Source organism: Ictidomys tridecemlineatus, chromosome 10 (genome assembly GCF_052094955.1).
Source record: "Ictidomys tridecemlineatus isolate mIctTri1 chromosome 10, mIctTri1.hap1, whole genome shotgun sequence".
NCBI lineage: Eukaryota > Metazoa > Chordata > Mammalia > Rodentia > Sciuridae > Ictidomys > Ictidomys tridecemlineatus.
Window position 1 is genome coordinate 129,327,775 of NC_135486.1, and position 144,179 is coordinate 129,471,953.

Sequence of the window (144,179 nt, forward strand, 5' to 3'; positions counted from 1 at the left end):
CTTGGAAATAGCCTAGTGGCTGGCCCGGGTGTGACTTTACTGTGGGGACGAGCTGATCTCAGCGGGGACTCTCCTGGATGATAGGTGAGAGCCAAGACGGCAGGGGTGGGGGAGTGGGGTGGCCTGGAGGATGGGAGATGGACAGGGATGAGGGGTGCCACCTCTGGCCTTTGGCCACTCTGTATCCAGAATGTTGAGGTCAGTCCCCTCCCACCCACCCACCCACCCCTCAGAACAGGTGGGCTCCCCTAGGACGGCTGAGATGGTGTGTCTACCACCCAAGGAGATAGGGTCCGGGGTTTTCAATGAAGGTTGGCCATAGAACCATCCAGAAGGCTCAGTTTCTTGCCTCTCCAATATGTGGACTGGAGATGCGTGCTTCTGGGGACGGTGTGTGTCAGGAATTCTAATCAATTCTGGTTTTAGGTTAAATTTCAGGTCTGCATGCCGCATGCATAAAAAATGGGAGAAATAAAGCCACCATCCCTCAAGGACAATGCTGACGTCCTGAGAGAATCGGTGGGCAGAGAGGATTTAGTTAGTTTTTATTTTTGGTCTCTGTGACAATTACCTGTGTGTGTGTGTGTGTGTGTGTGTGTGTGGGTGTGTGTGTGTGTGTGTGTGTCGGGGGGACAACTTAGAGGAGAAAAGAGGTGACATCATGGCGGAAGGGCGTGGAGGAGGAAGGCTGCTCAGCTCACGGTAGCTGAGAACCAGAAAAAGAGAACAGAGAGATGGGGTCAGGAAGGGGTGGGGGACAAGAACTACCCGTCCAGGACATTCCTCCAGGGACATACGTCCGTCCTCCCACCGTCTCCACCGCCTCCCACTCAGCTGTGAATGGATGAATCCATCCATGAGGTCAGAGCTCAAACAAGCCGATCACTTCCCCAAAGCCCCACTGGTGACCACTGCTGCCCTAGGGACCAGGCCCGCCACACTGAGACTCTGGGGGACTTTTCAGATCCCAACCATAACAGGTGACTTCGGAAGTCACCGCTGGGTTTCACAACAGTGCTACCTGGTGGATGCCCCGGTGGACAGTTTCCCACCCAGTGGCAGGAAGAATCCGTGAAGGAGAAGCTGGAGTAGCAATTGTCACCTAGAAGGGAAGCCGCAGGCTCTCTGAGCTCCTGTCAAACCAGAGGGCCTCTCTGGGCGCCCCCGAGTGGCATCCCTTGGGAGGTGCAGGGGGGACCCACTTGTGGGGATTCTTCTGGGCACTAGAAGTCTCCAGGGTGGAGCTGGTGGTGGTCAGGGCTCTTGGCCTCCAGAAGTGTGGCCCTCATTAGCAGTCTCCCGTGGCCCCGGGCGTGGATTGGAATAGTTTAGACATAAATGCCGCGTTCCTGATTGACTTGTTCCCATCGAGTCCATACCTATTAGGGATCTGTTGGTAATTATCCGGCTCCACTTCAGCCTCTGGGGGCCCGTGTGCCGCAGCCGTAATGAGGCTGGGCAACCTCTCTGGCATAATAAACAGCCCCGAAGGCACACAAGGGCACTGGCTGCGGCTCTGGATAGGGCAGCTCTGGCTTCAAGGACGGTGCCGAGACTCACGAACACCAGCAAGCTTTAATTGCTTTTGTAAAAACTGCAGATGAGGAGCACGCGCTGAGGTCCCCCCTGAGTCTTGGTGGAGAAGTGAGCTCTTTATTCATCTTGCTTATTTGGAAAGTAAGTAGGAGTCGCAGTGGCAACCGCCATCGTTTAGTGAGTGTTTATTATGTGCGCGGCTCTGTGCAGAGGAACTTTGTGCACGTATTGCGTTGAAAACTCACCAGAGCTGGTGAGACCATGTTGGTGTATGTACATTGTCATCCCAGAGACCTGGGAGGCTAAGGCAGGAGGATCTTCAATTTGGGGGAAGAACGTGTCTTTTAAGACCCAAGAGATAATATAATTTTTTTTTAACAGAATGGGAAAGAAGCAACCAGATAGATCAAAGGCCAGAAAGATGTATATCACCCTCCGAGGGGTAGAATTCTCCTCGTTTGATTTCCCTCCTCTTTTTGTTTGCTATAATGAGCCTATTTTTTAATTTAAAATAATCTCTAAAACGGTTATTTTTTAAGAGCTACAATAAACATTTCTCTCCTACAAAGTCAGCTGTGGGATAGAAACCATTTCATAGAAAGTAGAAATGAAATATAACATCTTCGATTTTGTGGGATAAGTTGAAACTAGATTCAGGAAAAAAATAATTGTCTGGAATGTTTTAGTCATTAAGCAAGTAGAGAGTGAAAACAAATGGGATGAACATCGACCTCAAGCGTAAGGAAGAGAAGAACAAGGAGATCAACTCTAGGAAGGCAGAAGGAAGGCCTTAAAAAAGAGAGAGATACGTCATAAATCAAACCAGAAAATCTTAGACCAATAAAAATTGATAGCTTCATCTGAGATCTGGGTCTTTAAACAGACCAACGAGATAAACAAACTTCTAGCAAATTGAGAAAAGGAGCAAAATTCAGAACAGAAAAGGAATCAGAGCCATGGAATTAGAGGGAGTCTGAAAAGAATTACCAAGGCCGGGCGTGGTGGTGCACGCCTGTCATCCCAATGGCTCAGGAGGCTGAGGCAGGAGGATCGCGAGTTCAAAGGCAGCCTCAGCAAAAGTGAGGCCCTGTCAACTCAGTGAGACCCTGTCTCTAAATAAAATTCAAAATAGGGCTGGGGATGGGGCTCAGTGGTCAAGTGCCCCTGAGTTCAACCCCTGACACCCTCCACCCCCAAGAAAGACTTATCAAAGGATCGTATGATGAGCAATGCAAATGCATTTGAAAATCTGCGCAAAGCGGCTTCTTTTCAAGGAAAATGCAAATAAGTAAAATTGAAAGAAGTGGGAAATGTAAATAGACCAGTATCCCTGAAATAAACAGCAAAACCTTGAAACAAACACACAGAACCCCACTTCCCTGAGAGAGTCCGTGCTCAGACAATCTGTGGGTGAGTTCTTTTAAGTACAAAGGATAAGAAAGGTCTCGACTTGGATAGAGCAGATAAAAAGAAGAAAGGTCCCTCGAATCATTTTTCTGACCCTAGCGTAACCGAGAGTCACATCTCCTAAACATCACCGAGAAGGAGTGCGATCCACCAACCAGACATCCTGGGGAGTATTGGTCTAAAAACTCCCAATAAGACTTCATCCCACCGAGTCTCATCAGATTGATTCTGACACTGTTCTGAACACAGCCCAGTCAGGCTTCATCTTGCAAAGCCAGGACTGATGACGGTTAGGAAAGTTATGAAAACATCTGGTCGCAACAGCAAATCCAAAAGAGAAAACCAAGTCATCAGCATATTTTTTTTTAAAACCCTGTGACAAAAATCAATGTTCACTTTTCTTACCAACTCTAGGTAAAACCAGGATAAAAATGTAGTTCCATAATATGACAATATAATAAGACGATAATAAATAAAATACCCAGGGTAAAAGAGAGGCCCGTTACGATTTCCATACGTCGACATTTAACGCTGCTAGATTTCCAGCCCCAAATTTTAAAAGATGATAAAAGCTAGTCAGAGGTGGACTGAGAGAGGTGAGCCTTTATGCGGAATGCTAGTTCCAACCTGATTTTAAGCATTCAACATTTGAATGCCAAGAGTTGTGCATGCTTGTTGCATTAAGTTAAACCATGGCTACCATTCGAGCTTCCAAATAGTATTAATGACCTATATTTCCTTATGCAAAGTAATATTCCTATTAGGCACCTTTCCCCTAGCTTATGTGAATGTATGAAAATACTAATACATACCTGGGTTCCTCTTTCTCTTTAAAATGTGGAGAATACAAAATGTCTCTTTAGCCCACTCACTTTGGCCAGTTAATGGTTTATGACGGACAGGCAGTTTTCCAGTTAATAGATAATATTCCACATGGTTAAAACTGATATTCATGAAATGTTTGTTCAGCAGGGAAATGACTGGGTACCGTGTGGGACAGAGTGGAGAAGGAGTGCACATCAGACTCTCCACTGGTGCACGGACAATTCAGCTCTGCCCCTGAACTTGCATGCTCCACAGAGCAAAATGACATCCCTTAGACAGTAGTTTAGTGACCTTCTTTTTGTTCCTTAAGCCCGTCTCTTGAGGGGCCTCTCTTCTCCTCTAGACATGGTTCATCAGCACATACCTTCTAACCGAGAGGAATGTCGGTGAATACAATGTTCAGCAACACTTGGGTACACAAGTGCTTGTCTGATGCTCTAATACACTGTGGCTCGGGGGTAGGAGAATGAGCCCTCGTAGACTGTATGTAACTGGATGCACAATCTTTGCCTGGTGCAGTTTGTACGTTGAAATGGCATTCTATCGGACCAGGAAGTGGAACATAAAATAATATATAAAAATTCACTTATTACATAAGTCAAATAACTCCGATTATTCTGGACAAACCTTTCTGGACAAAATGTCTCACACTAACTTATTTACAAAATACCAGAAGATTGGGAAGGATCTAAACATTCATCAACAGGAAATATGGTTAGGGTACGTTTATGTAATGGGATGCTATGTAGTTGTTAAAAATAATGTTCTAGAAGATCAGTTATTGTCCCAGGAAAATGTTTATGATATTCTGACAACTGACAGGTCGTACGGTGCCTGCCCCTCTCCAATCACTCAGTTGTATTTACTGAGTCCCACGCACCCACGCCCACAGAAGGCGCCAGGCCCAGGAACACGCCAGGGAGCGACACCACTCCCCGTCCTGTTCCCAGGGAGCCCAGGGTTCAGTGCAGGGGGGACGCATCTTAAGGCAATGGTCACACCAGTGCACGTGACCTCAGAGAAATGAGGTCAACTATTCCCGCGAGCAGTAACAGCGGGAACGTGGGCTTGAGTCACTCCCTCCCCCAGGACCTGCGGGTCCCCTTCCCTCCTTTTCCCAGGGCAGCGGGGAGGCAGCGCCCAGCCTTTAGTCCTCCACACCACGAAGTGCCAGGGGAAATGGTCTTTCCTTCTTGTCTTAGGGTCAGGGTACGGGCAGGGCTCATGGTGCAGCTACTGCTCAGACGCAGGAGAAGGAGAACACAGCTCCCTGCTTACAGTGGCTCTTGAGGTTGTCCTGTGGAAGTAAGAGGAGGGAGGCTAAAACTGGACCGCACGAGCGGAGGATCATAGAGGACACAAAGTCATTTTCACTTGGGACAACTTGGACTAGTGGAGACGAGTGCAGACCAGGCCAATTTGGATCTCCATGTCCCCCAAAATCACAGAACCCAGACATCAGCAGGAGTTTGCTTCCCACTTGCTTCGTGCTGTCTTCCTCGTTCCTTCCTGCCCACGGTTGCCAAGTATTGCTGCTCAGTTTGTGCACTGCACCACTTCAGAGGCTCCATTCCTGTGGAACATAATAAGAATGGTGCTCCTTGGAAATTGTGCCACGTGGGGCCCCTGCCCCTGTTTTAACATGCGCTTTGCATCTCTGAATTAGGGATCTGGATACAGATCGGGTCATTTCCCCCCAAAAGCCTTATTTCGGCCAGCCAAGGATCGCCGGTTCCTCCACGTACCAGCAGGGCTTATTTCCAGCCGGTGCCATTGGGATTGAGTCTTATTCTCTTCTTTGTGATTTTTCCCATTTCCCAGTTTCCCTGCAATGAACGTGTATTCTTTCTTTAATCTGAGACCCGGGGGGCAAACGACAATAAATGTTACATTAAGAAAGAAGTAAGCAGAGGTGCCCTGAGAGTCTGGCGGGCAGGGGGCAGAGGCCGGCCTGTGCTGGTAAGTGAGAGGCTGCAGCGGCCATGAGAGCTTGTGTAATGAGGCCGAGAGTCCAGGGAATGTGCCAGAAGGGGGCTGTGTGATGACTGTCTGCATCGAACAGCCTTCTTTAGAAATTACCAAGTGCACAGTAAGAGGGTACATGGCCCCAGGAATGAGGACTGAGGGCTGCTTTGCTTTCTCTCTCCCCCCGAGAGGGCACAGGGCACGGCGAGCTGGGGAGAAGCCTGATTAATTACCCAGCTGTGGCTGGTGGATAAGAGTTCAATGACAATGTGCTGCTCATGCAATCCCCTCGCCGACCCAGGGAGCTGCAGGGACCGCTCTGCCTTCTCTAAGCACAAACCAGGAGGCTGGAAAGTGTGGCCTGGGGGGCACTGGAAGGGGGGGTGGTGCTGGGGAGCTGCTCCCCCGGTTTCCCTGAAGCCAGGTAGAAACTAACTGCCTTGGTGTGCGTACACTGTAGCGTGCTTCCATTTTTTTGTTTTTCATCTAAAAGACAAGGACAATAATGCCATCCTCACGGGGTTATTGGAAGAATTAAGTGGTGTGACTGATACCAATTTCCTTTTTCCTGAGCTAATTCAATGTCAAGTTCTTAGAGACTGCATCTGCGGGGGGCAGGCCACTGGGCGGGGCTCTGCAGAGAGGGGGGGGGACTGAGTCACAGAAACTCTATTCTTTCCCATCGCCTTGATCCCGAGAGATAAATATTTGATGATAACTTTGGTTGTTTTTAAACTTTTTAACTTGGAAGCAATTTTAGGTAGAAGAGGTAACAAAATAGCGTAGAGAGATCTCATAGGTCCTTGACCCAGCTTCTGCTAACGTGAACGTCGCGTGGAGCCATGGCCCAATTTGCAAAACCAGAGCATGTTACCAGGGGACCCTTCTGTTCAGCAGACTACACAGCCCATCTGAAGGACCCCAGTGATTTCCTGAACATCCTTCTCCCCTGCCAGGATTCGATCCAGGATCCCCAACTCACAAAGGGATGCAGGGCCCGTGGGGCCAGGTCTTCCAATTCATTTCTTAAAAAGGAGGATCCAGGGATCTGGATTCTCATGTGAAATAGCCTGATTCTTAAATTTGGGAAGCTGATTAAAAGCATTAGGAGCAATCCTGTGGGGACCCAACAAACATGCTGGGTGTGGCTCGCCTCTGGGCCAAGAGAGCAGAAAGCTGAAAAATGATTGTTAAGTGAAAGAAGAGGAGGAGAAGCCATCTCCAGTGACTTTAGGACAGCTCCAGTGGCCTAAGGTCTTGCCCTGGAGTCTGCAGTGCAAGACTTAACAGCCCCAAGCCCACAGGGGAGGGTGGGCGAGCTGGGGGTGTCTGCACAGGAGCAGAGAGGTGACCAACAGGGAAGGCCAGGAGCCCAGCCTTCCTCTTTAGGAACGAAGTGCTGATGTTTAGTGGGGCTCATGGCTACTTGGAATACAAGACTCTCCCCCATCCTCTCTTGCAGCTAGACAGGACCATGTGATTAAGCTGCAGCCAATGAAATGTAAGAGGAAATGTACACAATTTCAAGGAAGTGTCCTTAAAGGGGAAGACACATCTTCTTCCCTCCCTTCCTTCCTCTGGCTCCCTGGAATGTGGATGTAATGGCTAAGCATAGGAAGCCATCTCGGAGGGGATTGGCAAAGGATGGTGGACCATCAGGACAGGAGGAGTCTGGATTCCCGAGGACCCTGAAGTCGTCAGACCAGCCCTGGACTTCCTACCTCCTGCCTTACTATTGAAGGGAAAAAATAAATTCCATCTCGTTCAAGTCACTGGTATTTTTGAAGGTCTTGGTCGCATGCATGTCGAATGAAAAATGAAGAAAGGTCATTTGGTGTGGGAGGGATCAGAAGGCAAGTTCTGTCTAAGATGGTCAGTTTTTCCCAAATGCTCCTTTTACTCCCAGACATCAGAGTTTCCTGTCATGACAGAGCGGATCCCGAGTCGTGGTCTTGCAGGTCCCATGAAGGGACCACCTAAGTCAGACTCTCTGGAAGTGAGTATCAGAAATATGCATTTAACTTGTTCTCCAGTGCTTTTTAAAATTATTTTTTATTCTAATCTGTTATCTATGACAGCAGAATGCATTACAATTCATAGTACACGTATAGAGCACGATTTTTATGTCTCTGGCTGTACACAAAGTAGAGTCACACCATTTCTGTCTTCATACATGTACTGAGGGTCATGACGTCCATCTCATTCCACCATCTTTCCTACCCCCAGTGTTACCCCCATTAAAGCTTATGATTTAAAGGAAGGGAATGTTTGGAGGTAAGAAGTAGATTATCAACCATTATGTAAATCCAATTGCCTAAAATTAAAGTGGAAAGTTACTGTGCTACTCCTCTCCGTAGGAGAATTAGAGCAGTCCTCCCTCATCCGTGTTTTCACTTTTAGTAACCAGGCATGGGTCTGAAAAGGTTAAGTGGAAACGTTCAGAAATAAACAATTCATAAGTCTTAGACTGTGCACTGGTGTGAGCAGTGTGACGAGCGAGACCTTGCGCTGTCCCGACCCATCTATTCCGAGACTTGAATCATCTCTTGGTCCAGAGTATCCATGGTGTATATGCTACATTCCCATTAGTCACTCAATAGCTGCTTCAGTTTTCAGATCAACTATTGTGGTATAGAAATGCGTGTGTTCCAGGAACCCCCACCCCCCCTTTTTAGACTTAATAATGACCTCACAGTGATGCTGACAATTTGAATATGCCAAAACAAAGCTGTAAAGTGCTTTATTTAAGTGAAAAAGTAAAACAACAATAAAATATTTTGAGAGATAGAGATCACATTTCCTTAACTTTTTAAAAATAGGATATCATTTAATCATTCTCTTTTTTTAGTAGTTATTGTTAATCTGTCCTTGTCATAGTTTAAGTGTCCCTCCCGCCCCTGTACCAAATTTCATGTGTTGGAACCTCAATGGGGCAGTGTTGAGAGGTGGGACCCAGTGGGAGGGGTTGGGGTCATGGGGAGAAACCCTCATTTATGGATTTCATGCATCTTTGCAGGACTAGATTAGTGATTGAGAGAACAGGTTAGTATGAAGAGAGACTGCCCCTAGCATTTGTCTCTTTGCATAAGCCTGTGTGCCTGTCCCCGCTGCTTGAGGTGAAGAAGCCGGAGGCCCACACCAGATGCAGCCAGCTGATCTCTGACTTCCCAGTCTGCAGAAGCATGAGTCCAAATTAATTTCTATTCTTTATATATTACCCAGTCTCAGGTATTCTGTTATAGAAACAGAAAATAGACTAAGATGCTTCCTTTGTCTAATTTTGAATTAAACTTTATCTTAGGGATATGTGTACAGTATATATAGGATTTGATACTACCGGTGGTTTCAGCCATCCTCTGGGGGTATTGAAATGTATCCTTTGAGGGTAAAGGGGAGGGGAATTACTGTGTACTTCCTGCCTTGTTGAACTCAGGAAAAGCAATGAGACTTGCGTTGGACAATGTGAAGAAGAATCACTTCTAAGCAGAGCCACTTAAAGTTAGTACTGAGTTTACTATCCCTCAATAGTATTCCAGTATGATTAACCTGGATCCTCACATAGAGATAACATGGAGCAGAGCCCCAGTCAACCTGGGCTGAAAATGTGGAATAAGCAAGAAATAACCTTTGCTGTCTGTGTTCAGCCGCTGAGATGTGTGTGTTGTTACTTCAGCAGAACCTAACCCATTCTGACTGATACCAGGTCATTTATCTAAAGCCAATCCACCTGGTTGCCTGTTCATATAAATATAAGATTATGTGTCTCAGTTTCCCTAAGGGAACTTTTTAACTGATTTTTTTTTAACTTATCTGAAACATTTATGCCATTTTATTCTTGTGGATGTCCTTTTTCCCCTTTTCTGTCTGCTGAAGAACCTGTTTTGAAATTGTCTATTTCTTCCAATAAATATTTTTAGACCTGTAGCGGCGTTTTGAATAGGATTTACCAAATTCATCCATTTTCATTATTTTTTTGTCTCCTTCTTGATTTGGGGGGCTTCTGTTCTGCACTGTGCATGCTCAAGTACCCTTCACGGGCTAAATCAAATTAATATGTTGTCAGTGTTCCCTCCTGTTGAAGAAGACATGGGCGCTTTGACAGCCGGGATGAAGGCAGGAGATAGATGGGTTTAGAATCGTATTGAATTTCACTCTCTTCTATTTTCAAGATATTTAATTCATAAAGTAATTCTGGGATGATGAGACACAATGGTACGGATAATATGACTACCAAATATATTTATTACTAAATTACAGAACTGTGGAGAGAAGGTCTGTAGGCAAGCTGGCAAAGAGCCATGCGAGTGTTTGAACATTTATTCAGTCAATACATATTTATGTCTCAGATATACCAGGGGTACAACAAGGAATGACAGCTGTCCTTGTCGAGGGTCTATAACAGCAGGGGGGGGCAGTGGGGTAGTGAGCAGAGCCAGGCTTTGGGTCAGGAGGATGACTGAGCGATTGGCTTCATCCTCCTTCCCCGGGCCTCAGTTTTCCCATCTGTAAGATGGGGATGATCGTCATTCCCATGGTTGCTTGACAAATGAGTGGATTCATTAATTAGGAGATCTTTATTCACTTATTAAGACACCTTCCACGGCAGACAGGAAATCTACTAGAGTGTCAGCAGGAAGATGCCCAGGAATCTGGAGGCAGAGAGAGGCGGAGGCAGAGGCTCTCAGCTGCCAGGAACCTCTTGGGAGGAGGAGAGGGGCTTCTGGGGCAGCTTGAAACAGTTGGGGAAAAGTACCATAGTGGGGACAGTTCTAGACTGATCCCTTCCCTCCATCCTGTTCCTGGGGACAACAGCTGGTATAGACCAATGGGATGACATTGAGCAGAAACATCCTCGATGGTCCATTTCCAAGGTTGGAGGTGGAGGGAGGTTGAGAACATGGAGGCCACCCATTGGTTTCTCTGGCTTTACAGGTGAGTCATTTTGGAGTTCGGTTCCTCTGCGCCTGCGCGCACCCGTGCGTCTTCCTTCATTCCATCCGCCAGGAACACATCTCTTGACTCTTCTTCTCCTGGTTAATTTCTTCAGATCATAACACAGGTGACTCCTCCTCCAGGAAGCCCTCTTCCCTCCCCTCGGTTTTCTTGTACTCCAGTTGTCTTTTTAGATTACTGTGCCCCCTGCTAAACGGTAGGCATCACTTGTCCCCCAGCCTCCAGCCCAGTTCCGTGCTCCTGGCGGCACCCAGCAAAAAACCCACAGAGGCTCATGGAAATGAATGGATTCGACGGTGGCCCCAAGAAACAATGACCGACTCTTCCTGTAGGTGGCGCTGGTTGATTAGGCAGATCAGGGTGGAAAGGACCCTGTAGGTTTCAGGGGCTTTCGATGTCGTGGCTGGAGGTGGCCTCATCTCTACCCAAACGTGGGGGCTGTGCATTCGTCCTGCGATTCCACGAAGGTCGCGGGCTTTGGAGTTGGACTGAGTTGAAATCCAGGCTTTGCTTCTCACCAGTGAAACCTGGGGGGGGGTCACTTTACAAAATCCTCTGACCTTGGGTTTTCCCTTCTGAGAAATGGGCGTGAGAATAAGAGGACCTGCCTCCTTCCAAAGATGGGAGGGGGCGCGAGGCGCGGAGGCGCGCGGGGCAGGGCACCGAGCAGTTCAGAGACGGTCGGGAAGGCGGGGAGGGCTGGTCTCGGGTGCATCTTCCCGCCCCAAGCCTCCCGGGACTGCACCGAGAGCCGGCAGCAGAGGTTTCTGGGGTCTGGAGCCCGACTGGGGGTTGGGAAGCCGGCCCTGGGCTGTGGGCGCGCGGCTTCCGCTGCCCCCTCCTCCCCCGCTGCACGCAGCGCTGCGGCTCACAAAGTGGCCCTTTAAATGGTTTTTATAGCGGTATAAAAGCGCCAGCGGGCGGCCGGGCTCCTCCGCGGTGACCTCCGAGCTGGTGGCAAATTGCATCTCTTGGCAGAGGCGGCTGAGGGAAGCGCCAGGATCAATAACTGAGCCCTTGCCCCGCCAAGGGCAGCGCCCGGGCGCTGGGCGGCGCAGCTGGGGACTGATGGCTGGCTCCGCCTGGCTGTGCACCCTGCAGGGCAGACAGGGGGCCCGGGCCAGGGAACCACACAGGCTGGCAGGACTGAAGCTTGGCTAGGATGGGGCCTCCCTGTCCCAGAAAGGTTCCCTGGGCCTTAGAAACTCTTGGGGTTGGTGGAAGTGTCTGGGGGTTGGGTTTGGCATAAATGGAACCCGGATCTTGGGACTGGTGGAATTAGGGGCTATAACCCCAGCCCTCAATACCCACTTTCTGCCCAGGAGCCAGGCAGGAACTGATGTCACCTTAGGGGTTAGGGGGTCTTCACCCTAAAATAGTGGTTACCAGCAGTGAGCCCTGAACTCTACAAACAAAACTCTTACTAACTGTGACTTGAGGGAAATTTGCTTTGGGGGGCCTCAGTTTCCTCATCTGTGAAGTGGAATTATAAATCAGCCTCCTCAAGTTGCTGCCGTTACAGGATTTGCACAATATGGCTCATTGCCTCTTCTGCAGCCAGGCAGACATGACTAATGGATGGCAGCAGTCAATCCTGTGCAGTCCAGAGAGACTCAGCAGGGTACTCCCAACTGGCCAATCAAGAGTTGGTGCTCAGGATGAAACCCAAAGGCTATGACTGGCCTTGGGCCTTGCCAGATTCAGGGCTCCAAGCCACACGGCAATTATACCTCATTTAGCCTCATTAAGGAGGAACCTGCTATTATTGCACATAAGAATGCTCCGGTTTTCATTGCACTAGAGAAATGTGTGTGAGCCACTATATTTATAAATAAATGTACAGCCAGTGCATTTATAAATAAATGTGTGTAGTCTCTCTGCCTTTTTTTTTTTTCTTAAGAGGAAGATAATGTATCTGGGGGCATTTCATCTGCAGAATCTAATGAACTCAACATCCTCCGATATTTACATAAATCTTTCCCAGCTCAAGAGACTACCCTGGTTAGAAATCTAAGCTGAGTTGGCAACTAGAGAATGTGAACGCTCCTCTTTCTAGAAAGTTCCAAGGCCAGGTAATAAGAACTGGTTCTTGGCATTTGATGGGAATTAAGTGTTTTATGAAAGTTTTTTTTTTTCTTCTTAAGAGCGAAGACTGAAGGGAGGGATTATAATCATAAAGATGTGTGAGTGAAACAGATGGGCTGTTGGTTTGTGTAGGGGTCAGCAGGGGTCGTCTTTTGTGATCAATGAATTTCTCTAGATTAGGGTCGTCTTTTGTTATCAATGAATTTCTCTAGATCAGGGACAATGTTTTTTTATCATATATAGTTTCCTTTTTGCCTCTCCACCCCAACGTCCTGTGATTTAGCATGACCTGCTGTCTCTACCTCTAAAATCTACTCCGTGCCATAGTTTGAATGTTTGCCTCCCAGAATTCACGTGCTGGGAACTTAATCCTCAAGCCCTGTTGATGGCGTTTGGAAATGGTGCCTTCGGAAGGCAATTGGGATTCATGGAGTCATGAGAGTGGGTCTACCTAGGATTAGGAGCTTCAACCCCCAGGATGGCATTGGTAGCTTCATAAAAGGAAACAGGGAGACCCAAGTTGGCATGCTTGCTCTCTCTGGCCACGCGATGCCCTCCACCTTGTGACGATGCAGCAAGAAGGTCTTCACGGTGGTTGGTGCCACGATCTTGGGCTTCCCAGCCTCCAGAACTATAAGCTAAGTGTGTTCATCAGCTTTTCGTCACTGTGACCAAAACACCTGACTAGAACGACTTAGAGGAGTAAGGCTCCCTTGGGGCCCATCGTTCCAGAGGTTCGGTCAATGGTTGGCTGACTACATGGCTCTAGGTCTGAGGTGAGGCAAACCATCATGGCGGAAGGGCATGGCGGGGGAAGCCAGGAAGCAGAGAGAGCAAGCCAGGAGCCAGGGACAAGATATAGTCCCCAAGGGTACGCCCCACCCCTCTGTGGCCTACTTTACTTCCTCCAGCTAACTCACTTGCCTACAGTTAGCACCCAGCAGTCCCTTCAAATTATTGATCCATCAAGTGAATTAAACGGCTGATGAGGATGCAGCTCTTACCATCTAATCATCACCTAAAAGTCCTACCTCTGAGCCTGTACTGGGGACCACGCCTTTACAACAGGAGCTTTGGGGGAGACGTTAAAGGTCCAAGTCATAACACCAAGCAAACCTTCATTTTTTTTTTTTCTAAATAACTGGCCGCTCTGCTTGGAACTCTGTTCTCCCCCATCATCCCATCTTCTCACCTCCACTTAGTCACCTCATCCAGAGATTCAAGATGGCGGGCTGGAGGAAGGCTGCACATCCAATTGCTCTGTGGCCTGGAGTTCAGGCAGTGGGAGTGACGCTTCCCGGCGAGGGCATTGATGGATCTTGGAAAATGACTGTGGGATTTTTATAAACTTAATAACATAATTATATGTTATAAAAAAGGCCACCTCTCTCTGATGTGTGAAATAGGGACTCTGGCCCTTCTCCATCCACCGACTCTGCTTTATTTTGTATTTTATTTACTTATTTCGGTGGTGCTGGGGATTGAACCCAGGGCCTTGTGCATGTGAGGCGAGCACCCTACCCACTGAGCTACATCCCCAGCCCCTCTGCTTTATTTATTTTTTCCTGCCGTCAATTGATTGGCTTATTTACCATCTATGTTATATCTTCCCCCCACAAGTGTTTTTATTCCCCACAAGATGCTTTAACCATCTTCTTCAGTGTTGTATCCCTGGAGCCAAGAACAGCACCTGCCATGGTCCAAGTTACTCAAGAACAATCAGTTAAATGAGTGAAAAAATGAATCACCGTCTGGAGCTCCCCTGGGCTGTAGCACAAGCCAGGCAACCACTCAGTTTTGGAGTGACTGAAGGGTTGGCAGTGGCTTTGCGTCATCACCTTGGGGCATGACTGTGTTTCGGGATTGGCCATGTGGTGGTTTTATTCTTCAGAGGGTCCTTGAAATCCAGAAAACACGAGAAATAAACCTCAAGACAAGATCAGCCCCGAGCGATGATGGTGCCTGGCATCCACCTCTTCCCTGGACCACCTCTCTCCTGGACCCCCTCAGAGTCCGGCACCAACAAGCTGATCCAGCAAGGAGCCGGTGGGCGGGTGAATATCTCCAAGGCTTGGTTGAAGCCATCATCAATGCTCCAAATGTCTGGGCTTCGGTGTGTCCCTGAAAGGACACCCTGCGGGGATGGGTGGAACGTGTAGTCAGCATTTATTAAATGCCGCTCATTGCCTGGATACTGTGGTGCCATGCTGATTTGTATTTCCTTCCCTTTCCTTCCATGCAGGTGGGGGGCTGGCTTGGCATTTGATTGCCTTGGGGGAGGGATGTGTCAGGCCAAAGGCAGAAGCATCCTCTCTGAGATGTCGGCCGTTATGGCCAATAACTCAAATGTGTGGAGGATCAGTTTGTGAAATTAAGCAGAATGACTTGGAAGATGCAGTGGAGAGAGAGAGAGAGAGAGAGAGAGAGAGAGAGAGAGAGAGAGAGAGAGAGAGAGATGGGCTTCCCTCAGACCAAGAACAAGAGAGACCCCTCACCCCCCACAGGGCCAGGTAGGGTAGAGGAGGGAGCCAGTAGGTTCCTAGAGCAGGGGGGAGGCAGAAAGACCCCAGGGGACAAATGGGTACATGGTGTATCCATGGCCACGAGACCACAGAGACCCAGGTCTCCTCTCTCACCAGTGAGTCCTGTGACCTGTGGGTCCAGGAGGAGCAGTAGGAAGGTCCTGGGGCCAAAAGTACCACACAGAGATGGAAGAGCAAACTCTCAGGGGCAATGGGTGGCAAAGACCCTGCGCTCTGTGACCGGGCACTGCAGAGGAGCCCGTATCCTTGGCAGGAGACCCTGGTCGAGCTGAGGGACACCCTGAGAAACCCAGGCGGGAGTTCCTGCTGGCTCTGGGAGGCTCCAGATGGGAATTCAGCTGCTTCTTTAAAACAAGGTGCAACCATTCTTGCATCCCGGCTTTTGGGACAGAGATTCCCATCCACTCTGTCTGTATTATTGGGGGACTGAGAAGTGAGCAAGACAGGAAGTGACGTGTGGGTGGATTTCCTTCCGGTTGGCCAAGGAGTGGCTGAGCCGGTTTCCTGGAACCTGGGTTTCCAGGGTGTCCTTGAGGAGATTCAGGGAAATGGCTTCCTCTGGGCTTCACGGTTAGGGAAGCAGTCCGTGCCTGACTGTGCACCGCCACACCTTCCTTTGTGTAAATAATACCTAATAAAGCGAGCTGTGAGCCTGCTGCTGCAGAGAACATCAGCTGTTGAACGTTTTCCTCTCCACTCCATTGACTCTCCCTGTTTATAGCAACTCCAGCAGAGTGTTCCTGTCAGATTCCTTTCCTGCCAACTGCTGCCCTCCTCATCTTACTTCTAGGGGGTACATGCCCAGGACCACCTGGTCCTTATGGTGCTGGCCTCAGCTGGGGCCAGGAGTCAGTAGAGCAAAGGCAGAGGGTGCAGGGACCTTCTCTCTCTTGCTGTCTAGGCTTGGCCCAGATGTGTCTTTGCAAATGGCGGCAGTAACAGTTCTCTGACCTGGGTTTACCTGGTAGAGGTAAGGGGCATCTACTGAGAGGAGAGGGTTTAAGAATCTGGGTCAAGAGGAGGCTTTTCTTTTGCAGGGGGTACCAGGGATTGGATTTAGAGCACTTGACCTCTAAGCCACATCCTCAGCCTTATTTTGTATTTTATTTATAGACAGAGTCTCACTGAGTCGCTTAGGGCCTCGCCCTTGCTGAGGCTGGCTTTGAACCCTGGATCCTCCTGCCTCAGCCTCCCAAGCTGCTGGGATTGCAGGCATGTGCCACAGTAAGAGGAGACTTTTTGTCTTCAAAAGAGGACAACAGCTGTGGAAAGAGCCAGAAAGGTGAAGACTCCATTTAGGATGGGGGATATTTTCCTCTGATTAACACTATTAGTAATAATAGTAATGCTTGGTAGTTGATCTTTACGGAGTTGCTTCCTGTGTGCTGATCACTGTACTGAGAACTTAAATAAGTGCCTTATCACTTAAGCTCATCCCAACCCGACGGGGAGAGAGTGGACCGTATTAACCAGGGGGGAGTTGCTCATAGGAGGAGGACCATCTTGTAGCTGGCGGGTAGAAATAAATGAATTATGCGAGCAATCGTTCAGGCAGAACCGAGGCGTGTTATTTATTCCTCAATCCCAAGGGCGGATTCTAATCCAATAGGAGTCATGTCTAAGTAGAGCCTGAGTCTGCACAGGCACCACTTCTGGTTGCCCTGGTAATGGGACCCTCACTTTAGGACAAGAACATTATAAATGGAAAATGCAAATGAAATCAACAGTAATTAGAGAGGAGCATGGTGTGGCCTAGTTAGTGCTACCTGGGGGGACAGGAGACAGTGGGTGGGGACAGGAGGGAGGCCTCTTGTGTTGCATATGAAAGTTACCTTGAGAGGGGGCGGGGCCTCTACCTGCAGCTTCTCCCAGGGGGTTTGGGGAAAGTGGGATGGATGGGAAATCATGGTTTGCTTGTCCCCTCCCACCCCCGGCACAGCCCTGCACAGAGACATTTTCCTGGGGAAAATAATTTTAAAGACCACCTTCACGGTCATCTGTGGCTTTGTACTTGGCTTTGGACACTGGGGTCGTGGCTGCCCTGAGACCTGAGATGGACAGCATCACCACACCGTAACGTTGACCATCTGCTGCTTAGATCTTACCAACACCAGAGAGTGGGGCATGCCCCAAAGGACTATGGGAGTAGTTCTTACTTTTTTTGGCGGGGGTGGGGGGTGGGGGGGTACTAGGATTTAGCCCTCAGGGATGCTTTACCACGGAGCCACATGCCCAGCCCTTTTTATTTTTAAATTTTTGAAACAGGTTCTAAGTTGCTTAGGGCCTCACTAAGTTGCTGAGGTTGGCCTCAAACTTGTGATCCCCCTGTCTGAGCCTCCCGAGCTGCTGGGATCACAGGCCTACGCCGCCACGCTTGGCCGGTTCTTGTTCTCGACATCACTAAGGCTAAGCACTCCCATGTGGGGCTCAAGACCGAATATTTGGCTCCGGTCTAAGCATGCCATTCTCTGTGGCTTCTCAGTCATCTTTACAAAACGAAGGAGACTCAGAGATCGGTCACGGATGGCCCACCTTGGCAGACTGGCTCGGCCAACCCAGGAAATCGTGGCACTGATCAATGTTTATTTTAATACGCACTGAAGTTTTAGGACTGTCCGTTGTGACAGCACTCTGGTGGCAAGAGCTGAGCAGTCCAAAAGGCTATGGGGACTCCATCCCGGAAAGATGCACAATAGCGTCTCAGACAGCAGGAGAGCAAAGTAGGTTTGGTGGATCACAAGGACTCTCAAATCTGAAACCCTCTGAGGATTGTGCATGGGTAGAAGAAAGCAGATATTTTCTAATTCCATCCTCCTCGGAGACAGTGTCCTTGGAGAAAGAGAAAGGAAACCAATATTCCATGCCAAGTAGTTGAGATTCATTTTTTCTGTGCTTCTCCTTTGAGCCAAGGGAGGGGAAGGCACATGCCCAAGGTCACATAGCGGAGCAGTAGCAGAGTAGGGATCCTCATGCAGGTCTGATGGACTCCAAGGACCAGCTTCTTCTAAACGGCTCTGTGCCTTCCAACCTGTTACAGGGCAGGCGTTTATACGCTGGACACGGTGCTGGGCTCAAGATTTCCTAGCTGAGTGGTGGAAGATAGTCTGTGTCCCCAAAGAATCGAAAGTCCATGTGGAATAAGGTGCTCTGGGTGACAGGAGACAAGTCCTCTTGGAGTGCAGTCCCTGCCCTGTGGAAAAGTTCTACATGAGAAGGTTCTAGATCCAGGTCATGATTAACGGACAGCGGTTTTCATATCCAATGCTTTTGACTCCCCTCATCTTGAAATAGGCTTGGGATCTGGGCCCCAAGGATGGGTTTTAGGCAAGAATGAATTCTAGGCTGGATCCCCTCTGAGTTCTCAGACAGGAGCTTGATTGTGTTCTAGGATGGTGTCCGGAGAAGGCGCGAGGGTTCTAGTTGGGTTATTCTTATTGCCCAGGGAATAAGTTGGGTCCTCACCTAGATTTCGACTTGGCTAAGCTCAGGACTAAATATTTCACTCCGTCAGTGCTTGGCTTTGGGTGCTGGGGTCTCGGCAGAGCTGGGACATGAGATGGATAAGGACACCATCCGTGGTGACGTCCTGGCCGGCTTCTCTTTGGTTGCTCTTTCTTTTGTTCCAACTGCATGTGACATTTATCTGGGAAGTCTTTCTCAGCCTGGTTGGAAGAAGGCCATCGTTTCTCCTTCACCGAGGAGTGAAAATAGAAAGATTGTGTTTTTGCATGGTTTCTTAATCTATTTACCACTTCCCCCCCAAACGACACCACTTCCCTGGTTGGTGTTAATCTTTATGTCTAAGGACAGATGCTGGCTGCAGAATGCCAAGGAAGTCCTTTCTAAAGGCTCAAGGCCACTGGGTTAAAAGATCCAGGGACTTCCAACCATCACCTTCTGAATGAACTGGGGGCCACCAGGCCATGAGCTACCGGGTTCAGTATGTGCAAAGTGAGCTGAGCAAACCCGGGGACCTGGGGTAGTTTTGGGGGGGGTAGATTGAGGGGAGTATGGTGAGGAGTTCCTAGTTCCCTCTCCTATTCTTGCAGAATCCGGGCCACTGACCGGCTATCTACCTTTGCCCACGGGGGAAAAAAAATCCACAGAACCAGAAACAGGTTGATAGGAGTAAATTTCGAGATTCTGGGCCAGAGTAGACAGCAGGGACAGAGGGAGGCCACGGCTGGAAGCCACATGGAGAGAAGATCCAGGAGCGGCGAGGAGACGGGAAATTTAGTAATCGCATTAAAAAATTAAACAGCAGGCCTCCGTGGTTGTCACTTTCTGTCCGTTGAGATTCACAACACTTGACATCCAATTATAATTGTGGGTTCCTATAAAACAGCCCATTAACTGCAACTATAAATTATTATTGCTTATGTGTGGAGTGGGCTGCTGGCTTAGTACCTGATAGCGAGGATTACGGAAATTATTAACAAGCAACAGTGTCTCTCGGGGTCCTCCTGCTCTGGGGAGGATGTATAGACCCCCCCGCCCCCGCCAGGAATGAAGACAGCTGTGTTGGGGGTCCTCGCTGCCTGTTCTGCCCGGGATTACGGCTGCCTTTGTGTCTGATGGGGGGAGGGAGGGCTTCTTTCTCAACCGATCCTCAAATTTCCCACCTGGTCACCTTCCAGAGACAGAAAGGTCTATGCGTCCATGCATCTGCGTGCGCGCACTTAAGCACACACTTAATGCACGTATGCAGTCAGGGGTTATTCATTGCTCACATCTGCTGAGTGCTTTCCACGTACCTGGCAAAAGCGAAGGGATTTCCCAGTATTTTTATTTCATCTTCGTTTTATGGTTGGGATCTGAAAGATCATGGGTGGCCCCCAGGGCAGCCAGGTTCACAGGTGGGGCTTTGAGGCGATGATTGGGTTAGAAGAGCTTGGACCTCATCCATTTGGTGGATTAATAATTTGAAGGGACTGCTGGCTGCAATGGTGGGCAGGTCGGTGTGGCTAGCAGAAGGAGGTCATTGGGCATTTGCCCCTGGGGATGATAGCTTGTCCTGGGCTCTCCTTTCTCTCTCTGTTTTCTGAGAATTATTCCTCTGTAGGACCTTCTTCCATGAGGTTCCGCCTTGGAGCTGGCTGACCAGGGACTGCATCCTCTGAAACTATGAGCCAGAATAGATCTTTCTTCCTCTTAGCTGTTCCGGACGCATCTCGGTACAAACAGACATTCAGGAATGTACTCCACTTTCTAAACACCCAAACCCTCCCGTGCCACATTCCACCCGCTCCCCTCTGGGGACAAGGGTGTACCAGGGATTGAATCCCGGGGCATTTAACCACTGAGCCACATCCCCAGGCCCCCCACTCCACCCCCTACACACCTTTTTAAAATTTAGACACAAGGTCTTGCTAAGTTGCTTAGCGCCTTGCTAAGTTGCCGAGGCTGGCTTTGAACTCATGATCCTCCTGCTTCGGCCTCCTCAGCTGCTGAGATTATAAGTGAGCACCATCATGCCTGGCCCAATGCCACATTCTTAGCTGTTCCTAGATCCTCATGTGGACAACCCAATGTGTACACACACACACACACACACACACACACACACTCACACTCACACAAGCACGCACATTGTGCAGCTCCTGCTACCTGTCCCACCTATGAAGGAAAAACCAACATATATGTTGATACAGACCGTTTCTTGAATTCCTTCAAATCAACCCTTTCATCCCTTACCAACCTTTTGAATCAGCAACTTCTGCTGTCTCCATTCCTCTCCTCTGTAAGCCGCACTGCTTCCTGGGAAGGGAGGGCCCGTCGGGGAGCCTCGGGCAACCAGCGCTGGCCTTGCCAAGGACTCCAAGTGCCTTGGAACAGTCGGGAGGGAGCCCTGGGCCCTGTCCGCTTCACGCCTTCCCGGAATGTTCCAGAGCCTCTGGTGAGTTTATTCTGGGGTTATTGAAGGGATTTGCCTTTTATCATTCCAGTGCAATTTGGAGAGGGAATAGAGGTGAACACCCAGGCTAGATTCACCCCCAGAAAACAAAAGTGGTCTGTCACTTTTTAAGAGTCAGTAAATTATTATTTTTTTTACAGCAAAAAAAAGTACATAAGCATGATTGACCGTTTTGCCGAACACCTGGTATCTATCATCACATTTAATACTCCCTGGAATTCTGTGGGGGAGGAACTATCATTACCAACCCTTTTTACAGATGAGGAGACTGAGGCACAGGGGCGTTTTCTTGAACAAACTCGAACAGCTAAAAAAACGACGGCCCGCATTTGAACCGGGTTTACGGAAACCCAAAGCCCGTCCTCCTAACCCCACCCCTGCCTTCTTGTGGCTGAAAACAGGGTTTCTTAATTGTTCTCTTTTTATAAATGCAATGTCTTCTCAAGTCTCAAAAAAAAACAGTACAGACTAGGAATAATTACAAAAAGTTTTTCATTTGTCTTGGCTTACGTTTCGGGAAGAATCTTTGAGTGCACTCTTTTTTTAAAGTCTGGAATCTTCTCTCAGTTTTATTTTTTTTCCCTCCTATAATTTTTCTTTCCTTGGGTATTTTTACAGAGGGGGATTTTCTTATCCATTCTTGTGTGCGTGCGTGCGTGTGTGTGTGTGTGTGTGTGTGTGTGAGAGAGAGAGAGAGAGAGAGAGAGAGAGGCACTTTGTGTTACTAGGGATGGAACCTAAGGGCGCTCTGCCCTGGAAGGCTGGCCTTGAACCTGGGATCCTCCTGCCTCAGCCTTCCCAGTGGCTGGGAACCCAGCCCTGCACCATCATGTCTGGCTGGCTTTTTAAAAATGGGTTTTGCTGGAGAGCAGATGGGGCCCTTGTTCCATCTTTTTAAATTTCAGACTGAGAGGAGACGGGAAGGCTTGTATTTTTGTAGTTTTCTTTTTCTGGACTGGGGTTTCGGTTGCTGTGATGAGTAGGAAGTGAATTTCCGGGGAGTCAGCACTGCCCAGGAGAAGCTTCCTGATGGGCAAAGCAATTTCCTCTCTGAGTTCATTCTGGAAGCGGAAATTAGGAGGGCCCTGGCCTCTCCTCTCAGCTCCCTGGTTGGGAGCTCCCTGCGGAAATGCCTCTGCTGGGCTTGGCTTGCTGTCCAGGGGCCCACAGCTTTGAGGGCTCGTGCTGATGCCGCCCATGTCACAGGTGTCCCCTGTCCTGCCCTGTGCCCACCGCTGCAAGGAGAAATCCCGCCCTGGCTTGTGGCTGGCTGGCTTCCCTGTCTCTCCCTCCTCTCCCATTTTTATCTCCACTTCTGTGACCATTACAGTTGGAATTTATGAAGAAAGAATTAACAGCGTGAGCTTAAATGATTATAATAAAAATGCAACTTTGAAATGTCCCCTTTAATAAGGAAAAAAAAAAAAGGACTAAGAGGACAAATACTCCAAGGTACCTCTGGGCAGTGGGATGATGAGTGATTTTCATTCTTTGCGGTTTTTCCTATCTCAATTGGGGTCTCTATTACTTTTACCTCGTCGTCGTTTATCTTTTCATTTCAGAATGTCAAACATGTGGAAAATTCTAGAACCGACATCTGTGAACTCGCGGTGAAAGTGTAGCACATGTGAACATGGGCCCTTGTTCGTTTCAGGTTTTCTGCTTTTGGACATCTATTCTTCTCATCACCAATGACGTCAATGCTGGATGCAAGGTAACCTGGGGACTCTCCAAAATCCTTCAGGAAACGGTTTATTTATTAATAGCATCAGAGGCGGTGAAAACTGTAAATGAGAGACATGGTACCTGGCTCTCAGGGGGACGGAATCTGGTTTTGCTCCTGTGGCCTCAGACCTTTCATAGAATTTGAGGGAGAAGTTGGGGTGCACATACAGGTTTAATGGCTGGCAAGCATATCCCCCCGCCAATCCTGTATCTATGGGATCTGCAAACTAGTGTCACCTGGCAGGTATTTGGAAATGCACTGGGGCCTCTTCCACCCTAATGTGCGCACGAATCACCTGAGGATTTTGTGAAAATGCAGATTCTGATGCCCACCTGGGATTGTGCACCTCTAGAAGCTCCCAGGGGATACAGATGCTGCTGGTCTGCAGACCACACTTTGGGTAGCAAGGCTTTAGAGAAGTTTCCATGACTCTGAACAGAAGAAAGCCACCCTGGATGTATACAGTTGGCCTTTAGCCTCATTGGTTAGAGCCACTGTGGTACTGAATTTATAAATTTTTTTTTTAATATCACCCTTGTTCCTGGAGAAAATGTTCAGCCGCTAGAATGCTTTAGGATTTTCCTCCCAGATTTGAGTACCCCAATTATCGCAAATTATTGTTATTAAACTCCTCGAATGGAGTCCATTGGGGTGAACTCAAGGTGTAATATATTCTAGCCAGGAAAAAAAAAGGGTAAATTTCTGTAATCTCCCTATTCATTATCCATACTCAGAGTACTTCAGAGTGAGAAGAGTTGTCTTATTGTTGGTAGGTGAGAGGGTTTTAGGTACAGCACTGAAATTTTTAAAAAATATATGAATATTTGTTGAGATTTGAAAGATTCCCATAAGGTAAAATAAATAAATAAATCTATTTTTCCATCTGAATTCTGAAACAATTGAGAAAAAAAAATGTCAAAACCAGAAGGTAGATTGGGAGATGACAACCATATCCTTATTATGATAAAGGCTAGATTGGGATCTGATTCTGTGAATTGAGGGGCCCCATAAGCCCCCTCCCCACTTCAACTCCCGCTGGGACAGTCCTCCTGAGGAAAATGCCAAGTCTGAGGAACAGGCACACTTGCCCAGATAGTGCCTGACCCTGGCCTGGACAGGAAAAGGATGGTAAAGAGACAACAACTAAACAGTGGTTGATAAATCGGCTCAATCCCATCAGGACATTGGACCAAGGACTGAACTGACTGTCTCATCGAGCTTTCCCGCCCGTCACTGTGACCAAAAGATTTGACAAGAACAAGTAGAGGAGGAAAAGTTGATTGGGGACTCAAGAGTTCAGAGGTCTCAGTCCACGGTTGGCCAAGTCCATAGTCTGGGCACAAGGTGAGGCAGAACGTGGTGGAAGAGGGGGCAGAGGAAAGCAGCTCAGGATAGAGCAGCCAAGAGGCAGAGAGAGAGCTCCACTCACCAGGGACAAAATATACACCCCAAAGGCACACCCCCCCATGACCCACCTCCTCTGGTCACACCCTACCTACCTACAGTCACCACCCAGTTAATCCGTATAAGTGGATTAATCCACATAAGTGGATTAAGCCATTAATTAGGTTGCATCTTTCATTACCCAGTCAATTCTGAACGTTCTTGTATTTTGCACACATGAAATTTTGAGGGCTGTCACCTATCCAAACCATAACACCCACCAACCAGGTAAATTCTGCACAGAGAGGAAGGGTAGACCAGAATCTAAGAGTGTTTTGTGAAAGAAATCCTTCTCCTGGGAACCCGATGAATGGGAGCGAGACATTCCTTTATAGCAAGGGTGGTTCTTTTGTGTTTTAATTCATTCGTGGAACTGATTTTTTCCATTTATGACAGCAAACACAGAATTTCCTTTTAAAATAACTGAAGCAAATAAAAAAGAGTTGTTTTAAAGACAAAGAATAAATAATAATAGTACAAATGACATGCAAATATGCCAAAATTATAAAATGATGTTCAGATGTCTAAACTTCAGGAAACACTGACCCTCAATCAAGAATCCCTGAAATCTCAATGTCATATTTCAGCTTCACAAACTGAAGCTCGGGACTTCTTACCTAATGTTCTTCCTGAGGGATGGAGGCTGTAGTTCAGTTATCTGACCATTGACCATGGTTTGGTTGGGTTTCCCTCAGTAGAGAGTGTTTAGAACAAATAAACTCAGACCCTTGGTATATGATTGGCTTTGATTTCATATGTATAAATCATTTATAGGCCAAGTCAGACTATCTTAATAGTATTGATCCAAGAGTTTTTAATTCTCTTTTTCTGGTCTCTCTCTTATTTTTATAAATTTACTGTGAAAATTCAAGTGGGCAGGAGAGCAAATTCCATTTTTCAACAGCATAAAAGGAGACTGCAGTTTTTAGATGAACCAGAAACATGTTCCGTCACTAGAGGAGAATTGGGGGGTTCCTGTAGAGGGGAACCCCCAACTCAGGACGAGTGGGCTTCTTGGCAGATATCACAGAAATGAATTTAAAGACGGATGGGTTAGAGGCATAGAAAGAGCTTTATTTAGAAAAGCAGAGACACATGCAAGAGAGAGCACAGGCCTGTCTTCAGAGGGAGAGATGCTTCTGGGGTCTCAGGCTCTTCTTTTAAAGGAAACCCTGTGAGCCAGGCATGACATCAATCTGGTGATCACAAAGGGTGGTCTGGCAATTCTCAGGATCCTTAGGGTGACAGCTCTCCACTATCTTATCAGTAGGTAATATTGGGAGAGTACCCTATATTTTAGGTTTCTGGAAAAATATATGATAGGCTTCCTATTTTTCTTTGCTCCAACTATTCTAAAAATATAGTTATTTATTGGGCTAATAAACAGCGCACAGAGCGACTTTCATAAGTGGTTGAATGTTCAGTACCTTTTAAGATCTTAAGTGAAAATTTGTAGACTTACCTGAAATTTAGAAGTGACAGGCCCCAGAGAGAGAGATCTGGCTTGGGGGAGCCAAGGTCTGTGGAACTTTCGTGAAAGTCTTTCTGATTGAAGGCATAGTTTCCTGTCCTTCCTTTTGGGTCGTCTCTACCTATCTTTTATTTCTTCTGTCCTGTCTCAGTTGTACTGATGTGACAGACGGGCACACCAATATTCTTTCATCCATCGCATGTCAAGGTCATGTTCACAGGTTCCAAGAGATAATGACAAAATGACGCCAGGTAGAATTAGCTACCTGGGACTTATGCCAAAGGAAGGAAGGAAGGAAGGGAGGGAGGAAGGAAGGAAGGAAGGAAGGAAGGAAGGAAGGGAGGGAGGGAGAGAGGGAGGAAAAAGGGAAGAAAACCTGTATTTGGCAGAAAAATCTTGGCATCCAAATGAGAAACATGAAATCGTTCTACACCAAGATTTCATTCACACTGTTACCTGTGGGCCATTTTGCTGATAAGTTCCCCCCCCCCCAACAAAGGTTATTGTACTCAAAATCAAATATGCAACTGTTAGAGGTGACAGCCTCCTCCACTAAGAAACTCTCTCAGAAAAGACAGGAGTCCTCTTACATTTGAGACTTTATAAAGTCTATATTAAAAGAGACACCCTTTTACGTTATTTTCTTTGGAATCACGATGTTCTGTGTGTGCCGCCTGAAGTGAGCTGACTCAGTGCTAATTTGGGATGTTTATATAGGTCGCTGGATGGACTTGGAGACAGCACAGGAGAAGGAATGTAATACAGAGAAGCCTGGCGCAGATTCAGTCCCCATTCTGCGCCACGTGAACCCACCGTGCAAGCGTTGGAGGTAAACAAGCTCCCAGAAGGTCCCCGTAACAAGCCCCATGTGACATGATGACATGGCTTGGATCATGACTCCATCCATTCTCAACCAAGGACCAGAAAGTTCAACTGTCTTCATGTCCTGGGAATGGGTGCATGGAACCGGGAGGAGGTTCTGCCAGGGGACCAAGCCTGGGTTTGCAAAGAGGAGCACAGAGCTGTTGGGCAAGGCAAAAAAAAAAAAAAAAAAAAACGAGACCCGGATGCCAAAGATTAATGAGAATTTGCATATTATAATTTCATAAAGCGTGAGTGGGAAAGCCACATTTTAGATCCATCTGTTTACGCAGATGATCTGATTTTAAATATATCCGAGTCACTAATGGAAACTAGACATTAGGGGTAGAAGCTGACCATGTAACTTAAATTCCTAAAAATTGAGACTAGGTGGAGTCCTGGGAGTTTGCCTACAAGATCCACACAGCCAAGTCCGGCCAATTTCGTGGGATTCACTATCATAAACTCAAGTCGGCAGAACACATTAAAAAAAACAATCATTGGGACTTCGGTAGATTCCCCTTGGCCGTGGCAGGCATTTGAGTGACAAGGTCACAGCGGGACTCTGGAGCCTTCTAACCTCAGAATCTTCAAGGCCAGGGCTCTGATGTTATTTTAGGGACTCGACAGAGCATTTGTTGGATTTTTTAATTAACCGAGAACCGTCTTAAGAGGCATACTCTTGGCGGACTGTGGCTTTTCCAATAATCCTCCTTTTTGTAGAATAACCAAGCTTTTAATTGTTTTCATTACTAATTATCATTTTTGTTGACTTTTTGCCCAGTTTCTCTATTAGGTAGACCTTTTTTTTTGAACAAAGCCACAGAACACTTGTCCTTTGTGTAGTCACCAGTGTTCGTGGTGAATCTTCTGTCTACAGCTAGTAACAGAAGAAGATGGCTGAGGTTTTGTTTTGGCTCATCACTCTCTGAATTCCACAGGTTTTATCCTTCTATCAAACTCGACTGCCCCTAACTTGTAATCCTTGTGCAATATCATCTTGATCTTCCCCAACAGAATCACCTTCGTGGAACCATTATCTTATATACTTATTAATTCAGATTTACCCTTATTTTTTTTATCTAGCAAACACTAATGTGTGGATTATCCTAGGATTTCCTGTGAAAGTAATTATCAAAGATACATTATATTGACCAGCATCTCTTTTATGAAGATTTCCTGTAGGAGATTGATTCTTTCTCCGTTGAGCTCACATATTTAGACCAGCGGGGGTATATTTTCATCAATTTTTTTTTTCTTTGTCTTGACAATTAGGAAACTCAGAGCTATGTTTGAGCTCAGTCATGGCAGAACTTTTCTATTTGATAGTATCCTTGATGGGATTCTATTTTCTTTTTAATTACTGAACTTTTTAAAAAAAATTAGTTTCTTTTTTTAGTTGTAGTTGGATGCCATACCTTTATTTCACTTATTTATTTTTATGTGGTGCCAAGGATCGAATCCAGGGTCTCCTGTGTGCGAGTCGAGCGCTCTACCGCTGAGCCACAATCCCAGACCCTTAATTACTGAACTTTTTTTTTTTATCTAGAATTTAGTATTGACCCCTGTGGTATCAACTTCACTCCTCCCAGTCAGTTTGGTTTTGGAGGACAGGCTTGGTTCAATTCCCACTCCATACCCCTTGGGACTTGTCCTTGTAGCCGTAAATGAAATATTAGAACTGTGCCCAATTTCTTCTTCTTATCTCCACTTCTCAGATAATAACATACTGGACTTAGAAAAACACTATCAAAGCCACTGCATATCTGTTTTCCGTTCCCAGGTCTAACAAACTTCATTGGTGGCCAATTCTTCTCAGAAGACAATTTAAAATTTAGCGTTGTGGCCTGAGTCTCTTCTCTATAAAGATAAGGAATTTCAAGTTAGAAGTTGCCCATTTGAGTCCCGACTGTGTAACCTCAGGCAATTCCCTTAAAAAAAAAAAAAAAATCTCTGGGCTTCAATTTCTTTCCTCTGAGAAGCAGGAATAAAAATTCTTAGTTATTGCAAAGAGAAAATGATTTAAAGTATGTGAAAGGACTTTATTCCCTTAAACTAGTATAGAAGTCATGATATTATTATTCAAGGACAGGAGAAAAATCCGAGTCCTGTATAAAATGCCTTTGTGTCCTGAATTCTTTTCCTCTGTCATTGAATCTTTGTTTTTTCCATCTTACCCAGAATCTCCTTCCTGGGCCTTTGTCTCAGGGTTCTGAACGGCGCTAGCCTTGCCGTGAGGGCAGGGGACTTTGAAAGGGGGCATAAAAGACCTTTAAAGCTATGGTAAAGAGCCTTGCACGGAACTCCATTAGGATCCGATTCTGCTGGGTTTAGTGGGCTGCAGATACAGCCAACTACAGAGCACGGAAGAGCCAAGTCGGGGGCTGAGGTACAGCCACAGTCAGGCTACAAATGCATCTGTCCCACACTAGGTCTGGAAAGGAACAGAGCCCCTTCGTAGGAGCCCGAGGACAGGATGGCGAGATGGACAGGTGGCAAGACTGCAGGGTTGAGCATATGTCAATCAGACCCGTACTCCTCAGACAAGCTCCAGACTTCGGTGTGCTGAGACGGGCCATGTCCATAAGGCATGTGTCAGTCAGCCATGATCCAATTAGCCGTGTGCAGTCAATCATGTTCCAGTCAAACGGGCATCAGCCAGACATGTGTCAGTCACAGAGACTCATCTCCAGGCCTTCGAGGCACATGGGGATAAAATAAATATCAGTCATACACATGTCCCCTGGATGCGTTTTCCCAAACACTCTGTTGAGTGAGGAAAGATAACAAATCACACCCCCTCCCCAAGCAGGAGGAAGGACCATGTAAGAATTCAGAAGTTTCTAGAAGCCCTTCCATCCCTCCCCCTGCTTTTCTCTTATATCTTTCCTTCATAATCTAATCCCTTCTCCTCTAGTCTGATGACTATTACTTGTGGCTCTGTACCAGTGGGGACAGATGCCCAATGGTGAGGTCAGATAAAGTGGAGCTACATCTTATTCAGAGATGGAGTTTCAAAGTCAACAGATCAGGGACAAAGGGACATAAGCAAAACTTGCTTTGAGAAGTCCCCTCAATCCAACATTGCCAGTTTTACCATTCATGCTGTATTAGTCCATTTGTGCTGCTATAACAAAACACCCCAGGCTGCATTGTTTATAAACAATAGAAATTTATTTCCCATAGTTCTGAAGACTGGAAAGTCCAAGATCAAGGCATCAGTAGTTTCTGTGTCTGGTGAGGCCCCCGTTGCTCTTTCCAAGATGGAGCCCTGGACGCTGTGTCTTCCGATGGCAGAAGCGAATGGTGGTGGGGGGGCAAAGGTGGACAGACTCATTCCCTTCAGCTTTTTTTTTTTTTGAAGGATGCTCATTCTCCACCCATGAAGGAGGAGCCCTGTGGCCTAATTCCCCTCTTGCTACTGTTGTGTTGGGGGGATTAGGTTTCAACATGAATTTTGCAGAGGATAAATATTCAAACCACAATTTGAATGGACCATCTTTGCAACAGATTTCTGTTTTCCAGTTGGACACCTGAGGAACTAGGTGATTTGCACTGAGGAACTGTGGGGCATAAAAAGTAACTATCCACATTAGAGTCACAGTTAGTGTGGAGGCAGAATGCTCCTACTGTGAAGGGCATCCTTGGATTTGGAGGGCAAAAGATACCAACCTCCCTTCTCATGGATATTGTGTAGTTAGTTATAGGTCCATTTTATCTGCAAAATGGGAGAGAAAATTACTTACGCCATTGAAGTCATCTCTCCTTTTCTCCCTCTGACAGAATCAATGGAATTGAATTTAGGTGGACTACTAGAAGTGACTCCATCGCGTCATCGGATGAAATGTCATCTGACTTAGTGTTGAAAATGTGTCTGGTCCCATGCTCAGGGCTCAGGTGAAATCTGGGCACAGGCACACGGGTGCGTAACAAACGCTAGGGTCTCTGATTCCTCCTCTCCAGCGTTTCCTGGACTGGGAAACAGGGAGAGGAGAGATCAGGCAGTGATGTGCCAGGGCTGGTTAGTTCTGTCTACTTATAGTTGATTGTGCACATCTCTTCCTAGCTCTGCATTCAGTGGTGCCACGATAGTAGGTTAAAATTGGTTATGATGGGAAAGGATGGGAAGAGATATTGGAGGTCTTAAATATGGGAAATGCTGGAGCCACTTTGAAGATTGCTTGGAAAATGTTGGTGCGAGAAGAGACAGCTTTTTCAAACAGTCGGTCGGGGTTGCATTGTAACAGAGACTGTTAAGTGCCTTCTCCATATCTCTTCTCTCCTTCTTCCTTAGCATCAAAATCCTTGGTTGTCAGAGAGGCAACGTATTCACTCAGCAAAGAGATGACATTTTCTGGCCTTTACAACTCGAGGTGCCCAAAAGATAAACATCAGTCACTTGGTAGATTTTGGGAGAAATCTCCTCAAAGTGGGTTGACTTAGAAGGAAAGTTTCCCTCCCTCCCTCCCTCCCTCCCTCCCTTCCTTCCTTCCTTCCTTCCTTCCTTCCTTCCTTCCTTCCTTCCTTCCTTATCTTTCTAGATGGAACATAGCTGTGGTGATTGGAGCCCCAGCTGCCATCTTGGACTATGAGGATGGAAGCCAAATGTTATGGTTTGGATATGGAGTGTCCTCCAAAGCTCCTGTGTTAATGCAGAGATGTTCAGAGGTGAATTGATTAAGTTGTGAGAGCTGGGACCTAATCAGTCTGTCTAGTTTAAATGAACTGTGTGATATTTGTAGGCAGGGTGGGCATGACTGGAGGAGGTGGGTCACTAGGGTCTGTCTTGGAAGGGTGCATCTTATCTTTGGCCCCTTGAGCCACTTCCTCTCTCTGCTTCCTGGCTCTCTTCAATGGAGCAGCTCTCTCCACCATGGCTTTCCACCTTTCCAAGAACTGTGGACTAGACTTCTGCACCATGGGCCCAAATAAACCTCCCTTCCTCCAAGTCCCTCTTGTTAGATATTTTGGGCACAGCAACACACACAACCGTGGGCTCAGGATTGTAGTAGAAAGATCAGAAAGAGCCTTAGTCCCTAATCATACAACAGCTGCTGTTCTGGCTCTAACATTCCAACCCCAGGCTTCTTGAATTGGAGAGGCTAATTCTTTAATTCGTTTAAGTCACTCTGGTCTGGGGGGAAAAAAGCCCATTAGGAATACACTTTCTATTTAAATAGGACATTGATGTTTTCATTCCACACAAGAAAAATGGAACGAGTCTTTTATACATTCGTTTTGGGATATTTATGCGGACTTCCCACCGCCAACTGATAAGAGCCACACGCTCTCCAGACTTATCAGAAAAAAAAAAAAAAAAAAAAAACAGTGCCAAATTCATTGTCAGAGCGAGGAGCCCACGGGACACCTATTTATTGGCCTAAGTTGACTGTTCGTCTCTGGTGCTGAACTCTGAAAGGCGAGGAAGGAACATGAGGTGACATTTGTCTAGCCAGGAAGACAGCTGTCCGTATTCTCCTGGGAAAGGAGTGGATCTCTATTTCTGCACCTACTACAGGTAGACAGGTGTGAGGTCCACCTTGAATCTGGGGGGAAAGAGTAGCCCCTAGACTGGGGCGTGGTGCAGACAGACTTAGAGACAAATCCTGTTCCAGAATTTAGCCCACGATCCTTAATCTTTGATCTTAAGGTGCTCCCCTAAAAAAATCATGCCCCCAGGGGATTTTCTGGCTGGCAGGTAGCAACTTCTCCAAAAGATGAGGATCCTGAGGATGTCACTTTCTCCAGGAAGGTCCCCACCCACTTCCTGTTGTCCTCATCAAGGTAGATAACAGTTATTTGTTTCTGTGACTCTCATTCAAAGTTGGAGAGCTCCCTGGGTGGGGACAGGAATAAAGACCACACGCTGTGCAGCCTTGGCACCCGGCCAGTCTGCTGAAGGGTTCAGTAAGTAGAGGCCCGGGTGAAATCCCATCAATTCTTCACTTCTGGGATGTCACCCAGTAGGTTCTTTACCAGGGTGAGGAACAGACCATATCACGTCCCTCTGGTTCCTGGGAGATGCACTGTCATTGCACCTGTTTTATCTAATCAGCAAGTGGGAGTTTGTTCACACCTTGGGGGTAATGGATATTAAGTTCTATCTGGCCAGAGACTCTGGATCCCAGAGTCTAGACTGAGCCGGCTTGGACCAAGCCACTTGATCCTGGGTGGCAAGAGTGACTTAATTCAAGGCACGTTGGAAATCTGTTATCATAAGTTCACTCTATGTCCCAATTTACTAATGGTAAAAATTGGCCCAGAGAAGTTAGATAATTTGTCCACAGTCAGGACATTGCAAAGGTAGGGCTTCAAGTCAGCCCTTTCAGGCTCCCCAAATGGTGTTTGCCTCTGTAGCATGTTGTCTGTAGATGGAAGCAGGGTGGGGACAAAGCAGGGTCAGACACAGGGTGGACACATGCTCTCTGTGAGGTGACTCACAGCCGGCATTCCCCAAGGTGTAGAGAGAAACATACACACCCACAAAATTTGCTGTGTGGTTAAGATTCTCTGGTTAAGACGGTTAGGTATCCCTAATATCTGTCCTCTCCTTCTACAGGAGAATCCCCTATTTTTTAGCTGAACACAGTAACACGCAAATTAAGGATTACATTTCCCAGCTTCTCTCACATTTCAGTGTGATCAAGGGACTGAGTTCTCTACTGAAGGGAATGTGGGTGAAAATAGTAGCACTACCTTCATCCACCCTTAGGGGGCACTATCCTCAGCGTGGGAAAGTTGTGATGTTGCAACCTCAAATGGAAGAGGCATGTTCTTCCCGTGCCCCTTTTTGCTCTCGAGATACTAACTATACGAATGGACAGTAGCCAGACAACTTGACAGTGGACCTCTGACCCACCATCTGGGCCAGAACTGTTCAGGACTTGGTCAAAGATGGCTCGCTTCCCTATATCTGTCCTTGCCTCCAACTCAGGACCAACTAGAAAAAGTCTAGTGTGTCCCCAAACTACTCACAGAAGCTGTCTCACTTATAATGAGTCTGTGTCCCACCAACAGCCCCGCTAACAAACAGCCTCCACTCCGAGGTGACTTGAAGCCTTTCTCCGGTTCCACTATCAACCTTTCTCCTCCTCTGCTGCCTTGAGTCTCTGCCAGATGCACGGCTCCTTGCTCTAGCAAGCTCTCAATCGATAGCCCTGTTTGCTCTCTTTTGGGTGGTCCTCATTAGCGTCTCACTCCCTTCCTGCTGAGTGGAATGCACAAAGGTGAACCCTCCTGAATCACAGGCACCTGGAGACCAGTCTCTGATGTCCTGCACCTGTCACACGCTCTGGGTTCTCAGTGACAGAGAAACACACCTCAATCTCTTAAGGTACTGCCAATTTGGGATTCTGTTTCAGCAAATACACCAGCAAACACACACACATACACACACACACACACACACACACACACACAAAGACACACACGCACACAAGAGACTTCCTTTTTGGTTTCCGATTGAATAGTCAGACTTCATTTATTTAAACCTCACTAATTTGGAATGTGTGCAAGTTGGCCCCCGGGGCAGCCTGGGTAAAAGGGACCATTTGCACTGGATTAAAAATTAGAGTTTGCTGAGCAGATTCATGTACTCTGAATTTCACTCATTTAAACTAGAATTTTTTTAAAGGTACTTTAGCCTCTCTCATTTGCATACAATGATTGATATGCTAATTACGATAGACTCATACCTATTCATTAAGACTGGGAGGCTACTTAGTCTGGGCAGTCTGAGAATGTTTGTAATGCCAAGGAGTTAAGCTGCATTAATGCACATAAAATTCAGAATCTTCATCAATTCTGACTGAACTCTTCCCAATCAGGATAAACAAGCACATTTTGCTGACTCTTTATCCGGTGTTTTCTTCACACCCCTGTGTGATTCTGTCCCTCTGCATACAGCTTTGGCTACTACTTGGCGCAGGATTCCAGGACACCAAATACTTTGGGATGGGGGATATATAAGGGCAGTTTATATACAATCCATCCCTTTTCTGGTCACCAAAGCTCAGGACCTCAGGTTCCTGCTGATAATAGCGCTTCCTTCTGCATCATTTCTCCAATTCCCTCCAATTGCATAGAGGAAGCTCAGAGGGGCGAACCCACAGCCTTGATTTCTCTGTACCATGGACCCATCACTTGATACCCTGGGAGATACTTAGGTCAGAAAGATGAACCAAGACACAGATCTCATGTCTTAGACTTTTGTGTCTTCTGCCCTTGTGAGTTAGATTTTGATTCTAGAGTGTCCAAGCAGGGAACTGACCCAGCCAGACTTACGTTTCAGAAAGAGAACATCCCTGCACGTCTCCATATGATCCTTCTTTGCCAGACTTTGCTAGCAAGAAATCCCCCCTGCTATTTCTGCCCCCTGGCCTCTCCCCCATGCCAGGCTGTTATAGTTTGGATGTGATGTGTCCCCCACAAAAGCTCACATGTGAGACAATGCAAGAAGGTTTAGAGGAGAAATAATTGGGTTTGGGGGAGTCTTAATCAGTGAATCAATCCACTGTTGAAGAGGCATTCACTGAGTGGTAACTGAAGACGGGTAGGGTGGCTAGAAGAGGTGGGTCATTAGGGGCACGTCCTGGGGGTATATATTTTGCATCTGACAAGTGGATTGTCACGTGAGCTGCTTCCCTCTGCCACACTCTTCTGCCATGATGTTCTGCCTCACTTCAAGTCCCGAGGGGGCTCAGTCTATGGACTGAGACCTCTGAAATCATGGGCCCCCAAATAAATTTTCCCTCCTCTAAAATTTTTGTTCTCGTCAGATCTTTCAGTCACAGCAGCAAAAAGCTGCAGCCCGTCCTCAGGCCCAGCTGCACCTGGTGTTGGGAGGAGCTGAATGAATGAATGGGTGTGTGGAGAAGAACTCAGCCTCAAGGACACAAGAGAGCCATATTTATTTCACATGGACAAGCATGATTCCATCGCATGCTGAACATGAATGCTTGCGTGAGGAAAGTACCCGTAACAGCAAAATTATGTGCTTTTTTTTTTTTTTTTTGTCCACAGGGAGCAAGGAGTCACAGAGTGGTTTTCAAAGACAGTGTCCTTCCAGAACAGTGGAGACCACACAGGCTTTTGAAATCACTGGCTTATTTCATCATCAAAGGGTCTATCTCCCAGGAGGGGCCGGACGGATGCTTCTGGCTTTACCATCTCTCGTTGAGCTACCAAGACGGTGTCCCATCCCACCACCAAGGGATGCTCAGGGAAATTGAGCTCAGAGGGAAGATACATGCCACTTGGAATTCACAAGCCCCACTCACTCCTGGGTAGACAGGGACGGGGACGGACGGCTGTGTTCATAGCAACAGAACCATCACCACTTATTAGATCTGTTATCCTTGATAGCAGAATGGCTCAAGGCCTCTCTCTGATGGGCGGGAGGGAGAATGATTCTGGAACTGAATGGGGGTGCCAGGAGCAGTAAGAGCCAGGGGCAGGACCCTCTTGTGGTCCTGGACGCAGCTGGACATCCTGGTTCCAAGATGGGATGGAGCCTGTGGGTTGGAAAGAGGAGGATGGGTCTCATGGAACTTGGTGGAAGAGGCCATCGGGGAAACCCTTGCCTGTGGGCGACTTATTCCCATCGGAAGTCCTGCCCGACCGTTTCATAGAATTTGATATTGTAAGGTCTATAAAATTCCCGGAGCTGGTCTATCACTTCGGGATCGATCTGTACATGAGTTCTCCCTTTGGATTTGCCCAGGCATCGAGGCAGGAGGTTCGACTCGGTTTTTTTCAAGCAAGGGAACCCTTTGGTCTTGTTGAAGTAGAAGTGTCTGTCGGTGATGAAGCGCTTGATGCCCAGGAAGTCCTGCACCCGCCCCATCTCGCCCGCGGGGTCCGTGATGAGCCGCTCGCCGCTGACGAAGTGGATCTGGGCCAGCGGGAAGTAGCGCAGCCAGCTCTCCAGGTGCAGCACGTACATGCCGATGCGGATGGCGTTCCAGGACACGTCCACCAGGCCCAGGCTGCGGTTGCGGAAGGACAGGCCCTCGAAGGTGGGGATGTCGGGCTTCTTGGACAGCGTCTGGGTGTAATCCGAGATGGCGCGCGTCACGGGGTTGCGCACCACCACGATCAGCTTGGTGTCTCTGGACATGTTGAAGATCCGCCGAGGGGCCTCTTGAGTGACAAAGTAGCTGGGCGTCTTCTCCAGCGTGATCTGGGTCTCCAGGGTCCTAGGCATCAGGCTCCTGGTGGTGGGGGGTGGGGTGGAGAGAAGGGGGACACATGGTCAGACAGGGTTCCCCTGGTGGAATGAGTGGGGGGCGCAGGCACTGCCCCATCAGCTGCCTCTGCCCAGTGGTCAGTTGGGCCCTCTCCTCTCTGTTACCTTTGAGGTTCTCACCTGGTGAGGAACCCACCACAATTCTTGATTTATTTTAAACAAAACAACAACAACAAAAAAGTCTTTAACTGGCTTGCTTTAAGACTGGCATTAACCTGGCATGGTGCGCATGTCGGTCATCCCAGAGACTTGGGAGGCTGAGGCAGGAGGATGGCAAGTTCAAGGCCAGCCTCAGCAATTTAGCAAGGCACTGAGCAACTCAAGGAGACCCTGTCTCTAAATAAAATGCAAATAGGGCTGGGGATGTAGTTCAGGGGTTGAGTGCCCCTGAGTTCAATGTGTGTACACACACACATTCGCAGAAGACTGGAAATCATTTAAATAGATATCAATGTGGGTTAAACAAATTATGGGATAGCCAATTAACAGAGTCAGGCAGCTCTGTATTTTGCAGGGAGAGGCACTCAGGACTGAATATGGGGCTCTGCTCATGCTAGGTAAGTGCTTTGCCACTGAGTTACATCCCCAGCTCTGCACATGCTTATAGGGAGGATTTCCAACATACAGCAGAACAACTCTCTGTAATCTGTGGATTCTCCATCTCTGGATTCAACCAATCGCAGACAGAAAATATTACAGGGAAACTGCATCTGTACTCAAAATGCACAGATTTCTTATTATTCCTTATATAAAGCATAATAATAATCATTTACATAGCATTTACACTGTATTAGGTATCATAAGCATCCTGGAGATGCTTTAAAGTATACGAGAGGATGTGTATAGGTTATAAGCAAATTCTACACCGTTTTGTATAATGAGCTTCTATGGATTTTAGTAATCCCTGGGGGTCTTGGAACCTTTTTTCCCAGGGATCGACTTGATAGTTTCTAATGATGACAGGCAGGATACAGCGTGTTTATCTCTGGAAGGATACACAAGAAACCGGTAAAGATAAGTTGCTCCAAGGGAGGGAAGAGGAGGTGGGTGTAGAACTAGGAAATCAGGGATAAATGTGAATTGCTTTTGATTGTATAATCTTTTACACTGCTTGAAATTTTTAATGCATTTATTACATATTCAAAAACACAAAGTAAGTCACTGAATGTTGTTCTGGCAAAGATTTTTTTTTTTTTTTTTTTACAAATACATTAAGAAAATCTTTTTCTGGATTAAAAAAAAAAAAAGCTTGTTTTGCAGGGATAGCAACTGTTACAGAAATGAAGCCTGGCATCTTCCTCTGTCAAAAACATCCGAAATACATCCTTCGTGTGGACTAGAAGAAGCACGGAACTCCAGGTGGGTTGGGACCTCAGTCAGAGTCAGGTAACACAACCCCTCTCTCTCCCTGTTTTAATTTGCTGGCTCTGCTTGAGATGTTAGGGGCTATAGGTAGGGGATCTGAAGTCTCCTCCCCAGGTGTGCTTTCAGACCTTGATGGAGGTGGAAGGGTCTGAGGACAGGTGGATAGGGAAGCCCCCCTGCATATGCTTTTCTCTGAGACTAGCAGGAGGGGTTCAGGATGGGTACAAATAGAGGTCAGGTTTAAGATTCCAGAGAGGAAGATTGAAAGAGTTGAAATGTGACAACTTATACCTTTCTAGTGTAACAGGAGACTCGCTGGACATTAAGGGTGGTGACGGGAGTAGGGTAGAGGGTTAATTATGAGAATATGGAACATTTACTATGAAGGATGATTGAGTGGCAAGGGGCAGGGGAGTCCTGTAAAGACAAATTTAAGATTATTTGGCAGTGCCGAAGATTCAGTTAAAACTAGAATTGATAAACATACACAGGATGTGCTTGTAAGGGTCAGCAATCTTGTCCACGCTGGTTGACAACCCGGGGACAAAAAAATGGGAAGGATGAGAGATTGCACTGGTGCACTCTTAAGGGACTGGGACAGCAAGTCACACAAGGAATTAATGGTGGTGATGATGCTATTGAAATGATTGTTGATTGAATCCAGGGCAGGAATGGAGGAAAGTGACATAGAAAGGGTCATAGATGAATTTGGAGATGAGACATTTAATGAGTTTGAGACTGTGGTAAATGTGGAAAGAATCAAGGTTGTAATGTGTGGTTTTGCGTGGGTGCCGTAAGAAATAACCATAAACTGGGCAACAGAACGCCAAGTAAATTGATTCCTTAGTAATTCTGGAGCCCAGAGGTCTGCAGCCAAGTTGTTAGCAGGGGCTGGTTCTTCTAGAAGCTCTGAAGGAGAGATAGCTTTAATGCTCCTAACTTTAATGCATTTGTGAAAACTAGCTTCTGGTGGCAATAGATAAATTACTCCACACTCTGCTTTTGCCCAGGTGGGCCCTCATTCCTGTGTGTCTCCTCTCCTCTCTCCCACTTTCTTCTCTTGAGAGGACGCTCATGGTTGGATTTGAGTCTCACCCTAATCCCTGACCATCTCATCTGCAGGTCCTTAACTTAATTACATCTGCCTAGACCCCCTTTCCCAAATAAGTTCATCCTCACTGGTCTATCTCAGTGGACATATTCTTTTTGGAGGGTCATCGTGCAACCTATAACATAACCCTGTGAAATTCCAGAGTTAACCCTTGAGAGTCATGAACATTTCAATGACAAGATCCAAGTGTGGCCATTAATAAGCGTTGCTAAAGAGAAGAGGAGACATTTGGTGTAGAGGTGGTCCAAGAGCTGGGAGGCCAGGTGGAGATGATCATAGAAACTAGGAAACGGAAGACCAGGAGCCAGGGACCTCTATGCCCAAGGAGTGGAACATCAGTGGACGTCCTGGGGGTTGGGAAACCACAGTGTTAGGAGTGAGAGGAGGAGGAGGATTGCGGAAGGTGTTTTTCCGTCTGCCTTCACTTTGGACCATCTGAGTTAAAAAAAAAAAAAAAAGTACCCACGCCCAAGTGTTTTGAATCAATTTGTCTTAAGACAGAGCCCAGTCAATTTTATTGGGAAAAAAGACAAAACTCCTCATGCGGTTGTTATGTGCAGCCAGGATGATAAAAAATCCTAGTTTGAGGGCAAAACACAACCTTGGGAAATAAGTAGCCACTGGGAACCCACCCATTAGTCCCTTGAGCCTTCAAAATTCGTCATGCAAGGCTGATGCAAGTGATGCTTTGCTTCTAGGCCCAAGGTCGATATAGACCCTTGTGGGCCGAAAGTTTTAATAGTGCTATTAAAGTGAAGCATGCCCATTTCTTTTTAAAAGGTATTTATGAGAAAACAATCGCAAATGAACTTGATTGGAATTCTTTGGATTTTTTAAGGATTCTGGCTATATTACTTGATGGCCTTGGTACACTTTATAAATACATATATTTATATAAATATATTTTATACATTTATTTATATATTTAAATATATAAAATATATAAATATATACATATATATATTTACACACAGAGATAGATTAGATAGATAGCAGGCATTTAAACTCTAAGAACTTTCTAAACCCTGTGGGGGTGATAGAACGGTCTCCCCAACACAAAGTTGCTGACTTTGCAGGCTGTTAAACAGATTTCTTTGCAATATCCTCAAATACACACACACACACACACACAAAAAAAAAATCCAAGAAAAGACTCGTGGGTGCAGCACTTCCTGAGCTTATTCGACCACAGAGCTATGAATGTTTGCCAGGAGCGTGAGTGAATATCTTTCTTTGTCACCAGTTTGGAAAATTCAGATCCATTCCCATGATCTCCAGGGTAGCACGTCATTCCGCCCAAGGCTGGCCACCAAAGTGAAGTTCCACGGTTCTGATTCCTAAGGGGCACCTCAGTTGCAAAACCAAATGACAAATACAAAAGTGTAAGAACAGGACTGCAACAAATTTGTAGTGGACACACAGAAGCCAAAGGTCTCCTGGGTGCAGCAAAGAACCATCCCATCAAGAACCCTTGAATATTTGGTTCTCCATAGGTCATCGGAATAGCACACTGAGGCCTGTTGGTGACAGTGTGCCAGAAGATTCTGCGTGCACATCCCTGCTCTGTGCACACTGAGGCGGGTGATGCGCCCTGCCTGGAGGTTCATCCTCCTTATGTTGCAGATTAAATTTTGCTTCCTAGTTCCTCGCACCTGGTGAGCAGCTGAACTTTTCTCTCACCCCAACCCTCTTAAGTTTCTGCCTCTTTTTTTTTTTTCTCTGAATTACTGGAAGAATAGTTTAGCGCCCACTGTTTGGACTTACCTCCCATCTGTTGTTTTAACTTGCTCAGCCACAATTTTCCCTACATCTGGCCACAGCCCTCAGAGTTTTCTTGGAGGAACCCCCACTCCTACTTTGGACAAACTCTTGGTGGGCTGAAGAGTGGGTGCACCATGGAAGTGAGGCCAAGAAATGCCAGTTGTGTCATAGAGACTGAAAATGTGTCCTAGGCTGAAAAAAATGGAGCTCTTTCAGCCAAACACAGGGCCCTGGAAGAGATTCCCCATCAGTGTCTGATGCCGAATCCCTACTGGTCTTTGGGTTCCTGCCCTTCCCTCCAGACTTTGTGAGATACTACACAAGCTTCCAATGTCTTCTTATTACTTTAAGTCCGAATTGGTTTCTGTTGCTTATACCCTTCTCTTTTACAATCTGCCTCCTTCTCCTTTGAGAAAACTAGACTCATTCCTCTCGATTATAACCTCCATGAAGACAGGGCAGGCTGTATCTTATTTGCAGCTTTATCTCTAGAGTGAACCACAACGGCCACTAAGGCGGAGTCCTTAAATCTAGAGTTCTAACAATCTTCCTCCATGATTCTGATGATCAGAGGTCTCTGTCTCTATATATACATTTATTTATTTTTTGTACCAGGGTTTGAACCCAGGTGCCTCTAACAACTGAGTCACATCATCCCCAGTCCTTTTTAAAAATATTTTATTTAGAGACAAGGTCTTGCTGAGTTGCTCAAGGCCTCGTTGTATGGCTGAGGCTGGCTTTGAGCTTGCAATCCTCCCGCCTCAGCCTCCCAAGCTATTGGGATTACAGGCGTGTGCTGCCAGACTAGATTTATGCTTCTTTTTCTATCAACAGATCATGACCAGCTTAGATCTATTGCTCATTCATGTTTGCCTTCCTAGGACATTCGCCCAGCATACCACAGGTGCTCAATGAATGGATCCAAGATCCAGGGTCAGATTAGGGACCTGCTGGTCTAGGACACCCAGCTCTTCCGTAGCTTTCTGGCCTTGGGAAAAGGAAGGTTTGGCAGGTGGTCCTGGAGGGAGTCACCTTTGTTACGTTAAAGGTTTTTATCGTGGCTACAGTTTCTCTGATTCACAGAGAGGAATCCAAGCTCTGGCTTCCGCGACAACCTCCAAATGAGGAGCTCGGAGCACATCTCCTTCCACTCCTGTTTTACCGTCTGCACGCTGTCCCTCGCCCGAGGCTCTGCCGTGTGGCTAGGGCCACTTGAGGAGCTTCTGTAGAAATGCAAATGCCTGGGTCCCAAGCCAGACTGATTAAATCAGAAACTCTGGGCACAGGGCCCAGGAACCCATGATTCGAAAGCTCCCCAGATGATTCTGGTGGGCTAAGAACCGCTGGTGTGGACCGTGTGTTCCTTTAGCCACTTGTTCTTTAAGATGCTTTGCACAGTGATCATCTCAGGTGAGCCTCAGGGGGAAAAATAATCCACAGGCTTCTCAAACCCTGTACCTTCCTGTTCTGTGGGTTGGGGGGCAGAGTCCTTAAATCGATAGTCCTAACAGTCTTCCTCTGTGATTCTGATGATCAGAGGAGTCTGGGAAGTACGATCTTAATCGTAATAAAACAAATGTCCTCCTAAGTAATATAATCACACCCATCACTGAAATACTCTAGATTTGTATGTTCAGGGGCCGGGCCACCCTCCACCAGAGATTATAAATCAGGGTCCTTGTCGGTCTGGTTCACTGCTGTATTCTCAGGACCCAGAAGGGAGCTGGCACTTAGTAGGGGTTCGGAAAATATTTTTTGAAGGGAAAGAACTAAAGCCAAGGTTTTAATCTGGAAAATAAGGCAGTCTTGTTGTATGGATTAGCAGAGATGACCGCTCTTCCCGTGCCTCAGAACTCCATGCTTTATCCCTCTAAAGGGGGAAAAATAATATCAGACTTCCTGGGGTATCTACTAGAAAAAGACCCCAATACTCTCATCCATCTGAGGCTCTCTGGAAACTCTCTTTGTTTTTTTTTTAAACCTGTATTTACCCACCCAGTGGAGCAGAGACAACTCCTTCGGCCCCTGCTGTCCACACAAGGGATGTCCTGTGCGTGTGTGGAAACTGTCTTGAGCAGGCCATTGTCAGAAACTTCCAGAACTGGCATGCCTCTGATGATTACTGATGGGATTCTCTGGAAGATTTCCTGTCCTGCTCCATGTGTGAAAGTCCCAGCCGCCTGGGGGACCTGGGTGATTTATTAGCTCCTAACTGGGCGACCAGTCTCCTTGAAAATCACTGTGGTCTCCAGAGGGATAATTAGGAGGAGGAGAAGAAGAGGGGAAAGTCTGTATTGCGAGGAAGCGGATCTTAAATGTAAACCCGCTAGACTCCCACGAGCCGAGCTGAGAGCCAGGCAGGCACCTGCGGCCATTCATTCTTATCTAGTTAAGCATAGACCCGAGTCCCCCGTCACGAAACCGCTTCCTTCCAGGTCCACAGCCCCAAATCCTTACTCTTATATGACCCAGGAGTAAAACACTAAATCCAGGTTAAACGCCACCAGTCTTTTGTCATGGGTCACATGATGTTGTCCTTGATGGAGATTTCTGTGGTCCCTTTGATCCTGCCCATGGCTCACGTGGTTTGGTCTGAGCTTCCGCCCAAAGACTATTTTTTTCATACTTAGGGACCTTTGACATGTTGTCCCATTTGCTTAAAGTCCTCCTTAATGTCCAGCCAAAGTTTTTCTCTCTGGTTCATCACATTCAACCAGGAAGCCTTCTCAGACTGTGCCCTTATTATCGATGCCCCCCACCCCAGCCCAGGAGAGTTGGGCATCACCCCTTTGCAATTCCATGGTACCCACTGAAGATTTAACCCCTTTGGCACATTAAATGAGTCTGTCAGCCCCCTAGACTGTAAGGTCCCTGAGGGCAGGGATCACGGATGTCACATCTCGACATCAGCAACGCCTCGTCCTGGGTTTGATATGCATTCGTGGATTCTTTCATCAGGAGAGCAAGTGTTTAGCACCTACTGTATGGAAAGGATACACAGATAAGTGAAGTGCAGTCTCTTGGCTCATGGGGATAACAGCTTTGTGGACCAACTGCAGCGGGAAGAGATGAGGTGCCCTTTTTTCATGGGAGGGGCTGCACCTGCACTCAGCTCCCACAGTTACCCACAGCTTCCTCCCCCTGGCAGGAGAGTCTATGTCTGAGCCTGGTTTCCTATAGGTGCCCAAGGTCCCCAGGGGCTGGGCAGCTAACTCTTGTAAACCGCTGGTGCCTGAACCCAGTCAATAAGCAAGCGACCCTTTGGTTATCCCCTGCTGATAAGGCTACTCTTATCCTTGTCCTGTAGGAAAGGGTATTGATGGAGGTTTGGGGGCAGATTTTCTTCCCTGGGCCATAAACCCATAGCTGATTGCGGCCCTTGTTGGGCTTCTCTGTGTAATTGTGAAAAGACAGGATGACCTGTCTCCCTGACTCTCCTGTGGTGACTCTTGGCTTGCAAAGGTCCCCAATCAAGCCAGTTCTTTCACCCATACCTTTTGCATCGTGGAATTTGAGGCCTGCTGTGGGACAGGTAGACACTGCGTGATACATCTGGACAGAGGATGGTGGAATATCTTAATGGATGGTTATGCCTTTAAGATTTAGAATCAAAGATGCCTTTCTGCTGAAGTCCTGTCACTTGCTGGCCATAAGAAATGGGATTGGAGCAGACATCGGCCATACACATGGTCAGGTGCCATAAACCCAGGACATAAAGAAGCTAATAGCAAATAGCGTTCCTTGTGCAATGACGAGGCCATATGCTGTGCTAAGCTCTGGGTATGAATCATCTCCCTCCAACTTCACAATAACCCTCCCAAGCAAGCTCTCTCGCTGTTCCTGTTTTGGGGCTCAGGAAACTAGGACACAGAGAGCTACAGTAAATCACCAAAGCAACACAGTCAGTTGCAGAATCCGGATTCAAGTGTGACTCCGGCACTTGAAGAAAACGTGAGAGTATAAAAAAATTAATCTTGGCACAAGGACGGCCTTTCGAGGCATGAGACGAAAACATGAAGGAAAAGATTGAAAAGGGAGGCTACATTAAAAAAAAAAAAGGTAAGTCTCTGGAATGGAAAATTACCATAAATCAAATAAAAGGAAGACAACTAATTGGAAAAAAAATATTTGTAGCGTTTACACTAGAGATGCAGCGGGATGATTTCTTATTTTTATCTCTCTATGTGTATATTTATTTGTATTTTTCAGACTTCTTGCAAATCGATCAATAAAAGAGAACCAGCCAGAATAGGAACACAGGCCGAAAGGAAAGAATTGGTAGAACAAGCCACAAATGGAAAATAAACATAATGAGAAAATTTTTAATATTGTACCTCATGTCTTTTGACATTATTCAATATGTCGGAAAATTTAAAGAAATGCAAACTAAAAGCACGATGAGACCAAATCATTCACCTCTAAGGCTGGAAAATACACTTAAAAAGAAAAACTTTAACAGTTCTTATTTTAGCAAGAGTGTAAAGAACCAACACTCTCCGAATGTCTGTAGGAGTGTGAGTCGATGCAGGTCTAGGAGGGTGAGAGTGTCCATCAATATGCACCGTGAACACACCCCTTGGTCCATCAAGCCCACCTCGAGGAGAAGTTCATCTGTACCAGTGCAAAAATATCCACCTAAAAGGATGTTTGGTGCAGCATCTGCTGAAGAGATGGAGGCAGCAACCAAAGATATCTGCTCCTCCCTTCACAGTGTGGTTCCAGAGACGGCTGTCAGCCCAAGGCTAGGTTCCTCAAGTTCCCCTGCCTGGCTTGCTCCTCCCATCTCCTGGTACTAAGGATTGAACCCCGAGGCGCTCTACTGCTGAGCTACAACCTTAGCCCTTTTTGCTTTTTATTTTGAGACAGTGTCTCACTAAGTTGCCCAGGATGGTCTTGGCCTCGCGATCCTCCTGCTTCAGCCTCTGAATCTTTGGGCTTACACGTGTGCACCCCCTTGCCTGGCCTGGGACGGGTTCTTGACAGGGACAGTGAGTAGAATTGCAGTGTACTACAACCAGGCCAAGGTGGTGACCAAATAGGTGTGTCCTCTTGGTTGTCTCTTCTGATCCACTAACTGAGTCCAGAGGACTCGACAGCCCTGGAATGGGACGTATCCGAAAAGTAGCAGGGGAACGGGAGACCTCCTACCACTTAGGAAACAGGCTCCCTGGACTATGTTGAGCAAGACAAAAATTGTTCCTTGAGAGTTTGTTGTTGTTGTTATAGCAGCTAGCATGAACCTGACTCTCAAAATATTGTTCATAATTTAAAAAAAAAGATTTTAAAATACCCATGTGGCATTAGTAGGAGTCGGATGAGGTCATATAGTACTTTATTATGTGGCTGTTATAAAATGAGGTGGGTCTCCATAAATATGGACACAGAAAGGAGTCCAGGATGCCTTCTAAAGTGAATAAAGCAAGTTGCGCTTGGGTTACTATGTCCTTATTTGCATACAAAATATACACACGGATGCGGATGTGTATAGACATAAGCCTCTCTAACAGAATACACAATAAATCCTTAACAGCGAACGACCTTGGGGGATCTGAGATGGATTGCAGTGTAAAATGGGACTTCATCTTCACCTTTAGCTTTCTGAGCTCACTGGATTTTTTTCCCCCACTCTTTGTGGTGAACATGTATTCTTTGTCATTCAAAACACACTAGCTAATGGAAAGCTATTTTAAAACAATTCCATTGGTACTATTTAGGAAGAAGAGGGCCTATGGCGAGGAGTGAGGAGAGGAAACGTCTTTGGCGTTGGCCGAGGTGTGAGTGGGCAGCAAGGACAGGCAGGCTGAGGGTGCATAGCTCCTTTCTCTAGAACCTGGCTCAGAAGAAGGGAGGCAGGTGATCGTGGGTGTGGAATGAATGTTTTAGCAGCTGCCTGTAAAGCTCTGCTAAGTTTCCAGGCAACTGGACCTCAATTTCTCGGGCTCCATCTATGACTGACCATAGAGATACTAGATGCAAGTCCAATATCCCGGATGATGGGCAAGGGATTGTGGATGCTTTGAATTCAGAAAACCTGGATTCCAGTTGCTTCCTTTCCGCTTCCTGGCCTCCTGAGGTCCCTTCAGCTTCCTTACCTGCAACCCCTGGGGTGAGGTAATGCCGAGGTCCCTGTCTGTTGTAGGTCTGAGCTGAATAAGCAGGCAAGAGTCCCTTGTAAACCAGGAAGCACGGTCCCCTCCACAAATGGGGCTCCTCTTTCTCTCCTTGATTTCCCGGCTTTAGCTCAAGTCTTTTCATTTCCAAGAAGCGCATGGTCCAACCTCCACCACCACTTGCTATAGACCTGTAAATCTCCTGTTCTGCCAGCCAATGTCCTTGACCCAAAGCTCGGTGGCTCTGCTTCCTCCCTCATGTTCTCAATTTGTCACTCAGATTCCTGTCCCATCCGGCTCTGCGGTGGCTCTCAATGAACACACCCCTAAATGCCAATTCCACCTTTGGTTGGTCTCCTTTGGCTTTTCTGTGGCATCTGGGATATTTGCCCACTCCATACTCCTCCTCCTCCTTTTTTTTTTTTTTTGGTACAGGGGTTTGAACTCAGGGGCACTCGACCATGGAGCCACATCCCCACCCCTTTTTGTATTTTATTTACAGACAGGCTCTGTCTGTGTCGCTAGGCACCTCAGTCAATTGCTGAGGCTGGCTTTGAACTCACGATCCTCCTGCCTCAGCCTCCCAAGCCACTGGGATTACAGGCCTGTGCCCCACTGCACCCAGCCACTTTATACTTTTGAAACCTATGATTTAATTTGGCTTCAGGAACACATGCTCTTGGTCTCCATACATATTTCTTTTTCTTTTCTTTCTCTCTCTTTTTTTAGGAGGGAGGAGGCAGGGGACTGAACCTGCACACATATTCCATATACGCATTTTTCCTTGACCTACCCACCGTCTCCCCTTGTCTCCATGAACGGGTTCCATCATCCACCAGCTGCTGCAGCAACGCCCACATCTGATGTGTAACCAAATCCAACTTCATAACCTCTCACTCTTCTCCCTCGCTGTCTTCCAGTGTCCTTTCCAGCCAGCTCAGGATCATCCCCGTTCTTAGTATTGTCAGAGCCGCAGAGAGCAGCTCCTCCCCTTTCTCTAGCGGGGCTCCGCTTCCTGGCATCTATTCTGAACCAGCTTGCTCTTGTGTGACATTGGCATCCAGGAAACAAGAGGGCACCTGGGGGTAGTGATGGCGCCAAGTGGTGGCTGAGGGGATCTTTATCCCCCCTTATAGTCTCGGTGTCAATCTAAGTGAAACTCCAACCCAGGCTTTCTATCCTTCCTTCAATGGAAGGAGTGGCTTGCCCCTCCTTCCCTTCACCCCCTTCAGAAATTTTGGAGCCACTACTTCCAGAGAATGACAGATCATCCCCAAAGACCTGCAGGGGGCTTTCACAAAGGCCAAGGACCTGTACAAGGAGCTTCCCCAGCGGTACTGGGGGCCTGGCTGCCCTTTCCCTAGCCTGGTACTCCAAGGAGAAGAGCGATGCCAGGGAACATCTTACATTGGCAGGTTGCTCCCTCTGCAGACGCCGGATTGCCAACACAGAGGGGACCTTTACCCCCAGCTGGCAATCCCACCGTGTTCAGCTAGCCAACTGGCTCTCCTCCTCTGCACAACCACAATTTCAGAACTAACTTCCTTCCTTCCTTCCTTCCTTCCTTCCTTCCTTCCTTCCTTCCTTCCTTCCTTTCTTTCTTTCTTTCTTTTTCTGAAAATGGCCAAACCTTTCTGGACACTCTCAGCGAGTGAGCTTGCACCATACTCCATAGAGAATTTTTAAAAAGGAGGAAAAAAAAAATAGAAAGGAGCACCCTATCTACCCTGCTACCAGACTTCCGAAGTTTCTCCCACTGACCAGCACTCGGCTGAAGGTGGAGCTGATCCGTCTGGCAGACGTCTGGTGCCAGTCTCCCTGGTCTGAGCATCTTCATCCTCATTGCCTGGTGTCTCCTGCCCGTATTGTGCATAGAGCTCCCGGGCTCCTGTCTGCACTCAGATCTGCTCGGAGGACCAGTCCGTCCCCACAAGTTCTGGGTACTTCCCAGGCACTTGCAAATCCCCCAGCCAATGATTGGATGAATCCACGAGTGTACTTCACTTTTTTCACACCAAGCTTTGCAACCTCACACTCTGGAGTCCCCAGGGGTGTGAAGGGTTTTGCAGGGATGAGTTCCACAAGCCAGTCCCACTTCCTGCAGCGTAACGGTGCCCCCTAGTGGGAGGTAATCCAACTACAGCTGATGAGGCGAACACCTGGGGGTCCCTCTGCAAATACCTGTTTGCTTGCTTGGGAGTCATGACCCATGGATCAGGGTCTCTTCCATTTTGTTTCTTGAACATTGTAGGTGACTCAGAAGAGATTAAGTTCTATGGTTGCAAAGGGTCAGCAGGAGTTGCCTAACGCTTCCTGCACCATCAAGAATCAGTGTCCAGTGCTGATGGACAACGCACCAGGAATCCAGCTGTTTCAGTATCACCCGGGGCCTCAGAGGTGGCCTGGAAGCTACATGTGTGCTGGTTGGGTCACCAATACTTTTTCCAGATCCAAGAGCTGCCTAAACTGTACAAATCTGGATTCTTGTTTGGGCTTTGGTGTAGAGTGGTCCTGCCCTGCATTTCGGTTTTGGAAGGCATACAGGAAACCCCGCAAGATGAACCAGCAGCGCTCTTGAACCCTGAAGTCCTATTTTTCCTGTTTCAAGGACTTTGCTGTCCTTTCTGCCTGGAACGCTTGGCCCTGGCTCTTCCCCTGGCCCAAGCAAAGGGTCTCAGTTGGAATGTCTCCTCTTTCCAGTGACCCTGTCTAAATCCCACGGTTTGCTTTCCTCGTGGCTCTGAGCACACGCTGTCATTGTCTTGCGTATCTGTTTGTTTCTCTGTTGCCTTCCCCCCAGTGAGCCTGTCAACCTCATCAGGGAGGGACGGCGTCTGCCTGGTGGGCTGTAGAGTCTTTAAACCTTGTCACTGTGCCACCCCATCCGAAGCAGGCGAAACGGAATGAATCATATCCACCAAATATTTTTACTTGTCAAATGAATAAGATGGGAAGGAACCAAAGCTGAAATCAAGAAGACATGGGCTCTCTGAGGAAACGCAGACACCTAAGATCTCCAGGAAGGATTTCTCAAAGTGTGTTTACCTGTTATCTGTGGCTCAAAACTGACTCCTGGATAAAAATGTCCATTTTCACAGTTATGTGTTTACCTTAATATGTTTTAGGAGACTGGAAGTGGGACATCACCTTTTTTTTTTTTCCGACAGATTTTATCACTCAGGATGAGGCTTACAGAGGTAGTGAGTGTAGAAAATGTGAGTTGATCTAAAAATAAAGATTCAATCCGTCATAGTACAGATGGTATAGAGATGTGGTGAGAGGTGGCTCTTTGATGACAAGCCTTGGTGCCACCACCCAAGGGAGTCTGAACCAAATTAATGTGAACAGAATGCTCATTCAGTAAATACTTATTGAGTACCTACTGTTTGCAAGCTATTTTGCTAAGTCCCGAGGTCATGGCTCTTCACAGAATTAAATGTAGTAACTGTCCTCATGGAGTTTCTGGCTTGGTGGAAGAGACAATGAGCAAATAAAAAAAAATATCTCAATACAACTTGTAATAAAGGAAAAGAAGGAAAACAAGTGTCCTGAGAGAATTAAGTGGTCAGGGAAACCCCCGCTGGGGTCATTTGAGCTTATGGTCAAGGGGTGATCCCAGGCTTGGACGGGAAAATATGGCGGATGCAAGATGGCGCCACAAAAAAGTAAAGAATGAATAATGGAGAAAAGAGAGGTCAGAACAAACTTGAGCCGGATCCTCAGGTGCAAAAGTCAAGGTCTACAAGAGAACCCCTGAGGGGGAAGTGGGCCTGGGAGGTGAGCGGTGGTCGGCAATGTGTGGTTGGCTGCTGTTATCCAAGAAGAATCCTGAAACAAAATGGATAGAACCAGAGGTAAAGATCTCACGAAAGAGACATTTCTAGACAGAGAAGATGACTATGTGGGTAGACTCAAAGGCCTGCTGAGCCCCAGTGAAATAAAACCCACAACCATGAATCCATCCATCCATCCATCCATCCATCCATCCATCCATCCATCCATCCATCCATCATCCATCCATCATCCATCATTTATCTGTTCAGAAATGAATCAGAGCAAACAGTGCAAATTAGAGGTAAAATGCAGAGGTTTCGCAAGCATCATAGGTACCCAGGGCAGGTAAAGCAAGCAAAGTAGTCTTTATAAACACTTAAGCCTGATAAAGACATTTTAGCAGCATTAAATGCGAGAGAAACCGACTATTATCCAGAGTTTTTGGGGAAAAATATGACTCCTAATATTTATTAGTCGCTCTGCTTGTGAAGGCAAAAGAACAGCTTTGTAAGACATTCAATTGCTTGAAAAATATTAATCTTGCCTTCCAAAAATTCCCCTGAAAATTAAAGCAGCCGCCTGAGTAACTGCATGAGAGGGCTCAGGATTGGGAAGTCTGTGCATTGAAGGACAATGATTGAGGTTCAGCAGAGCACCGAGCCCCAATAAGTAATGCTTTTAACTTCCACTATCAAGATCATTCCCCCAGCAAATACCACAACCCCCCTCACTTATATGCAGAGCTAAGAAAGTCGATCTCATAGAAGGATAGAGTAGTTACCAGAGGCTGCGGAAAGGACGGGATGGGGAGAGGACGAGAGTGGACACAGGGTGGGGGATGGATCAGAGAATGACTTGCAATGTTCTATAGCACAGTGGGATGACTATGGGGACAACAGTTAATTGCATATAGTATATATATATATATATATTATAAACGTAGTAGCAAGGATTTTAAATATTCCAAGCACCAAGAAATGATAAATACTGGAGGCAATGCATTTGCTAAATACCTGATCTGATCATTACACATTGTGTACATACAGGTATTGAACTGTATGTATCACACCAGGCCCCATACATGTGTATGCTTATTATATGCCAATTAAATATAATATAAAATGAACATATTCTTCCCAAAAGATATAAACATTAATGATTTGGTAAATTAAACCCCTAATCCCAGTTTAAATCAACAAAGACCAAAAAAAAAAAATGAAAGAAATGGAATAAAAGTATCCAAGACTCTTTGGTAAAAGACACTGTCTACTCGTTGATCAGAAAATGTACAATGAAGAGTTAAAAACAGGGCAGATACTTTCTAAAGCCCTGAAAAAATATGAAAGTGAGAAAATGCCACTCACATGACAAAAGAAACAGCATCATGGAAAAACAAGCAGCTGGGCGCGGTGAATCCCCCACGACTTGGGAGGCTGAGCAGGGAGGATGGTGAGTTCAAAGCCAGCCTCATCAATTTAGTGAGGCCCTGTCTCAAAATAAAACATAAAAAGGGCTGGGGATGTGGCTGAGTGGTTAAGCACCCTGGGTTTCATCCCTAGTGACCCCCCAAAAAGAAAAAAAATTTCGAGCCACTTGGTGAAAGTATAGCAGGCAGATAATATCATCAACGATCAGAAATCGACCAAACACCATAATTTTTTAAAATGACAACAATAAGGATTTCTCATTCTAAAATCAAACCGCAATCATATCGCAAGGATTCAGAAGACTACCCCAGGACACAGGGACAGACACGTTTTATGTGAAAAATGGAGAGGTTAAGATACATCAGGAAAATGCTATTCTAAAGAAAGCTAGAGTCAGGGTATCAGTTCCAGGAAAAGTGGGATCCGAGGCAGAAGACTAAATCAGACAAAAGGAAGGGCTTCATGTTGATAAAAGGCCCAGTTCATAGTTAGAACTCGTGTCCAGTGTGGGAGTCAAGCTCTGTGTTTATCCCTACTCCCCCTCAGTCACCACTACATTGATAAGAACTGGGCAAAAAGTTATGACCTCAAAATATCAAAGAGAAATGATGGAGGGTTGGTGATAAATACGTATAGACACATCTTGGAAGGAGGGAGCTGCCTTACCAAGGATATCAGATTTAGGAGAGCTTTGAAACTTGAGTGTCAATCATGGGGGGAAATAGATTCTCAACACAGACTCAAGCTGGGCACAGTGACACTGGACACAGTGAACGGTGGGGTGACACTGAGCCAGGAGGCTGGCAGGCAGGGAGACAAGGGCATCTACGCCCGGATCACAAGTGGAGGAGGCAAACCTACCAGTCAGGATGGCAAGACCCATCTGCCAAGGCACGATGTGTTAAAAGAAAAGCTGCCAAGTCCCATTGAGATCAATAGCACTGCATGGGACGCAGTTATAACTCAGAAGTAGGTCAAAAGGAAAAAGAGATGGTCTCAGGAGGTTCTGGAAAAATACTTAGTAAATACAACATTCATTACTAATTAAGAAAAAAACAACCTGAAGAAGTGAGGCTTGGTGCATCTTCAACAGGGAACGGAACTTCCTCTCGGCACCGCTGGATGCTAGCTTAGGAAGGAGGCTGAGACAGCATCAGTCATCAAGGGCTGACCCTGTGTGTACGTGGTGGTGTGTCTGTGTGCTTTCTTCACATGTATTATCTCATTAAAACCTCGCAGCAGCACCAGGCAGGTACCACTGTTAGATTTATATTTGACTGAAGGGAATTAGGCACAGAAAAGGTACCTACCCAAGGACCCAAGGTACCGAGAAGTGAAGTCAGGATTATTTAAACCCCAGTAAGCTGATTCCAGTCTATTCTCCCAGACGCCAGGCTGCGAGCCTCATTAAAGTTAGGCAGGACAAGATGACTGTGAACACAATTAATATTTAATAATGCTCTCAATTAAAACTTTAATAAATGGAGAGATGGGAAATCATAATATTAGAAGGACACCAATTCTTCTCAAATTAATCTATAAATCAAGTATAATTCCAATCCAAACCCCAAAAGGATTTAAAAAAAAAATTGAATTTGGCAAAATAATTATAAAGTTTCTACTAGATCCGTAAAGTCATGAATAGGGCCAAAGCAATATTTTTTTTGTTATAAGGAAGGGGGGATTGAAATATTCCATATTAATATGATGTATAGTAATGTACATAGTGAAGCTGAAGTAATTAAGCAGTGTGGTTTTGGCTCAGTAATAGGCACATGGATTTTAATAGAATATAATACAGAATCAGAAGTAAGCAGCCGTGTGAGGGAAAAAATTAGGATAAAAGTGGCATTTCAAATTAGTTGAGAAATTGTGGATTATCAGATCTTTGCTGGGATAATTGGCTGATCACTTCAGAAAAAGTGGAGTTAGGGTTCCTCATTCACAGATTTCTCCAATATTAAGTCAAGATGAATGAAACTGCTCAATGTCAATAAGCAAACGATGACATGGAGAATTAGAGTATTAATAAATAGGAATATGTTCTTGAGAATGGAGGAGGCCTATCACCAGGCTGCCTTAGGAAGAAAGTGAAGGGGAGACTTCAGCCATGACTATATAGACATTTTAAAGTTTTGGAAAACAAAGTTTCATTGTAAAGTGAAAGAAAATGCAAAAGACAGACTGTGTTCCATATACAATAGACACATATTTAATTTACCTTTAATACATCGTGTTTTAATAAATTCCCAAAGAAAAAAAATCTCAATGGAAAATGGAGAAAAATTCATAATTCCTGAAAGAAGATATAAAATTGTCAAAATACTCTAATTCACTAGATATTAAAGACACACATATTAAATCCAAATAAGGTAGCAATGCTAGGATATTATTTAGTGTTAGCTATGGCACACAGAAATACACCCTCAGACGATCCCAGGATTGCAAACGAAACAAAATCTTATGAAGACACCTTCTAGAATTTATCCCATCAACATATTAAGATAGTTGTACAAAGATGCAAATTACAAGGATTTTTAAAACAATAGAAATAACCTAAATGTACACAACACTCATATTGATTAAATGAAAGACCAACATTTATTTAAAGAAATGTTATGCTTGGTATAAATAACACTTCAGCAGGTGTTTGAGACAGAGGGAAAATGTTGATATTAAATTGGCAGGTTAAAAAAAAAAGAAGTTAGTAAATATTTGTCCCCACGATAACCAGTCTGTGAGTGTGTGTGTACTTGGATATCAAAAGGAAGGGCACAACTCTGCCTGACAGCACACACCTATAATCCCAGCGGCACAGGAGGCTGAGGCAGGAGGATTGCGAGTTCAAAGCCAGCCTCAGCAGTGAGGCTGTAAGTAACTTAGAGAGACCCTGTCTTAAAATAAAAAATAAAATGGGGGCTGTGGCTGTGGCTGAGTGGCAGAGAGCTTGCCTAGCATGTGTGAGGCACCGGGTTCGATTCTCAGCATCACATATAAATAAATAAAGTAGAGATCCATCAACAACTAAAAAAATAAAAAATAAAATAAAATGGGCTGGGATGTGGCTCAGTGGTTAAGCCCTCCTGGATTCAATCCCCAGTACCCAAAGGAAGGACACAATTTACTTCATGATATTCTGGTATCTTCTTCCTCTGCTAATATATATATTTAAACATATTATTTGCTGTTCTCGACGGTCCCTGAAAGACTACAGTTTGTTTGATATGCACGCAACACTCTTGGCTGCTTTGCTCCCAAAACACTTATAAATTCTACATCAGAACACAATCGTTGTCCATTTCTGCCAAACAACTTACAACAGCAACTTCAAAGAGAAATTAGGGTGAGATGCATAGAACATATCGAATGAGGAAAAGGACATGGCGGGCAGACTCTGGGAAGGGAACTTGGAGACCAAGGGGCTGGCAGGCAACTCTTTCTCCTTAAGCGACATAATTCCTGAATGAAGATGCAAAATTCACAAAATATCAAAATTCATTAGCTATAAATAAACACAGGTCAAATCCTTTGCAATTTTAATTTTATAGTTAAATTTAAACTAATTAAAGTAAAATTTAATTTGAAATTGGTCCTTTGTCATTTTAATCCTTTGAAGTACAAATTGTATCCTTTTTCTATCAATTTTTTTTTTTGGTCAAATGCATTTTTTTTTTCAAATGATGAGTGTTGAAGGAGAAAGTTTGAATCCCTGTTTGGTAGAACTGTGTAGCTTCAGGTGAGTCACTCATTCCGAGCCTCCGTTTCCCCATTAAAGGGAAGACAATGGAATTTATTCTTTGGGAGTGTGGAAAGTTCTGGAGATGTTGCTTGGAAATTTCCCAGTATGTTTTCAGTGCATAGTAGGCGCTTGTTGGCTGTAGTTATTATTATTAATCGTGTCCCTGCCTGGGACGGTCGGGAGAACTGGAGCAGAATGTAATTATCCACATTGGCACCGAGCCAGGATACCTGAGTCTTGCAGAACATGCAGCCGAATGTTCCATGGAGATGTGTTAAGTACGCAGAGCCGCAGAACACAGCCAGCGCTTTCCCCCAGGGTCCGGGAAGTAAAATGCATCTCACCATTGCACATCTGCTCATTTTTAAAAATTCCACAACTAATTAACCAGAATCCTCATCAGCCATCTCTATGTGGATTAACTAAACGTGTCAGCAAACCCTAGCCCTTTTCTGTTCAACACAGGCAAATTCTTTTACCAGTGCCTCCAGCAAGAGGCCGGATGCTGGAAGAATTAGACAGTTAGGCCCAACTTTTACTAAGCCCAGGGGAAGATATTTCTAGTGCACTTGGTCAGTTTGATGGCTCTTTTAAATCAGGATAGTACAAAATATTGCCAGTTAGAGTTACGGATTCTGGAGTCTGTCCGACATGGCTTCTAATTCTGTTTGCTCGTCTCCTGAGATCCTGCGGGGAGTTATTTAATCTCCTGAAGCCTCAGTTTTCTCATCTGTTAAATGAGACCCATTGTGGTGCCTGCCTCATAGGATTATAAAGTAGTGCCAAGATGGATGAGAATGAAATCATCAAATGTGCTTCGTACAGTGCCTGGTGCGAGTAAATTCTCAAAAGATATCAACAACACTAAACAAAGATGTATGAGCTTTTGCATTAGCAGATCCAGAGGGAGAGAAAATATCTTCATGAAGACTATCAGAGAAAGAAACCTGCTGCCTAAAGATGAAGGTACCTGAGATTTTTTTTAAAGCAATCTTCTAACAACCAGGGGAAAAAAAAGGTATCAGTCTCAAAGAACATTCCTGTTGTCCTCTGTTAAGCATATAAATAACTTGTTTATTAGATATCCCTTAAAGGGAAATGTAAGAGAAACTATTTAGAACCACAATTCTGTTAAGGTCAGAAACATTTCAGTGATTTCAAAGAAGAAAAACAACAATGTTCTTTCGAAAAGAAAATTTCTTTAGAAAACCCCCACATTCGAGTTATTATTGTGATTATCAAAAGGAATCTCTCATCACTTTTTTTTTTGTCCAAGGGGTAGGTAGGCTGTTATATAAATGTAACTAATTATTATTTAACTCTCAGCTCTTTGTGAAAAGTAATTTCCTGATTAGCCAGGAGGTCAAAGGAGAGATGTCCACTTTTGTTTTTTCTGATTGTACAAGGCTTGCCATGGAGGATGCATGAGTTCTTCCTTGTTCTAGCAAGAACCCTGACTAGCTAACATAGTCACAATTTAATTGTTATATCCGGAGGTCAATCCTGAGGATCGTCATTGCTCCCAAAGTAACAATGTTGTATTGTTACATTATTTTTAGGTAAATATTTTTATCTGAAGCCCATTATTTCCCAGAAATTATTAGGCAATCCCCAAACCCCAGGACTCCTCTCCTCTCCTAGTTAGGGTAAAAACCTGTTGAATGTGCAAAAGAGCAATTCCCACCAGAAACTATGTTTGTGTAGAAAAAAAACCAAAAAACACAGATCTAAGTTGTAAGCTCCGTCACTTAAAAATTGGGGGATACTCAGCAAGTCACGCAGACTCCCCTGAGTCTCAGTTTCCACACGTATGAAACAGAGAAAGTCATTTACTTTCTACAAACTTTCTCGAGGAGTCAATCAAAGGCATTCAAGGTGTTTGCATGGTGCCTTGCAAGTGAAGGATGGAATGATGCTCTACACGGCACCCCTGCCCCCACCGCCATTTATTGTCCTGACAGCTAGGCTTGATTTTGATTTTTAAATTTATTACCCAAGTTTGCGAGTTGGAAGCTTTCAGTGTCCTCCGCGCTTGCTCCTTTATTTTCAGGAAGTGTGCACATGTATTTGTTTTTGCATTTGACTTTCCACGTAGACACATCTATGTGTGACCAGAGCACAAAACAACACGGGTTGACATTGGTTTTTCACGATGCAATGGCGTCTGGATGGTTCTGTTAACTGGTTCAATTAATGTGGATCCAGGAGCTAACTTGTTTGTGGTGTGCACTGTCCTTGGTTCTGAAAGCTGTTTTTTTTTTTTTTTTTTTTTAAAAACCTTCGTCAAGGAGCTCATAATGTAGCCCATGAAACAATAAGAAGTGCTAGAGATGAGAATGTGTTCAAGATGCGAGGAGAGCAGGCCAGGAGGCGGGGGAGAGCCTTAAGTCACCATCAACTTGCTTAAACCCATTCCCTAACTAGCGAGCGCTCAGATGGAGGAGAAACCAAGGGGTAGAGGTTTCCAGAAGGAGCAAATGATCAGCGGTGCCTAGTGCTGCAGGCAAGTCAAAAACGTCCTTGAAAATATATTCTCGTTTGTAGAGATCACAGGAAGCCTTAGCCGGAAGTGAGTGTCAGAGTACAGATCAGTAACCAGCCTTGAGAGAAAGCCCATCGAAGCATTTGGGTAGTGCCTAGGTGTAGTCCCTTCCCTGGAAGGAGATACAGAGACAAGGATTTTATTTGGCAAGTGATCTTAGGAAACACCAGAGAGAGGGAACAGCAAGCAAGGAAGCCAATAAAAACTATGCCATGACCGGGTGCAGGGGCGCACGCCTGCCATCCCAGCGGCTCGGGAGGCTGAGACGGGAGGATCACGAGATCAAAGCCAGCCTCAGCAACTGTGAAGCCCTAAGCAACTCGGGGAGATCCTGTCTCTAAATTAAATACAAAATAGGGGCTGAGTCTTGGGCTTAGTGATTGAGTGTCCCTAGGTTCAATCCCCAGCACCCTCTCCAATCCCCTGCCAAAATAAATAAACAAATAAATCTATGTTATTAAGCCAGTTACCACTATGGGTAAAGCAGAGGCCCATCCCACAGGGGCATTCTGGGAGATGAGTGGAATACAGCTGAGATCAAAAAGATGCTGGATCATCTATCCACCGAGTCTTGGTTACTGGTCAAGGGTTGGTTCCAGGGATATGAAGTTTCCAGACATTGGTTTGCCCTTGACAGACAAGAATGCTACTGGAGCTGCAGCCTTCACTGTGAAAGAGTGAGGACCTCCACAGACCTCAGCAGGGCATGAACAGTGTCTGCAGCGAGTGCCTGTAAATGAGGAGAGAGACCCCAAGGAGTTTGCTTGTCTCTTGTACCATGTGAGGATCCAGTGTGAAAAGACGGCCACCTGTGAGCCAGGAACCAAGCCCTCACCAGATACGGCAGCTGCCAGTGCCTAGACCTCGGGCTTGGCCTCCAGAACTGAGAGCAATAAAGGTTTATCAGCACCCAGTTTGCGGGACTGTGCTACAGTGGGAATGGTCTACTACAGTGGCGACGGGAGGATTTGCAGGAGCGAGTCACCTGCTGAAGGGCGGGCAGGGATGGCACTGGAGACCCAAGGTGGAATGAGAGGTTTGCAATACCCTGGGAGAATGGAAGGGAGAGGTTACCAGGTGCACACAGCCAAGTCGCTCGGATAGGCTAGGGACGCGGATGACTTGTGACTCGTTATTCAAAAGTGGAAATCAGTGCCGCACACACACTTCCAAATTGAAGTCAAAACCAGCAAGGAAGAGAGGATCCAACGTCTTCCTTCTTGGGTCCTTGCGTTTGTTCTCCATCTCTATGCCACAGAGGTCACTGTCTGGGTAGTACCTCTACACCCCGCAGAGGGCATCAGACTCTGTACTTAAAGTTATGCAAGGCATTTCCTGACCAAGGGAGAAATGGAGGCTAAACCCAGTCTCCCTGGGGCTGTCTCTCCTGCAGTTGGGCTTACTGGGAAGCGACACTTCTGCCTATTCTGCAGGAAGTGGTGGTGGTCTTGGGCTTGGGACAATGCAGATATGCAAAAGTGGCCCATCCCGGCCCCAGGTCTCACGGAGTAATGTGAACACACTATGGTCTTATTGTACCCCGTCTCCAAGTTGTACTTCCCAAGAAAGGTTTCCTGCCTATTAGCATGAGAGAGAGAGAGAGAGAGAGAGAGAGAGAGAGAGAGAAACTAAAAGCTCTACATCAATTTGTTTATTGCACTAAAGCATCTGTTACTTTGCTATGTTTTTCAGGCAAACTTGGCATCTCCTATTCATAAATGGGTTGCTTTGGGTTTAATTGTGCAGCTAACTTGGAGCCATAAAGCGGAGTCCCTGGCTGCCTGGAGGGCATTTTGAGGGAAAAGGCAATGAGCGCTGAGGGCTACTTTGCTTAGAAGAGAATGCCTGTGTAAGTGATAGATATTTAACTCTCAGGCTTGGGAGGTAAGGAACTGGGGAAGAAAAGCTGATTTCTCATGGCCGGACCCTCAGGGAGTAGCCGAGAGGGTTGGGCCAGATGGTCTACTGAAATCTCTGACTCCCAGACTTTACGACCAATGACCAAAGAGGGTGGACCAGAACTTCCACGCCATGCTGAATCCGGGGTCCACCACGAAGGTGTTCTTTTAGGGAAGGATCCTCACCTGCTCCCCATAGAGGGGAGTCTATCTGGAAGAATCTAGGGCAAAATGGAATCTATAGGGACACACAGTGAGGCCACTCCAGGAAGGAATGAGATTTGAGGGCTAGAGCCCCAAGGTCAAGTTTTCTAGTCTTCCTGAGGTTTTCACTGATTTCAACTTCATCTCCAAAGACAGTGAACTGGATTAGAAGCTGAGCGTCCTCTTATATTGGGGGTTTATGGAAACAGAGATTGAGAAGGGTTTTTCCTTTCCAGGCTCCTCTCATTAAAGCCTTAAGCTACAGAAGCCAAAACAAAGAGGTGAGGAGGTGATCACGTGTTATCTGGAAGTGAAAAAGTCGGTGCTTTAGAGCTGAAGACCCATGTGGTCCTAAGGAGTGATGGAGAGAGGAGCGGAATCCACCTAACAGGCAGGTTTTCATGGGGCATAAAAGCGACAGTAGGTACATTTCATCTCCGTTACGGAGGTGAAACAATTAAAGCTAGGGAAGTTATCCAAGGTCATCCAACACAAAAGAGGCAAAGCAGAGGGTGTGAATGAACTCGGGTGCCCATGGGTTTCCATAGAACATGCTGGAACGTGAGACTCCAGACCGGTTCCCAGGCCCAGGGAGAAGACGCGGGATGTGAAGCTCCTTCTATTATGAAATTCTGTGGCAACAGGCTAAGGAGACTTTACGTCCCCATCAACACTCTACATCCCCTCAGGAAACTATCGTGAGGGAAGTTTTTGATTTTCCTTCTGCCTTGTCAGAGGCTCCGATTCAAAGTCGGAGGAATCTGGTTTTAGGATCAGCCCAGCCTCTTAACTAGTGTGTTCTTAGGCAAATTGGTAAAAACCTCTCTATTCCTCAGGTTTCTCATCGGTAAAATGGGGATGATAATAGGGACACTTCACGGGCTGTTAAACAGATAAATGAGAAGATACAAAGCCCTTAGAATAGTCCCGGACACAGAATTAGCACTCTGGGAGTGTTAGATGCCAGAATTAACATTTATAGGGTAGAATTTGGGAAAAGCTATGTGAGCGTCTTTCGCGACCCTATTTTTTCTTCTATCTTGTGACTTGCCTATCAGAGAGAAATGATGAAGCCCTTATCCCACCTGGAATATCCTTAGCCCTTAGCTCTTCCCTGGCCTGGAACAGGTCTGGGGTATCACATTCCAGCATGTTCTATGGAGACCCATGGGCACCTGAGTTCATTCAAACCTCTGCTTTGCCCTTCTGATTCCTGAGGCAGGTCTGATGTTCCTCTACTAGACCTAAAAGAGGGCCCAGATCCCCTGTGTGGCTGGCCCGGCAGATGCCCTAACTTGTCCCCAAGGCAGGTCCAAAAGGTAGGTTTATGGGTAGCATTTGGATCTTGAATCAAAGATACATTCTTCAATCTATCCTGCCCAGAAAGAGGTAGAAATTACATTTTAACTTTACATGTGAAGAACTATAATTAATATCTAACCTCAACAGAAGGAAGGGATTTATACAGTTCAACTGACATCTAATATTTTATCTTCAAGTCAGAAAAAAAACTCTCAAAAAAAAAAAAGAAAAAGAAAAAGAAACACCCCAAAACTTCACTTGGTTATTCTAGACACTGTAGTGACTGCCCAAGATAGCTCACTTTCTTTCTTTCTTTCTTTTCTTTTTTTTTTTGATAGTGTTAATTGTTACTCCCTGAAGTTCCCCTCTAACATACAGAGAGTACAGGCCCAATTTCTCTTTCATGTAATCGCTTTTCAACTATCTCTTAGACAACTTTTGTGTCCCGGCAAAATATCCCCTATGCCTTTAACTCTTGGCTCATTGAGCTCATTAGTTTTCTTGCCTTTTGGTCTCTATTAATTTGTCTGACTCTCTTACAGGGTGACACACCGTCAGATTGAGTTGCTGGGCTGATGTTCTGGGCAGCAGTTACTTGACGCAGCTGGGCTAGTGCCCCCTCCCCCATGAGCTTCTTTGCTATCATTTGCTTTCATCGTGACTCTCAGAGGCACGAATGGTCAATGTGCTCCGGAATTGGCATCTGTTGGCAGTTTAGGATATTCTGCCAGCACCGTAAAGTGACATGCATTTTCCCCAAATGGAGCATATGGATATCAGGACTATTACCGTGGTCTGGGAATCTCAGTGCAGCTAAGTTCACCTCCCTCGCTGCTCCCTAAGACTCTCCTTGGAAATCCCACATATGATATATATATATATATATATATATATATACACAAAGTCAGAAATAAAGATTTCCATGTGAAATTTCTCAGTTGTAAGATATTAGCAAATGCTTTTTAAACAACATTAATAGCTATCAAGGGAAAAAAATAACATGATAAGCAGCAAATAAATCGTGTCTCCCAATGCTACAGTCTATTGGCTGCATTTGTGGCCACTGTGCCTAAGCCATGGGCACTTTTTTCCTTTCTTTCACTGATTCTTTTAAGGACTGTGAAATGCCAGGTACTTGAGAAGATGCTGGGAGAAGAGACAAACGTGAAGGACCCATCGTTCTCGCCCTTGCAGATCCTGCAAACAATTACATAGTTAAGAACCATTGGCATAAATTTATTAAATGTCATGAAGAATCTTCTCCAGCTTCTCAAGGCCACTGGAAACTTCTGTGTCCCATTTTGCTAAGACGTTAGGATTCCGTCATGGAAGTCACCTCTCCTTATGTTTCTTGCCTTCTAATCCTGTGGGCTTATTTGACTCTTATCATTCCAACATGGTGGGACCTGTATTCAGTTGCCCTTTTTAGAGAATGGAGGAGGCAGTGACTGAGGGTGGTTGGGAAACAGATAAAAGGGGGACAGACAGTGTGAGAGGCAAAGTCTGAGAGCAGCCCCGGGGCTCGGTATGTTCAGGTGGGTTCTGCCATATCTTCTCCCGACAGAGCCAATGACCTCGCCACATAGCATGTGGTAAGGTGTTCACTCAAGACTTCTTCTGCGCCAGGTTAGGAAGGGAACTAGCCTTTTGCTGAGCACCTGTTCATGTCAAGAAATGAACAGGTGCATTCACAGTGTTGTTAACCCTCCCGAGAGCCCTACAAGGCACATGCAGTTGTTTATATTTTTTAGATTAAAAAAATAAGATAAGAAAAATGACTTTAGACAAAATAAGTTCTTTCCCAAGAACATATAGAACTTGCCACAGTCTGTCTGGGCACAATTCACCAGCCACTTATCAAGCACAAACGAACTTTATTTTTAGAACACACACACTGCACCACACAGCTCTTCAGGAATTCCCTCAGAGCCCAACTGCCACCACCAGCTTCCCACAAGACTTTCAACCCCCCAACTCCTCTTGCTCTTGAGGCTGATTGGCTAGGTTGCATGGGCGGAGCCAAAAAGTCCCCCAATGAGCATCTCCATGATCCAAAAGGGCAGGGAAACAGCCCAATGAGCATCACTGCAGAGGAGCCAATCAGCTGGCAGCTAGAAGTTTGTTGGGGCTGCTGTGAGCCAATCATCAGCTGGCAGCTAGAAGTTTGTTGGGGCCGCTGTGAACCAATCATCAGCTGGCAGCTGGAAGTTTGCTGGCAGCTGGAAGTTTGCTGGCAGCTGGAAGTTTGCTGGGGCCCCTTCGGCTGTGGCTCTCAACAAGAACTAGTATCCAGAAGAGCTAGAGTTTGAGCTGAATTCTGCCATTTGCTTGCAAGTGAATAAACTCAGCTCAGACAACAAGGGAATTTATTACCAGATATGTCTTGGAACTCCCATGATTTATTCAGCTTCAGGAGCAATTGGATGTAGGGGGCCAAATAGTGTCCTTAAAGCTCTCTGTCCTTATCACTTGGTTCTGATGTCCTCTATATGTTGGACTTACTTTGTAGACCACTTCTTTCATGTATTTGGCAAAGATGTCCATGGCACTTGGGTTACATTATACAGCTTGAGGTCTCAGAGAAAGCAACTTATTTCTACCATAGTCTGTATTTCAAATCTTAGGGAATTTGGGATTCATCCACTTTGAGTCACATGCCATTGTCAAACAGGTCATAATGACCAAGGAGCATGGGATTCCCTTATTGGCCATCTCAGGTCCATCCCAGGTGTATGGTCCTCAATCAGGACTACGTGGCTCTAAAGAGACTTTCCAATGGAAAATCAAGTTCTGGTACCAGCCAAAGAGAATAGGTGCTTGGCAGGCAAAATCCATAGCTGCGATCTATACTTTGTGACATCAAAGTCTTTTTTTTTTCCCCCACATCTTTACTGGAAGGAAGACAAATGAAGATATGAGATTAGCAAATGTGAGCCTTTCCTCATATCACCTGATCACTCTCTCATACTTACTGTAAAGTCTTTAAATAGTCCCAGAGGCCAGACTCTCTGCATCCTGCAGCTTTGTGGATCAGCAGAGGCTTCTTATTCTTTGTCTCTGTGATTCACCCCGTACCCTGGTAGGCAGTCAAGGTCTCCTTCCCAGACCAATGGCCCCTGAGCCTTGTCTGGGGTTCATGGTCACGGAAAATCCCCATGTTTTGATGGCAGCAGGTGGAATTGACTGCTGTGTCCTCTCTGGGAGCCCAGGGAGAGATTTTTTAGACACAAACACATTTGGAGGAAGAATTCAGCAGTGGAGTTGCTACCTCCAGATTAATTTACACTCCGGCAACCCCAGAGAGGCTGACAGACTGATGGATGGCCAGCCTGCTGGGTGTGCAGCTGTATTAATGCTGCCATGAACTCAGCTCATTAGCTCTGCGCTCCTTTCCTCCCCTCACCACACCTAGGACACAGCTCATCTCATGTAAAATGGGGCCAGCTCGCTTGGGCCATGTGTACTCAAGGTCAGATCCCTGGGGTAGATTCCCAACGGGGCTGCCTACCCAGCCAGGAGGGCTCAGCTCCCCACCCCTCCTCACCATCTGCCTTTGCCATTCCAAGGGCATGTTGCAGGACACTGGCCAAGAACAGCGTCCACAGAGGAGCTCAATTTCCTTCCCCTGGGGAGCTCAGTAACAGTCCCAAAGACAGGACAGCTCACACGCCAGAAGCAGGCCTGCCTGCAGGGCAGGAGGTGTGTGAACGCACTGGCGGTGTCCTACCAGCCACCGAAACACGTGGTGGGTTCCACAGGAATCCAAGGAAACGATCTTTCAAGCTGGTTCTTTGCTCAGAATACAAAGCCCGAGTGTGGGGCTGTCTAGACAGAGATGTCGGGTTGGCAGTGACATAGCACTGATGTTGACCTTGTAGCCAGAACCTAGGCCGTCCCACCTCTCATGGCCACCTGACTTTCCCCGTCTTGGGCACCCTGGTGTCCTCATGAAGGCCCTTAATGTCATGAGCCTTAGAGTCCGACAGAGACACTAAGGCTTGATCGTCCTCCTTGACTTAACCTCTGGCTGAGCCGGCACATGAGTGATTCCCATGTCTCAATTTCCTTTTGCAAAATAATAATAATAGTAATAATAATAATAATTGCAGGATTTGGTGCTCAACATGGTGCTATGTCAATGGTGGCTGCTCTTGGGATTGTCTGATGCTTCTGTAGCCTTGGACCCTAATACCCTCTCTTGAACTTGATATTGGCCCCAGACTCCACACTCACTGTAAGCCCCAGGTCAGAGTCTTGCCCACTCCCCTGGCCCAGTCCTCGTTCCATTCCACAGGGTACAAGGATCAGGCGTGTCTTACATTCCGGACTCTGGCCCAGTCTTAGGGTTTAAACCCTGATGGGTTTCATCCGAGGACCTTGTCAGCTCAGAACCTTACAATCACTGCAACTAGGGGCCTAGGGACACGGGATCCAGAAATCTGAGCAGAACCAGGAGATTTGTCATGGGTTCAGGTGGCTCAGCTTCCTGGGGCCTGGAGGTACACCAGGTCCCAGCACTTGTCTTGACTGTGACAGGTTCCAGCCCCAGCAGATGCTCTGCTAGTTCTCGGCAACGATGCTCACTGTAAATCATGCCTTTGCCCAGACAGCATATGGCGCTGGCAGATTTGGGCATTCCAGAGACTCAGGCTTACAGACATATGGGCCCACTGCCGAAGCTATTCTCTGGTCAGGCCGGGCCATGCAGGGAGGGATGGGCTGGGGAGACTTGAACGGGGATCACAACGAACCGGGCTTGAGAAGAGCTGGAGCAAATTCCCCGCCAGTTCAAGAACTTGCAGATGGGAGGTAGGAGGAGGACAATTTGCCTTTTGAGTTTTCCACTCACTTGATGGAAGGAGGGACCCACCCCCTAGCCATGGAAACAATGAGGTTCATGATTGGCTTCAGCAACTCCCCTTCCTGGGTGGATCCCTTTTGGGGGTACCCTCTCACACTGACTCAAAACTTGGTTTGGCCACAGGACAATAACAAATGTGACCCACGCGGACACTTGGAAAGCTTTCGGATCCCGGGTCCCTAGGCCCCTAGTTCCAACGATTGTAAGGTGCTTACCCTCCTGCTGCTCCTGGGGTCCTGTGGCTGCCAATGAACACCCCCAGAGGGGGGGCAGCCATGTGAAGATGGGGGTCCCTATCACCTCAGGCCTTCTGCACCAGACCACCGCACATCGGCCAGCCCTAAGCAGGCTCCAGACGCAGGATCAAATCCAGCCAGGAGCAGCCCAGCTTGGTCCAGACCGGAAGGAACTGCCCAGGTGAACTTGGGCCAAGTTAACAACCGTGGAGTCACTGGGCTCAATAAATGGCTATTGCTTTAAGCTAATAAGTTTTGGGGGTGTACCACGTAGTGTGTTGATAGAGACTAGACTTACAGCAGCTAGACCAGGGTATCTGTTCACAACACTCCAGAATGGTCATCATTAGCAACGTTTACACAGCAAAGAGAGTGACTATGTCTTCCAAACTGCCTGTTCCAGAGATAAAGAGCCATCTCCCTTTGCTGCCTTTTTCAGTCTAGTTTACCCTGCCACCCAACAGTTGGGGTTGGATATAAGTAAATGTCAAGAGAAAAGCGTTCAGGAAACTCGCCATTAAAGTGAGACGAGATGGATTGTTTAAATGCCTGCCGTCTTCCGGGCTTTGAACTGGGATGTTTTAGAAATCCTTGGCTCTGTTTGCCTCCAGAATTCCTAGGAGCTAGACTCTCTGGGGCTCAGAATGGTGTGGTTTTTCCCAAGGAGTGGTACAGGGAAGCCTGGCCTGGATTCCACTCTCTTAGCTCCAAGTTCAACTTCCTTCTTGACACCCCAGGTCTCCTATGCCAGCAAATACTGCTTCGATGGCTGCCATATGTCCCCTGCTTCTATAGCCAGGTCATTTCCTGAATGCTACACACGAATAAGTCAATCCACTCTTCTAACCCTGTTATTCATTGCTTTACAGATGAGGAAACCGAGACGTGCCAAGGTCAAGCAATGTGTCCAGGGTCCACGCACGTGGTGAGTGGTTGAGGCAGGATTTGGCACTGGGGTTTCTGTCTAGAGAGCCCACTCTTGCAGCCAGAGGGCTCAGTATTGGAAGCTGAAAAATCTTGATATGTTTCTTCTAACTGACTTGAGGCTCCAGGCAGGGAAGCAAGCTTTTGGTTCTGTAGGATGAAGTTTGGAAGAAACTTGCAATCTGGGGCCCGGGGCTCCTTTCCCATCCTTAACAGGGCAGCTCACCCCTCAGTCGAAGAAGCGAGGGTTCAAATATTTACCTGGTTGTGACAGTGGCCATCTGACGGGGAAACTGCTCCTTCCCAGCTGGCTGCTAATAAGCAGGCATATGGATCTCACGTTGCCGGAGTCCCCCTATTTTTCAAGATAATCCAGAAATGTGATTTTTTTTTTTTTTGGAGTAGGTTTTGATTTTTGAGTTGGCACGCAACAATTTTTTGTTTTCCTCAAAATACCACATGAGCCAAACCAAACTTCTCTGGACCAACTATTACCCAAGAGCAGCCTTTGCTGAATTTGGTACGGGAGATAAAACTCAGGGTAAATGATCATAAAAATCAGAATTGCGTTTAAGTGGCGGGGGGGGGAACTTATCTCCTGGAAAATAAGTCTGGAACGATCATCTTTAGGGTCGATATGAGAAGTGAAGAGTCGATTATTAAATAGTCTTCTTTTGCTTGGGTTTTTCTTGAGGGCTGCCGTTTGACATCCTAATGCTCAGTTGACAAATCACAAGAATGTCCTGCTTCTGTGTAGAGAGCAGATTTACAAGCCAAGTTCTGAAATTTTCATCTCAGAGTGGCTGGCTCTCTGGGTATCGAAAGGAGACAGATCTCATTTCCATCAACAAAAAAAAAACCAGGCTGCCCAGAGAACAGACTCCATCTGTAATCATTACACTGTCACCCAGAGAAATGTTTGTACGCCTGGTCACTTCCCCACAGGGCAATTCTAGGACTGTTCCCCCACCTTCCAGGTGGGCCATCCGCGTCCCTGCCAAGATTGGAGTCTGAGTCACACGCGCATTTCTAGCCAAGGAGGCGTGGCTTCTAACGGTAGCTATCCATGAAGCCAGGCTTGCTGGCTTCCCTGAGATTTTTGCTTCCCCGGTCCCAGACCCCTGTGGCTAACAGGGCAATGGACCAGGTTCGTGCATTCATCAAATATTTATTGAGCATCTACTATGTGCTAGTCCTGTTCCAAAGCCCAGCGATGCACTCATCCAAAGAGACAAAATTTTCTGCCCTCTTGGAGATTGTGTTTTTATGGAGAGATGGAGACAATAAATAAGCAAGATGGATATGCAAAATATTTAAGAGTTAAAGCCCATATTAGATGCTTTTCAGGGATATTCATTAACTGTGCCTACCTTATAAATTTAATGTGAGGATTTAGGATGATGGTTATATAATACTTCCTAGTAAATGTTCAGTATACATGAACTGTTTTTTAGCCAATTTTCTCAAAGACTGAGTGACTCGAATAAAAATGGATGTTCTGAGGCTATGCATTCTACCATGGCTAGACCACAGGTTATGTGAAAGGGCTCCTTTTGCTCCCTAGGTCTAAATTAGGAGATCAAAGACCTTTAATACTGAATCATGAAACCAAATCCTGGGCTCGCGAAGTCATTCCCAAAACCCTGCTCAAGATCACGGAACTAGAAAGTGGCAAGGCTGGATTTGAACTCACCGATGTCAGATGCTAAATCTGAGCCTTTAACTGCGATGCCCCTCGGCCCCCCATGTGCGATTCAGGAGGACCTGCTCAAGAGGCATCCAACAGGCCAGGGGAAGGAGGCCACGTATCAGAGCAAAGTCTGGGCTCTGTCTCCGAGGGTTTATATGATAGAGACCTCCTCCTGATTCACTGGGCTTCTGGGTGGTTCTCGCAACAACATACATCCCATGTGCAGTTCTTGTGGCTTCATGCTTGTTAGGAAAATGCTGATTTCATTGTAAGTTCCAGCGCCGTTCCCATGTTCCTAAGCAGGTCCATCATGAATCCACAGGGGACAGCATGTCTAAGTGATCCCCCCACAGACTCACCAGTGGAGCCTCCTAAAACTGCTGCTTCGTTAACGGACCATCTCCGTACTTGTTAATGTCTAATTACTGACACTAATGGGGCCATGCATTCTAAAAATAAAATTATGAGTATTATTTAATTAGGAAAAGCACTTGATAAACCGCTGAATAAATCTGGCAAGGGACACAAAGGAGCAGGATTTAAGCAGGCATCCTCCGCTGAGGGAGACCCCAGAACACTGCAGAAGCCCAAGTGGATTCCCCCAAAGGATCCCGTCAATGCCTGGAACCGTCAGATGGAGCGACTGTGAAAGGGCTCCTTTGGCCTCTCTAGGTCTTGAGATGAGCCACAGTCCTGGGCAGGACCCAGGCGCAGAAATGGAGCTAAAAACGGAATCACCACCGACTTTTAAAATCTCTCCTGACTTTGCCATGTCTGGCTGATGTTCACGAAAATAACACATCACAAAAGTAAAACAAAACGAAACAAAATGCTCAAAGCTCTTCAATACTTCCACCACGCAGAGGTCAACATTAGGAAGAGTTTGGTGTATATCCTTCCGGACATTCATGTTTCCACTGGCGTCCGATTGTGCGCACGTGTAATATTTTTGAAAACATAAAACACAATCACACTCAAGGAATGCATTGGTTTGTGAATTTTTTTTTTACCCTCGATCATATACTATGGATAATATCTCATGTTAATAGTTTACCACCATTTACTACTTCATCTTTCAAAACGGTTGTATAGTATTCCAAACCCATCTCCTATTATCAATATTTGTTTGCATTTTTAATATGCAAACAAAACTATGTTAAATATTCCTGGTTAAATATGCATATGCTATGTATGTCCTTTGAATGATTTTCTGAAAGCAGATTCTGCGTGTAATTGAATTATAAGTTTTGAAAAAAAAAAAAAAACAGCTAAATTTCTTTCCAGAAGGTTGTTGTAGCCATTGACATTCATCATAGCACCAGAAGATCTTTTCAATATTTTCCAAATTCATAGGCAAAAAAATAAGGTGCTTATTATTTTTTTACTTCATTTTCCCCTGACAACTGAGCTGAGGATTTTTTTTCTTATACTTGTTGATCTTGAACTTCTGCCTTCCCACACACCTTGCTAATGTGCTGTGCCCAACTTGCGTACTGGGGTCTATCTCTTTCTTCTTTATAGGTAATAAATCTTCTTACAGAAAGCCTTGACTTTTTGTGTTCAATATCCCATTACCCATTTTTCTTTCTGCTTTACCATTATGATCTTCACATGTAAAAATGTTTTATGTTTTTATATCTTGTAGAGTTTTACATTTTTTAATCTAGTCCAATTTCTCCATCTTTTCCTTGATGTTTTCTATCCTGGGTGCCATACTTGGGCAATCTTCACCACACCATACGTATAAAGTGGTTTTATTTTTAACCTGTGAATCTGCGATCATTTTGAGACTTATTTTGGAATCCGTGAGGGAAGGATTCTTTTCCAAATGGCTAGCCAGTTGTCCCAACACTATTGGTTGCACAAGTCTTTTCCACGGATTCAAATGCCACCATATTGCATATTAAGTTCTAAATATTTTTATGGATTTTTCTCTCCTATTTCACTGTTTTTTTCCCCTCGTAGCCGCACTATCCTTTTAATTATTACACACTTATGCTTTACTATAATAATCTGTTCTCGCCAACCTGCTGATGAACTTCACAAGTTTTCTTTTAACTGGACTTTTGTTTAACTGAATCAAAAGAATACATTAATTTGAAGAGAACTGACATCTAGGTACATACCAGATCCTCTGCTTATTTAGGTCTTTTGTTTAAATCGTCTAGCAATGTTCTGTAGTTGGACGATTTTTTTATTTTTTATTTTTTTTGGTACAGATTCTTTCTGTACCAAATGTTTAGCATTTTAAATTATGTTGTAAAGAACATTTTCCCAGCTCCCTTACACACACAGAATTGTGCCACTGTTTAGTTGTGTGTGTGTGTGTGTGTGTGTGTTTCCTCTCTGCCAGATGCTCTTGATTAGTTCTTTTTTGGTACTGGGGATTAAACTCAGGGCAGTCCACCACTGAGCCATAACCTTAGCCCTATTTTGTATTTTATTTAGAGACAGGGTACCACTGAGTTGTTAGAGTCTGTAAACAAGTCTGGATGGCGCCTGGCATTTTGCAGAGGGAGTGGTTTGTGAAATAACGCCAGCGAGCCATTAAGTGTGGAGATTCCTTATTGGTTGACTGCTGTATCTAGTTTATGTTAATTAAGATAAACTGTGTGGGATGTATATATACCCCTCCTGTCCTACAATAAACGGCTCCCACTCCTGCTGTATCAATGTACACAAGTTGCTCGTCACCCCCCGGGTTATTTTGCTGCAGCCGGACTGTGGCAGATGGTGGCAAGTACGGGGAGCCCCAGGACACTCAGAGGTAAGTGACGAGAAAAAGCTGCCTGTCTCTAGATAGGACGGGAGCAAATCTGCTCTAGATAGGGCGAGAGGAAAAATGGCCATTTCAAGAAAATGGAGAAGATTGATACAGTATGTTTGTGTCTTGTTTTAGTGTGGAGATTCCTACAACAAACTGTAATCTACAACAAATTGTAACTCTGTATCTTTGCTAACAGTGTCATTGCTGGTATAATTTTTCCAAGGGCTTCTTGCATGGAGCCATCAATTGGCTTGGTATTGTGGCATTTTGTATCCTCCCCTTCTGCTCGTAGCAGATTATTTGTGGTGTTTGTGTAAAAACCACTATGATCGTTATTTAAATTAAACAAAAGGGGGAAATGTTAGAGTCTATAAACAAGTCAAGATGGCGCCTGGCATTTTGCCAGGGGGAGTGGTTTGTGAGGTGGCGCCAGCGAGCCATTAAGTGTGGAGATTCCTTATTGGTTGACTGCTGTATCTAGTTTATGTTAATTAAGATAAGCTGTGTGGAATGTATATATACCCCTCCTGTCCTACAATAAAGGGCTCCCACTCCTGCTGTATCAATGTACACAAAAGTTACTCGTCACCGCGGCCCCCCCCCCCCGGTTATTTTGCTGCAGCCGGACTGTGGCACTGAGTTGCTTACTGCCTCACTTTTGCTGAGGCTGACTTTGAACTCTCGATCCTCCTGCCTCAGCCTCCTGAGCTGCTGGGATGACAGGCGTGTGCCACTGTGCCCAGCTCTCTTGACTAGTTCTAATTGGTTGCCAGTTCACTTTCTTGGGCTTTGTATGCAGAAAACATAGTGTCTACTAGTCATGAAAAAGTCTGACCTCTTTCTAGGATTTTGTATCAATTTTCTCTTTTGCTGCCTTTTTATATTGCCTGCACCTTCTAGAACAATCCTAAATAGTCAAAGTCACATTTTTTTTCCTAGGCTTTAAAGATTGCCAGAAGCAAAATAAAGGACATAGTTACATAAATATTATTTATCACATAAAAAGAGTATCCCGTAGTCCTAATGTAGTATTTTGTTTTTAGAAACAAGTCATCCAACTGATTATGTGTTTTCCTTCTGCAGTGTTTTAATTATATTATTGGGCACCCAAATAGCATCACATCCTGGCGTTCCTGGAAGAACCCCTACTGGGTTACAATACATTCTCCATATTCCCCAGACGCCGGTTTCTCTTGACTCATTTAGCTGGGTACTATCTGCTCTTCAGTTACTCAGATTTTTTTTTTTTTTGCATCTGTATTCAGAGTTTGTTTTCAAGGTAATCCAGTTTCTTGCTAGTGAAATAAATAAAAAAGTTTTTTTTTTCACGTCTGGAAGAGCCTAAATAGCCTTGAAGATTTGATTGAATTTATACATAAAAATCTTTTTGGTCTAGCAGCTTTAAAATAGTATTTAAAAATAGTATTTAAATAATACTATTTGAAATTACTTCTAGCTTGCTGGGATGTTATCAATTTTCTACCTTTTTGGGGGGGGCAAAATTTTTTTTCTAGAAAACCATCTTCTTAAATGAGGTGCTACCTATTTTTTTGTATGGATGTATGTGTGTGTACACACACACACACACACACAGACACACACAGAGACACACCCACACACACACAGAGACACACAAAAAAACACACACACACACATGAAACAGGGTCTCCCTAAGTTGCCCAAACCAAGTTTAGGATCCTCTTACCTTCATTTCCTAAGTAGTGGGATTACGGGCAGGAACCACTGTGCCTGGCTTAATTAAATTATTTTTAAAAATCTGCTGTTTTGTTTAATATTCTTCTTTCCCTTCCTTCCTTGATTTTTGATTTTCCTGCCAGCGATCTGATTGGTCTTTTGAGAGCAGCAGCCCTTGGGCAGTTGGGTTGGTTTGTTCACTACAGTGTCTTGAGGGCCAAGCTCCCAGAAGCACAGCAAGGGATTTGTGGGACGAATCTGCTGTGGGCTGCCTGCTCAGCCTCCCTGTCCCTCCCCCAGCCGCCCGTCACCAGCACCTCAGCAGCCCTGTTTGAACTGAATAACTCACACCTCCCGACTTGGGCTGTGGGCCCTTGGCTCCAGCTACACCAGCCAAACAATCTCTCCTGGAACTTGGAACTGAGACATGCCAGCGAATGCCTGCCATTTGTCCAGCTGGATGATCACTGTCTTGGTTCCTGGCTCCTGCCCTTCCTGAAGTCCTGTGTCTTCTCTACCTGATTCCCCCAAATATCCTTGTGACTTCATGATAAACCCCCTCTTTCTGCTTTGCCTGATTTGGACATGTTCATGCTCCTTGCACCTGGATGTCACTTGAGGCCACCACTGGGGGGTCTGGCTTCCACGGTACCAGCACCCCAGTAGGAGAAATCACATGCCACATTGGCGTGGACTTGACCGAAGGGACCGTGTGGATGGTGTGAGTGCCGCTCCCTCTATACTTTTGGTTTTTAAGTTTCCATGTATCTGGAACCCAGTTCCCAGCTACTTGCTAAGGGGTTTGCCTGGTCCTTGGAGGTGACCCTGTTCACACGGGCTTCAGGCTGGAGGCTTTCAGATACAGCGAGGAGCCGGAGTTGCCCCTAAACTCAGCCCAGGGAGGAACGGTGAGCCCCGAGGGGGAAGGAAAGGGCGGCGGGCATTTCCCACTGAGGCTCGGGTCCAGGAGAAGTGTGGATCCTGCTGAGTGTCTGATGGCTGTGTCATCTCTGGGACTTCTAGGCACTTGTGTTGGGAACCCCGTGAGCAGAGGTGGCTCTCTGACTCTGAGTAGCAGAAGCAAAAGACATCAAGGGCATCCATGAGACAGATCCTAGATAGGGGCAGGACGGAGGTTCTGGGGGCTTCTTGGAGGAGGAAGAAGGGTGTTGTGTCAGAAGCCGTGAGGGGGTAGACCACGCTGGGATGGCTGTTCTCTGAGCACATCTGTGAGATAAGAGCCCCTCAGAGCCCAAGGGGACAGACAGACAGTGATATCTCTACACACGATGTCCCCGAGAGCAAGGTCCAGGGGCATATCATTCTCAAACACCGACTATGAGCTGCTCATTTGGAGGCACCAGTCGGGCTACTAGGAATCCAACAAGGTCTTTGGAAGGTCCCTGGCCATTTCTAGTGCCTCACTGCTGCCCGGAACAACAGGGGTGACCATACGAACTGGACTGAGTAATGGCCCCAAGATCCCAGATCCTGCCTGCTCTCGAGGGCTGCCTTCTGCATCCCGTCCCCTTTAGCCAAAGTTTCAAACCTTTGCTCTCTGCCCCTCCCCCGTTCATCCTGGCGATCAAGTTCCAGGGAAAGGTGAAGGCCATCCATCAGCCCCATCTCACCGGCCCCTGAGCCCAGGAATGTGGTAGCCGGGCCTGAGACTGAGTGGCGGGTGGGAACTCTGCTTCTCCCGTGGGAAACAGCAACGTGCCAAACAGCCGGAGGCAAGTGTAACAGGTGCCTGGTGAGTTCCCCTTTAGATCACCACGGGAGGCCAATCAAGCCTCCTCCACAAATCCACGGGCTCCCTGTAGCCCACAGCCTACAGTTTACAATGGGTGCTGCTGAGTCTCTTCAAAGCCTGTCTCCTGAATGAGACCCACATCCCCACAGTGAGTGTTTTTTTAGATCCCAACCCAGGAATGCCTCATTGGCCTGTGGGTGCGTTCGGCCATTGCACAGATGTGCATGGAGCACTGTGGAGTGCAGGGCTCTGTACGGGGTGGCATCGGGGCTACGGTGGTAAGTGAACCGGAGAACAGGTGCCCACAGCACTCACCTTCCTGAGGTCAGGGGGAGGGGCGAGCCATGGGAATTTAACAAGTGAATTTGCTTTTTTTTTTTTCCCCCTGTGGAGAAAGTAAGCAGGATGGGGACCCGGACCCGTTATTTTAGAAAGAAAAGTCTCCCCGCTGGGAGGCACTGAGCTGAGGTTTGAATGATGAGGGAAAGCCAAGACTGGGGAACAGAGCACTCTAGGAGATCAGTGCAAAGGCCCTGAGGCAGGAAAGAGGGTTGGCAGGTTTGAGAAACAGGGGCCTGTGGGCTGGAGTGTGGTGAGCAAGGGAGGAACAGGAAATGCGGTCACAGAGGCCTGCAAGGGCCATATCACACAAGATCTTAGAGGCTACTGTGAGAGGTCTGCCTTTTATTAGTTTCATTCAACTATGATTCCAAGAAGGGAGCTCCGTCCCCGACTCTGAATCAGTTTCCATGTTTAAAGAGCCCAAAGCTCTGTGCACCATTTACTATTCAGGTCTTGGCTCCAATGCCTGCTGGAAAGCGGGGGCTGAGGCTGGTCCTGAGGCCGGGGCATCTCCAGCTCCTGGTTACCTTCCTTCCCTATTGTCCTGCCCCGGGGCCCCAGGAGAGCCTCCCCAGCAGGTACAGGGTGTCCATGCTGTCGCCAGCCCACTCTGCCAGCTTCAGGTCACAAGCAGAGACCAGGGTGGGGAGACCCCCACCACTGTCACCAAAGAGATCTGGTGAGAACAATGTACACGTGGGAAAGTTCATTTGGGGCTCACAGTTTCAGGTCTCAGTCCAAGGACAACCAACTCCGTGGCTCTGGGCCTAAGGGGAGGCATCACGGCGGAGGGGCCTGGAGGAGAAAGAAGAGGAGCTCTGGACGTGGCCACCAGGAGGAAGAAAGAGAGCTCCATCATCAGCGACAAAATATAAACCCTAAAGCGTGTCCCCAGGGACCCCCCTCCTCCAGCCACATCCTACCTGTCGTCTACAGTTCCTACCCAGTTAATCCATATCAGTGGATTAATCCACTGATCAGGCTGAGGATCTTATAACCCCATCACGGCCCCTCTAAACCTTCTTGCATCATCTCACACATGAGCTTGTGGGGGACACCTCGCATCCAAACTATAACATGAACCCTAGACGACCCTCCGTTTACCCACATTGATACTCACATGCACGTCATATTCACGTGTGCGACTGTGACGCACAGGAGTCCTATGTTCAAGTCTGTGGCTGTTTCACTTGTTCCTTCTGTAAATATTTCCCGGGAGCCTGCGATGGCTCCCAAGGGTCCTCGGTGCTGGGAATGACAACGGGGAACAGAACAGAGGGCAGTTCTGCCTGGAGTAGGCAAATGAAAAGCCCACAGAGAATGGTTGGGGAGGGTCCCCCGACACTGAGGCAGAGATCTGGGCAAAATGGGGGCGGGGCAGGCCACGTGGCCAACAGGGGGGAAGGATTCTGGTGGGACGAGCAAGGACAAGGCTTTGCAGCAGGTGCTGAGGAAGGGCCAGGTGGCAGGACACGGGGCCCAGCAGGTCCGACGGAGCCTCGGTGCCCGTTGTCAGAACTCTCAGCCCTGCGTCTGCTCACTGCTGCCCCCATCCAGCTCCTCCGCCAGCTCTCAGGGCATCCACCACGTCCCCTGAGAAGCCCTCTGGAGCCAGACCAGGTGGAAGTGACTGGTCCCTCCCCTTGGAAATACGCCATTTATTGCTGACGGCCTCACTTGAAGTTGGAGGTGAATGTCTGCGTGTTTCATTTAGTTATACATCACAGGCTCCGGACTGCTGGAATGTTCCATCGAGTCTAGCAGTGGGAATTCTGAACGCAGAACTAGAGACTTCCTCTAGGCCAGGCTGAGAAACCACCTCGGGCGGGAGAGGACCCGTCTGGCTCACCTGAGTCTACGCTTGTGTCCTCTGGGACACGGGGAGGGGGCCATGGAGGATTCTTAATGCCAGGCCCATAAAAGACGTAAGGAGGCCTGGCAGTTGTCATGCTGAAAATGAAAACGAGTAATGAATTATTGAGTTCGATTACATTTTCAGAAAATAATAACAGAACATGTACCACGTTCAAGTTATCTCGCCTTCTGCGACCGGTGAGTCCCCGGTATCCTCCCCCAAGTTTCCCCTTTGTGCTAAGAATTATTAGATACAGGGTTCATTGTTTGCAGATAAGAATAACTTGCACTTTGAATACTGCAAAATTCTTAATACATCGTCTCCAGCGTGGAGGCTTTGATCTCCCCGGACGATGGGTAATATTTTTTGAGGGGAGAATTGGGCAGAGAAGATTAGAAAAAGAAGAGGGTTTATTTCTATTTCTGGTCAGCAAGACTTGGAATCTTGTTTGTTCGACGGATACAACACTTGATGAGCCATACAGCTAGTTCATGCACATTATCTCAGACCAGCCCAGCAAGAGAAATGAGGGAAATGTCTTCGAGAGGTTAAGGGACTTTGAGGTCACACAGCACAAAGCCAGGACTTGAACCCCAGCTGTCTAAGATTGGCTCTTTCTATCCTAACCTCCTGACTAAATAGACTACCTCCCCTGCTTCCTCTTAAACAAAAGCCACTTGGTTCCAAAGTAGGCCATCTAGAATTATATTTGTAATAATGTAGTGATCTAATTATCCTGCACTTCATCATTTCGGAATGTAAAACATTTCTTCTTGGTGTCTCAGTCGCTGAATCTTCCAAGTTTAACAAACAAGCAAAATCCACGCCACAAACATGTATATGTGCATCCTCGTCTGTAGCCCAGGAGCTCTGGGTGAGAGCAGGAGAATGGGTTATCATCCTTCCACCTTCGGGTCTAGTGTGGCACCTGGCTCCTTGTAGATACCGGTGAAGGTTTGTAAAATGAATGAGCGAACAACACCCGAAAAAATGCTACCCTAATAGGAACACCTCGTCTGTCTCCTTCAGCTTCTCCCCAATGCACCAAGCGGCTTATTAATTATGGATGGAAATGGAAGTTCTGAAACAGAAACTGATGTGGCTATAATCACACCCTGTGTTTGCATGATCATAAGAAGATTATTAAAAATGGATAAGGCAGCCATAATTGGGCTCCAGCCTACCAGAAATCTTAGAGGAAGCAGATGGAGCATTTGGGCATTTTCTGTGCTTTAATCTAAACCAGCAGGAAAAAAAAATTGATTAGAAGATTGTCTTTCACATTCCATTATTGATGTCCGGGCTATCATTAGCAAATGGGTCACCCTAAGAGCCGTCCCCAGCCTGGCATCAGAGACGTGGGGGATTTGATTTAGAGAGAAGTTGAACTTTGTTCTGTTTGTCAGGTTCCATTGCACAGTTTGGGCATTTGGCCAAACTTTGTAAGTGAATTTTTCCCCAAACACGTTTCCCTTTCATTTTGAAATGGGGCTGGAAAGGAAATTATATTAACACATTTTTTTTCCCCACTGTTTATGCTTTAAAACCATCTCAAATACTCATCAAGAGGCTACGGAGAAAATAACGTGGAGGGGTTTTCCTAGCAGAAAATCATCCCCGGGGCCTCTAGTTTGGTAACAGGTGTACAGAGAGATACAAGAAGCATCTTGTGAGATTCTTTCCCGTAGAAAACATTATCACTGTGGGAATTAACTTGAATTGCATCACTAAGCACCAAGAAGTCACATATGAAGTCAGGAGAATGAGACCTATCTGATTTTTTTTTTTTTTAAATTACCAAGATGTCACTAAGCCCTTGCGAGCCCCACTCATAGGTCTCTTTATATAGTGACACATCCCTGCGGGGGTGACGTAAGGACCTGATAGCATTGTGGGCACGGGTCCTGACGTAACGGTGGTTTGACTTACGATGGTGTGAAAGGGACACACATTCATGGACATTGTGGGTTGAGATTTGGGTGGGACCATCCTCTCTGGCAATGCCTGGCAGTGACAGAAGTTGCCGCTCTCACCAGCCACACAGTCATGAGGGTGGGGGACAGACACCTCCACAGGATACTCAGTTAGTATGATGGGTAGATGAGATGGATGACATGCATATTTGGCTTCTAATATTTTCGACTTACGATGGGCTTATTGGGATATAACACCAGTAGCTACACACTAGGGCAGCACCTCATGTGAATCTATGTGGTAGTGAATAAAGGGATTATTTTTTTCTTTCTTTCTTTCTTTCTTTCTTTTTTTTTTTTTTTTTGGTACCAGGGATTGAACCCAGGGGTGCTTAACCACAGAGCCACATCCCCAGCCCCCTGCCTTTAAAATATATATATTTATTTATTTTAGAGACAGGGTCTTGCTGAGTTGCTTAGGGCCTCACTAAGTTGCCGAGGCTGGCTTTGAACTCACGAAGCTGCCTCAGCCTCCTGAACCCCTGAGATTACAGACGTGTGCCTCCCCACCCAACCCGAATAAAGGGATTTTACTGAGACTATCTAGCGTCCCGTGAAAAATGTTTTTATTCTTACCGTCACACGCAAGGAGGCATCAGGTGTACAAGTGACCAAGTCTTCAGACATGGCCCAACTCTTCTTTCCCATAGAAGGGAAACCACAGAAGTAACGAGACCCACCCAAGCCAGAGAAAAATCAGCTTTAGAACCCAGGTGACTCCTAGCCTGGACTCTTGCTGGCACAGGCCTGCTCCTTGGGGCACTTTGAGGTCACTTCCAACTTGATGACACATCAGAAACCAAAAAGCCTTAGAAATACTCAGAACCAAAGAGTAAAGGACAGAAAAGAAACTTCGACTGGTTTTCTCAGTGGAGTCATGTTTGGGGGTATGTATGGGGCGGGGGGGCGGGATACATGTCTAAGTTTTGTTTTGACTGATCTTATATTTGCAATGGGATTTCTATTCCTGGGAAAAGACAGAAGATTGAGCACTTACGAGCTCAAATATGCACAAAATAATCTGGGGAAACAGCGTCGGGACTGGCAGCTCAGGGAGAAGAACTGCAGCTTGCAGAAACATGGAGTAAAGACATCCTGAGAGGGCTGCCAGTGATCAGCATTCTGTAGGACAGACACCTGTATACAATTAGACAGAGGTGCCCCTTCCATGAAATATTACTTCCATCTGTTGGAAAATTATAAAGGTTATGCAAATCCCTGGTGTCTGTGAGGTGACTGGGAGGCCCTTAGATGTGCCTGGTGGCACAGTGGGCACAGCCTGCCCAAATTTACATGACAGTCCTGCGAAGCCAGTTCACAGCCCACCACGCTCAGGAAGCTGAATGGCTTTGGCAGAATTAAGTGGAGGAAATCTTGTATGAAGAATATCTCTTCTTTGTGCCACTCATCCTTCTTACAGCAATCGTACCCCGATATCTCTTTTTAGGGTTTGGAGGCAGATCCACATCCCTGCTTATGAAGTGAGCAGATGACCCACGCTGAACTCAGTGGAATATCCCACCCCCTGGATGTGACGAATAAGTCAAAGATGACAGGGGACCCGATCAGATCCAACAAGTCACAACTAGACGGGGGATGCTGGGAGGAAAAGAAAATGTTCTTTCTGTTACACTTGGATTTGTGACGATGTGAGGACTGAAGCTATAGCAGATAGCATGCTACGTAAAGCGTAAGGCGTCTGAGAATGACATCAACCCAGAAAGTGGGAAGAGAGAAGGGGAGAGAGGGAGAGACAGACAGGGGAGATATTTCTCCTGATAGCCCAGAGGCCAGGATCACCCCTGCACTTTTCAGGTATGTGAAACCAAATACATTCTCTTTTTGCTTAAGCCAGTCTGGGTTTGCATCCAAGAGTCCCAAGCTGCACAAAACCCCCCTAATTTTGAGGGTAAGGCCTAGAGGTGGCAGAGGAGCAAAGACCGAGACAGATTCCTTTGCAAGAGACACTTCTGCAAGATCTCTACAAAGCAGCAGTCCTGTTGCTGTTGTAGCTGAGAAGTCCTCCAAGGTGGCAGGGCTTCATGCAGAGGTGTAGGAAGCTGTCACACAGATGCAATGTGGACACTTGGGGTGTTTGGAACCTGCCATGGTGACCTTGTTGAATGTGGAGAAGTCACAGCCCAGGGCTGGGACAGGCTGTGGCCTCACTGACCTTGAGAGAGCCAGAATGTTCAAAAAAATAAAAATAAAAAAAGCAATGCCTACAAAAATTATCTGTGTCATAAAATGGGCAAGGGGAGGGAAACTGATTTAGTATAGAAAACAGAAGTAAATTGCAAGAGTATTTCCCTTGAACTTTCAAAAATTGTCTTAAAAATGCAAACCCCATGAAGCTAAAATATTGATGAGACGAAAAGACAAAGAGACGAGAATAATTATGGTTTAGAGGCGGAAAGAAATTAAATAATTTAAAAATGCATTCGATACAGTAGCAGCTAAATTAATGTTGCAGAAAAACACAATTCAGGGATGTTGAAGATGAACGCAAGAAAGTGTCGCAGGATAGAGGGGGGAAAAGAGAGTGAAATGTTGAGGCAGGGGACACCCAAGTCAGCCAGCAATGAAGATACAGCACATAGGAAATGTGTACCTGAGCCCAAGGTACCAGAATAACTGTGACAGAAATAATAGTCAAAATGAGAAAAAGGTTCTCACTAAATCTGTGTTTTAGTGAAGTACAAATCATATCGGGGGAAAAAAATCATGCAAAGACATCAAAACCTAGACATGCATCCCGGTAAGGTTCCAACTTCAAGGAAAAAAAAATGCTACACATACTTAAGGAAAACTTATAACGGAAGACGTCAGCCTCACCTCACACTTAACCTTTGTGGCATTAGACCTCAAGGACAAGGTCAGGTTTGGAAGGTTCTGGAAGCCTGCATCTCCAGGACTCAGCTTGGGCAGCCACATGGCTGTTTTCCCATGCACAGCAACAGGGAGATCTTCCCTAATATTCAAGGGCTCAGAAAGTTCAATACCCACATTCTGTTGAAACAGTACTCCGGCCAGCCATCAGCCGATTCGGAAGGCAATTGTGAGACCACATGTGCAAGCTTATAAATTGAAAAGTTGGATGAAACAGATGCTTTTCTAGGAAAAAAAAAATCATCAAAATTGACTAAAGAAGAGTCCACCTGTGTAGACCAATAGATGTGCTGGGCTTCTTGCTTGACCAGACCACCAACCTCAGAGGAGCGTGTCTCCGTGGGTTTTTATTTGTTTTGGCTGCTGGTGCCGGGGAGATGCCTTTTGTGGAGTTTTGGGGGCTTGTGGCCACGTGCCAGTGTCAGAGGAAGCCCAGCCAATATGCTGGCTCGGCTTTGGTTTCTCTGTCCATCCAAGGGCCATCTCTGCTCCTCTCAGGATCGGGACAGTGAGGCTGCCCCCCCCCCCATGGCCCACGGACCAGTCTCATCTATATTGGTCCTCACAGAAATTCCTTCAAGTTTCTATTATACAGGTGAAACCCCTCCTGGTACAGATCGAATTTCCCTTATCCAAAATGCTGGGGCCCAGAAGTCTTTCCAATTTGGATCTTTTTTTCCTGACTTTAGAATGTCTGCATGCACATAATGAGATCTCTTGGGGATGGGACCCAAGTTTGAACACGAAATTTATTTATGTTCCACAGAAACCGCACACAATCGCCTGGAGGCAGTTTCCTATGATAACTTTCAGTGTGCCTGCGCTTTGGCTGTCTTCCATGGCCCAAGGTCAAGTGTGGGCTTCTCCATTTGTGGCATCATGTCCGTGCTCAAAAGGATTTGGATTCCGGAGCATTTTGGATATGGAATTTTTTTTTTGATTCGGGATATTCATATTATGTGTAAAGGCCAATGCAGATTTCCCCCGCTGTTGTGCTGATCACTGACAGGGAGTGAGGGGAGGCCGAGGGGGGCAGTGTTAGATGTGTGTGTTCAAGTGTCCATTAGTCCTAAATTCTCTATTTCCCATTCCTGGACTCATGAAATAACAGGGGTTGAAATTTTACCAAATCCTTCATCTTTGTGGAAGAAGGCATTTAGAAGTCTCCAACAGGTACACCCAACATTGTGGATGAATTTCAAAACACAATGACTCAAAGGAAGAAGCCGCCTCTTGTAAGACACACTGCGTGATTCCACCTATGTGAAGTTCTTTGGTGACAGAATAGGTGTTTCCTTTGGGGGGAGTAGTGAATGCCTGGGAAGGGCCACAAGGTACCCGAGAAGCGGTGACACAGGTGTCTCCCGATGGGAAATTTTATCAAGGTGTACTTCTCCTGCTTGGGCATTTTACCCTATGCCAAATGATATCTCCATTTTTGAAAAACCTAAGAAGCTTTGTTCAGTAGATGGAAGATGTTTCTCTAATTTACTTGGTGTGTGTTGATTAACCCGAACCTTATCCTTTTCTCAGTTTGGGAAGCAAGACCATACACAACTATCCTAAGGGGAGTGGGGATTTTGTGAAAGGTCAAAAGGAACACTTTTCCCACTTTCTGGAAAAGCAGAGAATAAATAAGGAACGTGGGTCACCATCAAGGCAGGCGGTTGTCCGGGCTGAAATAAGGAGCCAACGGGCTGAGCTCTTCTGCAGGAGAAAACCAGCCTTAGCCACCAGCTGGAGAAGTCTTCAAACTGGAAGTGATAAAGAGGGGCAGGGGTGTACCTCGTGAGGCAGAGGGGCATGAAGGGCCAGGGAAGGTATGTGGGACACAAAATCAAGCTTCAGGGAGGAACCTGTTGGTCTGAGGTGACACCTTCCTCTGCCAGGAGGGCTAAGGACTAGTAAGAATCGGAGCTTATCTGCAGAGCCAGCCCCTCCCCCACCTTTGCCAGAGGGATTGATCAGGGACCGGTGCCAGCAACGAGACTGCAAACTTTAGCTGGGAGGGACCATTTATGGAACTTGCCTCATAAAACAGGGTGCTCGCAATTGCCATCACGGTTGCCATTGATGGCCACAATCATGCTGCATTTTAAAACTCCCACAAAACTCAGAGGTTTCAAAGAACAATCACTTAGTTTTGCTTGTGAGCCCACAGGTAGGCTGGAGTTTGTTGCTCTAGACCAGCATTTCTTAACCTCAGCACTAGTATCATTTGGGGCGAGACGGTGATTGATTACAGGCCTGTCCTGCACACTGTAGGGTGCTTAGCAGCAGGCCTGACTCCCACCCGTTACGTGCCTTAGTAGCCTGCTCCTCGTTGCGACCACAAAAATATCTCTAGACATTGCCATGTGTTTCCTAAGAGGCAAGATCACTTTTGGTTGAGAAACACTGGTCTAGGCTGAGTCTGAGCTGAGCTCAACTGGGCTTGGGTCTAAGCTTCAAGTTGGGTCCAGGCCTGTTCCAAGTGTCCGATGTCCTTTTTAAACCAGCTGGCCACCTGGACTTGCTCTTCTCATGGGCAACCGCAGAAGCACAAGAGAGCAAGTCCAACTACACAACACACTTCAAACCTGTGATCATGTTCCATCAGCTCGCATGCCACACGGTCAAGCCCAATGTTGATGGATGAAGGAAGTACCCTGTGCATACCTCCATTCATTCAGTTAGATCCCACCTCCGACAGCTTCCAATAATGCCTTCAAACTATTAATCCACTGAGGAGGTCAGAATCTTCATAATCCAAATGCTTCCTAACAGCCCCCACCTCTGGACATGGCAACAATAGAGACCAAGCCTTCAACATAGGAGACTGGGAGACATTTCAGATGCCAAACACAACACTACCACCATCATCAATACCATCACTGGCTTAAAATTATAGGAATCCAGGAAGTTCCTTATCTTTTATCTTCAATTATTCTAGAGAGGACCCAGGTAATATGATCAAGTAGAGTGAGCATCTCCCACAAATCAAGAGAATATAGAGTTTAGCTTGTTCCTTCGGGAGGATAGATCTCCATTTTTATTCTTAAACCCATGTTCAATACTTATATAGTCAGCCCTCAGAATCCCCAGGTCCCATGTCCATGGACTCAACACACCATGGATCAAAAATTTCGGAAAACATCGCATCCATACTGAATATACACAGACTTTTTTTCCTGTCCTGTTTTCCCCCTTAAACAATACATTATAACAACCATTTAGATAGCACTGACATTGTATTAGGTATTACAAGCAATCTAGAGATGATTTAAAGTGTACGGGAGGCTGTGCATGGTTTCTATGCAATTACTATGCCAATTTATTATAAGAGCACCTATGGACTCAGGTATCTGCAATGGCCCATGGATATCAAGGGAATAATGTACCACTCCAGAGAGGAGACAGCTGGCGCAATGCAGAGAAAAGAATACCGACTGGGAATAGAGCATTTGAATTCTAATCGTTGCTTTGTCACTTGTTAGCTGATGAATTTGGGGCAAGTGCCCTGATTTCATTAAGATTTGGTTTTTGTCACCTGTAAAATGAGTCTGAATCAGTTTCTACCCAATAGAATTAACGTGAGAGTTAGACTACGTTATGCATAAGATGCATATGTGGTTCATAGTATTCAAGATGGCGCCATCAGTTCCTTCCCTCCCTGTACACACATGCTACTCCTCATGTAGGAGAGGGACCTAATTCCCCTTCCCCGGAATATAGACTGGCCTCAATGACTTGCTTAACCAAAGAGGCCAAAGTGATGGTCTGGGACTTTTGAGACTAAGTCATAAGAAGTCCTGCTGCTCTGCAAGGACCCGTTGGAGCACCTGTTCTCAAAATACTTCTCAGAACCCAGTTGCCATGCACTGAGAAGACCAAACCGCATGGAGAGGCCATGTGTAGTGACTCTGACGGCCCCGGCTAAGCTCATAGTTGAGAGACAACATCAACAGTCAGCCACGTAAGTGAGACACCTTGGACATTCATCCCAGTAGAACCTCCAGGTGATGACAACCCCAGGTGACATTTGAATGTAACTATACAAGAGACTCGAACCCAAAACTGCCCAGCTGGGCCCAGTCAACCCATGGAGCCTTGAGAGATGATGAATTCCTGGATTAATTAATTAAATTTGGGGGTGGTTTATTATATAGCAGTAGATTACTGGAACAAGTCATGCCATTGCAAGGGATTATTTTAGGGGTACACCACACATATACACCTAGGGGGAGCTCTGGGTCCTTTCAGCCCCCATGTAGTTACTAGTTACTAGTTACTGGCTGATGCCAATCAGGAGCCACTGTCCCTCATTCTGATAGGACAGCATCCCAATTTTGCTTTGGAGAAACTGTCCTTTCCCTAAATGTGGTTCGGGAATGAATGGGCTTCTCTATGGGGCTGCTGATTTTAGCAAACAAAAATATTAAGATACCCAGTTGCATTTGAATTTCAGATCAACAACTGATAAATTTTTTGGTGTAAGTATGTTCCAGGCAATATTTTGGACTTACTTATACTAAAAAAAAAAAAAATGTTGCTACTGTGAAACAGAAATTTACGGGAGCGTCCTCATATTTATTGTGTAGGAATAACCCTACTCCCAGGAGCGGGACCGTCCTATGCCAAGCCAATCATCGTGTTCTCCCTGTCACAGTTATCAGGTCTTGACGGCTAGGTTACCCATCCAGGGCAATGAGACAGGGAATCCCAGGGGTTGTCTGACAAGGATTTGAGGTGACCCTGCCTCTCCTGTTGAGGTCATAAATGAGAACCTGAGAATGGAGATACACCAGGGGAAGCAGATTTGCATGATGGAACATAATGACACCGTTTGTGCCCTGAATCACGCCTTCTCTGAAGTGGTTCCAGGCAGAAATGTTCAAAGCCAAGGCATGATTGACCACTTTCCCTTTTCACTTCTAGGATGACCCAGGAAGCAGATGGCAGGATGAAGCCTCCATGAACTGGGTTCCTGAGTGACCAACGGTGAATACAGATCTGCTGACCTCCAAGGGCATGTAGCATGAACAAGAAATAAGCCTTTCCTTGTTAAGCCATGGTGATGTTGGGGGATGTTTGTTACTGCAGCACATCCTAGCCTGTTCTGTCTCTAAATAGAGTGAGAGCTAGACAATAAAATAGGTGGTGTTCCCACTTAGAGAAGATGAGCTACAATATACCTGTGCTACAAACATTTTAATAGCATTTGTTTTCCCCTAATTTTATACTCTCAGTTGCAGGTGGCCTCATTATTTTAAAGAGACAGAGGACGGGATGATATTACACAGGCAGGAGCTTCTATTGGCAGGCACGGGTGAGATCACATGGCTGGCTTTCTGTAGAGGTTTGGGAAGGCCATAATCACCACAGGGTGTGATCACATCCACTAACCCTACCTTTTAGACCACATTACACGCTTTTCATCCCTCTGGGTGTCTCAATACACTGTGCCCAAGATCATTCCCGTTTCCTAGATGAGAAAAACAAGGCATGGAGAGGTAGAAACATCAGCTCGGCGCGTCGGTCACATTGTCCAAATCTGCTGGATTCAAAATGTTCAAAATGTGAAAGCTTTTAAAGACTCTCAGGTTGAATGCAAGATTTTAGGAAAGCAGCTGGATAATTCTGTAGCATGTATAACCCGCTGCTAAGATGAATGCAATCAATCTAAAGGCCTCAGAAAAGCACCACGGTCCGCAGGAGCGTGTCAGGATTTCTTTTCTCGGCAGCAGGCGTGGGGATAATCGGACAGCCTCACGTTCAGTGGCGGCCTCTCTAAGGGACAGCAGAGAACAAAGCGAGAGAGGAGTCAAGTTGAATACTGAGAGTACTTCTCCGTGAGACCAGCAGGGGAAGGTGAGTGAGAAGTCACAGAGTCCTCAGGACTAAGGCAGAGAAATAGAGTTAGGGAGTGGGAGGGAGGAGGCGGGCGGGAAAGGAAAGAATTCCTTTCTGAAGGTATTCAAAGGGGAATATTTCACAACCACACTCAGAAGCAGCCCTGATGTTTTTTTTTTCTTTCTTTCTTTTTAATGCTGTATGGAAGTTCTTTTTAAATTGGCACCCAAAGCCGCGCGATCTTTTGCTCCCATCTACGGTGAACGTCAATTAATTTCTGTTCCAAAAATCTTGACAGAACACCTCTGATGTGTTGGGGAACCATAGGAAATACAATTGAGGAGTGGATACTAGCTAGCGTTTATTGAGCAGCTACTTAGGCACTGTACCGGAAATAGATCTATTTTTTCATTTAGTCTCTGTAACCAACCCTCAAGAAGGTCTTACGAGTCTCCACATGAGGAAACCCGGGCTCAGAAGATAAAGTGATCTGCTCAATGTCAAATAGACAAGAAGTGGAGGAGGCTCATTTTGGCCCCCAAATCCATGCTCTTTCAGCTACATCTTGCTGCAACTGGGTACCGATGAATGAGATGCAAATCCTGCAATTAAAGAGCTTTCTAGAAGGTTGTAGGGAAAGGACACAGATTAAAATAAGAATTACAGGATTCCAGAAAACACACAAAGATAACCTGAACAGGCAAGAATTCAAGGAGACAGTGAGTCTCAATATAGAAACTGTTTCTTTCCTCTTATCTATTCAACATTGGGTGTTGAGAGTTAGTCCCACCCCCAACCTATAGCTTAACATCATTGTTGGCTTGAGCATTGGCCCCTTTCTGTGCATTTATGATTTAATGTATCCATTTGCATCCTCATTCCCTTCTTCCACAGGCAATCCAGTTCTCATATTTAATGTGTATCTTTTGGCTGGAGTCTGTTCTTGCAAAATGTTATCTTGTATTGTATGTGGGTTTTTAAAAATTTACACAAATGCTCTGTTGTTAAATACCTCTCTTCCTGTCTTGAGTTTTTCACTTGCCTTACACTTTCAAGGTCTATCCACGTTGTCTTGTGGTGTTCTGATCTGCTGATTCTAAGTGCTGCGCAGAACCCCACCTTTGCCCACCCCCGTTTGCTGGAGCTGGATATCAAGACGATCTTCGACTCCCCACCATCCTAACTACTCCTCAGCTATTTTCCTTGTACATGTTTTTTTCATGAAGCTTGGTGAGAATGTCTTTGGGCTATATGCCCGGGAGTGGGCCTCGGGGGCTTGATCTGTTTAATTTGACAGCAATGTTGAATTGCTCTCAGAATCACCCTGGTCCTCCTTCCTATCAGCAGTGCATGACAGTTCTTCAAGTCTCAGCACTCCAAATTGTGGCATTCAAAAAAGAAAAAAAATATATATTGGTAATCTAATCAGTGTGAAATAACATCTCAAACTGAGTTAATTTTACTATATCGGGTTACAAATGAGTTCCCAGAACACATATAGGTTTTCCAACATCTGCTATGTGCTTGGCACCATGGGTGATGTGGAACAGGTATACGACTTGGCCAAATCTCTCATTAAGTTTACACCAGGGCACAAAGTAGGATCAGAATACACCCAGGGAGGTATTAAGAAGCAGGGCACAGAAAGAGTCTACAATGAGATGCATCAGGGACAAAACTATCCAAAGCTGATGGTAATGTGTTAACAGGTAGTGACTGGATGTACTGCAGCAATCCATCCAAAGGGCCAACTCATGACTATCCAACCTAAAATGACAACAGACCACAAGGGTCTTTGTTGATGAAAAGAAAACTCAATTTGCAAAGAGTAGAACTTTAACCAAATGTTAGATTTGCCTTAATACAAAAGTCTTATTTTCAACCTCTAAATTGCTAAATTGTTTATCATGTTGCTAAATAAATGTTGCCCTGATTGAAGAGACATCATGGCCCCCTTACCAAAGTAACCTGGGCTGGCATGGATTTTCCTATCAATTGATATGACTGATGAAATCTATGGTAAAAAATACAGAAAAAAAATTCCTAAATACCCACAATGATAAGAACATTGATAGCTTGCATAATGCCATAATAACTGCAGAGACAACCTTATATAGACTGTCTTAGTCCATTTTCCATTGCTATTACAGATTACCTGAGACTGGGTAATTTATAAAGGAAAGATGTTTATTTAGCTCACATCTCTGAAGGCTGAAACTCTGAGATATAAGAGGACCACAGGTTGCATCATAGCATGGCAGAAAGTAGGAAGGAAGTCCAGAAGGAAAATGCAAGGGACAGCCTTGCTTTGAAACAACCCACTCTCACAATAACTAATCCAGTCCCTGAGAAAGGCATTAATCCATCTCAAGGACCCAATCAATCACCTCTTAAAGACCCCTCCTTCCAACACCACCACAATGGCCATCCAATTTCAACATGAGTTTTGGAGGGGACAAACCATATTCAAGCCATTGCATAGACCTTAGTGGATGGAGCTGTCATCATGTCCCCAGGACTGAAGGTGTGGCCCTAAGTTTATGTGAGGTGGGGACCTGGAACTGAGATCCTGCACAAAGTTGGGAACCTTAGAAAGGTTGCTATTTTTGACAAGGAAAAATGAAAGAAGCTCTTCCACTGCTCCAGGGGAACTGTAAGGAACTTTTTCTCTACTCAGGGGTCCAGGAAGAAAAACCAAGTCTTGAGAGATTGAAACGCTGAGCTTATGTCTATCCTGGTGCAGGAATCTCTAAGCAAGAAATTAACACACAAAAAAATTTGTCCCAGTGTAGCAGAAACAAATACAAAGACATTCAATGACTCCCCCACCCAGGACACAGTGACAGATGATAGAAAGAACCTCAGCTAAGATGCGCTGGAAATTTAACAAATCTATAACTCACCAGGAATAATGGACAATATAAGACCTGACTAAAAGGAAATGAATCTACCCCCAAAAAAACTTGAGATGATGAAACAATTTAAGAGAAACTGTAAAATAAGTATATTTAACATAATTGAAGAGATTGGAAAATAGAAACACTAATGAAAGAATAGAACATCATGTTGGGGGAGGCAAATCCAAGTCTTGGCACAGGTTCTCATCTTTCCAAATTGAGCCTTTTTCTTGTTAAAAATACTCTCGAGCAAACGAGTAAGTACAGAAGAAAATTTCAATAGTTCATCGAAGAGAGATTAAAGGAAAGAAAATTGAGAGAGTTAAATGTTCAGAGATGGGGGAAATGTACTGGAAGGTGCAGGCTGTGTCCAACAGGGGGTTCTCTAAGGAGGAGATAGAATGGAAAGCAAAATATTCAAGGAGATGATCATTTTCAAGAATTGATAAATGCATTAATATTCAGGATCTGGAAGCAAAATGTGTTCTGAACAAAAAAAAAAAAAAAAAAAAGTAGAACTGTGGATACCAGAGACTGGAGCAGGAGTAGAGTTGGATGGGGAATAGGAAGTTGGTCAAAGGATATAAAGTTTCAGTTCTCAGCAATAAGGTCAAGAGATCCACAGTGTAACGATAGCTAATAACAATGTGTTGTATATTGAAAAATGAAAAAAATACCCCAAGTCTTGAAATTACACGACACCAAAGATACAGTACAAAGTAGCCCGAGTTCTAAGATGGACAGGTGTGGATTCCAGAGAAGATTTCTCAGAAACAATTAGAAAGTTCTTGCAACACTGGAGTTGGAATTTCCAGAATGTGGGGGGAAATAACTCCACGTGGAATTCTGTCTTGAACTAAACTATTCATTGAAAGTAAAGGCCAAAAAATATTACCAGCTATATAACCTCCATAGATTGTCATCATCTGCTCCAGAGTCACGGACATGTCTCCTCGGGGCGCGAGGCAGGTCATGGAGAAAATCATCAGGACACCACCCCCCCCAGACTGTAGCTGGACGACTTTGCTGCTGTCTTTCCATTCACCCAGTAAGTAGCCTGTTTTCATTTCTTGTATGCTCTCTGACACCATCAAAGAATTCCCATTCTGTGAGCTCCTTTTGGTAAATTGCAAAAGCAGACGACATCCCAGAAATAATGAAGTTTCTTTGCCAAGCAAAGAATATGCAGACTGGGTTTGAGGTGACCTTCTGGACACAAGTCCAGAGGATATGACACAGCCTGAACTCCACAGGAGGCATCTTGGAGAATCGTGGGCTCTTTGACCCAAGGCCACCCTGGTCGGGCAAAGCTACTCGTGGAAACTCTGATTCCATTTGCTTCTGTTTATCTTTGTAAATAAGTGTCCATCATCATCAAAACCAAAAGTCAGAATCGATTGGATGTCAAGAATGGCGCGTGTAGTGCAGCACAATTTCAGCTTCTCATGCAAGCTGAAATACGGCAGCCCTGGCGTTGAGATTGCTTTTGAAGGAAACGTAAAGGCTACTTTTTGTCTTACTCTGCCACAACTCTGAGTTTGTATTTGTCCCCCAGAAAATGGCCACTTGCTTTTACATTAAAAAGCTGGGGCAAAAAGTCCTACATAACTCTATGCAAAGATCCACTCTCATATTGCAAAGATTTGAAGGCAGATCGACTTCCAGTGCAATAAGATGGATTCTTTGCAAAATGTTGTTCATATGTAGGTATAAATTTGAGAGGAGCAGAGTGGGAGTATAGCTTTCATCAGAGTCTCAGGGAAATTTATGAACAAAAGAAAGGCGAGAGGCATCCAATGCATTAATTCTAGCCAGCAAGAGGAGCAGGTAGGGGGCATATCTAAAGCTTTGGGAGAAAGGGGGGGAAATTGTGTGTCATCTCAAGGAAAAAAAATATATATAATATCCTGCCTTGAATTGAAGAAAAAGAGTGAAATTACTGCTACTCAGGAAAGGAAATTTCGCAGAGCTCACAGAAGTTACCTATGCAGCAGCTTTTGTACCAGGCAGAAAACAATATTGAGAAACGCTGCTCTAAGGTATGATTTAATTTATCAAATGTGATTGACAGATCACTCAAAATTACAACTATTCCAAAGCCATAGGCAGGAAGGAACGTTGTTATACTCCTCCCTCGCTACTTATACTTTCCTCCAGAGCTCCTGCCAGGTTTCCTGAGCAGTTTTTTATTGTCTCGTGCATTTGCAACTGTGAATCAACAGTCCATCAAGGTGCGGTGGGGGTCTGTGAGTTTTTCTGAGTCCTGATCTGCTCTTGGGGTGCAGACTTGAGTTCATTCATTCGACAAATGTTTATTCATCTTCTTATATGCCAGACCCTTTTCTAGGCACAGGCAAAGCATCCTCTGACCCTCCCTGTTCCAGTCTGCAACAGGTAGTGAGGCACAGCCTTCCAGAAACACCCAGCCAATGTGCCCTACTGTGTGGGATGCGGAAGAACTGGCTCCAGGGGCCCCGCCTGCCTTCATACACCATCGTCCTTTAAACAAATTGCCTCCTCACTCTGTCACATCCGTGCCCTTCTCCACGACCCCTGCCCTTTCATAAATGCAGCTGCAAGACCTTCTGCAGCTGAGCTTCGGCAGCTGGAGACACCTAATCGATAGCTCTTCATAATGATTTTCTCCCCAGCCAGGACTCCTGCCCAACTATCCAGCTACATCACACCTGGATTGAACTAAACAAGGACATCAAAGCAGCCAAAGAAGCAATTTGTCGTTTATGATATTTAAGGACTCATTCTGCAGCTGCTGCAGGAGAGAGGCCTCCACCGACTGTCAAAAAGAACTCTTGGATCCACTGTGCCAGGCACGTGTGGCCCAGGAGGGGTGGTGCTCGGTGTGTCAGCCATGGACATCTTCCAGAGGACTCCAAAAGGGACCCTTTGAGATCCCCAGCCATGAAGTGCTGCATCCGCCATCCCCAACTGCACACACGGATTTTTTTTGTTCAAAGGGATTTCTATAGTTTGATAAAGGACCTTTAAATTCCTTTTCTCCCAAATCAGTCACTCCCACACAACTCTTGCCATATTCTTGTTATTATTTACATTGCTCTTTAAAATACACTTGACTTTTGAAATTTACATTACCTTTAGTTCATTTTTTTTTAGTTTTTGCTCTTAAAACTTTGTTAGAAGCATAACAGGAAATGCAGTCAGCTCTTGCCACCCAACAGCAAGCCAATGTAAAAATAACTGCAGGGAACATTTTTAAAGATTAAATCCTAACAAGTGTGTTGCTTACAGGTGTTAGTGTTCAAGAGCTACGAACACCAAACCGAGATCTTCTCCCGGACTCCGTTAGAAGGAGGCCATGAGAAACAGAAAAGGAATGTGTCCACCATGCACGCGCTCTTGGTGTGTAATGTGAGTGTCTCATCCCGTATCCCCCCAGGTCTCAGCTGAAACCACTCAGTTATGATGTGTTCTCCACTCGGGGTACACAAATCTAGTTGAATCCTCTAATTTTATAAATTTAAAAAAAAATCTGACACTGAGAGTCTGCAAGACATCGACTCAAAGTCAAAGGCAAGAACGTCCTTGAACTAAAATAGTGGTTTTTGACTAAGGGCCAAAGCTTTCCTTCCATTGTGATGCAGGGCCCCTGAGCATCATTTGGTTCCCCTGGGAGAACCAGGCTGATGTTATCAGTCCAGCAAGGCTTAGCTGACTCCCACACACCTGAGGCAGCTCTGACCCTGGGGTGCTAGAGCCGTAGAAATGCCTGGCTGCTCCGGCCTGGGCCTGCAGGAGCTCTGCTCTGGAGGAGAAGGTCTGGTCTGCAGGACCAGAGCCATATCAGGCCTTGATAGGCACCTTTGAGCTAAGGCACCTAGAATGGGACTGGACCTGGTCTTGGGATTCCTCATCCAGACCAAGATCAACTGAAAAATCAGGAAACTTGAAATTCGCGGCTGAGTTAGCAACACCCGAGTAGCAAACCCCATCCCTGATGAGATGGTCTTTGGGAGTTCTCCAGATCGGCTTCCAGAAAAAGAACTCTGGATGAGGACGCAGCTAGAAGGACGTCTTTTTGAGTTGGTGGGTGAGAGGGCTCTGACACATCATGTGGGAGACACAGTCTGGGCCCCAACTCCATTGCAGCTGTGGTGGTCAGAGGAACCAGGGAGTCTCTTAGCTCTGCCCAGGGCTTTATCCAAAGTACAGGGGCCTGCTGTTCCCCAAAACAGGGCAGATGGGAGGCACAGAGAAGGAAATGCCCCGTGCAGAAATTCTCCACCAATGGTTCCTTTGGAGGGAGAGTTATGAGGCACTTTCTCCATGATTCCTAGGGTTCCCCAGCAGGATTGAGTCCCAGTCATCACAGGGACAAGCAGTTATTCCTACCTGACTTCTCTCCCTTTCCGGTATTCCTCTCTCCATTCCAATATTCCTGCTTTCAGGAATCACCTCTTTAAAAAACTACTACACTCACGTTCTTATCTCCAGCTCCGTTTTTAGGAAAATCAAGCATGCCAATACCTCATGCAATCTAGATGTGGCCCAGGTATGTGTCAGGCTTCAGGGAGGTTACAATCTCAGGATGTCCTGATAGAGGAGATCAGCCCTCATCCTCTCATCAGAGGGCGCTCTTCCCTGGAGAGAGACTACTGAATGCCTGCCAGTGAGACAGAAGGAGGAAGAGAGGCTGTCCTTAAGCAAGAAGACTATTTATTTATTATTTTGTTTTTGGGAGACAGGATCTTGCTAAGTTGCCCAGGCTGGTCTCGAACCCGCTATCCTCCTGCCTCAGCCTCTCAATTAGCTGGTATTATAGGCATACACCATTACACCTGGCTCTGAATCCTAGACTTAAAATCCAGGCCCCACTACAAAGAAACCCAGTAGTCCCAGGAGGGGACAGATGATGCTACAGCTAGCTTCAGTTAAAAAGGGCTCCTTGCAGCTTCCTCTTTCTCCACCCAATCTCTCTGTTCCCTTTTGGTCAGGACAAACAGGAGAAATCTGTCTGTGTCAGCCCTGAGACCTGGAGATGATTTAACTTACATTCCAGGATTTTCTGGATTTTTTTTTTTTTTACCAGATACAATAAAGATGAGACCACACTGAGGGGAAGACCCCACCAACCTGCGATTTGCGGCATGGGGTGTAACATCTTGCCTGAGATATATGTGGAAAGACTTCAGCGGGATCCGGGAAGCACACCTGAATTCAAAAGAGAGTCGCAGAGGAAGGGTTGGCTCGTGTCACTCGGTGGTGGCGACGGGTGGGGGTGGAAAATCTCAATCTTCCTAATGTCTTGGTGGTTTTCTCAGACATTGGAGGTCTCGCAGAGCAAAGACCCTACACACTTATCTTTCTCTCTCTCTAAATCATCTGTCTATATGATTTATTTGACTGACACAAACCAGAAGCTGGATAGAGCCACAGTGGTCATCTGCAGGCTGGGGAGCTGGTGGAACCAATACCCGTGAGATCCAAGATGCCTCAGGACAAGAGGGATCAAGGATGCTACCCCAGTCCAGGACCCAAGGCCTGGGAACTCCCTGGAGAATCACTGGCAGAGTCAACTTTGGGAAAAAGTGAGGGAGCAAGAGTCTGAGGTTCTCAGAGGATCCCAGCAGCAATCAAGAATATGTTCAAGAAGAATGGAGCTTGCATCTGCTTTCTTTCTTCCAGCTTTTATTCCATCCCTGCTTCCAACCTATTGGACTGTCCTGCCTCCACTTTAGTTGGCTCTTCAACATGCCAATCATTCCTAGACACACCCACACTTAGGGAGGGCCTCCACTTTAGTTGGCTCTTCAACATGCCAATCATCCCTAGACACACCCACACTTAGGGAGGGCCTCCACTTTAGTTGGCTCTTCAACATGCCAATCATTCCTAGACACACCCTCACTTAGGGAGGGCCTCCACTTTAGTTGGCTCTTCAACATGCCAATCATTCCTAGACACACCCTCACTGACCCACCCAGAAGTCTCTTAATCTTGGGCATCTCTTCATCCAATCAAGTTGACAATTCAGATTGATTATTACAGAAGCCAATTTGGCCAATTAGGTTACTCCTGTCAGGATGATAGGTGACCCTTTGGAAAACCCCGTTGGGGGTGCTGAAACCCTCACTACCTTAGGAACAAGTTAATAGCAAGATAAGGCTGAAATATTTAATAGTAGTGACAATAATAAGTTAATATCAAAGTGGAAAATTCCTATAAAGTCCTTGCTGTGGGCTAGGTCTTCTTCTAACCACTCTGCACATGATAATTCATGTCCATCCTCACGTTATCCCTTTGTGACCAGTACTGTCATCGCTCTTGCTCTTCAGGGACGTGCAGAACATGTAAGTATATCACTCAAGGAAGTAGAGGAGCTCAGGTCGAACCCAGGGAAGTCTGTCTTCAAGCCTCGATTTTTAATTTAAATAATAAAGAAAATTTAAATAATCAGCATCTCTGCCTAGAGAACAGAGCAAAACAAAACCGTGTTCCCAAGAGGGGAAGATGACCTCCAGGACCTCCTTTGCCACCCACCCACAGAGATGCCTCATGACAATCAGATCATGTTTTCAGAGGTGCTTTTTAAAAGATTCTGTTTTATAAAGAAATTGGGGGGAAAAACCAGATTTTTTTCTAAATTTCAAATCCACCCAATTATCACTCAAGTAGGAGAAAAACAGAAAAGATGATCTTTAACCTGCAAAGGGCTCAAATTAAATCCTTAAGTGAAGAAAAAAAAAAGCAATTCATAAAAGTCCATCATTGGAGAGATAAATAAAATAAAACCAAACAACTAAAAAATGCTATGAATTAAAAGAGAAAGAAAGCCGACTTAAGTTGTTAATGTGGTTATGGAGCTTAAGTTCAATATCAGGTGGAGTATTTAAAACAGAAGGTAAATTATGTAAAGGATTTAACAATTAGACATAGAAATAAACTCCTCAGCAATCGGTGCTCCCACCTGCCACTCGACTCCTTTCTGTGACTTTTGAGAACTTGCGTTCCCCATGCCTTAGTTACCCAAGTTTCTGGTATTCCAAGCATGTGTCCCTGGCTAAATGTTAAGATTTTATTCAACTTTTTACCAGTATTGTGGACCTAGGTGAGCCCTTTGCATAGTTTAAAAAAAAAAAACTTGCAGTCATATTCTCTTTTTTAACTCCTAATTTCATCTATCTCTATTATCTTTTTGTGATTAGATACTATAGCTGTTGGCTGATGTTTCAAAGAATTGGTCCTTGGATTTATTTCCTAGAAAAATCAATGTTAGTGTTTTCCTTGAGTCATTCATTTCTGTTTTCATCTTTCCAATCGACTTCCTTGTTTCCTGATGTCGGTCTTACTCCGCTAACACTTGGGGGTGGAATCCTGAGTCAATTCATTTTCTTCATTTAATAAAGGAGCTAACTGGCTGCTGGGTATCGTTCTGGTCACCTCTGATAAGTTTCCCTAAGTATTGTACACAGTATCATTATTTTCTACTTCTTGTACAATTGTGGTTTTGAAATTCTTCTTTTATCAGAATGATTGGCAACAGGTATAACTCCCAAGGTGATCCTTTTTTGTGTGTGTGATTTATAAGATGGAGCAATATCAACATGTTCTTTTGGAATATGGAGGAGCACAGAGGTAGATAGAGCCAAAAAGATTCGAACATTGGTTGCTTCCATTTAAGAGGGAATCGGAATGCCCAGAAGTCAGGTCGTGGGCTGCTGTGTTCTGCCCAGCCTTCTGATATTATTTAACTGTCCAAACCATGTAGACACACTGTTTTGATAAATGTTAATACTGCAAAAAAAACAAAGAAGAGAAAATGCCTGGCAGCCTTTCCACAGACAGAGTTGGAGGAGAGGGAAGCTTAGAATCACTGTTTTCTGTGACACTTTATTAAATCTTTGATTAGATATAGAGGCACCTATCAAAAGCACAGAAATAGCTAATATAACTTCCTTTCTAGCTAAGGAAAGAAAACAAGGGGGAATAAGAAAAACTGCACCAACCCAACAGCAGAGTCAAGAGAAAAGAGGAGAAGAAATAATTACAATGGGCAAAACTGATATGACGAAAATATCCAAATATATTGGTTGTCTGAACATACTTTATAATCTGGACTTTCTTACTGACAGATGAAAATTATCTGGCTGGATTAAAAACAAAATCCAGCCAAATTCAACTCACCAGAAACAACCAGAAAAAAATAAACTAAAAGATGAAGTCAACCCAGAGTAAGAAACACTCATTTGTAAGCATTTTCTTATGAAAATAGAAAAAAGAAAATCTCCAACAGAAAAAAAAAATTGAGGGAAATAAGTGGAAGTGGGTGATAGAAATTTCTAAATAACTATCAAAAGTTTTTCAATTGAAAAGAGAATTTTCATGCATTGGAATGGCAAAGATCAAATAGATGGTTAATAGTATCAACAAGGTTGAAACCAGCCCCTTGACAAGGGAAAAATACTCTTTTAGATTCTAATAGTGAAATATAATGCCACAGCCTCAGTCTTTTTTTTTTTTTTGGTTACCAGGGATTGAACTCATGGGCACTCGACCAACTGAGTCACATCCCTAGCTCTTTTTGTGTTCTATTTAGAAACAGGTTCTCACTGAGTTGCTTAGTATCTTGCTGTTGCTGAGGCTGGCTTTGAACTCGCAATCTTCCTGCCTCAGCCTCCTGAACCACTGAGATTACAGGCGCTTGCCACCATGCCCGGCTAGCATGCTTATTCTTAGAGCATAAAGTGTCTTCAAAAGAGACTTTTCCCCCTTAGGAAAGAAATTGGTTAAATAATGATGTATCTCTACAACTAAGTGCTGTGCAAGCATTTTAAATAAATCTGTAGATCTATACTTAGTGGCATAGAAAGATATCCATGCATTATTGTTAAATGGAATCTCCAGTTATAAAATGGCACACAAAGCACAAAATATATACTACATACACTGATATATACAGCAGTATGAAACGGTTTGTAAAGTATACAATGATTTGTCTGAAATGGTAAAGAGCAAAGTTTGAACAATGGTTACAATGAGGAGTATAATTTTGGCTAACTTAAATTCTATTATCAGTTTCTTATTTTATCCACAATGCACAATTTCCACTTTAACTTCTCAAAGAATACATTCACATAGCACAAAAAATATATATATGAAAAGTAGATTGCAGCCAGGCACAGTGGCGCACACCTGTAATTCCAGAGACTTGGGAGGCTGAGGCTGAAGGGTTGTAAGTTCAAAGCCAGCCTCAACAACTTACTGAGGCCCTAAGCAACTTAGTGAAAGCCCCATCTCAAAATTTAAAAATAATAAGGGCTGGGGATGTAGCTCAGTGGTAAAGCACCCCTGGGTTCAATCCCCAGTACCAAAAAAAAAAAAAAATTAAAATTAAAAAAGCACATGGTGAAAAGTTTCTGCTCCTTGTTCTTTATCCACCCAATTCTACCACTAGAAAACTGCTGTTATTTGTTTCTCATAGTCATTCAGAATGTACTGATGTATAAATGAGAAAATGGGAATATATATGATTCCTTTCCCTCCTTTTATATGGAAGATAAGACGTTTTTCATTTTGCTATTCCTCTTAAGTGAGCAATGCATTTGGAGAACTTTTCATGTGAGTGTGTATTTTTTCTTTACCTGATTTCCAGGTGGATGTGTCTTTATTTCCTTGTTTGTTTATTTGTTTCCTTATAGATCAATGACTATTATAATCAGAACAAATAAAAGCATTTCTGCGTTGGGGACAATATTTTTTTTGAAACAGGTAAACAGAAATAAACAAAGCCGGTCAATAACCACAAGGAAATGGCAGAGTTAGAAAATGCATGCCTTTCCCTTAGAGAGGAGCAAAGAATCAGAGTAGCAGGAGGTGTGGACGAGACCAGCATGCCCCGGGCACCTGCCCTCAGCTCCACTGTGGCTTAGGAAGTGACACCATCCTCTGCCCTTCCTCATCCCTCTGCAGGGTACTTCCTGGTGACCTCTCACTTCTTGGCCTCCTTCTCCATGCAGGGTCCTGGGTGACTCCAGTCACTTCCAGGAATTTGGTTATCATCCACAGGCTGGGTAATACCCACGTCTAGGCTGCCAGTCCAGGTGGCTTCAGTACGGCCACCCCCAAGTGAGGGGATTGACAACCATCCAAGCATGACTTAGTCATTTAAAGAAAAGAAAATTATTTAAACTAATCCAGGTTCTCAAAAAGTAGGATTTGGGGAAGAATGCAGGGATATCTTGTGGATATAAAGTGCAAGCGATTCAGCCAGGCTTTAATGGCTGGTGTGTGTGTGTGTGTGTGTGTGTGTGTGTGTGTGTGTGTGTGTGTGTTATCTTGTGCATGTGTTGTTAGTGTCTAGATGCCACAGAAAGAGAGAATATAATTGGTGGCCCATCTTTACTGGGGTCCTGTGGCACCTGGGGCTCTGGGAAGCACAGGTTCTCCACAAAGTACTGGGCGGGAGGACACGTGGGCATCTCTGGTCCAAAGTGATTGTACTTCTCCAGCTCTGGGGTGTGGTGGCTGAATGGGGCATTAGGGAGGCTTTGGTCCCTGCTCTGCTGGCTCATGCTGGAGGGGGTGCTGAGCACGGGGTACTGCCAGCTCAGTGCTTAGGAGGTCATGGGTGCTTTTGGTAGATTGCAAATTGTTTTGTTTTGAGAAAATCCTTGGATACCCTTTCCAAAGTGGCTCCCAACACCCCATCTTTCCCTATCCTGAATTCCGCCCCCTAACTCCCCCCAAGACGTTGGCCTGCAATAGGAATTTGGGGATACAGAAAAAAGGATAGACTAAATCTCAAAGAAGTGTGCAGGAGCACCAGGGTTGCAGAAAACACCATGAACCTTTGAAATGCAAAATAAGCCGTCCTGAGCAACCCAGCCCTCATCCTGGGCCCAGGCCCTTGACTGCAAAAGTAACCTGAGGGCAGTGTATAAGCCCTAGAGAAACTGGAACAAAACTGTGTAACTCGGCCCAGCCCCTACCTCTAGTCCAGCCCCTTAGCAACTGTCCCTCTATAGATATGAACCAAGGGGCTGCTGGAGATGGCCAGCATTCTCCATTGAAGGTGTATTCCTTGCTTTACCCCAAAAGGTGTCTCTTTCCTGAGAGAGCCCGCGTTCTCCCTTAAACATGCATCTGCTTTCCTAAATAAACCTCTGTCTTTGCCTCTGGATGGCACAGGTTAAAGTTATTTTGCACCATGTGTGCCAAAGACCCAACCTGTCCTGAGTTGAGGTCCCCTCTCTGTGACTCCTTGGACCTCTAGTGGGAAGCCCCATCTACGTCGTCACCAACAGTGACTCTGACAGTGAAACGCCCTCGCCCCAGCTGCCTGCCACGGTGTGGACCTCGTGCCTGATGGAGGCTGGGCTGGGCTGGACCTCTGGGCTGGCCCCCCTGCCCCCGGCCCTTGCTTCAGACTCCAGCATGGTTCAGGAGCGTGGAGGTGGAATGGAGGCGATTTCAATGCCACCTACATACTTGACTCTAACTCGTAATAAAGATGGATGATACGGAAGCTTGTAAACTCCAAAAACTTTTGAGCGCTGGGTCTCTGAGAATTAGCAATCACTACTGAGGGGCATGAGATAGATGACATCACTCCCAAGTTCTACTGTCATGGATGCTTTTTTTTTTAAACATATTTCTTTAGTTGTCATTGGACCTTTATTGATTGATATGCAGGGCTGAGAACTGAACCCAGGGCTTCACACGTGCTAGGCAAGTGTTCTACCATGGAGCCACAACTCCAGTCCTCTTGGATGGTTTTTAAATAAAGTATATATTTTTTAAAAACTTTATATTCAGAATTACTATACTATTGGGGGTGTTCTGCTTCTACTCCTGGTGTGTGTGCGTGCTTGGTGCTGGGGATGGAACCCAGGGCCTCATACATGGTAGGAAAATGCTCCACCACTGAGCTATCTCCCCACTCAAGAAATTTGAACACGTGTATAGATTCATGTGACCACCACCACCATCAGGATACAGAGCAGGTCCTGCAGGGCGTCCCTACTGAACCCCCCACACACACACACACAAATTCTCGTCTGCCTCTTCATACCCCCACTTCCTTGCTACCCTAAGCCCTGACAACCACCAATTTTCTCTCCAGCACTTTGGTTCTGCCTGAGAGTCTCATACAAATGGGAACACACAGTACATAACTTTCTTTCTCTTGGCATAAGGCCTTTGCCATGCGATTCATCCCAGTTACAGTGTTTTCAAGGAGCCTTAAACAAAGGCTTTACATAGGTGATTTCAATGGGAATTGTAAAAGAAACTTTGGGTGAGGCCCCAGGCAATATGTTAGAGAGCAGATATTGGAACTTATCAAACCCAAAGTCCAGATACAGATTATGCAAAACCTACCCGGAGGGGGGGGGAATAAAAAGATCTAAAAATACTGCAGAGCTGGATCTTTTCCTTCCCATTTTTCACGTCTGCATTTGCTTTCCCATGATGCCCCATCCATTTGCAATTTAAATTGGAATCACAGCTTTTTAAACCACTCAGACTTTGTAATGTCAGCCAGTCCCTCCCAAGCTGTTGATGGACTGTGACAACCAAATATGATAAAATAATACAGTGACATCAAAGCAAGAGGGACTTAAGTGGATAGGTGAGCATTTCCCAAAGAGTGGATATGTTCCACCCGTGATTAAGGAAAATCAGGAGGTCCACATGGTGACTTTAAATGCCACCTAACCACATCATTAGGGAATAATTACCTTTCTTTTTTCACTCTGTTCTAGTCTCCCCTTACATCAGGAAGAAAGTCCTGGTGAGGTTCTAGAATGCTGTTAACACCTCTCTAATTGTTTCTGATCTCCCTCTTTAGCAAGAGAAAGAGGCTGCTTTGGGCTGAACAGAGAAGAGCCAATGAGGATGGAACTGCATTGTTTGGTTATAACTGGATTTTTTTTTTTTTTTACTACTTTCTATTTCTGGCAGGAGTTATGAGGAGTCTCAGATAGGGTCATGATATAAGGTTTTGTTTGGAAGCAAATGCCTTTAAGTAAAAGTTACCAGCGGACTTTATGATGAAGTAAAGTAAACGAGGGTTTTTATAGCTATGTCCAAAACCCAACCGTGATGATCACACACAAATGTCTGAAGGTTGGGAAACAATCTGTTAGGTTTGGGGAAGAACAACCTCATGATTGGGGGAGCTTGCAGACAGATTGTTCCAGAGGCAAGATGCAGCTGGGATGATCTCCCAGCTCCTCCCTCTGTGGCTCATCCAGGCCCTCCATCGTGACCACACAACCAAGTCCATGGGGCCTTGCTTCACATAAAGCTTTGCTTGACTTTAAAGAGAACCAGGTCATTTCTGATGACATCTGGTGAAGGTTTGTTCTCCTAAGAGGTGGTCACCTTCTCTGCTCAGTCACACTCATCCCTCCAGCCTTCTTTGACTCCTCTGCCCCTCCAGCCTCTCCACCATGATCCCAATGTGGCTCTATCGGCAGGTGCTCAGTCCTGATCAAAGCCCGTCCCTCCTCGTCCATGCACCTCTCCTGGTTGGCTAGATCTCCCTCCCTTGGGTGGAACCTCCGGAATCAAAGTCATTCCCCTTCTGTGCAAACAGGGTCACCTCTAAAACACGACTCTCTGGGCACCTCTCTCCCATCCAGGTGGCTGACACCAAGAGAAGCCTGCAGAGGGATGGGGGCACTCTGAGCCCTGGTGGCTATGGCACTGGGAGCTGGGAGCAGTGACTGAGCTTCCCATGGAGAAGCAGCCCGGAGCAGTGACAGCTTCACACACTCCACATCCTGCGGGGAATTCTGTGGGCACACGTGTTGTGGGATGACGAACAGGGGTGGAGACCGTTGGCTCCCTCCTGGGGTCCAGTCCTGCAACCAAATGGGTTTCTCCAACCGCAAGACACTCTGGCTCCAGATTGTTCTCCTCATTGGTCAAAGCGATAAGACCTTCCTTGACAAAGGTCCACAGTATGGCAGGGACTGTCTCTGGTCTCCTAGGCACGGCCATCAGCTTAGAGATGGTCAAACCTGCACCAAACACAATGTTGGAAGGGACACCCAAAGCCATAAACATAAAATGGGATGCTTTATTATATCCAGTCACTACAGCAACCCATGAGGTAGGAACACTGGATAGATAGCCTTATGTTATATAGGAAAAAAACCAGAGCCTAAACAGATGAGTCAACGTATCCCAGGGCAAATACGTGGCAGAAGCATTATGAGAAGCCAGTAGTCGTGTCTGTTTCGAAGGCCCAACCTGTCATATTCAAGAAGTGGCAGATGACGGGTAACACCTGGCCCCCAAACTAGTTCTATAAAAGTCGCGAATCCATGAGACACAATTATAAACGGAGAGTTCACAGTTTTTTAAAGGCCATATTTTAAGCTTTTTCTGCAAAGAAAAAAAAAATAGTTGGGTGATCTGGCAATAGGGCCATGGCCAAAAATTTCATTTGGAACTGACTAGTGGTTGCGGTCGCTAAGTGGGACAAGTCCCCTCTCTCAATGGGACTTGGGTCATTGATTGAGACAAGTCCCCACTTAGTCTTATTGTCCCCAAGCCAACATCGTTCATTCCTTTACATGTCCACAGGGTCCCTGAGGATACTGAGTGTTTGATGCCGTCGCTGCTCCATAGGATAGAAGCTCGGTGAAGTTCGGTCACTGTCCCTAGCTTGCAGTGCCATATGCAAACAGCTCGGAACCTCTCTATTGTTCCACGTGCTCCTCTTTGGCATCAGCCACCTTGATGGAGCAGAGAGGTGCTGGAGGCTCATGTTTTAGAGATGACCTCGTCTGCACAGTTGTCATCGGAATGATGCCCAAGTGCCGGAACCTACAAATGGCTTTGCAGAAGTACCTCTCAGAGTTGTTTATGCCTGCTTCCTCCTCTTCCTCTCCCACAGGAAGAGAGAGAGAGAGAGAGAGAGAGAAACAATTGAATGAAGTCGAGTTCTTTCCCTCCTGGCGAAAAGACTGACAGACAGAGATCTGGCCAAGTTACCCTGGAACATCCGGGTAATGGAGATGTTTGTGCCAGAGAAAATTCCAGAAAGGGCGTCTGAAGCAGGGAGGGAGCCCCCACCGAGCTTTGCAATGACTTAACTCATTTTTCATGGAATTAATAATTCAGATCCCACACTGTTGCAGTGAGAAGCGGCTATAAACTGCACAGAGTTTAACCAACCACTTCTGAAAATGGGGATTGATCCTGGGAAACGCTACCTCCACTTTAAGACATCTCGCCCGAGCAAAATGAAAGCTGTGAGATGATTTCATATCTTCATTAAAACCATCAAAGCAGAAACACGGGGCGAAGAGTCTGCCAAAGCAGAGAACATTTCCCTATGCTTGGGCAGCTTTGGGGAAGTCGGGGAGAGTCGGAGCCCGATTATCCTGGAAGGAAGGACCGCAGTGTTCAGTTCTGTTTGAAGGAAACCACACACAAAAGCCCCCTAAATCTGTTAATGTCATCAAGGCCGATACCTTGCCATGCATACTGATGAGGCTGGGCAAGAGAAGGAAGCCGAGTGGCACAGACAGAGACCCACGCGACTTTTCAGGGTTGGAGCAAAACTGATTCAACATTCAAAGGGTCCCAAGAGTTTACCTAAGAACTCTGCATTTATAAAAAGGGTCCCCAAGACACCTAGGAAGAGGGACTCCTCCGTCTTCCACCTATTTGGGAATGAAGGCTCCCGCCTGCAGTTAAACGTAAGCCTCTTGTCTTCGGTTAGTTCAGGGACACCTACAGATGCGTGCTGGACCAGTCAGGTCCAGGGCTGTAGCCAGCACAGAGCTGGGTTCAAATCTCAGCCTGTCACTTGCAAGGGCCTGAGAGCTCACATGTCCTTAATAGATGGAAATATTCAAGGCAAACACTCTAAAGCTTAGGTACCAGCCCCCAGCCACACCATCACCATCACCGTCACTGTCACCATCTTCCTGGATGCCTCTCTTTTACACCTCGCCCCTGTGCAACCCACTGCAAATCCTACAGTTGCACTTCAAGCTGCTGAAATGACCTCTCCCTCCCCTCCCTCATTGCTGCGCCAGCCTCCTCCTCGACACTCTTCCTGCTTCTGTCCTTGCCCCCTGCATAGCAACTTCCTTAGATCCTTCTAAAATGTCATTCAGTCCATCCACTCTTTCCCCATTAGTCAGAGGGGAATGCAAAGTTCTCGCAAAGCCCTGCTTCCTCTAGCTCCTGGTCCCTCTTCTCTTTGCCTTCCTCCCTCTACCAGCCTGGCCCCAGGGCTTTCCTCCATCACCCCCCCAGCTACTCTGCTGACCCCAGGGCCTTTGCATTTGTTTTCCCTGCTCCCCCCCCCCCATCACAGCACACTTCACCCCTTTACCTCCTTTGGGTCTTTGCTCAAATATCACCTTCTTGGTGAGGCCTTTCCTGACTACCCTATTTCAAAAGGGCAACTCCCTCCCCAACCAAACCCTCTCTCCCCTCCTTCCCCATAATCCTCACCACTAGCTGACACAGATGTTTTGCTTATCCTTTGACCATCTCTCCCCCACCCCATAGAAAGTAACCAGCGTGAGGACAGGGATTCCCCCCCCCTGGAGGGTTGGGCGGGGGTACCAGGGATCCAATTCAGGGGCACTTGACCACTGAGCCCCATCCCCAGTCCTATTTTGTTTTTTATTTAGAGACAGGTTCTCACTGAGCTGCTTAGCACCTTGCTTTTGCTGAGGCTGGCTTTGAACTTGAGATCCTCCTGCCTCAGCCTCCCAAGCTGCTGAGATAATAGGCATGTGCCGCTGTGCCTGGCAAAGACAGGGAATTTGACCAAGTGTTTCCCTTCTCCCTCCCCAGTGACCACTACAGTGCCTGGCACACTGTAGATACACAATAAATATCTCTTGGTGGAAGACCGAGTCACCAACATCCAAATCCTCTCATCCCATCAGAACCAGTGTCACCAGCCAAATAAAGAGATGGGGGCAATGGGTGACCAGGACCCAGTCGCTGATTTTTAGTCATCCCTAAGTGAAGTCACTCAACACATATTTATTGAGCACCTACTGGGTGCCAGGCACCACTCGGTAGCTTTCCTAGTATCTCTGTATGGTACCAAGCCCCATCTGACCTGTATGCAAACGTTCCATGAGTATCTCAAAATCCCACCACACGGTGAACAGCCCAGAGGCAGAACCTGTGTTCTATTCATCTCCGTGGCCCTCTGGATTGAAATCTGTAGAGGTTTGAAGAAATCCATGGCTAATAAAGACAACGAATGCTGGTCGGACACGGTGTGCCAGAAATGTTGGGAACATTTTTATGGCAATTGCTCATTGATACTCACAGTGGCCTTACATGAAAGTTAATAAGATTAATCCCAGTGTGCAGACGGGAAAACTGAGTCACAGAGAAGCAACTGGTTGGTGGATAACACTCCAAGCAGGTGGTGGAGCTGAGATTCCAACACCCTCCTCCTGATCCTAGAATCCAAGCTTTTCCTCACTGTCCTGAAACTGCCTCTCTTACTGAATGTCTCCCTCATATAGTTTTTACCTTCTGCAGTCCACCATGGTCCAAAACATATGAAACAGAAAATTCCAGAAACAAACAATCCAAAGTTTTAAGTTTCTTCTGTTCTGAAGAGTGTGATAAAATCTCATGCCTTCCCAATCCACCCTGCCCCATCCCTCCTGGGAAACATCCCTTTGCCCAGCGTATCCACATTGTATATGCTACCTGCCAGTTAGTCACTTCCCAGCTGTCTCAGTTATCAGATTGACTGTCACAATATCTCCGTGCTTATGTTCATGCAACCTTTATTTTACATTACAATGGCTCCAAAGTTCAAACTGATGCCGGAAATTTTCAATATGCCAAAGAGACGTGTGGCAAATGCTTCCTTTAAGTGGAAAGGGTGAAAGGACAATAAAATATTTTGAGAAAGAGAGAGAGATCACGTAACTTCTGCTACAATACATTGTTGCAGTTGTTCTATTTCATTGTTGCTGTTGTTGATCTTTTGGGCATGCTTCATTTATAAATCAAACTTCATCCTATATGTACACACACATACACACACACACACACACGAAATATGTAATAGATACAGGGGGGTCTGGTACTCTTCATGGTTTCACACATCCACTGGGGGTCTTGGTACACATGCTCTGCTGATAACAAGACACCACTGTAACCTCTGTTTCTTTCTTTCCATTTTGATTCATTTCCTCCATGCCTTTTGAATTTGGACTGTTCGCTCTCGCTCTCTCTCGCTTGCGCTCTCTCTCTCTTTCTCCCCACCCCCCTCAAAGATCCATCTTCTTACTGGTGAAAACAAATTTCTCTCTGACTTTTGGGGCACTGATGCCTGCAGATGTGTATTTGGTCATCGTGGGGGGGACCGTGGATTTCCACTAGTGAGGACAATGAAGAAACCCACGGTAACCTTGTGGTTTATTTTTTTTTTTCCTTTAAGTATCCACTATACCCTTTCTTCAGGGAAGCTGGGGTTCTTCCAAAGGTTAGATGCCCTTGTAAATATTCCAAGTGGAAGCACTTCTCCTAATGCTCCTATTTGTCCTGAGTTTTCCTCTGGCTTGTCTCTCCCAATCATTAACACATCAAAGGACCCTGAGAAAACTAGAACCTTCATTGGAATGACTTAAGGGATCTTCTGCAAACTCCATCAACGTTTCCCATGATGCTGGTGGTGCCCCTGGTATCCCATGCTACCCAGACTTCCAGAACACCACCAAATCACACAGGGAGAAAATGTATTATCTTCTCCGCTTTCATTCCTCTGATTCCCATTAAGGAGAAAAGTCTCACAGTGATATTACTATTGCTTTAACTGCCTAGTCTTGTATCCTAACAGACCCCGTTAAATAAAGATAGAGAACGCTGCAGGGTTGGAACATTCCAGTCAAGCTATTTAGCAAAAAATTCAATAACCACTGTTTTGTTTTCAATCCATCTACATTTGGGGTTATTTTCTAATTATGGCAAATGAGGTTGGTTTTCCTTTGAGGGTGGTTTTTAAAATAAAGCTGCTGTGTAAAAGTATTTATTTTAACCCTATTTGCATAGGATGGGTTAGGTTTACAAACACATAGCATATCTTCAAAAGGATACCCCCCAAAACAGGCACCTATCATTGCTTTTGGAAAGAGGGACTTCATGGCTACAAGATGAAACAGGAAGGAGGGGAAATTTTTTCTCAGAATATCCTTTGTCACTTTTGAACTGCATTATATGAATATATCAGAATATATTAGCTATACTAAAATATACAAACCAAAAGAAAAATAAACCTGGCTTCTTATGAAAAAATCACATTTTTAAAAAAATTTAAATTTATTTTTAAATGGAACACATAGGAATATGAAAATCGTACATATTAATGGTGCTATGATTTGGATCTGGAAAATTTATAGAAAGACCCTCATGTTAAAGGCTTGGTCCCCTGCTTGGTGCTATTGGGAAGTGGTGGGACCTTCAAGAGATGGTGTTTGGTGGAAGGTCTTAGGTCATTTGGACACCAGACCCTTCCTATCTCTCTCTTTTATTTCCAGACATGAGGTGACGACCTCCTCTGTCATCCACTCTCACCAACTGACCATGGACTGAAATCTCCCAAACTGAATCATGATAAATCTTTCCTCTTTTTAAATTGATTATCTCAGGTATTTTGTTACAGTAACATAAAGCTGACGGGGTACACAAATGTGGTGCCATGTGATGTTTCAATACAAGTATATACCGTGGAATGTTTAAATGTATATATGTTAAATGTATATATGTCCTCCAAAATATCATTTCTGTATGGTGAAAACATTCCAAATCCTTCCTTCTAGTTTTTTGAAGTACACAGTACATTATTGCTATTTAGAGTCACCCTACTGTGCAATAGCACATCAGAACTTCTTGCTCCTATCTAACTATAACTACTGGTCAACACTTTCCCAACCCTTTGTCCCCTGGACTCTCCCCAGCCTCTAATAACCACCATTGTAATTTCTGAATGGGTTAAACAAAAATATTAAGCTAATAACCAAGGTTGTGCCAGGCTGTGACTATATGAAGGTGGCAGGAGAATGACCCAAGTCTAGAAAACTCTGCCTCCAAATTGGTGGGAGCTCTGTCAGCAGTTGGAAGATGACAGTGGGAGGTCCCCAGGCTTCTATTCAGAGCAGACACCCCTCATTTTCCTACTTGGGGAGCAAAGATGGGCACTGGTGGCTCTGGGCACTGAGATGGAACTACTACTCTTCCCCAAGTCAAAACAATTTGGGAAGATGCACCCAATAGATTTGTGCCCAGGAAATCCATGTGATGCTAAAACCCCAAATCATCCATCCTGCACCTTGGGGTCCATGTCTCATGGAAGAACATGCTCAGTAATAACCCCCTGTCCCTCATCCTGTCACATCCTCCTCCTGAGAAAACTCTTGGGAGTACGGCTTTGGACCAACAGCCCAGCTGTGTAGCTTGACAAGCAGCAATTACCTCTGAAACGCTGAGTTATTTCCACTCGCTGGTGGCTTTTACCCACCTTGTCAAGCTGCTCGTGGGCTACAAAGCACTTCAGCCCATCAGTACGGCCCATTAGGAGGGGAAAAAAAGTGGCAGCAGAGCCAGCCTGCAGCAGCCTGGCACGGAGCCTGGCAAGGGTAGGCGTTTGACAAATAAATGGATTAACCCGCCTCAGAGTCAGCGTTGGGGGAGATGGGGAGTCTCCTAGGTTGAGGTTGGCTGTGTGACCTTTCAGACCCCCATTCACAGCCCGTGAAGCTACGCACCTACCCCCATCCCCAGCTGCTGAGGCCACACGCATGGGAATGGACTCTCCTCCAAGTCTCCCAGCAGATCAATAGGGAGCAGCGTGCTGCCGCCCCCTCCACACCCACTCTGTCAATCACTCAAAAATGATTCACCGAGACCTAACCAAAGGCAAGAACACTCTTCTGCAGTCCTGTGTATCAGATGCAAGAAGCACTGACAGGTAAGAGCACCTACTGGCATTAACCCTGTGCCCAAACCATTAGGGACTGTTGGGATGTGTCCCCAAACCCGAGAAGTACACGGAGGGCCTCCTGACAGCAGCCCCTGGAGAACACACCTAGCATCTTACCTCCTGGGCATCAGCCCACACCTTCTCTGATTTTTAGGATAGATGCTTCCAGGGAGATGGCATGGGTGACATTCAAAAATCCCAAATGGGTACTGTTCCTTGACCGATCAGAAGAGACCCCTGTTGGCTACAGAGAGGAAGCAGGGTCCGGGAGGGTATTCCCTGGGCAGTCACTTTCATTTGCTCTTTGGAAGGTCCAGAGAAGTTTCCAGGCTAGCTGGGCAACTCAGATCTCCAAAGCAGAAGGAGTTTTGGTGTGGGGAGAAGGGCTCCCCAATATGGAAGCACCACGCGTCACTGAATCCAGGGTATCCATCACCAATGGTGGGACCCGTCCTTATCTCAGAGGTGATAGGTTCTCGGATAAGTGATATTTTCACATATTAATACCCCAAAACAGCTCAAAACGGTGATGAAAACCTTGGCGGCTGTCTGGGTCTTCTCCACCTCAATATCCACATCCCAGAGATCTGGGGGAAATCTCGTTCATCATTCCACATTCTCCTCCTGTCCCTCTCAGTGTGTGTGTGTGTGTGTGTGTGTGTGTACGGGGCGTGGAACCAGCTCTTGGGAAAGCCTCCTTGAGCAGTGACAACCCTGCTGGCCCATTCTGCATGCTCCTTGGTGCCCGACAAGAACTGAACATGTGCTGGAACTAACTCTTATATCTCCAGCGTGCTGTGAGGCTGACAGAGAGATGCAAGATGGATGGGGGATTTAGTGACTCAGTGGTTTCATTGAATCAGAGTGTGTGTGACACTCCCCTGGACCAAGGCAGAAAACGCCTTACAAAGACATAAGTCCGCAGGGACGCTGTATCCGTGTGAGTGCACGCATGGGGCGCATGTACGCGTAGGCATCTGTGCACACCCAAGTGAGCAGAGCTGACCAGTCTGTCTCACATGGGACCAATTTGCTCTGAGAGGGGGAAGGCCTCTGAATTGGCTGCTGCAGGAAGAAGCCCCCCCACCCCGCCACCCAACACCTTCTGCCTCTGGGTTGATGTTGTCCTAATGTTGGCTTCTCCAGTTTGGTTTTCCTGTTGGAATACGATTCGATTCCTTGATTGAAATGAGCTTGATAATGTGATCGATTTCCCTCTATGCCTTTTATTCTCTATCACTTAGATTATTGCCTCTGGGGCAAAGGCTGGGTCTTTTTTTTTTTTTTTTTTTTGCCTTACGTAAGTCCCCCAAGCACCATGGGCGCTGAGCAAGTAAATAACCAGAGTTGTGAAATGGAGTCTAAAATGTACAAAACAGTCTCATCTGTCAAAATTTGGACACCAGAGCACAGAGTCAATTATCACATATTAGCCCGCTCTTGTTGGCATTTTAATGCATTTAGAAAAGATTCACTTGCTTTACACACACACACACACACACACACACACACACAACTCAGAACACAAGCAAAATCGAGGCTGTTTTAGACAAAACGCAGCTTCCTCCTCAGACTCGGAAAAGATTACTGGACACAATCAAGCTTCTTTTACTTAAAAAATAAAAGATGAAGACCCTGAATAGTCCCTCTCCCAAGCAAACTTCAATCAAAACAGTGGCATCCCAAATGTAATCTTCGGTTTTTAGGAGCATTTTTCACAGACTGTCTTGTATGATTTTTCCTCAGATGGTAAAGCAGGGCAGACATATCACATACCCATTTTAAAGGTGAGGAAACTGATACCCAAAAGTGTGAAGAGACTTCTTATGGATGCACAGGGAAGAAGGAAGGGGGCGGGGCGGACAGTGGAGGAGAAGGCAAAAAAGAAAGAAAACACAGAAAGGAAGAAAAGAGGAAGAGAGGGAAGGGGGAGAGGAGGGAAGAAAGTAGAGAGAAAGGAAAAGTATGAAACTATTTTTTTTTTAGCAATTAACTCCTCAGCCCCATTTTGATAACATCCGTAGAGACAGAAATGAATAATTTTAATATGAATCGTGCTAATGGTGATAACAGGAGTGTGGTAGCAAAGCAGTAGTCATAGTAGCAACCAGGGGCAACATTATTGCCTTATCTTTATCTACCAAATATTTTTCCAGGGCACTTGCAGTGTTTCCTTCATCCTACAACACCATCTCCATGCACCCACAGAATGGTTACTACAGGTCCCATTCTATGATAAAGAAGCTGCGATGCAAGGAGACCCCCTTTCTTCCAGTTGCACAGCATCTGGGGACCACCTTGCATCTTCTCGCTCCGGTGATCCTGTTTTGATTTCCTCATTAGCCGGTGTCACTATGCATAACTAGCAGCTAGTGGATCCCACCTTGTAGGTTTCCTTGGGAAGGAAATTTGGAGTGGGGGAACCCCAGGTCGGACGCAGGTGAGGTAAGCATCAAAGATGAGATCACAGAAAGATGTGTGAGATGGGAGAGATCCCACCGTAGTGGGCTGGGCTCTCTAAGGGTGGGCTGACGGAGCCAACTCCCAAGAAAGGGCTCAGTCTAGGAGCAAGGAAGGAAGGTGCAGGCTGAGTCTTCTGTTCTTCTGGCTGATGATGAGGTCTCTCCAGTTATGTCTCTCTGCCTCCAGCATCATATCTCCATGCACCCACAGAGAGAAGTCTCATATTTGGTTTGAGGATGGTGATTTTGATTTCTTGAATGTCTGGATGGATTTAGGTCCCCTGACCCAGAAGAGAATCACCAGGGGCTTCAGTGTGAGCACAGCATGGTAAGACCCACTACCTGCAATGTGATTCGGCAACTCTGCCTTTGGAAAACACAGTCTGCCTTTATGGGTATGAGAATCCCTTGATCATTTCCACCCAGATAGGCACTGTGGCTTTATTGATGGCAAGATGTGTCATGAGCAAGGTGGTGGCAGAGAGAAGAACATCCTGTCACCCTCCATACCTAATTGATGGCATTCAGAGAGAAAAGCAGGACATGGATTTTTAAAGAATCCCAGAGATCCCCATCATTTCTGCCATTAAGGCATGTTACTTGAGTGATACTGAAGGATAAGGCACATTCTGAGAAATGTTCTGGAGATGGTGGAAACAGAATCCAAATGGGCAGTATCACCTTCTGCACAAATGGCGATCCCCATGGAAACCCTTGACTCTGGGGGGTGTCAATTAGCAACTGAAAGAAGCACCAAACACACATCCCTTTCCTGATTGCTGGAGGCTTCGCAGCCTTCCTGGGTAAGAGATGAGCACAGCAGTTATGACCAGACCTCTGGGCTAATTATTCTTTTAGAAATATGAAGGAATAAAGGGCGGTGGGGCGGGGGGGGGGGGAGTAGAGAGAGAAGCAGAGCTGTCAGTGTGCTTGATGTTAAATAAAACCTACCAAGACTCAGCTGAGAATTTTAGCAGAATCCAAATGTGCTAGGGGAAGAAGGAAAAAAAAAAAAAAAAGGCATGGCTCCCATCTCTAAGGTTCACAGCTAAGCTGGCTTAGAATCACACATGCCAAGGTTAAAAATAAAAAGCAGCCATCCCTGAATGACACAGGCTCTGAGAAGGAAGACTCAAGTATGTTTGGAGGTGGAGGAAAGAAAGGGGGAGGAGAACCTGGGTTCAGAATTGAGGTGCTTTTTGGAGGACACATCACCTAAAAGTCAGATGCTCAAAATGTTGCTGTTTTATTCTTAAAAGGTACTTCACATTGGGCAAAAGATTTCATCATAATCTTCAGATTGTCCATCGAGGAAACCCTGGCATGCATTTGAATGTGGCCGTGGCTGACCCACTCGGGCTGGGTGCTGCTGTCTGGGCATTTGCCAGGGTGGACTGGCTCAGACAGTGTCCTCATACACCTAGGTGGGACACACCAGTGGTCTGGTCCCAGCTCAAAAAGCACAATGGGCCATCAGCAGGGGGCCCTACCTGCCACTGTATGCCACTCATTCCACAAACCAGATAAAATGGTGCTGGGGCCACCCACAGGCCAGCAGTCCTCTGTGTGGCTCCACTGCAGACAGACTGTGTGTCTGCTTCCTGAGGATAGCATGTGACCCATCCCTAGCCCCTACATCCACAACCACCATAGGCAGAGGCTACTTGGTAAAGGTGACACATTGACCCTTAGTTCCCTCTTCTTGCAAATCCAGGTCTTCCTATGATGAGTCCCATGAGTCTAGTGAAATTGTCCCCTGTCCAATATGCTTATAACCTCCACTGCCTAATGGGCTTACTTTTATAAAAATAAAAGAATTAGCCTCAGCTACTCTTTCAGCTACCAGATGACCCCTCCACACTATGCAGATGTCTCCAGAATGTCTTCAAGAGGTCAGTAAATGTGAGAATTCTGGAATCATATGTCACGGGGACGCCCTGACTTAGCCTATGTGGGTTGATCCTACCTTTCTGCACCACACAGGGTTTGGAAGGGGGACGGTGCTACCTTATAGAAGACTCATTGTATGCTCAGACACCCTCAGACCTGGGTAACTCTGGACCCTGACAGTGCAACAGAGAAGAGGACAATCTACTATGTCTCTCCACCCTCTAGGAGACTCCAGACAGCCTTCATTTGAGGTGCCCTCCTGTATTACAAATTCCACATCCTGAATGCTAAGCGGAATTTCTACACCTTTAAAGCACATTAGCAAAGCATTTGGAAACAGACAAGGCAAAATCCGGCTTCTCTGCCCACTGGGGTAGACAGGAAAGAGGCTGGGAGAGTTGAGGGAACTTGCTCAAGCTAAGTGACAGAGCCAAGATTCAAGTCCAGGCTTCTTTCCATTCCTCCAAGACCACGGACCCAGGTCAGACCTACTGCGGGGGCTGGGGGGGGGTGGTCAGCAAATACCTGGGTCTTCGAATGAGACTCCCTAAGGGTCTTTCTCATTCTTGAGACCTCGGCAGATGCCCTCTCATTCTGACTGAACCCTGGGGACCTCTCCAAAGCAGAGCCCCTACGGAAAGGGGTCTCTGCTTGACTTCTTCACAGAGTCATAGTACAGGGACCAGAAAAGATCCACCTAGGGTCAGGGGATAGGGCTGGGGTCAGGCAGAACGTGGCCTGCCCTGCCCTGCCCTGCCGGTTCCCTGGGATCCCTGCTCCATCCACTCTAAAGCCTGAACCCTGAGCCAGCCCTCCAGCTGGCATTGAGGCTCGCCTGGAAATCTCCCTTTCCTTACGCGGACCAGAGGGAACGCCCTTTGCAGTAATCCTGGGAAGTTCTGGGTAAATCCTGCTAGAGCCCCCGACCCGCCGCCACGCCACGTGTTGTCTGAACCCATCCATCAAACTGGGTGAAGGGGGGAGAGAAAACTCAAGAGATGACTCCAAGGATGGAGGAGATGACTGGAGACCTGGCACAGAGAGAGGGGGCTCCCCCTCCTTACCTGTACCAGTCCAGCCCGCGGCCGTAGTTCCTGTCGAAGAAATGGGGCTCCGTACCCAAGGCCCGCACGTCCGGGTGCACGCGGATAAACTCCAGCACGGCCCGGGTGCCCCCCTTCTTCACACCCACAATGAGTGCTTGGGGCAGCCGTTTGGTACCCAGTTTCGGTGAGCCAGAGTGGTTGGAAGCCGAGAGGCGAGGGGCGGGCACGGCGGCCGCGGGCGCGCTGGGAGCGCTGGGCTCGCTGGGCGTCGGCCCGTGGGGATCACAGGGGAGGGACTTCTGGAGAAGTTTCTGGCCGCTCGGGCTGGGACCGCGGAGGCAGCGAGGCGCGCCTAGGAGCCGGCTCCGGCCGAGATCGTCGCAGCAGCACAAGAAGCTGTAACAGAGGTAAGTGCAGGAGAGCGAGAGCGTGAAGGCGAAGAGCAGCCTGCGCGCCCTCCGCGGCTGAGGTGGCCCCGCACGGCCCAGGACCCTATAGGCCATGGCTCCATGGGCCCTCGCCGGGGGTCATGGTTTCCGAGGGGGCACCTGCGGCGGAGCTGCTGTGGCCCTGCGTAGCCTAGAGGGCTCGCGTGGCTCTGCCCCGGCAGCGTGGGTCGGGTGTCGGGGGCGCCGTCTTCTCCGGGCGCTGCTGGCTGGGGCGCGCACCGTGCCCCGGGATCCCGGGGACTGCGGCTCCTCGGGAAACAGGCGGCTGCATTCCCAACATCGCCTGGTCCTAGGCGATGGGGCTCCGGGCAGCAGGGCGGCTCCTGGCGCTCCTCGGCTCCTCTGTGCGCCGGGTACAGAGCGCGCCCAGCGCCCGAAGCCCCATTCCCGACGCTCGGAGCGCGGCGCACGGAACGCTCGGCGGCCGCGCGACTGTACCGGCTGGAGGGCGGACCGGACGGTGGCGCTGGCGCCGGCCGCGTTCCGGCTCCTCGGGAAATGCCGAGCGGAGCGCGCTGCCGGCTCTATTTAAGGAGTCGCCTGACGTCAGCCGCGCGGGTCCCCCGAGCCCGCACCGCGCCCGGGGACCTGGCCCGCCCCCTGCTCCTCCACGGTCTCACTCCTCTCGGGGACACACTACCCCAGGCCCTCTCCAGGCAGGCCGCTCCGTGAGGAGCCTGACCAGCGTGGGGCGGTGATGGAAGGGTGTCTTAGGTTCATCGTGTACTCCGCCGGAAGGCTGGACATCCCCGCCACACTGACCTCCCGACACCGAGGGGTAGAACCCAGACTGCGCCAACATCCAGTCCAGACAGAACTGGGCGCAGACGAAAGCACCCCTACCTACCCCGAGGCGTGGTTCCACACACGCACCACAGACGCAGGAGCTCCTTGACCCGGACACACCCCCACATCACCCTAGGGGATGGGATGGAGAAGAACCCTAATTTTGGTTTAGAAATACACGGGGACACACCCCCTCCCCCGCCATCTCGCCACGCAGACACTCAGAGCCCGGAATCGGACATCGTGCAGTGCGCGCACACACACGCCTGGGACCCGGAGGCACGCTGTAAATGGGATGGGTGGAGGAGCGGAGCGAGAGTGAGATTCCGTGACTACTCGTGGAGCTCCTTGGCCCCCAGCGCGCTGACTCACACCCAGGCGGCTCGCTCTGTCTCACACCCGCGAAGCACGCACCTCCACCCCAGTCTCACTCCACCTCTCCCAGCGCCTGGAGGCAGAGCGAGCCCCCAGAGCCGCGGATTCCGCGCCAGGCAGATTCCTCTCTTAGCGGTCGCCCCCTAGCGGTAGACTGCTCCCCGGGGAGTTGTCCCGGTCCTTAAGGGGTAGTAGGTAGGGTGTTCTGGGCTGCTTCGTGCCGTGGATCTGAGAGAGGAGGGGGACAAAGGACAGAAAGGACTTATTCAGGTCCAATTCCACTTTGAATGATTCCTAAGCGACAACCGCAGAACCACTGTCAGTGACCATGCCCAGAACAGGCTTGAGTGATTAGCCCGGTACTGGGAACCACACATCTCGCAGAATTGGAACCCTGCGGAAGAACAGACCTGAATGGCCACCACTGAAAACGTTGCTGAGCTGTCTATCTCTCAACGAAGCCAAAAGACCGTGCAGGGTGTTTCCAAAGTGGTGACCACTGCTACTCCCATGCTCTGTTCAGGCTGTGACTGACGTCAGGGCATAACCTGATCTTAAGGACATGTGGATTTTAACTCAACCCAGGAAATATTTTGTCCCCAAACCAGGCATGTCCCTAGGGACCTGAGATCATTCCCTCTACCGTAGATAATAATCATGGTTACCAACTTTATACAGAGCACCTGGCACATGTTAACTGGTTTAATATTTACTACCACCTATGAGTCTGTTACCTTTGCTCTCACTTCATTTTGCTTTCTTAGTTCTAATAATAGCTAACATTTATCAAGTGCTTGTGTTGTGTCTTTAATGTGCCAATCACTTGAATGCTCTCTACATCATTCATCTTTGGAGATAGGTACAATTCCTAATCCACAGTGAAAAGGAGGTTTAATGAACACATTCTCAGTAAATTGGCAGAGCTGAGATAAAACCCAGGCGGTCTGGCTCCAAGATTCAAGCTCTTAATTACAGTGTTCTGAAGCCCCCTTATCTTCCTTTGACCCTTATTCACATAATTCCATCCAAAGCTCCTGACCTGGATGCGAACGAACTTGTCTTTCATAATCAGACACCTGGGCCCGAATGAGGAATTCCAGGTTTAACTGAAAAGTTCAGCAGGACCCTCACCTCCTTTCTGCAAACTCTGTTTCTAGTAATACCACCTAAGACCCCATTATCTTTTTCTGGTGGATCCATCACATCATGAACATCTCAAGCTTGTAGCCAAGTAACCTCTCTCAGTTCTTCCTTCAAGTGCTGCTGATTAAGGCACATCGACCCCATACTGTTTTTTGTACAGTGGGGCTTTTTTGGATCCAACATGTAGGTCCTTACACATTTGACCTGATTAAATTTTATCTCGTCTCATCAGTTAACTGCTCCAGTTTTTAAAAGGAGGAAAAAAAAAAGTCTACTTGAATCTCAAGACATGATGTAGCCTTCATATATTCAAAAAGAAAAAGTGGAAAGATCACATCCCACTTTTACCCTTGATTCCAGGAGTACTTTGCCCCCTTTTGAGCCTCAGTTTCTCTGGCTAAAAAAAAAAAAAAAGGGACTTAGGAAAACCCTCCAAAGTCTTATGGGGTTCTGGTAGTGTAATTCTCTGCTCCTGTGATTCCATTACCCAAAGCATGAACCAGTCTTCTGACATGTCCTCTCCCCATTTGATTACAATTTAATTAATTCTTCACTCAAATTGTTAATAAAAATGTCAAAACAAATATGTTGAAAGGAGTTCTAATATCTACTTTCAACAATTTTTCACATCATGAACCTGTTATTTCCTGCACGCCATTGTTAAAATTGCAAGGTTAAACATAGAGTAATCCACTCTGACAAGTGCTTTTTTTTTTTTCTAGAGAAAAACACGGATATGGTTATTTCTCACAATTTCGTGCTCAACTGAACTTTAAAATTATTTTAATCCTTGAACCTATAAAATCTGAAATTCCCAGATACACCAGAACCAGGCAAGTTTTTTTTTCTTCCTCAAATTTTCAACCATGACAGTTAGATAATTGGTATACCCAAATCCTTCCACTACTACCGCCATATAACACCTGGATCATTTTACAGGAGCACCATGATTCTCCTTTGGGAGTATCAGGTAGGATTATGTTGAGTTGTGGGGTTTGTCAAATAACAGTCATTAAACAAAATGCATGTTTATTTTTCTATCCCATGAAAGTGATCGACGGAGGTGATTCAAGGATGGAATAGAAAGCTCCACAATGTTAGAAAACAAGTCTCCTCCTATCTTGCCGTCCCACTGTGTGCTTTTTTCTCCCAAAGTCACTGGTATGCCAAGATGCCATCCTGTTCACATTCTGACCATCAGCAAGGAAGAAAGGGGTAGAGAGAGCCATATTTAAGAGCCTTCCTTGGGAAAAGTCTGTGTTATTTCTCACCCATCTTCAAACGATCACAATGCTGTGGCACTTCTGCCTTCAAGATATCCTTCAGAAGGTAGTCTTGATTGGGGGTCTCGCCATGCCTGGCTAAACCTTGGAGCTTTTTGTTACCAAGGAAGAATGTATGAATGATTATAGAAGGCAACTAGTCATCTCTGTCATTGTTTGGAAAAAAAAAAAAAAGTTTCCCCCTGATTTTTTTTCCCCACGTGGGTTGTGTGGCTTGAGCCTACTTCACAGAGAGCCTATGACCAACCAGGTGCCCTCATTCTATAATCCTATTTCAATGATTGACAGTAACTCAGATTTTTCCAGTGAGAATCAATCACAGAACTTTGGTTGATGCCCTTTTTTTTCTTCTTTCTTCGCAGACGATGACCTTAGGTCATCGTCTTTGCTTCTCCTTGTGTCTTATTTTTCTTTTCACTCTTAACTGTCATTTTCTCTCTGTTTTTGAATCAGTAAGGGTTCCTGATTTGTGAGCAAAACAGAAACTGACTTTGGCTAGGATGAGCAAAAAGGAATTTTTGGATAGCTCACACGGGAAGAGAACTTTGGTGGATCACAGAATTAAGAAGAAGTCTGGAGCACTGGACTCAGAAACCATGGCAGTCCCAGAACACATGTCTTTCTCTTGTCTTTCTCTCTCGGAGTCTCCGTTTCTCTTTTGCACCCAAAAGTGCCATCTTTCTTCCTTCCCTCTCTTGTATGGAAGACCTTGAATCTGAAATTGTGAAACAGAAGACAGTTTCTTCCCCTTGATGCTTTGGACCTCATCAAGCTTTATTATTCAGTTTTATTTCAGTGTTAACTTTTGAATCTCTTCTTGAGAACAGAGTTTTATAAAATGTGAGAAAATGTCCCAAAAGAAGGTGACTCTTACAGGGCAAAGAGCAATGAAGTGGAGTCACATGATCTGTAGCATCCACGAGGTGCCAAGTTCACTCTGAGCCACGAGGGTGTGCACGAACATTCCACCTTTAGATGGGAAATACTTTGGCTCATGCTCCATTCTCTGGACCAGATCACCCGAGAGCAAAATGTCAAGGGGCTTCCCGGTACTGCCAGAGAAAACAGGCAAATATAGAAGACGACAGACCACGGACCATCTTAAGGACTTTGTAAGATTGGAAATCCTTTGTCTTTCTCTGTGCTGTTGCTATTGTTATTGGTAACAATCATCACGGTGATCATGGTCCTAACAGCACCATTTATTGCAATACTTGCTCCACACCAGGGACTGGGCTCAGCATCAAGATGCATTGCCTACTTTAATCCCCTCAATAAATCAATAAATCTATAATGCCTACCATATTGATTTATTGAGAAGATTTATTGAACCCATATGATCGTATCACACCTGTTTGACGATCTGGCCTTCCTAGACTCTCAACTCCTTGGGGGAAGGGGCTTAGCAGCTGTTTCTACCTCAGCCGGCTGCTGAGTTTGGACTGCAGGTTCATGTTGGAATTCCCTTGGTTTCTTTATCTCTCTATCTTTGATGGACCGCCGAATATTACCCCCGCCGAGGCTTCCAAGGAAGAACTAATATTTCATTTCAAAGTGCATCCAAGGCGGATTATTCGTAAAGTCGGGAAAGATTTTAAGTCTGTTCAGTTGCATAATGATATAGCACCCCTGACCTAAGTAACGCTTCTTTGCCTCTCATTTTCTTTAACCAAAGAGAAGCAGATAAGAGCGACACTATGGGTATGTCACTCCCAATTCATCAAATTCCCCCAATACAAATCTTCGTGACCTAGTAGGAGATGAATGGAAGAGTATACAGCTACAGAGGAAAGTAGAGGAAGATAAATTTGTCGGTTTGTACTGACTTTTAAAAAGTCCTTTTAACATTTTTATTATACAGGTAATAAATGCTTGATGTTGAAGCAAATAAAAATACCGAGAACCAAAAAATAAAAATCCCAAATCGTCACACCCAGAATTTTGTGAATATTCATATATTAATATAGCTAATATTTTACTTCTAAGCCTTCCAATTATAAATATATTCATTGCTTATGGATCATCTCATGCCTACTGTTTTGTGAAGTTTTTTTTTTCAGTTCACAATATCATTAAATACAGACTTACAGAATTAGTTGGTTTTTTTTTGTTTGTTTGTTTTTGTTTTTTTTTTAGAAAGAGAAAAATGACTTTCTATCCAAAATGCTAGACATAAAGATGGTTAGCCAGGAGCTACAACAAATGGAGAAAAACCTAACCTTCTTGTGACTCCATTCAACACACAGGAGTCAGCAGAGTGATGGCAAAAAAAATGAGCCCTGATAATAATGTTTGAACCCCTGGATCCAGCTTTGCCTAAAGCTGTCTTTTCAAGAGGCCATAAAACATGGTGGTTAGATGTGCCATTTTCCAGGTTCAAATCCTGGGCTCTGCTTCTAGGATGAAACAGGATAACAGATTCAGTGCAACTTAAAAAACAGCCTGGTTATCCATAAGTCCTCAATGAACATTGGTCCTTATTATGCTGGAAACTTTTCAATTATATCTGTCGATAAGTTTTCTTTTTGGCTTAAGTCATTTTGATTGATACAGACAGACACTTTTCAACTGTCTCATCCAACTTGAAAACCATATTGACAACCAAATAAGATGGATCTCATTCTCAGAAATCACCAAAGACCCCTCCTGTTTTGAATCCAGTGGATCTCCCTGATCCTTTCAATGTTGCTAGGGAAGTAAACAAGTACCCTCTTTAGACACAGTTTATGACAGGTGTCCAATAATTTCTTACTGGGTCAATAGGTAGATCAGACTCTCAGACACCCCCTTTGCCTGGAAGACAACTTGGTGTAACTGATCTTAAAGGACTGAATTGTTTGTTTATTGATCACTCTTCCTTGTCTTCTGTCTCTTCCCGACTCAGTCTGAATTTCATGAATAATCATTTTTTGCTGAGATTGTCAACTCCCTTGACCCTCTCTCACCACCTTATTTCCTGGTTACAATCAACTCCCTTCCTACTCTGTGCTTGCACCCACGCAGCTGAGCTCAGCGAATGCAGGAGCATGATGACTACTCTCCCTTCAAATTCATCACTTTTAATCTCAAGTGGACCCTTCACACTTCCTAGCAATCACACTACATTTTCTAGTCCATTCACTCCCCAGTCTTCCTTTGTGCGTGTTTCGTACCGCCCATCTGTTCTCGAACCTCTTATCCTCCCTTCCCTAACCCATCTGCTGAGGACCTTGCTACTTACTTCAGTGGTAAACAGAAGCAATCAGAAGAGAGTTTTCCCCAGGGCCTTCCCACCTACCTGCATCTACCTACATGTGCTTTTTTTTTTTTTTCCCTCCTATTAATACGGTATTATCATCTGTGTTTTTAGAAAAGACCAACCCCTCTACGGTGCATGTGTCCAGTCTGTCCTTCTCTAGACCTGACTCTAGCAGTCCTTCCCTTTGTCTCCGCCATCATGAATTTTCCTCCTCTCCACTGGATCATTCCCATCAGCGTTCAAGTAGGGTGTTATTTATTTCTTTTTAGAAAGAAAAGAAACTATCTTGTCTTGATCTCACCTTTGCCTCCAATTACTGCACCATTTAGGTTCCTTTCTTTACAGCTCAACTCTTCAAAAAAGATCTTGATCCATTGACTCCTCCCATTGGCCCTAGAGACAGTCCCAGTCCCGCCTTGGTTCGACCTCACCTCCAGAACTGTTCTCCTAAGGTCACATGACTCCCATGTTGCAACTCAGATTTTTTTGTTTGTTTGCAATGCTGGGGATGGAACCCAGGGCTTGGCCCAGGCTAGGCAAGTGTTCTCCCACTGAGCTACACCCTCAGCCCCTCGACTTTTTCTTTCTTTCTTTGGATCTGAGAGCAAATTCTGTTCACTCGTCCCTTAAAATACACACTAAATTTGGCCGACTCTCACCCGTCTCCTTTGCATCATTGTGGTCCAAGTCACCATCCTTTTTCCTCTAAATCACCCCAGGAGCCACTGTCAGTAATTCTTTTTCTCTCTCTGTCCTTTTCTCTCTCATCCACACTCTCCTTTGGATTGGATGTTGCCAGATAGCTGAAAACTACATTTCCCAGAATCCTTTGCAATTGGCTTCTGGTTAGGTTCACCCAAGGAGAGGTCCTGGCAGGAAACTAGAAAACAAAAGGGAAATATTAGGTCCTGCTTCTAGAAGTGTCTCGGATGACATTAGCAGCAACAGCAGGGATATGGGTTTCTAGTTCCTGTTCATACACAGCGTGGTGGTTGAAGTGGGCTTTCCTATTGTCTTAGCAGCCCAGAACTAATAGGCGTTGGCTCTGGTGGTGTTCAATAAGAGACCTTCAACTTCTCAGACAGTTTTGGGGCTCAGGAACCTGCAGTGATAGTGGGAGTGTGACCTCCTGCTCTCTGCAGAGAGGATGGGGCTGTGGCTCCAAAGGCAGCTGTAACAGTATCACATGCCCCATGTGTTAGAGTGGTCGGGGGGCTTTGAGAGCATCGTGTTCCCTCCTGTCTCCTGTGGTTATTAATTTTCAAGTAACTTTGTCCTTCCCTTTTGTTCCTCCAATACTTCCATCGCTTTGGGAATCAGTTCCCTCTATTAAATACTTTGTTTGTTTGAAATACCTGGAGTGGTAGGTTGTGTTTTCCAGAGTAGACCTTGATTATGAGAGCTCCCTAAAAGGTCCTCCTAAATACAGTTTCAACAAGAGGGATCCTTGTATTCAAAGTCCTCCGTGGTTTCTAATCTCATTTAGAAGATCCATCATCGAGTCCAAAGCCATGTTAATCTGGTAAGAAGTCTTCTGAGAAAAATAAGCCAAATTAATACCACTAACTACCCAGATTATTCCCCTCCACCTTCCCCAACCCATACCCTCTCTTCTCAAGCAAGTAGCAGGCTCAGAATGAGACATAAACCAGAAATGAGACATAACCAGAAAGATCTGGCAGGGAACCCATGAATAAATACTGTGCAAGAGGATTATTCTTTTTTTCTAAAGGAGAAGCCAAATGTATTGATACTCATAGATCTAATTACACATGAAAAACACTCAGAGCTACTTTTATTTCAGATTATTTAAACAAAACATGTCCTAATGAGTTAGAATTAATAAAGCATGATACAATTTGAAAGAAGAGAGACACACCAAATTTCAGTGAATTTGCTCTTAAAAATCATTGATTAATCCTTTGTAAAGAGGTTTAAAGGATAAATCCCATCATTTATTTTAAAGAAAACCAAATAATATCATGATTACAAGGTTTTCTAAATGTGCTTCAAACTTGCTGCATTTGGAAATTTTTAATGTCATACCGAGGATGATTTTAACCTTATTTCCCTCTGTTCCTATCTACATTCTACCCCTTCCCACCACTCTGATTGAGGTCCCCCAGTGTGGAGTTCATCTTAATTTCCTATAGAAACAATGAGTAGAGAGTCCATTCTTGGGAGTCCAATTGCTCAGCCTTTTACCTCTTTCCTACTTTCCACAGTACCCAATACCTCCAAGGACTGAGCCTTTTGGGAATTTTCTGGGGTAAGATTTCCTGTTTTAAGCATGAAGTTGCAAACTTTCTTGGATCTGCTATGTCAGTTCCTGCTTCCATTTTTTTAATTACAATGTTTTTTATCTCATATTTGCTGCGGTGTCCTCTTACTTTTTAGCCCTTGTGGATGAATCCCTGCATTTCATTCCTTTAGACATAGTGGGGTTGTGGAAATACAGTGTGTGTGACCAAGAGGTTCTGAAAGGACCTTGAATGTCGCTAACAGAAAGCACTCAGGTGGTGGCTCTTGAGCTAATCCCTCATTGCCAAAGAAGCTGCTCCTGTGTCTCTTGAGTCTCTAGCTCTGGCCATTTTCAGATGTGGACAATTTTCAGGAAGCAGCCAGCAAATGATCAGTTTAAGAAGGTCAGCTAGTGGGTAGGCGGGAAGCCCAATTAATGTATACTATATGAATGGTACATGAATAGTTCCTTTTATAAAAATGTAGAATATTGCATCCAAAGATAATGTGCCTATGACCATTCCCCAGCATTTTTTATGCTGGCTTCCTCTCCCCCAAAGTTCCTAACATTAGCACAATTTCATAGTATAATTGCAATCTTTTTAAGAAGCACTTTCATGTATAGAAAAATAGGAAAACCTTAGCATAGTTTGCTAGGGGTTTTTAGGACAGTGGGCATATATGATTATGGTGATCTGCTACTTGATTTTTTCCTACCTCATGTTCATACTTACAGATTTAACTCCATCTCTGCAAAATCTTCCCTCACAGTTCTGATGCCCCCAGTTGTTTTTCTTATCTATTTATTTACATATCATGGTTTATTTTGCCATTTCGCAGTTAGTGGATACTTGGCTTTATGTCCATTAGCATGAACTTCAACTGCATTTAACTGAGATACCCAAAACAACAACAGTTTGAATCAGGTATAAATTTATTTGTCTTATTTAAACGAAGTCCCAAAGGACACAGTCTGGGTCTATATGGCAACTCCATGCAGATATCAGGCACCTGAGCTTCTAGCTCTCTGCAGCTTTGAACGTGTCCCATCTCTTTGTGGTTGAGCATGGCATGGCCGTTCAAGTTCCCGCAATCACATCCCCTGCCTAGGTGACTGCTGGGAGGGAGGGAAATAGGTTACTCACTTCCTTCTCAGAAAAATTTCCCAGAAGTCTCCACTGTGTTCACTTCTCATTGGGTAGAATTTAATTACATGGTCACATCTGGTTGCAAGGAATGCTGGGACGAGATCTATTTGGATGAACAATAATGTTAATAGGTTCTATTTTTCTGAAAGAGAATGCGGATGTTTGAAGGCAGTTAGCAATTTCTGCCTCACTCTTGTTTAAGTCTGGTTCTTACAACAAGTAAAGAAACAAACCCTTTTTAATACAGGGATCAGTCAAAATATCCTCAGTCATTTAGAGCAGAACCTGGCCCTAGGGCTAGGTGAAACTCCCAGGAAGTCCCTTGTTCCTTTAGCTAACTCTGTAGTTGCTGGATCACAAGAGAGAATGGGGCTAGGAAAAGGGTGGCCCAGGGAAAGAGAAGTCAAGGGCATTTTCTGGACATGGGGGAGGGCTACCAAGATTTTACCAGCCTTAGATTCCTGCTTATACTTATCCTGACGGTGAGTACCTTGGAGTATTTCACTGAAGTAGATTCACTGGGGCACAGGATATGATGTGGATTTTTTTTTTAATGTTCTTTCCTTTTTTTATTAAATTTTTATATATGACAGCAGGATGCATTACAATTCATATTACACATATACAGCACAATTTTTCATATCTCTGGTTGTATACAAAGTATATTCACTTCAATGTGTCTTCATACATGTACTTTGGATAATGATGTCCATCACATTCCACCATCGTTTCTAACCCCCTGCCCCCTCCCTTCCCCTCCTACCCCTTTGCCCTATTTAGAGTTTGTCTATTCCTCCCATGCTCCCCCTCCCCACCCCACTATGAATCTGCCTCCTTATATCAGAGAAAACATTTGGCATTTGTTTTTTGGGGGATTGGCTAACTTCACTTAGCATTATCTTCTCCAATGCCATTCATTTACCTGCAAAGGCCATGATTTTATTCCCTTTTATTGCTGAGTAATATTCTACCATGTATATATGCCACATTTTTTAATCCATTCATCTACTGAAGGGCGTCTAGGTTGGTTCCACAGTTTAGCTATTGTGAATTGTGCTGCTATAAACATTGATGTGGCTGTGTCCCTGTAGTATGCTGTTTTTAAGTCCTTTGGCAGATGGCATCACTATACCAGATCTTAAACTATACTACAGAGCAGTAGTAACAAAAACAGCATGGTATTGGCATCCAAAACAGACTGGTAGACCAATGGTACAGAATAGAGGACACAGAGACTAACCCACAAAATTACAATTATCTTATATTAGCCAAATATACCAAAAATATACACTGGAGAAAGGATAGCCCCTTCAACAAATGGTGCTGGGAAAAAGGGAAATCCATACATAACAAAATGAAATTAAACCCCTATCTCTCACCATGCACAAAACTCAACTCAAAGTGGATCAAGGACCTAGGAATTAAACCAGAGACTCTGCATCTATTAGAAGAAAAAGTAGGCCCTAAACTTCATCATATGGGATTAGACTAAACACCAAAAAAAAAAAAAAAGAAAAACCAAATAACCCAATCAATAAATGGGCCAAGGATCTGAACAGACACTTCTCAGAAGAGGACATACAATCAATCAACAAATGTATGGAAAAAAATGATGTGGATATTTTAAATTTTAAATAGAGTCTCTCAATGGTTATGTTAGTTCACAATCCCCCAGCAGTTCCTCATTAACTCTATAAATTATATTTTAAAATAACTTTGTCATTCACGTAGAAGAAAAATGATATCTAATTGGGTTTGTTTGCTTTTCCCTATTGCTGAAGGTGAGAAAGTCTTTATATGTTTCTTGGCCATTCAGATTTTTTGTTTTATAAATTGATTATTCACTGACTTTGTTCATTTTCCTGAATTTTTTTTTCAAATATGATCTAAGGTAGTGCTTTAAATTTTATTTTCGATTTGCTAAGTCATATCCCAAATCAGTTACTGAATAATTCTCTTTTCTCACTGATATAAAAATGCCATATTCCTCATCTCTGATTCTGATTTCATAAATGTATCCATCAATATTTACAAATAATATGGTCTTCAGATGCCTTGACTAGTAATATTTTTACAAGATTTCTTTCAAAAATAACATTCAAGTTAGAAGAGTCATAACAAACAGAATGAATTCTGAATGGTGTACTTCTTGCCAGATCTTAAAATAAATTACAAAGTTAGTGTAATTAAAACAGTATGGTGGGCTGGCTGGGGTTGTGGCTCAGTGGTAGAGAGCTTGCCTAGCATGTGTGAGGCACTGGGTTCGATTCTCAGCATCACATATAAGTAAATAAATAAAGGTCCATCGACAACTAAATATATGAAAACAAAACAAAGCAGTATGGTGTTGGCCCAAGAAGAAACGGATAGATTGATCAAAAGGACAAAAGAGAAAGCCAACAGACAGGACTTTATGTCCAGGGTATGATAAAAGAAGCATTTGGGTGTTGGATGCAATGTGTTTACCAAAACACATTCCAGGTAAATCACAGCACTTAATGTTAAAAATCAAACCCATAAAATTATTACAAGAACACTGTAGGATCGAGAGAAACTTTGAAACATGAAAGCAGAGAGGATACCATAAAGTTTGAAACTGGTAAACTTGGGATACACCACCGACAGTGCATCCCATCAAATTAAAAGTCAACGGCACCAACAAAAATATCAGCCATACAGACACAACAAAGTGGAGAACCTTCGATGTATAAAAAGTCTTTTAAAAAAATCAAGAATGGCAAATGGGCAAACCATATTTCAGAAAAGAAGCCATGACCAACGTAGGCGTGGAAAACTTGCACACCAGAGAAGTGCACCATCAAATAATACTAATATAGAATTTATGACCTACCAGGCTGGCCAGCAGTTCTTAAATGAGGAGCTTCGGGCTGTCGAGCCTACGGAAAAAGTGTTCAAATACTTCAGGGATGAAATGAGAGCCAGAGATCCGGAAGATAATTTGGCCATGTGTGCACTACAAACTTTTGAAAGTATTCATACCTTTTCATCTTAACCCAGGCTAGGAATTTATCATAAGGAAAGAGACTTACAGATAGGTACCGAGACTTTTTCATCACTTTTTATATATAATTTGAAGGTCAACTTGGAAGCCAGCTTAAAGCTTCACTGATTGTTTTTTTTGTTGTTGTTGTTTTTGTTTTTTTTTGTTTTTGCTTAAATAAATGATGGTCTTTTGCTCTCTCAATGCCAATTTCTTATCCCAGTGCAGAGCTGAGTGGGAAAAGGCAGATCGTGCATTAGGGAAGGGACAGAGAGCACGTGTCCCCTTAGTGATTTAACCTAGTGGTTGTCAGCCCCCGCTGCACATGAAGATCACCTGGGGAGCTGTTAAAAGGCGCTGGTGTCTGAGGCCCCTCCAATCCCCATTCCATGGGTCCTAGGTGAGACCTGGGCGTTGGTATTATTTTTAAAGCTCCCTGGATGATTCTAATGTGCAGCCGGGGGTCAAGATCCATTGCTAACCAGAACTCCCTTTCAGTTGATTCATTACCTAAGCTATTGACCAAAGCTGCCCTCGGAGAAACCCCAGGGAGGCTGGGCCAGTCTGGCTGATCACCAAGGGGCAGCGGCCAACCCTATACCCCAAGAGACTGTCCTCCCTGGCCATGCTGAAGCCAGGCCGGCCAAGGGTCTATTAGATTCAATACCAAAGACATCACAGGTGACCTTGACAAGCACACTCACTGGTGAGGGCTTCTTGACTCTCTGTGACAAACTGCCACAACAAAGCCTCACACCCGTCTGCGCTTCCATTTTTAGCCTCTTTATTACCTCCATCTGTCGATGGAGATGGTGGCGGCAGACAGGGAGTGAGTTGTGTTGGATAAATAAAGACAGGCAGACCGCTACAGAGCCTCCCACTGGCTGGGGGGCTAATACTCCCTAAGTGGGTCCCTCCTTCTGTCCACACATTTTATTGCCACCCCGTTAGACTCCCCCATTCCCTTCTCCTCCCACCTCAGTCACAAGTCTGCAATTTCCACTCCATTTCACACAAACAACTTCCTGGCACTTCCTAGCTCACATGGCAGCAGCGGCGATGGCTGGAGGCTTAGCTGCAGGCCTTGAGAAGGCCTCTTCCTTATCATCAGTGACTGTCCCTTCCCTAATCCCCCAACCCTCCCTGCGCCATCTAGCCACGAGATGCAAGGACAGTAGCACATTCTAGACGGTTTATTAAAAGACCACAGGAGGGGACGGACTCATGACTAGAATCTCCCTTCTCGGCTTACAAACGAAATAAAAGAGAAGGGGGGAAAGATGGGAACAGCATTTGTTAGGGAACTTTAATTTTCTATGCCCATTTCATCCCCAACAAGATATCCGGGAGAGAGAGAGAGGGAACAGAGACTGGGGAATGTGTCAGGAGAGTATTTCCCAAACTTCATTCATTCATTCATTCATTCATTCATTCATTCATTCACATTGCACCTTGGTGATTTCTGCCCTGCCCACGTACCAATAATCAGATTATTCTTGGAACATTTCTTTATATCATTTCATCCTTTATACGTAAATATGTATAGTGTTTTTTTTAAATAAACTTGATCATAACTCAAAATTAAAAACTAATTTCACCTCCCAAAATTGAAGGTGAGCTTAAAAATATACGATCATGACAAAAGAGTATTATGACACTTTTTAGATGCTGTTGCCTGCTGAGGTGGAGACTTGCTCTCTTTGTTTAAAAGGTGAATAAACGAGAGAGGTGTTAAAGTTTTTTATTACTATTTTTTTTTTTTAGCACCAGGCGGATGCTTCATGATGTAATCAGAAGGACTGAAAGATATTTGTGCAAGAATAACGTCCTCTGAGTTGATGCAGTGTGTGTGTGTGACAGCTGGCATTATCTCAGGGCTCATAAACCCTTGGAGAAGCGTGCGCTACACAGTGATTACTTTTCTTTCTAGTAAGAATCTCTCTCTGCCTGGTTTCCTATTTTAGCTGGACACAGAAGTAAGCTTAAATATGATTTGGGATACTTTTTTTTTTTTTTTTGCCTTTAAACCAGGCCAACCCATAAATCTCCTGAGAGATTCTAATTCGGCAGATCAAGATCATAGCTCCACGTAGTATTTCTAAAAAGTGCATCAGATGATTCTGATGGGAAGACATGTCAGGAAAATCCTCACCTGGGAGCTCCCGTTCAGCAAGAAGATGCTGCCGGCATCCCCAGAAGCACCTGGATGAGCCCACCCCCTCCTTCCAGTGGCTTAGCACAGAAGCCCCCACACTTCTCCAAAACACTGCAGCCAGGAAAGATCCTCCCATCTCTTACCACCTCCCTGCAAAATTGAAAAGCAGCTGGGCCTGAGGGCGCACGCCTGTCATCCCAGCAGCTAGGGAGGCTGAGGCAGGAGGATCACAAGCTCAAAGCCAGCCTCAGCAACCAGCAGGTGCTAAGCAAACCAGTGAGACCCTGTCTCTAAATAAAATACAAAATAAGGCTGGGGGTGTGGCTTGGTGGTCGAGCACCCCTGAGTTCAATCCCTGGTACCAAACAACAACAACAACAACAACAACGAGGAAAACCTGCAAACCATTTCCTTTATTAATGATCCCTCAAAACACCCCACCCTCAGCTACACCCAGGTATGCAGAAGGGAAGAAGGGGAAGCCGTGGAGGATGCTCACCTCCTCTGCACCGTGATGGGGCCATAGCCTTCCCATTCCAGCTGCTCACCTTCTACTCTCCATTTCTGCTGGATTCCAGAGTCCTGTCTCTCTGCAGCTTTAACCACCGTAAAGGCTCAGTCCTGCGGAAGGCGGATGGCCTGCCCCGAGGAACACATCACACCGTGAACTCACCCTAATGGGCGTCCTGGTTCAGGATCTGATATTCACAGTACGACAGTCAGGTCTTTTATGGTCAAGGCTGATAGCTGCTAACACACATCATTTGTTGTTGTTGTTCTAATTAGTTGTACATGACAGTAGAATGCATCTTGACATATTGTGTACAACTTCTCATTCCTCTGGCTGAACATGGTGCAGAGACACAGCAATAGTGTAATCAAACATTTATATATGTATATAGGGTAATAATGTCTCTCATCCCTCTCCTATCCTTCCTCTAACTCGCGTGTGTATTTATTTGTGAGTGGTGCTTTCTACATATGCATAGAGGTGGAATTCCCTGTGGGGTAGCTATCCACTATTTTTTAAAATCCGTTCTACATTTCCTCCCCTTCCCGACTCCTCTCCACCCTCCCTCTTGATCTCCTTTACTCCACTGATCTTGCCTATGGCTTTGTGATAATCTGATCCACCTCTGTTCCCCCTTATTTTGCTGTAGCTCCTATTAGAGAAAACTTTCAAGTCTCGATTCTCTGCGTCGGGTTTATTTCACCCACACGATGTCCTCTGTGTCTGCCCATTTACCGGTAAATGCCATAATTTCCTGCTTTCTTATAGCTGGGTAAAACTCCCTTGTGTATGTAGAGACCACATTTTCTTAAGCCATTCATCTATTGATGTCCATCTGGGCTGACTCCATAGGTTGGCTTTTGTGAATTGTGCTGTGCTATAAACATTGCTGTGGCTGTGTCCCTGTAGTATTTTGGTTTTAGTCCTTTTGGATAAATATCAAGGAGTTCCACTCTTAGTATTTTTTTTTCTTTTTTTTTTTGGTTTTTGCTTTTCTTCTAAAATCAGGAACAAGACAAGGATGTCCACTCTTACCACTAATATTCAATGTAGTTCTTGAAATTCTAGCCAGGGCCATCAGACAAGAGGAGGATATTCAAGGGATACAAAAAATAGGAAAAAAGAAAGAAGAAGTCAAATTATCTGTTTGCTGATGACATGATTCTATATCTAGAAAATTTTTTTTCTCTCCAGAAGACTTTTGGAGCTGATGAATGAATTCAGCAAAGTTGTTAACATACATTTTGAAATATAGGTTCAAAATCATCTTCTCTAGTCTACCCTCCCAGAGATCACCCAGTCTAGCAGTAAGAACGGGGAGATCCAGGAGCCAGGCCAACTTGAGTTCAAAGCAGTGACCGTGACTAAGTTATCTAAGTTCTTAGCATCTCAGGTTTCTTGTCTTGGAGGTGGAAGGAACAACAGGGCTTCCATATCAGAGTTGTCACGAGGGTTAAAGAGGTTTGCACAGTGCACGATAGAAGTAGATGTTCAGTGAGGGCTGGACTGCATTCTGCCGTGGTCTTTGCCGTCTTCATCATCATTTATTCATCTGAGTGGAGTTCAGAGCTAAAGCATCCTGGTGGGTATCTGTTCTTCTTTTAGGCTGCTGTTCGAGACCCTTCCTGTGGTTTCCGGAACTCTCTGTACTATGAGTCGGGCGGCAGGCAAGACCTATTGTGTACTTAGAAGCTGAAAGTGTTCTATCTCATTTTGTGGACTCTCTTGCAGCTGAGAAGACCCAGACTCAGCCTGTGTAACCATCCCAGGGGTGAGGAGTCTATTCCTTGTCCCTCCTAGGACCTGTCCTTAGAGACGGCATTCCAAGAATCCTGGATCCTGGAATATCTGGGCCGAACAGCTTCCATCCATTTCCAAGCCTGAGACCCCAAGGGAGGCTGAGCCATGGCTGCACACGTGTGGAAGTGAAAGATGAGTCGGGAGTGGAAAGAGGAAGGGGCTGGTCCCAAGCCGCAGGGCCGTCTCTCCCAGTCCCACCACTGTCATTGGAAGTCAGCCTTTCAGCGTGTCCTGAAGGTGGATCCCTCAGGATGGGATCTTATCTAACCGTCTGTAGGTTGGGTTTATAACATTCAAATGCCTAGACATAGGGTATGTCGACCTCCGTCTGGGCTCTTGCTGTAACCCCTGAAAATGTTAGGAATTGTGTGTCAACCTCCTCCAGGCTTCGGGGTGGGAGCAAAAGACACAAGGTAGCAAGGGGCACAGGGGGTCCGTCTCCCCACGCCGGCAGTCCCCTCTCCACACACACACACACACACACACACACACACACGCACTCGGCATCAGCTCTAAGACTGAAGCTCTGCACCCAAGGATGGCAGCTAAAGTCCGTCACCCATGATGCTGACGGGGACGCTGAGGCTGATCCCCTGCTGAGGGGCAGCAGCCGTGGTATTGCAGCCAGACCCCCTGGAGGGGACCTGGCCGAGACTCCTGCTGCCAAGGTGCTCGTCTGTCTGTCCCCAGGTTCTCCCTTTCTCTCGGCGCCTTCGCCGTCCTACGAATTACTCAACAGGCTTTTTTTCTTTGTTTTATAATGTTTGCTTATCTTTCACCCGTCGATCCCTGTGTCCAGCAGGAAACATTAAGAACATGCACAAGAAATAAAAGAAAGTTACAATTAAAGTTATCCATAATTCGTTCCCCGCAGAAGAATTTACTGTTATCACTCTGGCATAAGACTTTCCAGGTTTTTTTTTTTTTATGCTGATATAAATACACAAGATCATAAAAACGAATTATATCTTATCTGACATTCCTTTTTTTTTTTTTCAATCTAAATTTCTCAGGAAACCTTATACTGTGGACGCCATTCCATGCCAATGTATTTTTTCTTTGTTGTGATCGAACCTTTTCTTTTGAGGTCTTTGTAGATTCCCGTGCACTTGTAAGACATACGACGGAGATTCCGTGTACCTCCACCTGGTGTCCCCCAGTGGTGAGATCTTACAAAACTACTGTCCTGCATCACAATCAGGATATTGACATTAACAATCAACTGATTTTATTCAGATCTCCCCGTGACTTGTGCTCACTTGCATGGGAATCTAGAACGGTGTTACGATGTGTTCACGGCTCCATCATCACCAGGCTCCTTCATGTTGCCCTTAAGACCCTCACCTGCCTCTCCCACCCTCCCGGTCCCTAATCACTAATCTGTTCTTCATTTCTAAAATTTCACCACCGTTTTCATAAGTGGGTATATAGTGTTTTGGAATTGGCTTTTTGTTTTTCATTCAGCTTCATTCCCCAGGAGTCTATGCATGTGGTTACAAGTGATCCAATTTGGGCATATCCTTGATGGTACTTGGTATTGTCACTAGTTTTTATTTTAACTACTCTTGATAGATGCGTAATGATACTTCACTGTAATTTTAACATGTTTTTCGGATGACTAATGATGTTGAACATCTTTTCTTGGGCTTATATTCTGATGTATGCCCTTTTTGGTGAAATGCCTTTTATACCTGTTGTTCATTTTCTAATCTGATTTTTTTAAAAAATTGTTGAATATTGAAGGTTCTTTATATATTCTAGCTACTGGTCCTTTGTTGGATATAGGGTTTGCAAGTGTTTTTCTCTCAGTCTAAAGCTTGTCTTGTTATTCTTTTCATGTTTATTTTTTTCTGTAGAGCAAAAGTTTTTTTATTTTGATGAAATCAAACTTGTCAACTCTTCCCTTTTCAGATTATGCTTTCAGTGTTAAGTCTAAGAACTCAAATCTTTTAAGATGCTTCTTATTCTTCCTAAAAGTTTTATATTTAAATATACGTTTCATATTTAAGACCATGATTTATTTTCAGTTAATCTTTTTAATGAGTTTAGCTCAAAGATTAAAGATTTTTTCCTCCCAGATTCTGTATGTAACTAGTTGCACAAATTAATATAAATATATGCTATTATAAAAATAAGTCACAATATATCTTGCATCCTGTTGTATACGCTAGTTTTCCTGCAAAGCCCTATATTGTGGACATCTTTATACATCAATACTGTTTAGTCGGTTTCCTAGTTTCTTGTGGCTGTATAATAAACCACTGCATTTGGTGTGTCATAAGGCAGGCATGTTTTAAAACCTGCTTACCCTGTCCTACTATCCATTTAATAGAATTCTTTTTAGCTTACAGCAGGCAGCATCAGTATCTGTTGTTTGCAGCTAAGAACTCTCGCACATAAGCTGCTTTCCAAGAGGTTATTTAAGCAAACATCACATGTTGAGTTTGTCAAAAAAAGAAGTCAGAACCTGGAAAACAGTTTTTCTTTCCCCGCTTGAATCCTTCAGACTTGAACGTTAGACCAAATCAGAGACACTTGCTGCTTCAAGTGTAACCTCATCTTGTGAGATAAAATCCCTTCCACCCACGGTGGTGGTCGGGTGAGGTACGTTTCTATTTCAGTGCCCATTTGAAGATTTACATAGATTTCTTTGTAAGGATCCTAGTGAGTCATTGCCAAGGTCGAGGTTGGGGCTGGTGGAGGTCGTCCATCTCTCTCTCTGTGGCACTTCCTGAGAATCACTGATCAGCGTCGTCTGGGGAACTATTCAACCCCCACCTGACTTTCCTGGACTGTCTTCCAGGATGGGACCTGGACTGTGGACAAGGAGACTCCCCCCCAAAGTGGCTCACATCCGCATTCAGGGTCATGAACCCCTCCCTGCCTTGGTCTGATCTCTCTCTGTTTCCAATCTTCCAAGGTCAGGATTTCTTCTGAAGCAGCTCACTGGGTCATTTACATTCTTGGACTACTAGAAAATTCCATCTGCTGGGTAGGCCTTTGCTTGCCGTATCTTAGCACATCTTCCTGCTGGTGAAGGATCCATTTTCTACGAAGCTGTGGTCCTGACCCTTGGCTACACCCTGGAACCACCTTGGAGAACTGTGAAGACATGGATGCCTTGTCCCTTCCTCGCACCCACCAAATCTCATGTACTTGACCCTGGGGTATGACCTTCACACTGAGATTGCTAAGAGCTCCCCCAGGTGATTTGGATGCACCGATCAAGCTGAAAACCTCTGGATTCAAAGCATACAGGGTCCCACCACCCAATGCCTGCCGTGTGAAATAGGCACTCAGGTCCTGGTGATGAACTAGAGTTCCTGATTCATCCAAAACGAATCAGCTACTTAACACCAGGTAATCATTACCTTGCAGGAAGGGGATCTGGTATTGCCAAATAGGGGAACTTATTCTTTTTTTTTTTTTTTTTTTAAGGAAGGCTGGAAATACAGATCTTTATGTGAATGAAGCCTCAATATTCTTAAGTGCTGGCAGGTGATATCAAAAGAAGAAAAAAAAAAAAACCTGTAGGTCGATCTGGTCCTTTGCTCTAAAACATTTTGGTATACAATTCCCTCTACATAAGGTTTCCTGAGCTCAACACTATGATCATTCCTCACAGGCCACTTTGCTCCGGGGGCGTCCTGTATATTATAGGGTTCTTAGCAGCATCCTTGATCTCTACCTCCTACAAGTCAAAGGCAAACTCTCCTCCCCCAGTTTTGACGATCAGCAATATCTGTAGACGTTGGTGAATATCACCTGGGGGCAAAATTGTCCCTAAGGGCCACCTTTCTAAAGTGGCTACTAATTGCCTCCAGCAATAAGGAACTTAATCCCCAAGCAGCTCTCTCCAGTGCTTGAAGTTCCAACTCAGAGGAAGTTCTTTATTTTTATAAGTAGCCATTTCCCTTCCCCTAACTTCCATCACTGCATCGCAGTTCCAATGTCTCAGGCCACCCGAGAACAGGTCTCCAGTCTTTCGAAGTCACCTCCTCTCTTGCCCCCCCAGTTGCTAAGTTTCCTGATCTACTTCCGGCTCCTCCTGGGGCACGTTTTCCAGGTCATTCAGCCTCTGCCACCTGGCCTCCAGTTTTCTGATGTCCCTCACAGACTTGGGCGACTGAGTCGAACACCACATTCCAGGCGCAGCCCAAGCCTCAAGGTCTGCAGAGGAGCAATTTCCTGTCCCTCTATTCATGCCCCTGGGGATCACATTCATTGTCAGTCAGGTAACCACATCCCCCTGTTGACTCAGACTAGACTTATGGTCCATTAAAACCCACAACTCTCAAGTCATGCTGCTCTTCCTGTGCGTGTGTGTGTGTGTGTGTGTGTGTGGCTCACATCCACGCGCACTTAGCCTAACGTTAGCATATTACATTTATTGTTGTGAGGTTTCATCTCCCTGGTTTCAGGATCGCATTTTAGTACCCTGCAGTTATTCTAAATCTGTATTCATCATTCAATAGCGCAGCCATTATGCCCAATTTTGTGTGATTCACAAGTTATTAGCTTGCCAGTCCCTCTTGCATCCCCATCTGAGTTCATGTTAGAAACGACGTCCGGAGCACAGCCTGGACAGGAGTGTTACGGAACTTCCTGCCACAGCTGGCCCCGGATGATGATGGAGTTCGAGTGGTGATCAGGTGAAGGGATGTGGTGATGTTTCTACCTCCCATCCCTCACTCGGCCTTCCTGCAGGTTACCCACGGGACAGCAGGAGAAAACTGGAGATCATTATTGGCCCTAAAGAGGAAGGTGATCCTGACCTGTGCTACCATATGGAGGGACGTGGAAAGACATTATGCCAAGTGAAATAAGCCAGTCACACAGGACAAGTGTGTGATTCCTTTGAGAGGCGGGTTCTAGTCACATTCACCGAGACAGAAAGAAAAATGATGGTTTCCAGGGGCTGGGGGAAGCGGGGAGGGGAGTCTCTGGGTAAGTTTCAATTTGGGAAGATGAATCCGGTCTGGAAATGAATGGCGGTGACGGTTGTACAGGTGCGTGTCTTAGTGTCACTGAGATGTACACTTAAAAGTGGTTAAAACAGTAAATTTTATCATAACAAAAAATAGGTACATTATATAGCAAAAAAAATAATAATAATCAAGATGCACAAATTCTGCATCCCTTCCCCGAGACGATTCCCCTCAGAGTCAAGAGGTCAGGTCATTTCCAAGCGACTTATTTGGTGACAATATCATTCTTTGCTCACAAAGCAAAAAGGTAAGGGTTCATTTAGGGTCTTGCCACTTAACACATTAGCTTCTTGGAATTTACTTTTTTTTTTTTTTTTTTTTTAAGAAACAAAGATCAGCATCTTTTCCCAGTCTCCTGAAGTTTTTCCTAATAGATATTGTGGACGCTCCCTTTCCCAGGTTGTGAAGATGAATGAGAGTCAGTATTGGCCCCGAAGAAGTCAGATGGTTCCCGGCAGTGATTTTTGGAATCACATTTTCATATATTTTAAAACTGTTGTGGTTCATAGTGAGTCAGGAAGGACAGGAGAATCCACAGCAAGATTATGGAGGTAAGGGAGACAGACTGTGAGCTGGACTGGATTCTCTTTCTAGAAGGTTCTATCAGCAAAGTATTAGCCATCCGTTAAGTAAATGGTGGGTTGTCACAGTGGCTGCTGGGAAGAGTGGCCAGGGAGAGGTCGCCTTGTGGGTAGCAGGTCCCAGACCCCAGCTGGAGTTGGGATGGTATTCTCATGGGAAATGGCTGGGAGGGGGGCAAACAAATGCTTAAGAAAAATAGCAAAGAAAGGAAACCAAGAAGGGAGCCCATTCCTAAGAGCTGGAAAAAAATGGGTGTATCTTAGGAGACAGTGCTGGATCCCAGTGGTCAGATGACCTCATGGAAACCCAGTGTCCAGTCCCAAGAACAACACAAGGTCAGTCTATCCAAGAAAGAATAGGAGACCACTGAGTTTGTCTATGAAAAACAGAGATCAAGAAGGGCATGCTAAAGACAGGCAGGAGAAAGGAGCAACAGATTCTGGAAGAAGGGATTTATAAGATGATTAAAGCATGTTAACCTAGACGTGGGTCATTCCCAAATAGTTTCATGGAATCACATTCAAACGATGATTCAGTTTTGAAAAACAGTCTCCACCAGCAGCCATCGGAAGAATGAGAGAAGGGGACATTGGGAGGTTTCGAGGAAGGACCAGAATGTTAGCTCTCCATTACTGTAACGCACACCCGAGATAAAACTTAGAAAGAAAAAAGGTTCATTTTGGCCCACAGAGGTTTCAATCCATGGTCATTTGGCCCCTTGCTCTGGGGCCTATGAGGAAGCAGCGCATTATGAAGAGTGGCGCTTCGTGGCTGGGCGTGAACGAGAGGAAGAAGAAGGGGTTGAACTACTGCTGTCACCTTCAAGGTCATACCCAGTGACTAGCAGTCCTCCGGCAAAGCCCAGTTTTTTAAAGGCACCATCTCTGGATATCACAAGCGAGGGACTAAACCCTCACCACATGGGCCTCTGGGGGATCATTTCTGACCCAAACCGTAGCACCTGGTAAAGGCTAACGTTGCTGTGTTGTGTTCGGTCAGAACGATGACAGGAGATGGTCAATATCACTCTCCAGCCACCGTCATCAGGGCGTCCTGTTGGTGAATAAAATTAGTGACCATTACTTAAGACCTCCCTTCAAGGCTTCCCAGGGTTTTCTGCCTCTCAGAAGCATTCTGTGGAACTCCCAGAAGAGAAGGCACGTCTTTGTCATCTGTTCTTGGTATACTTAACGAGAAACTGGAGAAACCAAAGTCTGTCCGTGTTGTGCTTCTTAGCGGTGGGAGAACAATAGCCCTTCTGCTCCCCAGACTCTCCTACCTTGGTGAAGGACATGTGTGGCAACTGGAGGGCCTAGTTCACTGTCATTCATTGTCACCTGAAGATACCCAGCTTGACCCTTGTTTTTTGCTTTTAATGTCCTTGTGCACATACATTTTACACAACCAAGCACACTTACCTGCTCATTTCTCTGGAAGTATGATCGTGGATAAATAGACTCTTGTATAGAAGAGCCTTCTTTCCTCCCTCTTCCTCCTCCTCCTCTTCCTCCTCCTCCTCCTCCTCCTCTCAGTACCTGGGATGGAACTCAAGGCCACTCTACCACTGAACTACATTACCAGCCCTTTTTATTGTTATTATTTTTAATTTTGGGGACAGGGTCTCACTAAGTTGCAGAAGCTGGCCTTGAACTTGGAATCCCCCTGCCTCAGCCTCCCAAATCACTGGGATTACAGGGGTGCACCGCCCACACCTGGAAAGAGTTATTATTTCTCTAATGTGGCCCCTTAATCATTTCTTTCATCATACTGAGCTGAGAACTAGATGGGGACATGTCCACAACTAGATGGTAGCCTGGATACCAAGCTTGGGGCAGAAGAAAAAAGAGCTAAGAAATGAAGGGTGTGTCGGGGAGGGGGGGAGGCAGGACGGGGGTCGGGTTGACAATTTCACGGGGTCTGGGGAACTCCACCTCAATTTATGAAGTAGAATTCCATCTCTCTCTTTGGATCTCTCTTGATGTTTAAATTTCATTTTTTAAGGATTTCTTATTTCAAATTCTGAAGACCATTTTCTTTGTTGGAAACAAACTTAAAATCCGAGTTCTGCTTTTAATCTGTCATCTGTTGGCACAATCCTGTCATTTATCTTCGTGCTGCAGATGTGCCCCCAAATCAATTTTTCTTTGTCCTTAACATTTTTGCAAGACTTAGCTCTTTTCTTGCCACAGCCACCCTG

General features: G+C 45.7%; 1 protein-coding gene across 1 annotated transcript; it reads right to left on the reverse strand.

The window, feature by feature from the left end:
- Nucleotides 1–35,619: 35,619 nt before the first annotated feature.
- Nucleotides 35,620–119,288, reverse strand: Hs3st2 (heparan sulfate-glucosamine 3-sulfotransferase 2). The gene is made up of 2 exons (XM_005323743.5): nucleotides 118,301–119,288; nucleotides 35,620–36,940 (listed from the first exon to the last, which is right to left on the reverse strand). The coding sequence occupies exons 1-2, from the start codon at nucleotides 118,783–118,785 to the stop codon at nucleotides 36,322–36,324; spliced, it is 1,104 nt and encodes a 367-aa protein (XP_005323800.1). The 5' UTR covers nucleotides 118,786–119,288; the 3' UTR covers nucleotides 35,620–36,321.
- Nucleotides 119,289–144,179: the final 24,891 nt, after the last annotated feature.

Bases quoted from the DNA above. Each gene is read 5' to 3' on its own strand.
- Hs3st2 (XM_005323743.5), bottom strand. From the start codon at position 118,785: ATGGCCTATAGGGTCCTGGGCCGTGCGGGGCCACCTCAGCCGCGGAGG. The intron at 36,941-118,300 runs GTAAGGAGGGGG...CCCCACCACCAG, and splicing joins CGCGGGCTGGACTGGTACAG to GAGCCTGATGCCTAGGACCC.